This window comes from Echiichthys vipera (assembly GCF_963691815.1).
Source record: "Echiichthys vipera genome assembly, chromosome: 4".
Taxonomy (NCBI): Eukaryota; Metazoa; Chordata; class Actinopteri; order Perciformes; family Trachinidae; genus Echiichthys; species Echiichthys vipera.
Window position 1 is genome coordinate 1,382,899 of NC_139829.1, and position 144,179 is coordinate 1,527,077.

A 144,179-nucleotide genomic window follows, 5' to 3' on the forward strand; every position below is an offset into this window, starting at 1 on the left:
CTGCGGCAACAAATAATACAGTGCCTTTTACACTGGCCCCTAGATGTTCAACATATACACCATGTTGCTCAAGAGAAACCAGGTCTTGAATGAGAGGGCGAAGAGTTTCCCCATAACCATAGCCCTTGATGTTACTGGCCTTGCAGAGCAGGGCAAGCTGAATGCAATGGAGACTGGAACGATACTTTGAGTGCAGATTACCAAGTACCCAGTAGATTGCACATAACTTGTGTTTGTTTCTGGAAGTTCCCAAAGGGTTTGCCACCTCAAAATCATCGATGTACAAGAAAAGAACAATCCTAAATCCTTGCTCTTTAAAGAGAGAGTTACTTTTAAAGCAGGAACCATCCCTATGAGATTTGTATCTCTGTGTCAGATTTGTCTCAGGTGACATGGCCTTATCCAAAATGTCTTTATTTGCTAGCAATGTCTGCAACATTTGTAGTATCGAGACATACACAACTGTCTGCTTGTCATTTTTCAGCACAAACTCAATTGGCACTACCACAGAGAATTTGTTTAAAATGTATGTTTTTCGTTTGCTTGCAGTTGACAACGATCCTCCAGGGGAAGTGAATCTCAAGAATGCATTACTCTTAGTAACTTCTTTTACTATTTCACCCACTAAAGAGTCATTAGGCTGATCGAGTATTCTTTGAAGTGAGGTATGTAACAATGGCTGTGACAGTAAATTAATTTGATTGATCTGTTCTATAACTTCTTGCAGGGAAGTCTCTGAAATGTTAAGAACTGAGGACATTTTCAGAAATAGAGCAGCCAAATTATGTTCCAACTGACTCTCCAGTTCTTGTACATCTTTGCTCTCCACGACTTCAAAGTCAAAATCATCAGCTACAGAGACATTATCCTCTGCTTGAATGTTCAGATTAGGGGGAGATTCTTCAGGTAAATTCCCTGGAAGAATTTCGAATTTGAATGACATTGTACTGTGTACTGGGTGCTCTTTGGGTTTATGTGCATTAAATGTGGAATAATTGCTGCTCTGAAAGTTACACCCTTGATATGGACAACTAACCTCTTGTTTCAGTTTCAAATGCCCACGTAAATGGGTGAAAAAGTTTGAATCAGTGCCAGGCTCAACAAAGTCACACAGCTGACAGTGGAATGCTGTTTCATTCCTTTTGCCCGGATCTTTTTGACTGTGCCAGGTAGATAAATGCACCTTAAGTGCATTAAAAGACTTAAACATGCATATGCATTCCTTATGTGGGCAAGGAAGTTGTGCAATCCGTGTATGGGACCCATGTTTTAAGCGGTAATGCTTAAGTAACTGGCCTCTCTTTTCTGCATAAAATGTGCACCACTTACACGTCCACTGCATTTGAAGGTTTTATCTGGTTCTGAAGGGTCCTGATTGATAAATCTGAAATGAAAGAAAATTAGGAAATGATTAGAAAATGGAGGGAGAGAGGGGGAGAGAGGGAGAGAACATTTTGAGAATCCTCACCTGGATCAAGCTGAGCCACTAGACGAAGCAATACTTCAGATGTGTCCACTGCAGAGGAACTGAAGGCCAGGTTGGGGTTAAAAACAGTTCCTGAAATACTCCCACCTTCAGAAAAGGAGGGAAACAGCAGAGTCAATGTCAAGACTGAGCACAGAGAGAGAGAGTGAGTGTGTTTGGTGAGATGATTATTTATCCACAAGTGCAATCATTGTATTATTTGGGACACAAAATAGGTACTATGGATTCCATTAGATTTATTTCAATTGTTTTCCTTTTTATGATCATAAAATTTACAAAAATGCAAGGAGATATTAATTACTGCACAAGAAGAATCATGAGAAAATACCTTTTACTGCTGAGATTGTGCAATGTGTGGACTCCTCATTAGTTTGAGCCTGTGTTGGATACAGTTAAAAAGAATAAAACAATTCAACTGTTAACACTTAATATTTAGGCATGCACAGATTAAATATCAGCAAGCTTCTGAGCGAAGAGAGTCCCGCTCCAACTGCCCATTACCTCCAATAGAAAATTTGAAACCGATTTTTGAGAAAAGCAGAAACGACCCCCTCCCCCAGCGCTAGACTTGGTAACGTTAGCACTGCTACACAAACGCGGCCTGTAACCCCCAATCTCTTGTTTATGACGGATAAGACTACAGAGAGACACACGTCGTAACATCGAACATGATAGACAATGTTATCAATGGCTCTATCGATTGTTTTTTCGCAAATTTCATTGAAAACAAATGCATTGGCCGAGAGGACGGTTAGCGAAACAGCAGAAAAGCGAACAGACTTGCATAGTTCCCCTTTTAGTCAAGCATGGACTTACCAAACCAACGTTCCCAGCAGCAGCAGAGTGATGAATCCGAAAATTGAAATGATGGCGGTTGCTGCCGTGTTGTAGTCCAACGACATCATGTCCACTCCACTACCGCGCGGCGCGCCAAGGGGCAGGTGGTTGATGACCTGTGCAGTCAGTGCGCATGTGCAAATGTTGAGACGTTTGGGGGAGGGGAGGGCGCAGTGGCAGATTGTGGCACTGCCAGCCCTGCTCGCTCACTGACAGACTTCTGTTTAGATCCACAGTTTTTAATTGCTTAATTTACGATAAAACTACAGATTTATGATATTTGTTTTTTCTTGTAAACAATACAATTGTGCCGATAATGTTATGTAAAAGCAAGAAAAGAAATGAAGTAACAAAACTAGAGGAGCATTTTCCTCTGAAGTGTAAGGCAGAAGAAATAGAAAGTAACTTAAGAAAATGTGCCAACACCTCTAATATGTAGGGTGTTTAAGTATAAGAGTAAATGCACATAGTTACATGTAACTAAGTACATTTACTCTTGAAAAGGCACAAGTTCCCAGGACTTGTTTTTTCTAAATTAATACAACTTGAGCATACTGAGTTTGGAAGGTTTTTCATCCCCAATGTACAAGTAACTTATTCTAAATGAGTGTTAACAACATGTTAATAAAAACTGAGTTTGGTGCACTTAATACCTTTTATTAAAGCCAATGTTAAGATTTACAGTGTGTCACCAGCTATTGTTACATGGCATTCCTGTGAGATGATCTTATGCATTAACAAAATGTATAATATTTCAGTTTATCCGATGAAGTTACGTCATGGGTTTTGCTGACATTGCATGTAGGCAGGGGTGTAGATCCTAACTAAATCCCAACTTCATAGAGGCTCGCCATATCATTCAAAAAGTTCTGCACATGGAATCAGTGACTGTTTACCTCTCTTGTTTATTTGTCCTTGAACAGCCAACAGAGTATATCACTGCTTACTTAACTGTTATATTAGTAAATCATCATTTTACTGAACTGTAATATTAGTAAATCACCATTTTACTGAACTGTTATAAAGTAAATCACCATTTTACTGAACTGTTATATTAGTAAATCATCATTTTACTGAACTGTTATGTTAATAAATCATAATTGTACTTAACTGTTATAATCGTAAATCATCTTTTGCTTAACTGTCATATAAGTGAATCATTATTTTAAGGGTCATGTCATTTCTTATTTCCTTTTCTCCCAGTGTATGGGACTACTTTATGCATGATTCACTGATATGGATGAATATGAAATTATGAAGCCTTTCTTTAAAGTCTGCTGATCATCAGCGTCTGTGTAAGAAACTAAGTTAATTTTAGTTGTAGTAGAGGAGAGCAGAGATGAATGTGGATTCAGAAATTTGTTCAATGTTGAATAACTTAGGGTATTTTTATTGAGTTGGACAATTCATGTTTTCCAGAAATAGCAACTTGATTCACACTTGATAAAATGTAAAACAGCGCTGATGTAATTGAAGTATTTAATATACTACTTAGATGGAGTAATGTAAGTACTGGGAAGTATCCTTCCAAGCACTGCACATAGGCCATCAGATGTCTGCAGTGGAACCAATGAAAGCAGGGACACAGAGAAGATTATTTAGCTTGGAGTTTTTAATGACAGAACATTACGATATTTTAATCATTATTATTGAGTTAATTAAAAAAGACTCTCCATCTGTTGAATCTCCACACTGACTCCTCTCATCATCACTGCTACTCTCATCTGAGATGTCATGAGGTGGGAGCTGCCGGGGCAAGGGGGACAGGGTGTGACGCACTGGTCGACACTGTCCATTCACTAGTTCCCAGCCGTGACCAATGGGAGAAGGCTGCTCTTGAAATATGGAGCTGGCAATATGAAAGGTAGTTTGACTGTTCCATATAAAGATTTAAAGACTCATCATCAGGTGGGAGATGGATTGTACACTTCACACTTCACTCACATCTGCACCCTCAAAATGATGGAGAATTGCTGCAGAGGACAACTTTTGAGATATTTTATGCCATTGAGAAGTGTAAAATTATTTTCCAGTTCATAATGAAATTAAGGGACCAACTGATCAACACAGTTAACTAATAACATGAACCACAAACCTTAATCTTTTTTTTTTTTTTTTACCCTTGAATGACTTCTTCTGTTGCTATGGCGCCGTACTATGTGGCAGCCTGTAACAGCAGCTCCCGTGGGTTTTTAAGTTTAAAAAAATGTTTTTGTTGAGTTTGTGTTCTGGTTTTTGCTGAACTTTTGGTGATTCTCCTCCGGAGACTGGGAGAGGACGAACACCTTTCTTTTTTTTCTTTTTTTGAACTTTCACCGCACTTTTTGTGATGGCTTTGCTAACCCTTGCTACGGAGGGTCAGGAGCGCATCACTGAGCGCATCTTTTACACACGCGACCAGCTGATTGCGCTGTGTGAACCTGTACTGCTGCCTGGAGCAGGACCTGAGGTCCTGAAGGAGCTGCGGAGGAGACGCTGTGACTTCAGAGCTGGAGTGAAACGGAGGGTGAAGAGGAGGAGACACAGACCGGCTGTACCGGCGATCGTCATGGGAAACGTGACCATAGTGTGGCGATTCCCGGCTTCAGCACTGTTCGGGCGGACAGGGACGTGGCAAGCAGCAGAAAGAAAAAAGGAGGAGGGATTGCACTGTACGTGAGTGAGAGGTGGTGTAATCCCGGACACGTTCACGTGAAGAAACGTCTCTGTACCCCGGACATTGAACTGTTGACTGTGGGGATAAGGCCTTATTATTTGCCCCGGGAATTCACGTCTGCCATCATTATCGGTGTGTACATTCCTCCTTCAGCTGATGCAGCGCTGGCCTGTGACGTCATCCACTTCGCTGTTGCCCAGATACAGACGCTGCATCCTAACGCATTTATTGTCATCACTGGGGATTTTAATCACGTCTCACTGGATAAAACCCTCCCAACATTTCACCAGTATGTTGACTGCCCCACTAGAGACTGTAACACACTGGATCTGTTGTATGCAAATGCTAAGGATGCATACAGTCCCACAGCCCTCCCCCCTCTTGGAAGATCTGACCACAACCTGGTTCTGCTGACCCCTAAGTATATTCCCCTTGTTCAGCGGCAGCCTGTCCACACTAGGAGCGTGAGGAGGTGGACTCAGGAGGCCGCTGACGCACTACAGGACTGCTTTGAGTCGACAGACTGGGATGCACTTGTTGAGCCACATGGAGAGGATCTGGACAGCATGACCGACTGCATCACAGAATACATTAGGTTCTGTGAATACACCACCATGCCAACCCTGACTGTGAGCTGCTTCTCTAATAATAAGCCGTGGATCACCAATGACCTGAAAGCCCTTCTCAACAAGAGGAAGAGGGCGTTCAGGTCTGGAGACAGGGAAGAACTGAGGAGAGTGCAGCATGAACTCAGGGATATGCTGAAGACCTGTAAAGATGCCTACAGGAGGAAGCTTGAGGCCAAACTCCAGCAGAACAATGTGAGTGATGTGTGGACTGGTATGAAGCAGATCACTGGGTTTAAGGTGAGCGGCAGACAGTCATCAGGCAGTCTGGAGAGGGCAAACGAGCTGAACAGATTCTTCAATAGGTTCAGCTCACAGCCTTCTGTTGTCTCCATGACACCTCCAGACCCCCACACACCCTCACTGCCCCAAATGCTCCCTCCCTCCCCCCTCAATCCCCTGCTGTGAGCTCTCCTGTGCAGCACCTCTCCTCCTCTTCCACTTCTTCCACCTCCACCTCCTCGTCCTCCACTGAAGACACCAGCAGCCTCCCCCGCATGACTGTGACTGCAGGCCAGGTTAGGAGACAGCTGGAGAGACTCCACCAGCATAAGGCTGCAGGCCCTGACGGTATCAGCCCCAGGATCTTGAAGACATGTGCCAGCCAGCTGTCTCCTGTCCTACAACACCTCTACAACCTGATTCTTGGTCAGGAGAGAATACCAGTGCTCTGGAAGACTTCCTGCCTAATTCCTGTTCCAAAGAAGTCGACACCAACAGACCTCAATGACTATCGACCAGTGGCCCTCGCATCTTACGTCATGACGGTGCTGGAGAGACTAGTTTTGGTCAACCTGATGCCGCAGGTGAGAGTCCTGCTAGAACCTCTGCAATTTGCTTACCAGCCCCACTTGGGAGTTGATGACGCTGTCATCTACCTGCTGCAACGAGCCCATTTGCACCTGGATGGTGGAGGAGGTACTGTGAGAATCACATTCTTTGATTTCTCTAGTGCTTTTAACACCATTCAGCCACTGCTACTGGGGGAGAAGCTGCGGGTGACACAATGATCTCCTGGATTACTGACTACCTGACAGGCAAGCCGCAGTTTGTCCGTATGAGCAGTGTTCTGTCTGATGTGGTGGTTAGTGCTACAGGAGCTCCACAGGGGACTGTACTGTCTCCTTTCCTGTTCACCTTATAAACCACTGACTTTCAGTACAACACTGAGTCGTGTAACCTGCAAAAGTTTTCTGACGACGCAGCTGTTGTTGGGTGTATAAGTGAGGGACAGGACACTGGTAGACAACTTGGTGAAGTGGACTGGACGGAATCACCGATAGCACAATACACGATTGTATTACCAAAGCTAATTGCCTGTCAGGATTTGAGCCAAAAGCTCAAAGTGTTATAATTTGTGTTGAAAATGTGGCACAGAAAATAAATCATTTCTATTACATTTCCCAGAAAACAGCATCTTAAAATCGAGAACAATATGACATTTTTTTTGTAATGTGAACAAAGACAAAACATTGTAAATACATATTTGACTTCAGTATAATTTAATAGACATGTAAAACAGCAGTCCATTAACTCACATATACGCCTAAAAACTACGTGTCAAGCACATAACAGAACACACTAAGCACGGACACTATACAAAGTAAGCTGCCAAAGCAGCCATTTTGTCTTTAGGTTTTTTAGGATTGCCACGGCGTCCCCTGCCCCGTCCACGTCCTCCTCGTCTCGCACCACCACCCCGATGCCTCATGGTGGCATGTTTGAGCTCCACCAGATCTTGGAAGACCGGATCACAGAAAACACAGCCAGTGTGTTGAGTCTCGCTGGTAGGAAGTGGAGTGCGAGTCTTGTTGAAATCAACAGCAACCAGAGAGGCATCACAGGCATCACAGCTCTCCTGAGCAACCTACATGAGAGAAGAACCGCAGCAATGTAAGACATTGTAGGAGCTGTCACAATCAAATCTTCAGGAAAATCACAAGACATCAATACTGAAGGATGGTGGACTAAAGAGCAGAGTTCTAATTACTCCACAACAAACAGCTTACAGAGCGTACGTTTTTATATCTATAATATCAATACTGATTTCACTTTAGTTCCCAGGGGATGAATTTAAATTGATTTGATGATCCCCTGACATTTCCTTCAGTGCTACCAGCAGGTTCACATTTAGAGATGCGTCATCCATCTTTAAATTCTACAGTTCCAACAAATGGACTTGGGGCTGAGAGCCACAGACAGCGTAGGGCAATCAGACAGTATTGAGAGATAGACTAACACATTGTTGGTTTGGGTCTTCTCTTTATTGATAACAAGAAAATGATGTGTAATGCCAGACTTTTCCTTTGAATTCCTGATTTAAAACCATGTGCACCTTATTGCATGATGAGAAATAATTTAACATTGCAAAACATTTTACGATGAAAGTAGCCCTGGTTTTGCTTCACAGGAGAATTAAAGGTGCTGAATACTGAAAAAAGTGGGCCTGGATTGTCTCCACTGCTTTTACAGTGTGTGTGTGTGTTCATGAGGAGTCCTCAATGTTTTAGATGTCAGTTTCATATTTTTTTATTATTCATATATATCAAAGTATATATATTCCAAAAAAAAAATCTGCTCCTCCCCCTCTGCGGGTGCGCAGGTGGTTGACCCTCTCTCTAAGCTCGGGTCCTCTACCAGAGGCCAGGGAGCTTGAGGGTTCTGCGCAGTATCTTTGCTGTTACGAGCACTGCACTTTTCTGGACCGAGATGTCTGAGGTTGTTCCAGGAATCTGCTGTAGCCTCCTCCAGCTTGGGGGTCACTGCCCCTAGTGCTCCGATCACTACGGGCACTACTGTCACCTTTACCTTCCAGGCTCTCTCCAGCTCCTCTCCGAGCCCCTGGTACTTTTCAAGTTTCTCGTGTTCCTTTTTGCGGATGTTCCCATCGCTTGGTATCACCACATCCATCACCACAGTTTTCCTTTGTGCTTTATCCACCACCCCGATATCTGGTTGGATTGCCATTACCATCCTGTCAGTCTGTATCTGGAAGTCCCACAGGATCTTCTCTCGCTCATTCTCCACCACCTTTGGAGGAGTTTCCCATTTGGATCTTGGGGTTTCCAGTCCATACTCTGCACAGATGTTTCTGTACACTATGCCAGCCACTTGGTTATGCCGTTCCATGTATGCTTTCCCTGCCAGCATCTTGCACCCTGCGGTTATGTGTTGGATCGTTTCAGGTGCCTCTTTGCACAACCTACACCTTGGGTCTTGTCTGGTGTGGTCTATCTTGGCCTCTATTGCTCTGGTACACAGGGCCTGCTCCTGTGCAGCCATGATGAGTGCCTCAGTGTTGTCCCGTAGGCCAGCCCTTTCTAGCCATTGGTAGGACTTCTTGAGATCAGCCACTTCAGTGATGTTCCGGTGGTACATGCCGTGTAGGGGCTTGTCCTCCCATGTTGGCTCCTCCTTGTTTATTTATATATATATATATATATACACACATATATATATATACATATATATATACACAAACATATATATGTGTGTATATATATATATGTATATATATACATATGTATGTATATATATATATATATATATATATACACACATGTATATATATACATATACATATTTGGTTCCATCCCAAATCCAGAACCCTGAGACTGTACGCAAGCCGTAAGGAAGGAGGCCGTGGACTGATGAGCGTGAGAGCCACTATCCAGGACGAAACATCCAAGCTCCAGGAATACATCAAGGATATATATATATATATATATATATATATATATATATATATATATTTACGAGAGGAGATTTGTCTCCGTCTTATTTTCAGTCTGGTGATATTAGGTTATCAGATATTATCATTTGCAGAAGGGAAAATAGTCCACAATTTAATTTGAGTATTGCACATTAAAGTAACAGCAAATGCAATTTCTTGATTCTCAATCTCAGTCAATATACATATACACAAAGATGTCAACAAAGATATCTAACTGGAGAGACATTAAGATTAATTTTATTACCTGCACTCTGTGTGCATGTTCAAAGAAGTGCACCACCACATTGCATTTATTACAGGCCATCCTCCATTTCGGTCCAGAGATGGGATCCAGCACCAAAACCCCGCTATCACACTCCACACACTGTCCGATACCCAGAGAGTTGAGAGAGTGCTGACATGATGGATGGGTACATCCATTGCATCCCATACCTGAGAGAAACAGAGGTCAGACAGTCAGAAAACTATAAAAGACAAGTGCCAGATTTATTTCAGAATTGGGTGCCGTGCAAATGTGTGCTTTGGTTTTCATTGATTTTTTGATCACAATTCATGTGTATATTCAGTTCCTGATTTACTGAGAGAGCAGCTCATTACGCAGTCAGTCACTCTGAGGGTGCTTTCACACCATCCTTATTTAGTGCGGTTGAATCGAACTTTAGTGCGTTCCCTCATTTGCTAGAGTTCATTTGTGCAGGTGGGAAAGCAGTGATTGTACTTGGGTCCGCAGTGGACCAAATAAGCGCCCGAGAACTGGTAGAAGAGGTGGTCTCGGTCCGCTTCTAAACTCCGGTGCGGTTCGTTTGTGGTGAGAACGGGATCGGACCTGGGTCCACACTCTCTGCAGAAAGCACTGTGCATTTTTGGACCAACCCAGCTTCTGTAGGCAGCTACGTGATTTACATAATGATTAAGTACCTCCCCTGTCATCACGATAACAACAACACACCAGCATGAGTCACCGCAGACAAACCTGGAGTAGTAATGTAAGAACAGAGGACCAACGACGTGCTTTTTTCCCCCTTTTTGTCCCAAACCTTTATTGAGCTGAAGTGCAGCTACATTTTGGTTCACTTCATCACGTCATCAACTGATTCAGACCAGATCAAATGAATAGGGGTGAAACTGAACCAGACCAGCTGGCAAAAAAAACCTCAACTATTCATTTTCACAACCAGTGCGCACCAGGGAAGTGGAACAGAAAAGGACTATCAGGTGTGAAAGCGCCCTTCGACTGAACCTGGTACTGTCCTCCTGAAACGCACTGTGAGTGAGGGAGGGAGGGTGCAGTAGTTTTAGAGTTTTACCCTACCTTTCTTCATGTCCCTGAAAGGCGGGTTGCTGAAGCAGTACGGACACAGGGGGTAGCTCTTGCCCCTGGCCCCAGAGGTCCACAGCACAAGCTCAAAGTCATCTAGAGGACAGCGAAGCTCCTTGTACAGCTTGATGGCTCCATTCTGGGGAAGACTGTAGGTCTCGTCACAGTGGGAGCAGTGGAGCCTGCTGGGCTTGGCCTGCAGATATGCATTAGGATCAGATGGAATTTAAGGAAATATTCACTTCCAAGTGCATCCTACAGACTGGGCAGGCAAAACAACAAGGGGTGAACATTAAGTTCTCGCCTAACCAACCTCAGAGATCTTGTACTGTATCCATTTATCAGAGGCAAAAATAAGGCTGGTATTGTCATCTTTTTGAGGGTGTTTGTAGTTGGTCTTGTAGCTACAGTAATTTGCAGTTTAAACCAGAATGCACACTAAATCAAACAGTTGTTTTACTGATGACCAGTTATACTGTTGCTGGTGAAAAATGTGAAAATAGACTAATTGGCTCTATGGCAAACTGGGCCTTCTGGGGCAGAGTCTCCTTTTTATGACCACCAGACTTCTTTTGTTACTTCTATTATCATGATTTATGATTCACACTTGTGGTAAACTCAATTTTACATAATATCAAAATTGGTTAACACTATTGTAACCAAATTCTGTGCACATGTTCAGATGCTTGCTCTGAGTTTCACTGCAGATGGGCAATGTTTATATTTCATAATTGACTGCACCCTTTTTTTTTTCTGAAATCAAGATTATTTTTTTTTTAAATATGTATCTTCTGTTTGCTATCCTACACCCTCTTCAGCAAGCGACATAGGAGAGACAGGGCCCCTAGGTAGAGGGATCTGCCTGTGCTAAGAGAACTAGGGTTACAATTAATTCTATCTCACAAAGGCTGCACTCGATGAATGAATGACATAACAGCGACCCAAATAATCTGGGTAGAGCCACCGTTTAACCTTGCACGGGTCAAAAGACAAGCAAAAGACACAGACAAAGAACAGAACATCCCTGGGTGAAGCCAGAAAAAGTGACTTTCAGATTTTTTATGTACCAAATAGTTTTATGAGATATAAGACTATGAGATATAAATGTTTGCCCTCAAAGGGTGGCTGATACTCAGCGGTAGAGCAGGTCGTCCTACATTCAGAAGACTGACGTTTCAATCCCTGCATTTCAAAGTGTCCTTGCTCCCTGCGCTGTGTATGGTTGTGTGAATTTTGTTTGAATTATCAGATGATGGGCAAGTAGCCTCTGTCATCAGTGTATTCAATTCAATTCAATACAATATAGTGCCCCATCCATCATCTTCAACTGCTTGTCCCTGGCGGAGGGCTGGAGCTGAGGCCAGCTGACACCAGGTGTGAGGCGCGGTACACCCTGGACAGGATGCCAGTGCAGGGCATATAGAGACAGATGGAGTCAAACAACAATTCACACTCACATTCACAACTACGGACAATATTTAGAGTCATCAATTAACCTAACACGTGCATGTCTTTGGACTGTGGGAGGAAGCTTGGAAAACCCGGAGAGAACATGCAAACTCCACAAAGAAGGGCCCCAGCTCGGATTCCAACCAGGAACCCTGTTGCTGTGAGGCGACAGTGCTAACCACCCACTCTCATTCCCCAATCCTACATAGATCAAATTGAAGAATGTAAAATTGGAATTATTCATATATCAGACTATGCCCCTGTCTTTTGGGGTATGTACATTGCAGACACAGGTCAAAAAGAATTACAATTTTTTATAAAGGAGAACGATAGTGAATACACAAATCCCTCACACTTATGGTAAACAACTAAGGCTTATTTAAGGGGCTTAACTATAACATACTGAAAAATAGGTTGAAAGAACAGAAACGGCTTGAGTAGGAATTACAAAAAGCTGAATCTGAACATAAATGTAATGGTTGCAATTCAAACAGACACAAAGTTATAAGAACTAGAACTGCCCTAAACACACTCCTATCTCAGAATGCAGAAAATATTTATTTAGACAAAAACACAAAAATATAGGGATATGCTAATAGATCAGGGATGTTCTTAGCTAATCTTAGCATCTTCAATAAATCTATGGATAAAATTTAGAAAAACCTTGGGAAGCTGCATTATACAAACTTCTTCCAGAGATTTATAAAACAGTTAAAGGTTCTCACTCTCCCCTAATAACATTCAAATCAAAAGGCTTCCTCAATCATTACAATTAACATGTTACAAAAGGCCAATAAGTATTCAAAACAGAGTGTAAAATACTTCTTGCTACTAGGATTAATCATATTATACCAAAAATGTGGCACATGACCAGATGGGCTATGATATTCAAACATAAGGAGATTATTTTTCGGCGCAGCTGCTGTAGGCTGCTTCGGAGCCGCAGTGAAGGGGGCGTTATTTGTTCCAGCGGCTGAGTGACCGGAGACGGGCAAAAACCAGAGTCAATATAGGCCAAGCATTCACTCCATGGGCTGAGAGAAAGGAGTTCAACGGCATTAAAACACACGCCCAAATGGCTACATTTCTCCTGATCGCTAACATCACTTTCATCTTTACTTAGCTGAAACGGCTAACGCTAACTGTCAGTCAAACTCATCTGTAGCTTGTATTGTATTGCAGGTGAATGTTCTCATTTGTCGAGGTCATCGTTATCCCCAAAGCAATTTCAGTCAAAAGCAAATGGACTTGGTTATTTGTCTAGGAAGACGTTTCACCTCTCATCCAAGAGGCTTCATCAGTTCATGTATGCATTTGACAAGGCTGGGACTGGTCCAACTAACTGGTTTGGAGATCCCGGTATTTAACCTCTCACAAGACCGATGATGTTACTGGAACCCTTTGTGCTCCAAGTGCCAACAACCTTCGTTAGAGTGACAGTCGTTGGTGGGAAGTAGGTTTCGACTTCGTTAATGCTCTATTGAGTCTTAAGGACAGTAGTTGGAGTCACAGGAGGCCATTTGTGAACAGTTGTTCTTTGAGGTTAGATTGTTGAATCTCCTGGGAAGGGATGAAAGGGCAGCATTGTAATTTGGAGATAAGTGGTTTCTCAGACCTCCTCCTCTGTTTAGCGATGGTTTCTCTACTTTTGCATAGATGGTTTCTTTTACTCCTCTTTCAAACCATCTGTCCTCTCTGTCCAGGATGTGGACAGGATGTTGTCATCAAAGGAGTGAACTTTCTCCTTGAGATGTAAGTGGAAAGCAGAGTCCAGGCCTGAGGAGTTAGCTCTCCTGTGTTGGGCCATGCGTTTATGCAGTGGTTGTTTTGTTTCTCCAATGTAGAAATCTTTGCATTCCTTGTTGCACTGGACAGCATAAACCAGATTGCTTTTGTGGGTGTGTGGTGATCTGTCCTTGGGATTTACTAGTCTCTGTCTGAGTGTGTTACTGGGTTTGAAATACACAGGGGTGCAGTGTTTGTTGAAGATCCTCCTGAGTTTCTCTGATACCCCAGAATACATAAGGAATGACTATATTGTTTCTCTTGTTTTCATTTTCTTTTTCAACCACTTTGGTTTTCTTTCTGGAAGTAGCTGCTGTTTTCACAAAGGTCCAGCTGGGGTAGCCACAAGTTGTGAGGGCGCCTCTCAGGTGCCTGCGGTTTTTCCCTTGGGCCTGTGAGCTGGTGAGTACGTTATCAGCTCTGTGTTGCAGGGTTCTAATAACTCCAAGCTTGTGTTCCAGAGGTGGTGGGAGTCAAACAGTAGATACTGATCTGTGTGAGTGGATTTTCTGTATACCCTAATGTGGAGGTTCCTGTCATTCTCATATGGAGTCACAGTCTAAGAAAGGCAAACTGTTGTCCTTCACTTCTTCTCTGGTGAACTTGATGTTTCTGTCCACTGAGTTCATATGTTCGGTAAAAGTTTGCACTTCTTTGGATTTTATTTTAACCCATGTGTCGTCCACATATCTGAACCAATGGCTTAGGGTTACTCCTTTGAAGGAGTTCAAAGCCTTGTCCTCTACCTCCTCCATGTATAGATTTTCCACAATAGGGGATACTGGTAAACCCATGGCACAGCCGCGTTTTTGTCTGTAAAAAATGCCATTAAACTGGAAATATGTGGTGCTCAGGCACAAATCCAGAAGTTGGCTAATGTGGTCTGGTTTGAGATTTGTTCGGTTGTGTAAGGAGTTGTCCTGTGTGAGAGTCAGAGACATAGACTAGTACATCCCAAGGACAGAACACCACACACCCACAAAAGCCATCTGGTTTATGCTGTCCAATTCAACGTGGAATGCAAAGATCTCTACATTGGAGAAACAAAACAACCCCTGCATAAATGCATGGCCCAACACAGGAGAACTAACTCCTCAGGCCTGGACTCTGCTGTCTACTTACATCTCAAGGAGAAAGCCCACTCATTTGATATCAACAATGTCCACATCCTGGACAGAGAGGACAGATGGTTTAAAAGAGGAGGAAAAAAAGCCATCTATGTAAAAGTAGAGAAACCATCGCTAAACAGAGGAGGAGGTCTGAGACACCACTTATCTCCAATTTACAATGATGCCCTTTCATCACTTCCCAGGAGATTCAACAATCCAACCTTCAAAGAACAACTGTTCACAAATTGCCTCCTGTGACTCCAACGACTGTCCTTAAGACTCAATAGAGCACTAACGAAGTCGAAACCTACTTCCCACCAATGACTGTCACTCTAATGGCGGTCGATGGCACTTGGAGCACAAAGGGTTCCAGTGACATCATTGATCTTGTGAAAGGTTAAATACCGGGATCTCCACACCAGTTAGTCGGACCAGTCCCAGCCTGGTCAGATGCGTACATGAACTGATGAAGCCTCTTGGATGAGAGGTGAAACGTCTTCCTAGACAAATAACCAAGTCCAGTTGCTTTTGACTGAAATTGCTTTTGGGATGACTTGTATTGTATTATTTTTTTATTTACATGTTTGAAATAAAGCATTCATTCATTCAGGATTTTATCTGTAAAATTGAAATGTTGGGAACTGTATTGCATTAATTCTAATGGACCACTGAGAACAAGACAGGGCATTTCAGGAAAAAACCTGCTATTGAAGGGGTAAATGTTTTGACTATGAACTGTGGGTTCCTGGTTCAAATCCATCAGGGGACCTTTGTTAAATATCATTCCCTGACTTTTAATTATATAGCTACTGTTGATTTGGTAGTGAATAGTTGAATTCCTGTTGAACTCCAAAAAGACGAAATGTATGCATTTCAGAAGGGCTCAAACTAATCACACAGATGACTGATTTATATGAAAAGATCTCCATCCATGATATCCATGATGGTATCCAGAAGTTATGACTACACCTGTTTCATGTGCTGTATTCCTTATAAACTTTAATGACTGACGCAGAAAAAAATCCTTGAAAACTGTAATGAGTCAAAGAGACCACATGTACATCCTCATACACATGGAGCAATTTAAACGCAAGTTCCTTATCTTACGCAGCTCCCAGAGGACTTCATACAAGGATTACCTTGTACATCACTTAACAGTACCACAAAACCCACTATACATATATTCAGTTACAATGATAAAAAGCTCTCCAGTCTCATGATTTATTCACGAGTATAAAAGTGGTTCTGTCGTCAGTTGGAAATGGTAATAGAGGGAGCGCTTCAGATTACGCACTTAAAACTCTTTTTTTAGCTAACTTTGAAGGTCAGAGCTCAACAGCCAGACATCATGTTGTCCAAAAAGGAACATAAATGGTGCCTTGATTATAAATTAATTGAGTTACATGAATAGGGAGAACATAATAGAAAGGGGTGGTGCTCTGTATGTGGAAAGGGGTTATACTGAACTGGCTAAAGAATGATATAAGAAACTGTCAATAAGAACAGAAATGAGCAAATTAAAGATATGGTTTGACACAAACAACAGTCATCACATAGACCCATTTTAATCTTTGTCATAGCAATGTGGGCATTGTATACACATACAGTGGAGATCAAAATGAGTACATATTTTATATTATACTTTATTTTATATATTAGTATAAATTCTTGATTTATTGTTCAGAACTTGATAGAATATCAGCTGTGGCTATACCACTGCTGTACTAAAATGTTTTTTTAAATAACCAAGGCACTTCCACGAAAACCTTTATTTTTTGATTAAGAGTGGGTTTCTTAGACATTACTTTGTTGGCAAGGATTTTCCAAAGATTCTCTATGGGGTTTAGATCTGGACTCTGACCATTTCATTGTTTCAATATTCTGAGCTTCAGTGAAGTGCTTCACCTGTTTTACAGTGTGGCAGAGGGCATTGTCTTACATGAAAATTGCAGCTGATTTGGAGACAGTTGCAGTGAAGGTATTGCATGTTGCTAAAGGAGCTTCACATAAACATTTGCATTCACCCTGCCATGTAGTTGTACCTGAGGCCCAACTCCTGCTGAAGAAAACATCCCCCAAACCGTGACACTTCCTCCTCCAAATTGAACTGACTTCTTTACACACTTTGGGTTCAGTCTTTCCCCAGTCCTACGCCCAACAGAATGTTTGGTCACTGCAGAGTGGTCTTTCTGTCCAAAGAGTCTTAACCGATGAGACTCTGTGTGCAGAGACTGATCCATGCCCTGTTAAGAACTGAACTGGCGAGCAACTCCAGCTGCAGTATTGAACCGATTCCCAAGTTAGAGTCTTTGCAAAATCCTGTCCTCTCGTGCACTTGTTTTCCGTGGAAGACCAGCCTTTTTGAGGGACTTAAATTAATCTGTGTCCTTGTAAAGTTTCAATATTCTTGAAATCACAGACTGTGAACGCCTGTGAGTACATCCAGTCTCAAATACCATCTGCTGGACAGTATAGCCTGACTGTTATATCCAAAGAAAATTGAAGTATAAGCTGTAGTGTGACCGCACTATATAGTCTGAGTCTTCCCAATGTTTTTCGCTCTTCATTTATTGTTTTGAATTTATTTTTTGTATCTCTCTTTTATTCCACTTAGTAGAAGGGGATTTTTTTTAGTCTTTATTTTCCTCCATGTGGGGTTAGAAACAATAACATTGAGTGAGATGATTTGCTTTAAGTGTGAAGGATCCAGGGAATGATCTTAGAGGAATGGAACATGTAACTTACCAATGTGTCTGTTGTCAAGACAGGTCAATGGTTTTGTGTTGAGCTGCTTAAAAACAGGATGTTTAGTTAACCTTAAGTTAAGTTGGACACTACGTTGTTGTAGTATTACTAAGTAATGGTACGTTCAGGTCAATCTGCCCTTTCATCATATTTTGGAGCATGCAGCACCTTTGAGGATTGTGTTGTACGTGCATTATTTACCTTGACAGACACAGATCAAATCTTCAATCATGCATTCTTCATATGATAACAGTTTTTACTGTTCTGCTGACCTGGATGTACTTCATGAAGCGGTGGCACTTGCCACAGCGGGATAGGGGTTTCCCAGTGGCAGCAATGGGGGAAAAGGAGACCTCCATCAACTCATCCATGCCTGGAAAACAGAACAGACAGGTTCTGTGCACTTTAGTTGCATATGACCAAACCAAGTTGTCACATATGTCTGAAGTTAATTTACATTGGTTTATTCAGGACTTTAACTGCGCTAACAATTGCTTTAGAAATTGAACCATTTGTTGTATCTTCTCTTCTCTCTGAGGACATGATTGATCTTTACACATGATTTTGATTGATAAAGGTAAATGGATTCTCCTCCTGACTCTTCCATAGAGTGGAAGAGGAAAATCAGTCCAGAGATTCATCCCTTAAAGTCATCCATTCACCTCTGCTGCACATCTGGCAGAAGAGTGATGCTTTGAGGCTCACTTGATCTATCAGACTATCTTGATGATTCAATGCTGTTTATCCAACCACCTGCTCCATATTGTACCAGTGCCATTTACATCTGAAACTAGTCCCAGAGTGTGGTGATGTTGATGGCTGTGTAAAGCCTGTAGCTTCATACACAAAAAAATGAAAAGCATACACAAGTGTATTATTATTGGAATGTATTATTGTCATACACAATTGTATGATTTAGGATAACATTTCTAAAAATCAGTTTTTGCTTTGTCATGATGGGTTGTGTGTAGATGAGAAATAAGATGGATCTATTTTGAATTGAGCAAATGGCTGCAAATGAACAAAGAGTGAGAAATCTAAGGGGGCCTGAATACTTTCCGTACCCACTGTAAATATAATTCTGACTGGGCACTCTGAGTTCATCTGGAACGCCACAAAAGACCCACTTCCTGCTGGCCAGGCTGACCCCTCCTCTACACCTTCACCCTCTCTACCAGCCAAGGCAGAGCCACAAGTGGTGCTACTGATGGACTTCAATGGGGAAATGTGAAGCCGAGATGCCCCTTTTCTGGCCAATCTGTTGTGTTCAAGCACAGCAGGAACACTGGACGTGTGAGCTGCTACACAACTCTCAAGAAACACACCCTCACACGCAAGCCCATGTCACCCTGCTCCACCACACCATCCCCACCCACAGCTTCTACACCGCACACCCAGAAAGCTGTTTATGTAACTCAAAATGTGATTAACTGATTGACTGATAGAAGGATTGATTGGGTGTATGTAGGATGTGTTGTAAAGTTGTCGCTAGAAAAGCACTATATAAATGCTGTCAATTTTAACCATTCTTCCTCCCCCGTATGTTAACATTAATTTACTGGAATATTAAAAATAATTTCTTGCACATTAACACAATTTGGAGACACAGGTGATGCAGTGTAGTGTGTGCACCTCTTCATCATCTTCTGTCTGTTGCTCTCTCTCCACTGGGACTTTAAGGAAGTGTCTTACTTATAGTAAAATAAACAAGTTATTCACCCAATTAGTTTGCTTTGGAGCCTGACTGTAGCGTATAGTAACATATAGCAACTTCATGAAACTTGATGTTTTTAAATCAAATGGCAACTACAATCCTAATGAAGAGAAATGCAAGGACTACTACATAATATAAATCATGCTACATAGGCTAACTTCTGACCCTTCCTTCTGTTTTGGAGACCCCAGCGGGACGTTGGCTTTGTCATGTCTTTATGCAGCTTTGGTAGAACAAGCTCTCATTGGCTATCAAAAAGACAATTGAGACGATTGTAGCCAGTCATTTTCCCTTTCTAATTTATAACATGGGTAGTAACGTTGGGGGAGCTGAGCTAAATCAATGTATACCAGAACAATGTATAAATGAATGCAAAATGTGTTAGAGTCATCTAAATTTTTACTTTTTTACTTTGGAGAGGTTCTGTAAAAATTCCCTAGCTCCCATAAGGTTAGGCCTAGATAAAATGTATTTATATATATATATGTTATAGTTATAGTTATATGTGATGATTTTGGATGTTTTAGTAATTGAAATATGACTTACATGTATTATAGATTGTGACAAAAGTGATTAAGTTATATTTATTGTCTGAAGACATATTTTTTAAAACCCAAAGCCTGTTTTTGTAGCTGCATTCACAAAAGATAGTGACTGTGTACTTGTCTAACTCTGTAAAATGTTTGTTATGTTTAGTTATTCGAGAGGTTTGATTCAAATCCTTGTTATTCTTTTTTTAAACCAACATAAAGGATTTACACAATCTTGTACTTATTACAGACAGTCCCTTGGAGGAGCTTGTGATACTGTGAATTAACTCACTGGGGATGGAATCCACAAAGTAGTGAAACTTCCTCTTGAAGATATCCAGCGTGTGCTGCAGGACCTGCTGGTAGTTAACCTTACCCAGAGCGATCAGGTTCAGCTGCTTTTCTACAGCGCTACGTATGGTGGGCAGTACCAGCTCTGCATCTGCAAAACGCACACACAGCCAATCATTTGTATTTTAATAGCATTTAAGAAAAGCCACTCAAAAACTTCTATTCTCATGAACACTGTGGCTCAAGAATTTGAATGAACTGGACCATTCTGTCTGGTTTCATGTCTCAAAGGGTTGATTGTATGGGACTACCAGCATTAGTTGACAAAAATGAAAGAAGATGATTTAGAAATGTTCTAGAAACATGCAATTAATACAAAGCTACCAATTTCATATACATATCAGCAAATGACCTGTCTTGTAGTAGCCATGGACCAGAACAATGCCCAGGTTTGTTGGCTTCAACTTGCGTCCATTCTCTACTGTCACATAGTTCCTCTGGCAGATGTTGTTAATGTGGACAGGGATGCTGGCATCAGTACCTGGAGGTCGCAGGACAGAAGACAACATCTGTAATTATTTTCCATCTGCAGTTGAATACTTGTGGTTGTCAATTCCCTAGGCAACACAGACTGGCCACATCAGTTAACAGTTAACGCTACGGCCTTTACGTACACCCTTTTAGGTATGCCCTTTAAGTAAACTAGGCAACAGTTAGTTTCACGGCTGGTGATAGCTTCCCCCGCTCTCTCTTGCTCGGAGTGTCTTATGTTTAGCTACTCCTCTGCCTCCTTTAGTGATAATGGTAAATGTAATAAGTGTAGTGTATTTGTAGCACTGGAGGCGAGGCTGCCAACAACCAACAACCCAGTGGTGGGATCAGGAAGCAGAGTCACAGTTTAATACACCTCTCTGCACTGCCCTTATCACAGATGCCCAGGAAGCAGAGTTTCAGTCTTACACACCTCTCTGCGCTCTCTGTGGAGCATTTTCCAGCTCAGTATAGTATACAAACGCTGTGTGCCCAATGATCATCTAAATTAATTAAGTCAAAAATTAACAGAAGAGGAGCTTCACAGAAAAACCTGATATAAATCAACACCAAATCTGTGATAATGCAACAAAATCATAAAATAAAATGTGGACTTTTAAACATCAGATCTCTGTCATCTAAAGCTGTATTAGTAAATTATCTGATATCAGATAACCATATTGATTTACTCTGTCTGACTGAAACCTGGCTGCGTTATGAAGAATATGTTAGCCTAAATGGATCCACTCCTCCAAATCATATTAATACTCATATTTATGACTCAGACCTATTAATCAACCCTAAACCTAAACTAAATTATAATTCATTTGAAAGTCTTGTTCTTTATCTTTCACATTCAACATGGGGAAACTGTGCAGCCAATTATACTTGTTATAGTGTACCGTGCTCCTGGTCCGTACTGAATTTCTATCTGAATTCTCATACTTTCTGTTAGATTAAGTCCTTAAATCTGATAAAGTAATCATTGTAGGAGATTTTAATATTAACGTGGACGTTGATAATAAGAGCCTTAGTATTGCGTTTATCTCTCTTAGATTCGATTGGTTTTTAGTCAGTGTACATAAACCTACTCACTGTTTTAATCACACCCTCGACCTTGTTTTGGCTTATGGTGCAGAAATCAATGAATCCTATTTTATCAGACTATTATTTAATAACTTCTGAATTCATATTACAGGACCACTCACCTCTGGGCAAAAGTTTCTACACTAGATGTTTATCTGATAGTGCTGTAATTAAATTTAAGGAAGTAATTCCAGCGACATTTCATTTAATGCCTTATCCTAATGTTCCAGATTCCTGCACTAACGTTAGTTTCTCTGAAATTGATCACCTTGATGACAGTGGTGCAGACTCACTACGAACAAAACTCGACTCTGTTGCTCCTTTAAAAAAGAAGATAATGAAACAGAGGAAGTTAGCTCCGTGGTATAACTCACAAACCCGTGAATTATGAAGTATCACAAAAATTGGAAAGTAAGTGGCGCTCCACTAAATTGGAGGAATCTATAACCCTCAGTAGGAATGACTTCATTACCTTCTTTAATGACAAAATTATAAAATTATAACTATTAGAGACAATATCAACTCGCTTGGCACAAATTTTTCTTCAAACCCAGGAACCTTAGAAACAACTGTACAACCTGATATATTCTTGGACTGCTTTTCTACGGTTGACCTTAATAAATTAACCTCTACTATTTCAGCATCAAAGTCCTCTACTTGTCTCCTAGACTATATTCACACCTGTATTAGATATGACTAATATGTCTTTATCAGCAGGTATTGTAGCACAGGCTGCTTCATTTGTTACAAATAATTTCAGTTACAAAATATACACAGCTTATTATGTTAAACAGTGTTGAGTGCTGGGGTATACCAATGCCATGTTTCTCCATGAGGGTTATGAGTTCAGCCTCAGTCAGGTAGTCAGGGGGGCTGGTCTGCTTTTCCACCAGCTTGATCTCGTCTACTGTAAAAGTGTCTCCACGCTCACAAGCTGGCATGGCCTCTTCCAGAGGAATACCCTGCCAAGGCATCACGGCTGTGTAACCTGGGAATACAGCTGCACTTAGCATAGTTCAGGTGGCACCAGCTATTCATAAATCAACTCATTAAGTTTGTGCGCAAAGCCCCTAATAACATATAATAAATACAGGATAGTTTTAAACCAGTGACTTATTCAATCAGGTTTCACCATAAGATTGAATGGATGTCTTAGTCAGTTAAGACTGTAGTAATATGTATATGTCAACAATGTAAAGTAAGTTTTTCAGAGTAATGAGTGTTCATGCAGCTAAGAATGAGAGGGTAGATCACATTATGCTAACCTAGCTGACGTGCCAATTTGCCAATTAGCAAAACTATTGACATGTTTTGTAATTGTAGGTATGTTGTGTCGTTTTGAAATGTTATGACTTCTCAGTTTACATCATTATCAAATATCAAAATAATATCAAATGTTCAGCCTTGTCTTTCATTCTCCATGTTTCTCCTCATTCTAAAAGGGTCTTAAATGATCTGTGCAACAGAACAACCCAGTTCTTTGTGAGAACTATGGGCCTCATTTACAAAAATCCCAGAGTTGTTACTTAAATTTGTTATTAAGAAAAGTTTACCTTGTATTCATGACCTCTGAATTGTTCCTACCTGTATAATGATGAATCCCATTGACTCATAAGTTAAAAGGGTATGCTGCAGTTGATCCTACTTCACAAGTAAACGCCCTGCCAATTTCTATAAAAATGAGACTGCATGGCTGTGTGCAAACAGAAACACACAGATATGGAAAAGAGAAGTTGAGATAATAACTTAAAGAAAGCCCAAACGAAAGTCTACAGAGGGTGAAGCACTGGACTCTAAATGTAAAAAGGCTCCAAAACCTACTTTAGATAGTGTTTAATCATGCTTTGTAAAACTGCAAACTTTTCTAAGAAATTGCTTAATAAGAGTGTTGGAAGCTGTTCTAATTTAGTGATTTGTGAGTCAGTTATAAATAGACCAAGTTCGCAGAGAGGTTGTCCAAAACCTAATCGATGCAGGCAACATTTTGTATTATTATGTTATTACCAATTATGTATCATGTACATATTATGCCAAAGGACACCTTGTTTGCAGCCTCTGCAGTTGGTCACGAGCAACCACTTAGAAGTCAAGAGAAAATAAACTGAGAAGATGAGCTATGACAATAAAGTAAGGTATAATATGTGTGTGATAAAAAATGCAACCTCTCCATCCTTCTACTTGTACAAGTACAGTAGGTCTTACAGAGTTGATCTAACTTGCAGTAACCTGAGCTCTTGACAACTTTTTAAGGGCGCCACAAGTGCCAGTGTACAAAACTGAAGATGTGAGCTGAATGTGTGACCAGCTGGCTTTACCTGCTGATATTAGGGTTTTGCCACTACATGAGAAGGCCTCCATGCCAATGTTGAAGTCTATAGTGGTCTGTAGGTACTTGCAGTCCTGACTGACAGTGGCAATGAAATGCCGTGTGATGTAATCGTATAGCCGCCAGCCATCACTTCCTGTGGAACATCAGAAGAGGAAGAAACTGGATTAGAGGTGGAAAATGAAGGGGTCCGTGAAATAATTTAAAGGCAAATTGTTTATAGTTTATCAATAGTTCCAAAGCCACACTTGAACACAGAGCAAAAAGCTGGCAGTTGAGAGAGGTAGAACAGTACACACCATACTACTTTCAATATTTTCAGACATTCTCTACTAGTGTGAACTCATGACTTAAGCCCATTTCAGACCAAAGATTCGCAGCGCAACGAGTTGAAACTGCAACGAGACGGTGTATCATCTCCGTAGCAACGCCTCTCTGTGCTTCCGTTCTGACCTCCGACTTTTCTGGCTTTTTTTCGTAGCTGGATATAATTTGTAGCATTATAAAATATTAATGAGGACAGAGACAGTGAGATACTGGCTACAGCTGCATTTCTATAGAGATGAAACTGAGAAAATACTTTTTTAAATTCCCTGATTCACTACTTTGTTCTGGATTACTGCGCTCACTCTCCTTATTCATTGTATTGCTCGCTCGACCCTCTCGAAAACAGTTCCGTTGCAAATCTCTGGTCTAAACTGGGCTTTAAAGTAATAATAACAAACAAATAGCCAAAACATGAAATATTGATTGATTTGAATTTAAATCATGTCTAATATATTTTAATGAGGAAACACGTGATGTGTTACATTATTAACTCAAATTATTGGGGTATTACTGTAGCAATATTATTTGCAAATGTGTGTGTAGAGTTGTGAAACTGTCTCAATATTTGTAAATATGAACTGATAGTTGTAAATGTATGCAAGAATCTGTAAATGTACACTGATATTTATATGCCTCTCAAATGAATTGTGGCCTTAGCTACACTCCTGTCATGCCTGAGATCTGCAAATTAGCCTTATTCAAACTCACTGTCAACATTTCTCTGTGGTAGAAATTAGTAATGAGGACATTCTGGTAAAATACATTGCAGCAGTTGACTTTTTAAAAATTTGGCACAACACATCAAGCTGAATTCACTTCCTCTCCACTGTATTGGGGTGGAGGCAGACATCTCAAAACCAGAAAAAATAAAAAGGTTTAATGAAAGTGGAAATAAATATTGCCTCAGAAATCTTGAGCTGAAATGGCAGCAGCTAGCAGTGATAACAATGTTAATTGGGATAAGTTTCAAAATCAGGAACAGATGCAGAAAAACTTGTCCATGCATTCCTTATTTCTAGGCTGGACTAGGATTTTCACAATACTAGATTTCAAAGTCGATACGGATACCCAAGAAAATACTCCATATACTCAATACCATTTTTACAGGGAGAAAATTACAAAATAGATTAGAACAATACAAACATCATTAACAACACTTTTAAAAAGTTGTCTGACGTAGTGAAAATAAAAACATATAACTGTAGGATGATGAGCAGAGGAGGGGGGCTTGAGCAGAGGAGGGGGGCTTTGCGTTTACGTACATAACGAGTGGTGCTGTGACAGCAGAATCATTGACACACACTGTTCTCCTGATATAGAGGTTCTGGCAGTCTCGTGCAGACCTTTTTATCTACCGAGGGAGTTCACTGTAGCCATTGTGATAGCTGTTTACATCCCACCGGATGCTAACGTTAGCACGGCCCTCAGCCTCCTGCTTGCTACCATAAACAAACAGCAGCTCGCCCACCCGGATGAGGTCTTTACCGTTGCCGGTGACTTCAATCAAGCGTGTTTAAGGACTGTGCTCCCGAAATTCGTACAATACGTGAATTTTGCCACCAGAGGGGAAAATACTTTGGACCATGTTTACTCTAACATCAAACATGCCTACAGAGCGACACCCCTCCCCCACCTTGCTGGATCTGACCATCTCAGCATGTCCCTCACCCCCACCTACACCACCCTGCTGAGGAATACAAAGCCACTAACAAAGACAATAAAAACGTGGCCTGAGGGAGCCCTCTCTCAGCTGCAGGACTGTTTCTCAAGGACAGTATGGGATTTATTCTTTAGCCATAACCTCAAGGAGCACACTGACACTGTGCTCTCCTACATCAAGAAGTGTGTCGACAACGTCACCGTCGAAAAAAGGGTCAGGGTTTTCCGAACAGGAAGCCCTGGATGAACAGTGAAGTCCAGTCCCTCCTTAAAAACCGCAACACCGCCTTCAAGTCAGGGGACAGGGCCCTGTACAGTGCGGCCAGGTCAGACCTGAAAAGAGGCATCAGGGAGGCCAAGGCGGCTTTTAAGAGGAAGATTGAAGACCACTTCACTGTGAATGACCCCAGAAAGATGTGGCAGGGAATCAATCACATAACAAACTACAGAAGCAACAACCAGGGGACTGCTAGGACTGACGCCTCGCTGGCAGAGGAGCTCAATCTCTTCTTTGCCCGCTTTGAGACAGACAGGTCCTCAGCAGCCACACCACTCCCCCCTCCCTCCAGCACCGCCACACTGTCATTTCAGGAACATGAAGTGGGACGAGTGCTGAGGACAGTGAACCCCAGGGAGGCGGCCGGCCCCGACGGAGTACCTGGCAAGGTGCTCAGAGCGTGCGCTGACCAACTGACTGGAGTCTTCACAAGGATTTTTAACCAGTCCCTGGCACAGGCCACCATACCACCCTGCCTCAAAGCCTCCACAATCATCCCCGTCCCCAAGAAGACAGCAGTGGACAGCCCCAATGACTACAGACCCATTGCACTCACGCCTGTAGTCATGAAGTGCTTTGAAAGACTGGTCTCTCAGCACATCAGGGCCTGTCTGCCTCCCACTCTGGATCCCCATCAGTTTGCCTACAGGGCAAACAGATCCACCGAGGACGCCATCACCACAGCACTCCACACCGCGCTGAGCCACCTGGAGCACAGGGGGAGCTACGTGAGGATGCTCTTCCTGGACTTCAGCTCAGCATTCAACCACATCATTCCAGAGATCCTGGTGCAGAAACTCTCTCACCTGGGCCTCTCCACCCCCATCTGCCACTGGATTAAAGACTTCCTGACAAACCGACCACAGTCTGTCAGACTTGGCCCTCACATCTCCAACGCGATCACCCTCAGCACAGGCTCTCCACAGGGATGTGTATTGAGTCCCCTTCTATTCACCCTATACACACACGACTGCTCCCCGACCCATCTCTCAAACACCTTCATCAAGTTTGCAGACGACACCACAGTGGTCGGACTCATCTCAGGGGGAGACGAGTCCGACTACAGGGACGATGTGAACAGACTGACGACGTGGTGTTCAGTTAACAACCTCCAACTGAACACCACAAAAACAAAAGAACTGGTACGGACTTCAGAAAGGGCAGAGCGGACCCAGCCCCCCTTTACATCCACGGGGACTGTGTGGAAAGGGTCCACTCCATCAGGTTCCTGGGTGTGCAGATGGCCGATGACCTCTCCTGGACTGCAAACACCACGGCGGTGGTTAAGAAAGCCCAGCAGCGTCTCCACTTCCTGAGGGTGCTCAGGAGAAATAACCTGGAGGAGAAGCTGCTGGTGATGTTCTACAGAGCCGCCATAGAGAGCATCCTGACGTACTGCATCACAGCGTGGTATGCAGGGTGCTCAGCCACAGACAGGAAGGCGCTGTAGAGGGTCATCAACACAGCCCAGAAAATCACTGGGTGCCCTCTGCCCAGCCTGGAGGACATTGCCAGCTCTCGCTACCTCAGCAGAGCTGAAAACATCATCAAGGACCCCTTTCACCCCAGCAACCACCTGTTTGACCTGTTACCCTCAGGCCGACGCTACAGGTCACAAAAATCACGGACAAACAGACTCAGAGATAGCTTCTTTTCTAGAGCTATCACTGCAGTCAATAACAAAAAATAAAACAACAAAACAAACTACCTCAAATGTAACAAATATTGATCACATTGATCAGATTTAAAATTTAGAATCTAAATAACTTAACAAAGCCACTTTAAACTCTTGTGCAATAATAACAGGCTCCACCCTAAATATACATATTTTATTTTAGTGTAGTTTCTGTTCTCCACCCATCTGTGTATACTGTTCCCTATCTGTTTATACTGTTCCCATCTGTTTATACTGTTCCCACCTGTTTATACCGTTCACATTATTATATTGTTTATACTATATTGTGTGTTTATTGCTTATATTATACTTTGCTATTGTTTTATTATATATTATTTTTCTAAAAATGTACCAAGGGGGAGTAGCACTCCAATTTCGTTGTATGCAAATGCAATGACAATAAAGGCTATTCTATTCTATTCTATTCTATGAATATAAATATGACAAATGTTTGTTTTATTGTGGTGTAGAGCTCAGGGAAACCTTGGATTCAGTTAGTGAATCAGCTGTCGTTAGTCAGGTTTCTCCACATTGTAAACAGGGATCTGGTCCATGCTAATGTGTTTAGCTACAGTCCTGTTTATCTTCTTTGTTTCTGCTGACTTGGCTCCATATTATCGTTGCTGATTAAATAGAGTTGGTAAAGCAGTTGCCACAGTTTGGTCTCGTTGACTTTTCAGACACGTTATTGTGTCCTCTGTTAAATCACGTCTCTTAATGTTAGACAGGCAGGACTGATGATGTTGCAGGGGTGGGGCTGGATGGCGGCCTGGTTGTTGACCTCTAGGACCAATGTGTCATCCTCCTCTTCCTGTTTTGGTGCTGTGTTTCCTCTTACAGTGCTGTTGCTTGTACTGGGTCGGTCTCTCTCAGCTTCTGCCTTCATTTTGGGGAAGAGTTCCTCAAAAGAGTTGAGGTTTGCCTCATTTTCCTGTACTAGCACTGTTCCTTTCTTAGTGTAGTACGTACATTTGAGCAGAGGGTACACTATGTCCAGGGTTTCATCCTGACATACAGTTAAGGGGCCACCACGACCAATGCATGTGTGTGTAGTTATTACGTATGACCTGCTTCCACGTGCAGATGTGGTAAGTATGAAAGAGGATATTGTTTTTTTTTATCTCCTTGCTGTTGCATATGATTAAGTCAGCAAACAGTAGTTCTGTATTGGGAAAGAGTGTGTTTTTTCTTGGTTTTAGCATTGCAGCATTTAGTAGGGTAAACACACTTTGTTTTCAACTGTCCCAACTGTTATTTAGCTATTTTTTTGATGATTTTAGACCAACAAGTCTTATCAATATTTTGATATTTGTTTCACTTCTTCTTGTCCCAATGTTGTAGATGAAGTGTTTTTCTCTTTTGTCTCTCTTCCTGTTTTTTTCAGCCTCTTTTCTTACCTCAACTCCAGGTTTTGTGATGTATATATATATATATTATTTAGGTCCCATTACCTGCTGCTTTTTTTTAATTTGAGCTTATTTGTTTTATTATTTGAAAGTTGCCTTCAGTTCTGCGCTGTTAATCTGTTATGAATTTTAGACTGCCTCACCTGTTACATCTTATTTCTACAAATATTTCTACTACTTTGTTTTATAGTTTTGGTTCAATAAAAGCAAGAAAAGTTCCAATAATGTTTCTGTATGCTGTGAATAAAGTTGTAAGGGAGGAAAAATCAGAATCAGAAATGACAGGTTGTCCTTTGAGCATCAGGTCGATGCAGCGTGCAATAAAGCCAATCAGAGCATGTACTTTCTTCGGAAGCTCAGTAACATAAACATTGAATCCAAGTTCATGAAAATGTTTTTTTTATTATTTTTATTGAATCTGTCCTGACTGCTTTTATCTGCTGGTTTGGGTCAATTAACCTTAAAAAACGCAACAAAGTTGGTCTGTACACCTCCAAGACATGGACAACGCTAAATTGAGGAGCATACGCGTTTTAATCAATCAGCTTGGCCGTGGCGGGGCCTCAAATTTTGCCCCCACGCCATAAACTAGGAATTAATCTAATCTATGACCATGCATTGTCCAAACTCTTGGCCTGAACACATCTATGTGACAATATTCACTTATAGTCATCGCGCCCCCTGCTGGTAACGGGAAATAACATGTTTTATACTTCGATGTCCTCGGCCTGACTGTTCATCACATCCTCCTCAAAAGTGGTGATGAGATCCTTTAGACGTGAATGATGCTTCATTGTGAACATGGGACGATGTCTTTTAACGGCACACAGTTGTGGCGGTACGGCAAATTCTGATGGAACGCCATGACAAAAGACACTGCTGAAACTGCACACTAGTTGTTCAGATCTTTTTCAAACTTCACATGTTTAATAAGAATCCCGCCCTAAACACATATGTAAGACAATTTTGAATCGTGGTCATAGCACCCTCTACTGCTGAATGGAAGTTACATTTTATATATAAATTTTATGTCCTGTTCCTCGCCTGTTGAACCTCAAATCTGGTCAGCAAAGACTTAAGACCTTCATGATGCTAGATCATGTAGCTTTTGGGTTTTCATCAAATGCTGTTGTTGTGGTGACAATCCTTCAGCATGAAACAGGAAGTGGTTGTAACTTTAACATACATTGTCCAATATGCCCCGAATTTCTCATTATTCATTACAGTCCAGGCCTGAACACATCTGCATCTCACTGTTTAGTTATAACCATAGCGCCCCCTACTGGCAACAGGAAAAATTACAAATACATACCGATTTACATGAAACTTACTTTGTGGTTCTACACCCGATGTAGGGAAACATGATGAATGGTTTGTGAATGTTAGGTAATGGCATGGCAGCCCAGTTGTCCTGCCCGGCATAAACAGGAAGTTGCTCTAACTCTAGCATGAATTGCCCAAACTGCACCACATTTCCCAGAGATGGTAGGAGTCAAGGCCTGAGGATGACTACATGCCAACATTGACTAACAGACACAGCGCCACCTACTTGCAACAGGAAATAAGAGTTATATAACAATATTAATCAGATTTACATGAAATTCTCAATATATAAAGCACACTGCCGTGAGTGTTGGCGACCAGCCACCTCCCCGACATTCACCGCGTGCGACGTCCTGTTCATCGCTGCTTGCAGCTTTAATATTATTATTATAATTATAATATTATGGCCGTCGTCCATAGAGCTGGGTCTGTTCAATGTACCTGCCTGTTCAAAGGAAGGTTTGTGCACTGTGTGCGAAAGATTGCTGGATATACAGATATTGCAACTTGCAGCTGCTCATGGGGGAATTGGCAGGTCTCTGTAAATTTTAAATAAGTTAAAGTGTGGTCTAGACCTTCTCTATACGTAAAGTGTCTTGAGATAACTTTTGTAATGATTTGCCACTGTAAATACAATTGAAATCATAGCTCTCTAATTCCTTTTCACGCCTTCCTCACTAATCTCACAGTTGTTTACACGCTGACCTAGCTACCGTAGTTTAGCTTTGCAGTTAGTGATGTCTTCTTTCTTTCCCTCTCCTGCTCTTGCTGCCGTGGAAGCCCACAGTTTGTGCATGCACGGGTGTGTGTGTGTGTGTGTGTGTGTGTGTGTGTGCGTGTGTGTGTATATGTGTGTGTGTGTGTGTGTGTGTGTGTGTGTGTGCGTGCGTGCGTGCGTGCGTGCGTGCGTGCGTGCGTGCGTGCGTGCGTGCGTCCTGTAGTGTCTCTATCTGGGCAAATTAAAGGACAGGCCTTGAATGAGGCCTTCTCATTTCTTAATTTTAATTAGTGGTGGGACACGATTAAAAAAATAATCATATTAAATTAATTAGAGGCTTTGTAATTAATTAATCGCGAATAATCGCATATCAATATTTGACACAAGAAGCAACAATTTTTTAATTTAAATGGATTTCGGTATATGACTTAATTAATGATTAGACACAACAATGAGTTTAAACAACAAAATGTGTTTATTTTTATCAGTGAGCACTAACTTTTTGTAAACTTTTACGTCTGAAGCACATTTGTTTTGGTTTATAAAAAATGAAACCATGCTTAGTACGGTATATTCAAGAAAAGTGGAAATCTAACACTGAAAAAATATTTATATTATTTCCCTGGCATAAAATAAACAATTAAACATAAAGTGCTTTTCTCCCATGTTTACTGTTTATTCTATGCCAAGGATATTATTCTAAATATTTTTGCAATGTTAGGCTTCCACTTTTCTGGAATATACTGTACTAAGCACTGTTTTATATTTCATAAACAAAAACAAATGTGTTTAAGACGTAAGTTTACAAAAGTTAGTGCTCACTGATAAAATATAAACACACATGTTGTTGTTTAGACTCATTGTTTGACTGTTCATTAATTAAGTCATATACCAAAATCAATTTAAATTGAAAAATGTTGCTACTTGTGTCAAATATCGATATGCGATTAATCACGATTAATTAATTACAAAGCCTCTAATTAATTAAATTCATTTTTTTTAATCGTGTCCCACCACTGACAAATTTGTAATGTGATTCTGTGTGTTACTTATTAAATGTGGAGACCTGAGGCAAATGGTAACAAATTTTACTATTTGACAAAAAATTATGATTCTAAAATAAATGTACTCTGTGATCTGTATTGGTATAAGCCAATACTACCTCCAGTAATCTGTGATTCCCAAAAATTCCTGATCGGGGCACCCTTATATAGCATGTTAAGAAGCATGCTCTCATTCCCTGTTAAACTAGAAACAATAAAGTAAATCAATCAGGTCTTTGATCAGTACCTTTACCCTTATTTTGTGCTCTGAGAGCATGCATTACAAATTGGTTGTAAGACTCACCCAGTTCCCCTTCTGAGGCAGCCCGCATGGGAGTGATGGGGGGATGGTCTCCAGCATCAGCTCCTTTCCTAGGTCGGTTTAATCCAGTGGAAAGAAGAGCTTTCACCTGATAGAGAGGTAAAACTTTTTAAAAAAACATACATTAATGTTTATCCCCAAGCATCATACACTAGCCTATGAGTATAAATATGAAAAAACTGTTACTGTATGCCCAGATGTCAATTGAATTCAATTTTATTTATAGTGCCAAATCATAACAAAAGTTATCTCAGGACACTTTACAAACTAGGTAAAGACCACACTCTATGACTTATTTATGATTTACATAGACCCAACAATTCCCCCGTAGAGTACGGTGGCAACGAAAACCTTCCCTATTACAGGCAGGAACGTCAGACAGACCAAGCTCTGTGGAGGACGGCCATCTGTCTTGACCGGTTGGGGAGGAAGAAAAGGAGAGAGAAAGAGAGAAAAGAAGGACAGATGGACGGAGAGAGACAAAGACAGACACAAAGACAGAGACAGACACACTTCCAGTAACTATAATAATATCTATAGTAATGTGAATATGACTTATATGTTATGACAGTTAATACAGCAGAATAGTAGAAACAGGCACAGCTAAGGTTATAGATTATAATAGTAGCAGGAAGCGTCATGCAGGACCACGGCAGCAGGCACCACCATAATCAGCAGAGACCTTCGAGACGACAAAGCACAAACAACTGCGGGGAAGAAGTTGAATTAGTAACATGCATTGATGAGACATGAATGATACAGACAGAGAGGAGAGAAGCTCAGAGTATCTGGAAAAGTATTATCCCCCGGCAGACTAGACCTATAGCAGCATTATTAAGCAGAACAACAATCAGCTTAAAAACAACAACATTGCTAAGGGCTCGTAAGCCCTAGCTGTAAGCTTTATCAAAAAGGAAAGTTTTAAGTTTACTCTTAAAGATGGGGACAGTGTCTGCATTCCGAATAACACTTGGGATTTGGTTCCACAGGAGAGGAGCTTGGTAGCTGAAGGCTCTGCCTCCCATTCTATTTTTGGATACTCTAGGAACAACAAGTAGCCCTGCATTCTCAGAGCGCAGCGATTTACAGGTAGCCAGTGCAAAGAAGCTAAAACAGGAGAAATATGTTCTCTTCTATTTGTTTTAGTCAGTACACGAGCTGCAGCATTTTGGACCAACTGGAGACCCTTCACAGACTTATTGGAGCAGCCTCATAATAAGGAGTTGCAGTAGTCCAGCCTAGAAGTAACAAATGCACGGACTAGTTTTTCTGTATCGTTCTGAGACACAATGTTCCTAATTTTCGCAATATTACACAGGTGAAAATATGCATTCCTTGTCGTTAGTTTTATGTGAGAATCGAAGGACATATCCTGATCAAAAATAACACAGAGATCCCTTACTGTGGTGCTGGAGGACAACACAACATCATCCAGAGTAACAATGTCTTTAGCTATTGAGTTTCTGAGGCCTATGGGGCCAAGTATAATAACTTCAGTTTTATCTTAGTTTAACATCAGAAAATTGCAGGTCATCCAGCTTTTTATTTCCTTAATGCACATTTGAAGTTTATCTAACTGATGGGTTTCTTCTGGTTTGATCGTCTGATAAATATGACTTAAACCAGCTCAGTGCGGTTCCTTGAATGCCAATTAGAAGCTCCAGTCTCTGTAGCAGGATGTGATGGTCAATAGTGTCGAAGGCAGCACTAAGATCTAGTAAAACAAGTACAGAGACAAGTCCAGATACAAAAGTTGCTTGTCCTGTCAAAAACAAACATTTTTACTGTTTGCAAATACAAAACATTGTCAACATGGAAATCTTTGTAAAATGTTGTTTTCATCTCAACAAATCGTTATCAGAATTATTAAGATTGTGTATTATTTTTTCTTCAGTGAGAGTTGAAATATAAGGAAATTAGGTATTCTCATTTATCTTCAAATTTCTCAAAAACTGTACAGTAAAAAATAACAAAGTTTGACATGGATAACGTCAGGGTCACACTGAAAAAAGAATCCACTGGAAATTTCAGCTAACTTTTTTTTAGCTATGCAGTGCAGCCAGAGAGTGGTAAGTGGTGGAGGAACGGCCTAGACAGAAGGCTCTTGTTGGGACAGTGGCAAAAGTTCAGGCAGGTCTCGGCTATTTTCCAAGCTGCCAGATCGGCAAAGCCAAAGGAAAAGAGGGCCAACATCTCCAGGAAGAAGTAAGTGCAGGAGGTAGGTGTCAATAAGATGGTGGAAATTGAGCAAGGAGCCTGGACAAGGTGGGAGAACACTCCAAGCTATCTATGACAGCAAGTTTGAAAGTCAGGTTTCAGAGAAGTGCACAAACATATCCTCCTTCAGGAGTAGAATGTGAAATCTATGACACCAAGTCAATTCAATTCAATTTTATTTATAGTGCCAAATCATAACAAAAGTTATCTCAGGACACTTTTCAAACTAGGTAAAGACCACACTCTATGACTTATTTATGATTTACATAGACCCAACAATTCCCCCGTAGAGTACGGTGGCAACGAAAACCTTCCCTATTACAGGCAGGAACGTCAGACAGACCAAGCTCTGTGGAGGACGGCCATCTGTCTTGACCGGTTGGGGAGGAAGAAAAGGAGAGAGAAAGAGAGAAAAGAGGGACAGATGGACAGAGAGAGACAAAGTGCAGCAAACATTCACACATGGGGCAAGAGAGAGACACCTACCTGCCCTCTGTGTGCTGGGAGAGGATTGCTTCTACATCTTCTCAGCAGCTGCCCTAAAGCCTTGGCCGATGGACATTAATACTGGCACCATGGCCAGGTGCTCAAGGCAGTTGCAGAAGGAGTCACTACAGCCATTCAAACAGCAAACACCACACCAGGAAGAAAGCCATCCCTTTCCTTAAAGTAGGAGAGAAGCCCTGTTCCCTTCCACAGATAAGACCGAAATGACTATCCACAGCCCCAGACTGGCAGCTGAGAGCGGATCTTAGTTTACAACTTAAGTTACCTGATCACAATACACAACGAGTCCCAGACCTGATCATCTTCTCAGATTTAACCATTCAGGTGATTATGCGGGAGCTGACTGTGCCCCTCACATGGAGGAGGCTCACAAGAGAAAGCTCACCACCAGGAGCTGGTGAAGCAGTGCAGCAGCCAAGGCTCGTGGGCTCTCTGTGAGCCAATTGAAGTGGGCTGTTATTTATCTATTTTTGATAGAATATCTGCTTTGGCTATAACATTGCTGTACTAGCATGTTTTTTATATAACCAGGGCACTTCAACAAAAACCTTTATTTTGTGGAGAAAAAAAAACAGTGAGCAAAATTTGAGAGCACTTTCAGATCCCTCCCAGTTATGGTGTTTATCTGGGACCTGGTGACAATTTAGTTAATTGTCGGACACACCCTATTTATCTGAAGCGCTCCTGGTTACTTTGCAAAATGGCAAACTGCTCCAAGGTGACTGAAACCCTGACACAGCAGTTTGTCCAGGTGAAGGCCAAAGGGTCTTAAACTCTCAAGTGCACTTCAGTGATGAGAGGACGTTCACTTTATTTGGGTCTGATGGAAATATTATGTTGGGCGTAGGACTGGGGAAAGACTGAACCCAAAGTGTGTAAAGAAGTCAGTTCCATTCGGAGGAGGAAGTGTCATGGTTTGGGAAAGTTTTCTGCAGCAGGAGTTGGGCCTCTTATACAGCTACATGGCATGGTGAATGCAAATGTTTATGTGAACCTCCTTCAGCAACATGCAATACTTCACTGCAGTTATCCCCCAATCAGCTGCAATTTCCTCTGTCACACTGTGAAACAGGTGAAGCAGTTCACTGAAGCTCAGAATATTGAAACAATGAAATGGCCAGACTAGATTCCAGCTCTAAACCCCATAGAGAATCTCTGGAAAATCCTTGGGAACAGAGTAATGTCTAAGAAACCCACTACAGTTAGTGAACTGTGGAAGAGACTGAAAAAGAATGGACCAAGATCAAACCAGAGCAGTGTGAGAAACTAGTGATGTCCTGTGGGTGCAGATGTGCTGAAGTCATTAATTCAGTGGCCTCTACACTTCCTATTCATTTTTTAATCCTATAACCTGAAGAAAACATTGTTGAAATCTTCTCTTCTTTTTTGCCTCGAGGACCTCCAGCCCTACATGGGGCGACTGCTCTAACCACTCAAGCTTGTTAGCTTGTAACTGTCAGCGGCTGACAGCTATGATGGCAGTGTATTTTCTCTCTGTACTGACAGTTCACTCTGAGCTGGAGATGTCACCTTTCTTTATCGGTGTTGTTTTAAAGTTTGTCCCCCGTCGAACAGTGTTCCACATATCAGTCAGTAATTGGTTGATGTACTTGTCACGTTCAAACTAAAGCTGCCCTGAATAAGTTTGAAGGTCAGATTTCGTGCACAAACATATCCTCCTTCAGGAGAAGTATGTGAAAACACTCTAGTGACAAACTTTGATAGATACAAGTCACTATAGTCAGTGTCAGACATTTTAGAGGACAGAAACAGAAGAAAAGCACTTTTTTTGAGTGTGTGTGTGTGTGTGTGGGGGGGGGGTCGTGGGGTAAGATGTAACTGTTCTTTCAGAGCCTCCATCTTGTTCCGTTCACGGTCACTGTGTGTTGACTTTTTTTTTTTCTCTTTTGTAAACTTCATGTTCTCCTCTTAAATACACACACACACACACACACACACACACACACACACACACACACACACACACACACACACACACACACACACACACACACACACACACACACACACACACACACACACACACACACACACACACACACACACACACACACACACACACACACACACACACACACACACACACACACACACACACACACACGTTCCTATTACACTTCTGCCCTTACTCCAAGCCTGACTCAAAAGTTGGAATTCCCGATTTCCAACAGACCAACCACTGTCAGCACTAACAGCACTGACATGGTGGCGTACTTCCATCTAGAGAGGGAATGTCTCCACAGACACACAGATATTGGAATACTCAGCAAAGATGCAACAACTGCTTTAATTAGTGGGTCATAGGATCAATCACCATTGTTTTAACTAACTGTGAAAGATAGGAATTTAAAAGACAGTTAACGAGATGGAAATCTTACAGAGTACAACTTTAATGTCAAGCCCTTCATACACTGCTGGGCCTGAATGGATCATACATGAGTCCTTTTCAAAACCTGATTATATTCCGATTAAGGCAATACTCTTGTTTCTCAAACGCCATGTAAACACTGTACCCCAGGTGAAATCAGAGTTTGCATACCCCGGGTTAACAGACCTAGATAACTCCTTTAGTAACCGGGGTATTCATGCATGTAAACATCTTACCCAGAGTAACATCGGGTTTCTGGTCTGCGCATGCGCCGGGGTTATAACTCCCCCTCCCCACTCCGCGGCAGTGGTTTCTGAACTGGAAATAGAATAAAACAGGAAGCAACGACGCCGAAAACATGAAAAAAACAATAATAGAGCGTCACCTTTAAACCGAGGGAGGACTTAACCATGGCAAGTAACATCACTACCAAGAAGACCCATTTCTGTCCTCATTCTGTCCAAAAGTTGTCCATTTTCCCCACGCTTGTGATTTTGACAAAGGTGAACTGGGAAAATAAGCCATATTCCGACCAGCTGTATGTTGGCGTACCACAACCTACTGTACCGGAGGAAGAGTTACTCCATCATTTTCCCATTCAAGCTCCTCTCATGTATACGTGGGGAACTGAAATAATCTGATCCCTTAACTGGGGTAAGACCATTTTCGGGTTACTGATGCTGTAAACGCACTGTGTGCATCCTCCTTGGTGGTGCTCACCTCCTCTGCCCAGAACGGATTGGTGATCTGTTGCTTCAGTGTTCCCTTCAGGTCGAAGTTCTCTGGGTAGTGGGTGGTCTCAGTCCGTGGGTAGCTGATGTAGCCCTGTGTATACAGGCGCTCTGCAATCTGCATAGTATGCTGGGGACCCATGCCTGAGACATCAAAAACACACATGTTCTTCTCTTTATCTTCAACCTTCACAAAAGTGCAGCTGTGGCTCCTATTTAATCTTACTGGGTCTCAGTCTGAATTATGATGATGGCTGGACTGTCAGAATACTGGACATATTGGTTTTATCCTAGAGTGAAGTTTATTTCCAGACAACCCAGTCCTAGGAGCTTGACTAAAAGTGGTAAAGTTAGATTTTTCTTTAACCACAGTATAGACAATATAAGAGTTCCCTCCAGTGAAAAAAAAATCTCTCTCTCTCTCTGTTTTGTTTTTTTGTTCAGAATTTGACAGAATATCAGCTGTGGCTTTTAAATAACCAAGGCACTTCACCACATCAAAATTAGAGAATAGGAAGTGTAGACGCCACAGCTTTGAATGACTTCAGCACATCCGCGCCCACAGGACACCGCAGCTAGGCGTGGTACGGTTGCACTCACACTGGTCAAACGAACTAGACGTGAAACCTGTTTGGGCATGGTACGGATGGACAGTGTGAGTGCGCCCTTAGACATTACTTTGCTGCCAAGGATTTTCCAGAGATTCTCTATGGGGTTTAGAGCTGGACTCTAGTCTGGCCATTTCATTGTTTCAATAAGCTTATCTTCAAGGAACTGCTTTACCTGATTTGCAGTGTGACGGGACATTGTCTGGCATGAAAATTGCAGCTGTTTGGGGGACAATTGCAGTTGAGGTATTGCATGTTGGTGAAGGAGGTTCACATAAACATTTGCATTTACCCTGCCATGTAGCTGTATAAGAGGCCCAACTCCTGCTGCAGAAAACTTTCCCAAACCATGACACTTCCTCCTCCGAATGGAACTGACTTCTTTACACACTTTGAGTTCAGTCTTTCCCCAGTCCTACGCCCAACAGAATGTTTCCATCAGACCCAAATAAATTGAACGTCAATTTCAAAGGCAAGTTCAGCACTGAACTTGAGACCAACTCCAGCTGCAGTGAGTTAAGAGTCTTCTCATAATCCTGTCCTCTCGTGCACTTGTCTGAAAGTGTTCTCTAATTTTGCTCACTGCTTTTTTTTCACAAAATAAAGGTTTTTGTTGAAGTGCTTTGGTTATTTAAAAAAAAACATGCAGTAGTATAGCCACAGCATGACTTCTCCACCTCCACTGTTGGGATTTTTTTCCAGACCGTTTTACAGAAGGTGAAAATTTACTGAGATTTTCCGTAATAATTACTGACATGCCGCATTCGGACCGGACCACAGCCCCTAGTAAAAATGACCTAGTCCCATCCAATTAGGGCTTTAAGCAAACTACTGGAGGAAATTGCATTTGAGCAGATTCAGCATTATTTTACTTTGAACAGCATTAACTCTGTTCAGCATGCATATAAAGCAGGATACTCTACAAGCACAGCATTAGCAGCCCTAACTGATGATTGGCTAAGACAAATCAACACGAAGTCAGTTGTGGGAGCTATACTATGAGATTTTAGTTCAGCCTTTGACATGATAGCTCATGAGATTCTACTCATGAAGGTACCTGCATAAAGATTCAAAGACTCTGTGCTTGATTGGATGAAAAGTTAGTTGGTTAATAGACAACAATGTGTGATGTTTAAACACATCATCTCAAACATGGAGACTCTTCAATGCAATATTCCACAAGGAAGTTGCCTTGGTCTCCTCCTTTATTCTATCTTTGTAAATGATAACTGAATGTTTCAAAAACAAAGAGTATCATATTGGGCTCAAAACATGCATTAAGGTTAGATCATAAACTGTGTCTTTCAATGCAGGGAAATGCCATCAAACAGGTAAAAGAAGCCAAATTGTTGTTAGATGAAACACTATCAGGGACTGCTGGTATTAACAAAACATGTCCAAAACGATTAGAAACATCTCCATTATTAGAGGGAATGCTCGTCTGTTGAGAGACTCTAGTCTTGTCCCATCTAGACTATTGTCCTATATTTTGGTCTGGTACATCAAAACAAGAACTTGTAGAATTACAGCTCACTCAAAACAGATTAGTACTCTTTGTTCTTCGCTGCCCTACAAGGAGTAATATTGAAAAAATGCATATCAGGCTGTCCTGGATGACAGTAGATGAAAGACTAGCATGCGGTCTTAATGTATTTTTAAAAACACATTTGTACAAAAAACAAAATAATCAATAGCTGCAGCCCTAATGACCAGTGACAGCATATCAACACAGTATTACATGCTTACACACAGAAATTCCCAAATACACACTCTCATTAATTACATTATTTAGAGGAAATGAATAAAGGAGCTAATAGTTAAAGGGATACGGCAATTGATTAAACACTGCTCATGTTGATGTGAACATACCTAAGGCAGAGCTGGCCACTCTCAACATCTCCACTGTGTTCAAAGCCTGGGGCCTCTGTTTAGCCTTCTCCTTCTTACTCACAGACTCCACCTGTATCAAGAAAGGTATCAGAATCAGAAATACTTTAATAATCCCAGGGGGAAGTTGTTTTCGTTTCAAACTCCAGCTATACAAACAACATATTTAACAACAATATCATACAGATAACATATATTTGTAAAAACAGAAATATAAAACTATATATATATATATATATATATATGTATATATAATATCATATAATAGTGATATATACAGATCAAAAGTACTGTAATAACCTGCAAAGTACCGTAAAAATGGATCGTTTATGATTGAGTCCGTATTACAGAGAGGGGGTTACAGACTCTCAAAGGGATGTGTTGTATAGTTTAATAACCACAGGCAGGAAAGATTTCCTGTGGCACTCTGTGGTTCATCAGGGTGCAAGGAGTCTTCTGCTGAAGGTGCTCCTCTGCTGGGTCAGTGTGTCATAGAGAGGGTGGGAGACATTGTCCAGGATAGGCCGGAGCCTGGACAGCCTCCTCCTCTCTGCCACGGTCGTCAGGCTGTCCAGCTCCTTCCCCCTGACATCACCGGTCCTCCTGATCAGTTTGTTCAGTCTGTTGGTGTCTGTGACCTTCTGCCCACTGACCCATTATGTGACAGCGAAGAAGATCGCACTGGGCAGATTCATAAAACATCCTCAGCATCGTCCGACAGATGTTAAAGGACCTCAGCCTCCCCAGGAAGAAGAGTCGACTTTGGCCCTTTTTGTAGACAGCCTCTGCGTTTCTAGTCCAGTTCAACTTGTTGTTAAAGTACACCCCCAGGTACTTGTACTTCTCTACAGTGTCCACAGGGACCCCCTGGATGGAGGGGTCACAGGTGTTTTCACCCTCCTCAGATCCACTACGAGCTCCTTTGTTTTAGTCACGTTGAGCTGCAGGTGATTCAGCTCACTCCAAGTTACAACGTTGCCCACAACAGTCCTGTATTCACTTTCATCCCCCTTTCAAATGCAGCCAACTATTGCAGAGTCATCAGAAAACTTCTGAAGATGGCAGGACTTACTCTGGACCAGTTCTCCTGTCCACACAACATGCTCCTCAGCAAAGGCAAGACCAACTCCAGCTGCAGTGAGTTGAGAGTCTTCTCATAATCCTGTCCTCTCGTGCACTTGTTTTACGTGGACGACCGGCCTTTTTCAGGGACTTAAATTAATCTGTGTACATGTAAAGTTTCAATCTTCTTGAAATCACAGACTGTGAACGCCTAACCTCTCTCTGATGGCTGAGAGGGTCATCTCTTTGGCCTTCATCTGGAAAACATGCTGTCTCAGGGTTTCAGTCACCTTAGAGTAGCTTGCCATCTTGCAAAGTAACCAGGAGAGTTTCCAGATAAATAGGGTGTGTCCAACAATGATCTGAAAGTGTTCTCTAATTTTGCTCACTGCTTTTTTCACAAAATAAAGGTTTTTGTTGAAGTGCCTTGGTTATTTAAAAGAAACATGCTAGTAGAGCAGTATCCTCAAAGCAATTTCAGTCAAAAGCAACTGGACTTGGTTATTTGTCTAGGAAGACGTTTCACCTCTCATCCAAGAGGTTTCATCAGTTCATGTACGCATCTGACCAGGCTGGGACTGGTCCAACTAACTGGTGTGAAGATCACGGTATTGATGTCACTGGAACCCTTTGTGCTCCTAGTGCCAACGGCCGTCGTTAGAATGGCAGTCGTTGGTGGGAAGTTGGTTTCGACTTTGTTAGTGCTCTATTGAGTCTTAACGACCGTCGTTGGAGTCACAGGAGGCCTTTTGTGAACAGTTGTTCTATGAGGTTAGATTGTTGAATCTCCTGGGAAGGGAGGAAAGGGTAGCATCTGTCCTCTCTGTCCAAGATTTGGACATTGTTGTCATCAAAGGAGTGGGCTTTCTCCTTGAGGTGCAAGTGGATAGCAGAGTCCAGGCCTGAGGAGTTAGCTCTCCTGTGTTGGGCCATGCGTTTATGCAGTGGTTGTTTTGTTTCTCTAATGTAGGGATCTTTGCATTCCTTGTTGCATTGGACAGCATACACCAGATGGCTTTTGTGTGTGTGGTGTTCTGTCCTTGGGGTGTACTAGTCTCTGTCTGAGTGTGTTACCGGGTTTGAAATACACAGGGATGCAGTGTTTGTTGAAGATCCTCCTGATTTTCTCTGATACCCAAGCCACATACGGAATGACTATGTTGTTTCTCTTGTTTTCTTTTTCTTTCTCAACCACTTTGGTTTTCTTTCTGGAAGCAGCTGCCGTTTTCACAAAGGTCCAGCTGGGGTAGCCACAAGTTGTGAGGGCGCCTCTCAGGTGCGATCGTTCTTCCCCCTGGGCCTGTGAGCTGGTGGGTACGTTATCAGCTCTATGCTGACTCCAAGCTTGTGTTCCAAAGGGTGGTGAGAGTCAAACAGTAGATATTGATCTGTGTGAGTGGGTTTTCTGTATACCCCAATGTGGAGGCTCCTGTCATTCTCCATATGGACGTCACAGTCTAAGAAAGGCAAACTATTGTCCTTGACTTCTTCTCTGGTGAACTTCATGTTTCTGTCCAGAGTTTATATGTTCAGTAAAAGTTTGCACCTCTTTGGATTTTAACCCATGTGTCGTCCACATATCTGAACCAATGGCTTGGGGTTACTCCTTTAAAGGAGTACAAAGCCTTGTCCTCTACCTCCTCCATATTTGCCACAATAAGGGATACTGGTGAACCCATGGCACAGCCGTGTTTCTGTCTATAAAAAATGCCATTAAACTGGAAATATGTGGTGTTCAGGCACAAATCCAGAAGTTGGCAAATGGCCGTTGGCACTTGGGGCACAAATGGTTCCAGTGACATCATTGGCCTTGTGAGAGGTTAAATACCGGGATCTCCACACCAGTTAGTTGGACCAGTCCCAGCCTGGTCAGATGCGTACATGAACTGATGAAGCCTCTTGGATGAGAGGTGAAACGTCTTACTAGACAAATAACCAAGTCCAGTTGCTTTTGACTGAAATTGCTTTGAGGATAACGATGACCTGGACAAAGGAGAACATGCACAGGCTAGTACAGCAGTAGTTTAGCCACAGCAGATATATTATCAAAATCTGAACAGTAAAAAATAACAATATTAATAGTTGAAGTCTGAGGTGAAGCGGGTGAAGAGAAAGGGAGAGAGGACAGTCCCTGTGGGGCCCCAGTGCTACTGACCACCCTGTAAGACACACAGTTCTGTAGGCGTACATACTGTGGTCTGCCCATCCGGTGACTTCTGCACTGCAGAAGTCAAAGAACATGACTCTGACAGTGCTCGCAGGCTCGTCCACATGACTGTAGACTCTGTTCAGCAGGTAGGTGATGCAGTCCTCAACTTCCAGGTTGGGCTGGTAAGCAAACTGTAGTGGATCAGTGGAGGGCCTGACCATAGGCCTTAGCTGCTCCAGCAAGAGCCTCTCCATGGTCTTCATGGTCATCAAGTCCTGAGGGCCACTGGGACGTTGCATCTTTAGCCAAGGCACGAGGCAGGACATCTTCCACACAGGGACCCTCTGGAGGTGCAGGCTCAGGCTGAAGACTTTACTCAGTACTCCACACAGCTGGGGGGCACAGGATTTATGCACCCTGAGAAATATGCCATCGGGGCCTGCAGCTTTGCCAGAGTGGAAATCTTGTCAACTGCCTTCTCACCAGGTCAGGCGTGAAGGACACTGTAGAGGTGACTGTTGGGGGAGGGCTTAGATCATCAGGTTGTGGAGGACATGAAGTAGAACAGGGGGAGGGATGGAATAGGTAGGTGTGAAGTGAGGTGGTGAGGGGCAGTCAATGGGTATGTAAGGAGGAGAAGTGGGGGGACGTAAAGTGGCATTAGATGAAGGGCAGCCAGCAGCAAAGTCATGCGGGGCATGGGCCATGGATCACACCTATTGAAAAGTAGGTTCAGTTTATTGGCCAGGTCCACACGGTCCTCCAACCCTGTGCTACCAGTCTTCTGAAACCCTTTGATGGTTTTCATGCAACTCCACACATCCCTCATGTTGTCACGCTGGAGTTTGTTCTCCTATAATTGTCTTTAGACCCCCTGGTTTTAAGTTTCAGTACCCCCTGCACTCTCCTCGCCTCATCACGGTTGCCATTTCTGAATACTTTCTTCTTTTCATTCAGGATGGCCTTAATGTCCTTGGTGATCCAAGGTTTTTTGTTGGCGTAGCAGTTTACAGTCCGAGCTGGGACATTGCAGTCCACACAAAAATTGATGTAGTCCTTGATGCACTGAGTGAGCCTATTGATGTCCTCCTTGTGTGGCTCACAAAGTACAGGCCAGTCAGTCACCTCAAAGCAGCCCTGAAGTGTCTCATAAGCTTCCTCAGACCATCAGACAGCTCATATCACAGATTGTCTGTCTCATTGTGCTGTCAAGATATAGTGACAGCTCCAGCAACTGTATTTTTCTATTTTTTACAGCAAGTTACAGACTTCAGCTTTAAATGTGTTATTGAACTTGTAAAAATTAACTCAGTGCTCTCTGGTGGGCAAATTATGTGATGGAGACACTTTCTAAATAGACCTCAAACATATCTTAGACATTTCTATTGCAATTCTTTATATCAAAAAAATATATTAAGCAGGCCATATAATGTTCAATTGAATGCTTCCTAGTTGAAATGCAATGCTACTGCAGACTAGTTAGACTTTCTGGGGGGCAGCAAGGACTTGTACTATTATTTCAAATGTGAGATGCCACACCTGGGCATTGAAGAACAAAGGAACTGACAAATAAGTTGTGGTTCAACATTTCTGGGAAATGCAATTAAAGAATTTTCAAATTCTCAGAGCAAATATTGATATAATATACAGCCTTCTTGGAGACCCTGAATGGAGTCTTGCATGCTTCAGTAGGGGCCTCCATAGTTCTGCTAGGAGACTTCAACGCCCACAAGGGCAACGATGGAGACACCCGGAAAAGCGTGATTGGGAGGAACGATTAACGGCCTCCCTGATCTAAATCTGAGTGGTCGCCTGTTATTAGACTTCTGTGCTGGTCATGGATTGTCTAACATGCCCTCTATTGTAGAGGCAGAGCTGGAGGGTGATGGGGGACTGTCGTCAATATCCCTGGCGAAAGTCAAACAACAACACAGTGGCAAAGCCCCAGGGATTGATGAGATTCTTCCAGAAATGCTAAAATCTATAGGTGGGGAGGTATAGTTAAACCTCAGATTGAAGAGGAACAGTGCGGACCAGCATACGTTCTGGAAGTGGAACAACGGACCAGCTCTTTACTCTCGCAAGGATCCTGGAGGGGGCCTGGAAGTATGCCCATCAGGTCAACATGTGGCATATAACCCGGTCCCCCAGGAGATACTGTGGGAGGTACTGCGGGAATATGGGGTGAGGGGGGTCATTTCTCAGGGCCGTCCAATCTCTGTACACTTAAAGCAATAGCTGTGTCCTCGGGATCTTGTTCATGTGTGAGGGGACGATGGAGCGTGACTTTATTTTTATTACACTGCACCAAGGCAAAGCTTTCGATCTACCCATCAATCTTCGTTCCTACCTTCACCTATGGTCATGAAAGCTGGGTCATGACGGAAAGAACAAGGTTGCGGGTACAAGTGGCCGAAATGGGTTTTCTCAGGAGGGTGGCTGGAGTCTTCGTTTGAGATAGGGGGAGAAGTTCAGCCATCCCTGAGGAACTTCTAGCATCTAGTAAGGATGCTAGTCACAGTGGGGAAACATAAACTCTCCAGGACTAGGTGGAGAGTTTATATTTCCACACTTGCATGGGAACACCTCGGGATCCTCCAGTTAGAGCTGGTTAATGTGGTCCAGGAAAGGGAAGTTTGGGGTCCCCTGCTAGAGCTGCTGCCCCTGCGACCCGACCCCGGATAAGGGGTTGAAGATGAGTGAGTAATGAATGAATATTATAGTATTATCAGTCAGATGATATTTCGAATATGTTCAACCCAATATAAACACATACTGCAGACACATTGTCTTACATGGGCCTCCCTGGATGTCTTGGCCAGGTTAACGAACATCTGACCCACATCCCTGTCAAAGACCCTCACCCTGCTCCAGTCCAGTGTCAGTGGGCTGTCCTTTCCTTTGAACACCTGTCCAAAACACAGCATGAACGTTGATATATAGTATGGATGGAAGAGATTGTGAAGGGGGGGTGAAACCAAGGATTTACCTTTGCCTGGAGGACCCAGTAAGTCTCTGGCTTAAAGGACTGGATCTTGTCATGGCGTTCCACACAGAAGCCTAGTGTTGGGGTCTGGCATGGTCCAAATGAGATCAAGGAGGAGTCTAGATTACCGTACTTACCCTGAAAATACTTGGTCTGGAACCTGAAAAATATGTGACCACAACAGACAGGCTTGATTACATTATTTCTGACCTCATATCAGTTAAATCAAACTAATGAAGCAGAGAATCAACCCTGTGCAAGTCTGAAAATCATAAATAAGTCACAGAGTGTGGTCTTGACCTACTCTATACGTGAATTGTCTTGAGATAACTTTTGTTATGATTCTCACTATAAATACAATTTAACTGAATTGAACACCATCTGAAATAATGAATTACCAACTCAATTTTTGTGTGAATGTGTAAGACTGCTGTATGTTTGAGGTGGTGGTCGGAGGGGCCATAGGTGCTGTATGACTGTTATCGTAGTTTACCACCACCATGTATGTCTTTGTGAATGAATGGAACTTTGACTCTGCAATGTGCCTTGAGTACTGAGAAAGGTGATATATAAATCCAAATCCAATACATTATTATTCATTTTGTCACCTAAAATATAAATACAACTTATCAATGAAATAGACCAGTACTTTGTTGGGTTATTGGTTGAGTAATGCACCATGGGATCATGGGGTTATGATTGCCTGAATGTCAATCTGCCCCCTGAGCTTTGAATTCAATTCAATTTAGTAGCAGGACCACGGCAGCAGAGACCTGCGAGACGACAAAGCATCCCCCGAGCAGACTGGGCCTATAGCAGCATAACTAAGGGCTAGTAAACCCAAGCTATAAGCTTTATCAAAGAGGAAAGTTTTAAGTTTACTTAAAGACAGTGTCTGCCTCCTGAACAACACTTGAGAGTTGTTAAAAATACTGAAAAATGCATTTCTTGTTGTTAGTTTTATGTGAGAGTCGAAGGACATATCATGATCAAAAATTACACCCAGATTCCTTACTGTGGTGCTGGAGGACAACACAACACCATCCAGAGCATATTGAATTTCTGAGACCTTCTGGGCCAACATCAGAAAATTCATCTCGGTTTTTATTTCCTTAATGCTCATTTGAAGTTTAGCTAACTGGTTGGTTTCTTCAGGTTTGATCAATAAATATAATTGGATATCATCTTTGTTGGCATCTCTCTCTGTCCCTCTCATATAACTACTTTGAACTACCTGGTAAACCCAAAAATTACCAAAAGGTCGTTATTGTCAAATATGTAGCCAACACAATTTGGCCCAATAAGCTAAAGTCACTGTTCTCACGCTATGATGGGAGGACAATTGATCATTTTAGTTATTGGTTTGTCAAATTTTTGAGAATGGTATATATCTGGTATAAGGTGGTGCTGTGTGGAAAGCCGTTTACCGGGTGAAGGCACAGCCGATGCGCAGATCCAGCTCCTGACGTGCATCCACTGACAGCGCTTCATTGCGGTTGGGCTCTCCTAGGCGGTTCATGGCGTTCCAGATGTCAGTGTCAGTGATGGAGCTGAATTTGGCACGGTAAACACTCTGCTCCTTACCATTCTCCTTGTTCATCACCGGCTGGATGGCATCCAGTACCTAAGAGGAAAGAGAGATAGTGCAGTAGAAAGATACAAATATAGGCTTGAGGCCATCTTGCGATTGGATCACATGAGCTATTACAGTGACAAAACCTGTTCACAAAGACAGACAGACAGACTGGCAGACAGAGATATAAACACATGACATATTAATCATAAACCCCTCTGTGGTAGTTCCCCATTTTGCCATAAGGATGTGAAGGGAGATGAAGAGCGTGCATTCTGTTGTATGTACTGTTGTCGTTGAACTGGTAGCACAGGATGGTTGCCGGGAACTACAAAGTCCCGCCGAAATGTGACGAGAGTTAGTCCTAGTAATGTTGGAAAATTAGGTTGAAGTTTGGAGGTTGAGGAAGAAGAAGCATTGGCGGTTCCCTTATCCCTAAGACAATTCCAACCATGATAGGACAGAGTAGATGTAAACATTGTATGGATAAATTGAAACAGAAGTTGTCCCACTGCTTTTAAGAAAAACTTCCACCAAAAAAGCAGGTGCTGGTGGACATTAAAAATGACAAAGCTACCATGTCTTAGCAACCAGTGAAACTATAACTGACATCTTTAGGACATTGTTGTGTTAACATCAGAGATTAAATGAATGCAGATGAAAATGAGATCCAAAATGAGGATGATGTTCTCACTGTGACAGAAAAACAGAAAATGCTGTTGAAACTACTCAAGCAATTTGGATATGCCTAAAACTACTGTCCTGCTCGGAATAATGATGATGAATGCACACTTAATTCGCAAGGACGACCTACAATGAAACGTGGTATCTGGATGCCATTGACCACTTCACACGTTTGAGTGCACAATCAAACTCTTACCTAAATCCTGAATAAGGTGAAAAGAGACAAAAATGGAAATGGAGGACAACGCTAGAGAGACAGTGCTAGACTGGCCCCTGATGGCAAAGAACTCTGGACAAGAGACATGGCTACAGTCCCTACCAGCTAGTGTTCGGGCAGAACGCAAATTTGCCTTCAGTTGTCACTGATAAGCCAGCAGCTCCTTAAGGTACTATGAGTAGCTTGATAGCCCAGCACATTACAGCATTATGCAAGGAGAGCATTTACAAAAGCTGAATGCTCTGAGAGGATCCGAAGAGCCCTTTGTATGGGGCATTGATGAAGTATATGAAACAGGACAAAGTCTTCTAAAAACAGGTGGATTGTAAAGAATGGGAAGGTGTGGTCATTGGCCGGGATATTACGGTGATATTTGTTAGTCATATGGGCACCTATGTTTGGGTACATCATTCCAGGCTTCAAAAATGTAGCCTCACAAGCAATGCTGGTAGAAAAAGACAATCTGGAAATCACACAAAGTTACGAGACTCTGGGTCAAATGAGGATACCTCTAACACTGAAAATGATAGAGATGCCTACAAATGATGATTCCCTTGATACTGAGGATACCAGTATTTTAACAGTGGATGAGTGGTAAAGGCCCTTCTCTTAAAGGTTGGTATAAAGTTATATTTGAGCTGATTCCTTTGGAATATCTTACAAATATTCTGATCAGTTCTAAAAAAATCTGGCAGCCCTATCTGAATTATCCTGAACCTGATTTCTCGTAACCCCTGATTAACCTGCAGCAGACTATTTCCTGTAAACACCTGTATGTTTGTTGAGCTGAGCTGATTTTGTTTGTTTCTGTTGTTGGAAAGTTGGCTACGGAGGCTGACGTGCTGACTTGTTACTGTGACGTATTACCTAATTTCCGGTGCTTGTGTGTTGTTTCACTGTTTGCTGCTCTCACTAAATTCAGCTGTTTTTGCTTTAATATTCACCACAGTGGCTTAACATTTAAACATCCACTAGTTCTACTCAAGTGCTCACAGCTCTCCTTCTTTCAGCCGCTTTCTCGCTAATTCCATAGTGTAAAATGTTACAGGCTGTTAGCCACTTTAGCTTAGCAGCTTCACGGCTGGTGATGGCTTCCCTCGCTCTCTCTCCTGCTCTCTCTTGCTCGGAGTGTCGTATGTTTAGCTACTCCTCTGCCTCCTTTAGTGATAATGGTAAATGTAATAAGTGTAGTGTATTTGTAGCTTTGGAGGCAAGGCTCAGTGAGTTAGAGGCACGGCTCCGCACCATGGAACTTTAGTCGTACACTATGGTAGCTAGCCGGCCACCTATAACTTTAGCTGGTGTGAAGCCACATAGTGTAGCGTTAGCTTCCGCTAGCCCTCCTCCGGAAATCCCTGAGCAGCCAGGGTCTTCCTGGGTGACTGTGAGAGGAAAGCATAGTTCTAAATAGAAGCCCATGGTTAACCATCCGTCCGTTCACGTTTCAAATAAGTTTTCTCCACTCAGTGACACACCTGCTGAGCAAAACACTCGTTATTGGCAGCTCCATTCTGAGAAACGTGTACTTGGTGACACCAGGGACCATAGTAAAATGCGTCCCAGGGGCCAGAGCGGGCGACATTGAGTCCTATTTTAAACAGCTGGCTAAGGATAAACGTAAATATGGTAAGATTGTTATTCACGTCGGCGGTAATGACACCCGATTACGTCAATCGGAGGTCACTAAAATTGATGTGGAGTCGGTGTGTGCTTATCCATAAACTATGTCGGACTCGTAATTTTCTCTGATCCCCTGCCCAACTTGACCTGCGATGACATGTTTAGCCGCATGTCATCATTCCGTCGCTGGCTGTCTGGATGGTGCTCGGTAAATAATGTGGGCTTCTTAGATAATTGGCAGTCTTTCTGGGGAAAACCTGGTCTTATCAGGAGAGATGGTATTCATCCTACTTTGGAGGGTGCTGCTCTCATATCTAAGAACCTGGACGCAGTTGTTAGCGGTCTAAAACCATGACAACCCAGTGTTGGGATCAGGAAGCAGAGTCAAAGTTTAATACAACTCTCTGCGCTGCCCTTATGGCAGGTGACCAGGAAGCAGTATGGCAGTCTTAAACACCTCCCTGCGCTCCCTGTGGAGCATTTTCCAGCTCAGTATAGTATACAAACACTGTCTGCCCCACGATTATTTAAATTAACCAGATCAAAAATGAACAGAAGAGGAGCTATACAGAAAAACTTGATACAAATCAACGCAAAATCTGCGAGTATGCAACAAAATCATAAAATATAATGTGGACTTTTAAACATCAGATCTCTGTCAACTAAAGCTGTATTAGTAAATGATTTGATATCAGACAATCATATTGATTTACTCTGTCTGACTGAAACCTGGCTGTGTCATGAAGAATATGTTAGCTTAAATGAATCCACTCCTCCCAGTCATATTAATACTCATATTCCTCGAGGCAGTGGCCGAGGAGGAGGCGTTGCAGCTATTTATGACTCAGGCCTATTAATCAACCCTAAACCTAAACTAAATTATAATTCATTTGAAAGTCTTGTTCTTAGTCTTTTACATTCAACCTGGAGAACTGTGCAGCCAATTATACTTGTTATAGTTTACCGTGCTCCTGGTCCGTTCTCTGAATTTCTATCTGAATTCTCAGTTTCTGTTAAATTTAGTCCTTAAATCTGATAAAGTAATCATTGTAGGAGATTTTAATATCCATGTCGACATTGATAATAACAGCCTTAGTATTGCGTTTATCCCTCTATTAGATTCGATTGGTTTTAGTCAGAGTGTACATAAACCTACTCACTGTTTCAATCACACCCTCGACCTTGTTTTGGCTTATGGTGTGGAAATCGATGACCTAACAATTTTTCCACAGAATCCTATTTTATCAGACCATTATTTAATAACTTTTGAATTTATATTACAGGACTACTAGCCTCTGGGCAAAAGTTTCTACACTAGATGTTTATCTGATAGTGCTGTAATTAAATTTAAGGAAGCGATTCCATCTGCATTTAATTTAATGCCTTATCCTAATATTCAAGATTCCTGTACTGACGTTAGTTTCTCTGAAATTGATCACCTTGTTGAAAGTGTTGCGGGCTCACTACGAACAACACTCGACTCTGTTGCTCCTTTAAAAAAGAAGAAAATGAAACGTTAGCTCTGTGGTATGACTCACAAACCCGTGAATTAAAACAAATATTGAAAATTGGAAAGTAAGTGGCGCTGCACTAAATTGGAGGAATCTCACTTAGTTTGGCAAGAAAGTCAAAAAAACGTATAGGAAGGCCCTCCGTAATGCCAGAGCAGCCTATTACTCATCTTTAATAGAGGAGAATAACAACAATCCTTGATTTCTTTTCAGCACTGTAGCCAGGCTGAAAGAGAGCCACAGCTCTATTGAGCCATGTATTCCTATAACCCTTAGTAGAAACGACTTCATGACCTACTTTAATGACAAAATTATAACTATTAGAGACAAAATCAACTCGCTTGGCACCAATTTTTCTTCAAACCCAGGAACCTTAGCAACAACTGTACGACCTGATATACAGTGCTTCCGGAAAGTATTCACAGCGTTTCACTTTTTCCACATTTTATTATGTTACAGCCTTATTCTAATTGTATTAAATTAATCTATGTCCTCAAAATTCTACACATAATGCGCCATTATGACCACGTGAAAAAAGTTTTCTTGAGAGTTTTGAAAATGTATTAAAATTAAAAAACAAATATATATCATCATATCATATTTACATTAGTATTCACAGCCTTTGCTTAATACTTTGTAGAACCACCTTTGGCAGCCTCTACAGCCTCAAGTCTTTTTCAATATGATGCCACAAGCTTGGCACACCTCTCTTTAGGCAGTTTTGCCCATTCTTCTTTGCAGTACCTCTCAAGCTCTATCAGGTTGGATGGGAGACGTCTGTGCACAGCCATTTTCAGATCTCTCCAGAGATGTTCAATCGGATTCAAGTCTGGGCTCTGGCTGGGCCACTCCAGGACATTCACAGAGTGGTCCTGAAGCCACTCCTTTGAGATCTTGGCTGTGTGCTTGGGGTCGTTGTCCTGCTGAAAAGTGAACTGTCGCCCTAGTCTGAGGTCAAGAGCACTCTGGAGCAGGTTTTCATCCAGGATGTCTTTGTACATTGCTGCATTCATCTTTCCCTCTATCCTTACTAGTCTGCCAGTTCCTGCTGCTAAAAGAACATCCCCATAGTATGATGCTGCCACCACCATGCTTGACTGTAGGGATGGTATTGGCCTTGTGATGAGCAGTGCCTGGTTTCCTCCAAACCTGACGCCTGGCATTCACACCAAAGAGTTCAATCTTTGTCTCATCAGACCAGATCATTTTGTTTCTCATGGTCTGAGAGTCCTTCAGGTGCCTTTTGGCAAATTCCAGACGGGCTGCCTTGTGCCTTTTACTAAGGAGTGGTTTTCGCCTTGCCACTCTGCCATAAAGGCCTGATTGCTGCAGAGATGGTTGTCCTTCTGCAAGGTTCTCCTCTCTCCACGGAGGAACGCTGGAGCTCTGACAGAGTGACCATCTGGTTCTTGGTCACTTCCCTGACCAACGCCCTTCTCCCCCGATTGCTCAATTTAGATGGCCGGCCAGCTCTAGGAAGAGTCCTGGTGGTTCCAAAATTCTTCCATTTACGAATGATGGAGGCCACTGTGCTCATTGGGACATTCAAAGCAGCAGATATTATTCTGTATCCTTCCCCAGATTTGTACCTCAAGACAAGGTGTACAGACAATTCCTTTGTCTTCATGCTTGGTGTTTGCGCTCTGACATGCAGTCAACTGTGGGACCTTATATAGACAGGTGTGTGCCTTTCCAAATCATGTCCAATCAACTGGATTTACCACAGGTGGACTCCATTTAAGCTGTAGAAACATCTCAAGGATGATCAGTGGCAACAGGATGCACCTGAGCTCAATTTTGAGCTTCAAAGGCTGTGAATACTTACGTAAATGTGATTTCTTTGTTTTTTAATTGTAATACATTTTCAAAACTCTCAAGAAACTTTTTTCACGTGGTCATAATGGGGCATTATGTGTAGAATTTTGAGGACAGAGATTAATTTAATACAATTTGGAATAAGGCTGTAACGTAATAAAATGTGGAAAAAGTGAAACGCTGTGAATACTTTCGGGATGCACTGTATTCTTGGACTGCTTTTCTACAGTTGATCTTAACAAATTAACCTATACTATTTCAGCATCAAAGCCTTCTACTTGTCTCCAAATCTCTATTCCAACTAGGTTACTTAAAGAAGTGTTACCTTTAGTTAGCACTCCTGTATTAGATATGATTAACATGTCTTTATCAGCAGGTTATGTACCACAGTCTTTTAAAGTAGCTGTAATTAAACCTCTTCTTAAAAAGCCCAGTCTTGATCCTGAGGTACTAGCCAACTATAGACCTATATCTAACCTTCCTTTTCTCTCTAAAATCCTCAAGAAATTAGTCGCCAATCAGCTGTGTGACTTTTTACATAATAATGAGTTATTTGAGGACTTCCAATCAGGATTTAGAGCGAATCAAAGCACTGAGAAAGCACTGGTAAAAAATTACTAATGACCTTCTAATAGCTTCTGACAAAGGACTTGTTTCTGTGCTTGTTCTGCTAGATCTTAGTGCTGCCTTCGACACTATTGACCACCGCATCCTGCTTCAGAGACTGGATTATCTAATTAGCATTAAAGGAACCGCGCTGAGCTGGTTAAAGTCCTATTTTTAAAGATAGATCTCAGTTTGTACATGTTATTGACAAATCCTCCATGCACACTAAAGTCAGTCACGGAGTCCCACAGGGTTCTGTCCTTGGACCGATTCTATTCACCTTATATATGCTTCCCTTAGGAAATATTATAAGGAAGCACTCCATTAACTTTCATTGTTATGCTGATGATACACAATTGTATTTGTCGATCAAACAAGAAGAAACTGATCAGTTAGATAAACTTCAAATGTGCATTAAGGAAATAAAAAACAAATGGATGAGCTGCAATTTTCTGATGTTAAACTAAGTTATCGTACCTGGCCCCGAAGACCTCCGAAACTTAATAGCTAAAGATATTGTTACTCTGGATGATGTTATGTTGTCCTCCAGCACCACAGTACGGAATCTGGGTGTTATTTTTGATCAGGATATGTCCTTTGATTCTCACATAAAACTAACGACAAGGACTGCATATTTTCACCTGCATAATATTGCGAAAATTAGGAACATTTTGTCTCAGAAAAATGCAGAAAAACTAGTCCATGCATTTTTTACTTCTAGGCTGGACTACTGCAACTCCTTATTATCAGCCTACTCAAATAAGTCTGTTAAGAGTCTCCAGTTGGTCCTAAATGCTGCAGCTTGTGTACTAACTAAAACAAATCGAAGAGAACATATTTCTCCTGTTTTAGCTTCTTTGCACTGGCTACCTGTAAAATCTAGAATAGAATTTAAAATCCTTCTCCTTACCTACAATGCTCTTATTGGTCAGGCTCTGTCGTATCTTAAAGAGCTCATAGTACCGTATTACCCGACTAAATTGCTGCGCTCTGAGAATGCTGTTGTTCCCAGAGTCTCCAAAAGTAGAATGGGAGGCAGAGCCTTTAGTTACCAAGCTCCTCTCCTGTGGAAAAAACTCCCAAGTGTTATTCGGGAGGCAGACACTGTCCCCATATTTAAGAGTAAACTTAAAACTTGCTGCACGGGTGGCAGTGAAGGTGAGGGGCCTCGACGGACCAGACACGGGCAGCAAAAGCTGGCTCTTGGGACGTGGAATGTCACCTCTCTGTCGGGGAAGGAGCCGGAGCTTGTGCGGGAGGTGGAGCGCTACCAGTTAGATCTGGTGGGGCTTACCTCCACACACAGTCTCGGTTCTGGAACCGTTCTCCTGGATAGGGGTTGGACACTATTCTTCTCTGGAGTTGCCCAGGGTGTGAGGCGCCGGGCGGGTGTGGGGATACTCACAAACCCCCGGCTGAGCGCCGCGGTGTTGGAGTTTACCCCGGTGGACGAGAGGGTCGCCTCCTTACGCCTGCGGGTGGTAGGGGGGAAAACTCTGACTGTTGTTTGTGCATATGCACCAAACAGCAGTTCAGAGTATTCGGCCTTCTTGGAGACCCTGAATGGAGTCCTGCATGGGGCTCCAGTAGGGGACTCAATAGTTCTGCTGGGAGACTTCAACGCCCACGTGGGCAATGATGGAGACACCTGGAGAGGCGTGATTGGGAGGAACGGCCTCCCTGATCTAAATCCGAGTGGTCGTCAGTTATTAGACTTCTGTGCTAGTCACGGATTATCTATAACTAACACCATGTTCGAACATAAGGATGCTCATAAGTGTACGTGGTACCAGAGCACCCTAGGCCAAAGGTCGATGATCGATTTTGTGATCGTATCATTTGATCTGAGGCCGCATGTTTTGGACACTCGGGTGAAGAGAGGGGCAGAGCTGTCAACTGATCACCATCTGGTGATGAGTTGGATCAGAGGATGGGGGAAGATTCTGGACAGACCAGGTAAACCCAAACGAGTAGTGCGGGTGAACTGGGAACGTCTGGAGGAGGCCCCTGTCCGAGAGATCTTCAACTCACACCTCCGGCGGAGCTTTTCTGGCATCCCTGTGGAGGTTGGGGGCATTGAACCAGAGTGGGCAATGTTCAAAGCTTCCATTGCTGAAGCTGCAGCGGTGAGCTGTGGCCTCAAGGTCTTAGGTGCCTCAAGGGGCGGTAACCCTCGAACACCGTGGTGGACACCGGTGGTCAGGGAAGCTGTCCGACTGAAGAAGGAGGCCTTCCGGGATATGCTATCCCAGAAGACTCCGGAGGCAGTTGCAAGGTACCGACAGGCCAAAAGGGCTGCAGCCTCTGCTGTGTCAGAGGCAAAGCAGCGGGTGTGGGAGGAGTTCGGAGAAGCCATGGAGAAGGACTTTCGGGCGGCACCAAGGTGCTTCTGGAAAACCATTCGACATCTCAGGAGGGGGAAACGGGGAACCGTCCAAGCTGTTTACAGTAAAGACGGGACGCTGGTGACCTCAGCCGATGAGGTAATCGGGCGGTGGAAGGAGCACTTTGAGGAACTCCTTAATCCGACTAACACGCCCTCTTTTGTAGAGGCAGAGATGGAGGCTGATGGGGAATCATTGTCAATATCCCTGGCGGAAGTCACTGAGGTAGTCAAACAACTCCACAGTGGCAAAGCCCCAGGGGTTGATGAGATTCGTCCAGAAATGCTGAAAACTTTGGGTTGGGAGGGGCTGTCTTGGTTGACACGCCTCTTCAACATTGCGTGGAAGTCTGGGACAGTGCCAAGGGAGTGGCAGACCGGGGTGGTGGTTCCTCTTTTTAAAAAGGGGGACCAGAGGGTGTGTGCCAATTACAGGGGTATCACACTACTCAGCCTCCCTGGTAAAGTCTACTCCAAGGTGCTGGAAAGGAGGGTTCGTCTTATAGTCGAACCTCAGATTGAAGAGGAACAATGTGGATTCCGTCCTGGACGTGGAACAACGGACCAGCTCTTCATTCTCGCAAGGATCCTGGAGGGGGCCTGGGAGTATGCTCATCCAGTCTACATGTGTTTTGTGGATTTGGAGAAGGCATATGACCGGGTTCCTAGGGAGATACTGTGGGAGGTGCTGCGGGAGTATGGGGTGAGGGGGTCACTTCTGTGGGCCATCCAATCTCTGTACACCCAAAGTGAGAGCTGTGTCCGGATCCTCGGGAGTAAGTCGGATTCGTTTCCGGTGGGGGTTGGCCTCCGCCAGGGGTGCGCTTTGTCACCAATCCTGTTTGTGATTTTCATGGACAGGATTTCAAGGCGTAGTCGTGGTGGGGAGGGGTTGCAGTTCGGTGGGCTGAGGATCTCGTCTCTGCTTTTCGCAGATGATGTGGTCCTGATGGCATCGTCGGTCAGTGACCTTCAGCACTCACTGGATCGGTTCGCAGCCGAGTGTGAAACGGCTGGGATGAGGATCAGCATCTCTAAATCTGAGGCCATGGCTCTTAGCAGGAAACCGGTGGATTGCTTACTCCAGGTAGGGAATGAGTCCTTACCCCAAGTGAAGGAGTTCAAGTACCTCGGGATCATGTTCACGAGTGAGGGGACGATGGAGCGTGAGTTTGGCCGGAGAATCGGAGCAGCGGGGGCGGTGTTGCAGTCGCTCTACCGCACCGTTGTGACGAAAAGAGAGCTGAGCCGGAAGGCAAAGCTCTCGATCTACCGGTCAATCTTCGTTCCTACCCTCACCTATGGTCATGAAAGTTGGGTCATGACCGAAAGAACGAGGTCGCGAGTACAAGCGGCCGAAATGGGTTTTCTCAGGAGGGTGGCTGGAGTCTCCCTTAGAGATAGGGTGAGAAGTTCAGCCATCCGTGAGGAACTCGGAGTAGAGCCGCTGCTCCTTAGCGTTGAAAGGAGCCAGTTGAGGTGGTTCGGGCATCTAGTAAGGATGCCCCCTGGGCGCCTCCCTAGGGAGGTGTTCCAGGCACGTCCAGCTGGGAGGAGGCCTCGGGGAAGACCCAGGACTAGGTGGAGAGATTATATCTCCACACTGGCCTGGGAACGCCTCGGGATCCCCCAGTTAGAGCTGGTTAATGTGGCCCGGGAAAGGGAAGTTTGGGGTCCCCTGCTAAAGCTGCTGCCCCCGCGACCCGAACCCGGATAAGCGGATGAAGATGAGATGAGATGAGATGAGAACTTAAAACTTTCCTTTTTGATAAAGCTTAAAGCTAGGGCTTACGAGCCCTCAGCTATGTTGTTATTTTTAAAGCTGAGTTTGTTCTGCTTAATGATGCTGCTGTAGGCCTAGTCTGCCGGGGGACAATACTTTTCCTGATACTCTGAGCTTCTCTCCTCTCTGTCTGTATCATTCATGTCTCATCAATGCATGTTACTACTTCAACTTCTTCCCCAGAGTTGTTTGTGCTTTGTCGTCTCGCAGGTCTCTGCTGATCGTGGTGGTGCCTGCTGCCGTGGTCCTGTATGACGCTTCCTAGTCATCACTAGTTTAATAAACTATAAAATTTGTAGCCATAACATCATCAGCGGTTTGTCTCGCTGTATCGTAGCTGCTATTTCCACTACTCATCATTGATCATGTTTGCCACCATAATTACTATAAATTTCATAATCTATCACCTTAGCTGTGCGGAACAACAGAATTTAATGAAAAGCCAAAAGCTAGATGATCAAGCATCATGAAGGTCGTAAGTATGTGCTGACTGGATTTGAGGTGGATGTGTTCAAATGGCTAGGAAAAAGACATCAAAATATATAAAATGTAACTTCCTGTCGCCAGTAGGGGGCACTATGACTACGATTCAAAATTGTCCTACTTATGTGTTCAGGGCGGGTCTCTTATCAAACACGTTAAGTTTGGAAAAGATCTGAACACCTGGTGCGCAGTTTCAGCAGTGCCTTTTGTCATGGCGTTGCATCAAAATTTGCCATTACATGACGTTAAATGACATCGTCCCATGTTCAAAATGAAGCAACATCCAGGTCTTAAGGCTCTCATCACCACTGTTAAGAGGGATGTGATAAACCAGTCAGGGCAAGGACATGTATGCAAGTATAAAACATGATGATTCCTGTTACCAGCAAAGGGCGCTATGACTTTAAGTAAATATTGTCACATAGATGTGTTCAGGCCGAGAGTCCAATCATGCCTGAGTAGTTTGTGACAGGTTGGACAATGCATGGTCATATTACAGACCATTTACTGGTTTATGGCGTGGGGGCGAAATTTGAGGCCCTGCCACGATCAAACTGATTGATGAAAGTGCGTATTCTCCGCAATTTAGCGTCGGCCATGTCTTGAAGGTGTACAGACCAACTTTGAAGTCATTCCGCTGAAATCTCTAGGTCGAGTTTGTTAACGTTCAGAGCAAAGTTTCGTGTGTCCAAAAATGACATTTTCAAATCAAAATGACTTCCTGTTTTGTTTAGGGCATACCTCCAAGAGGATATTTTGTGTGTCTCTGCATTCTTTACATGCCTACCAATTTTCATATGTAGGTGAAAGCACATTGAGGGGCTCGACTTTGGCAATATTCAAGGGGCGCTATTGAGCTAATTTGCCAAGACTGGGGGTCCAACTGGACTCTTTGGTGGCGGTGTCTGAGAGGAGGATGCTGTCTAAACTGCACAGCATCCTGGACAACAACACTCACCCTCTCCACCAGCTGCTGACCTCGGGCAGAAGCACCTTCAGCCACAGACTCATCCCCCCCCCGGTGTAACACTGAACGCCGGAGGAAGTCTTTTCTTTCAGTGGCCATCAAACTGTATAATTCATCTCCCCCCGGTCAGGCAAGGAACAGTGGAGACACTGTGTCCTGAGCAAATGTCACTTTATCACTTTATTTAGTTGTATTGTAACTTATTTCAGTAAAAAATGCTGCAACACTTTACTGTACTTTACTGGAACTTAGTTCCGTAAGAAATGCTGCTACATTCTTAACACTGTTATCACTTATCACTCCTTATCACTTATTTAGTTTGTACTTATCTTATTTCAATTTGCTGCTAAACTGCACGGTGCGTATTGTTGTATATTGTATATACCTACATTTAACCACAATGTCGGCTGCACTCTGTCACATTTAGTTATTGTTTGATTTATTTTATGTTAGCTTTATTTTGATTTGATTTATGTAAGCTTATTGTTACTCTGATCCTTTCCCACCCTTGTATTGAAACTGTTGCACAATAATTTCCCTCGGGATAAATAAAGCTTCTTGAATGTTGAATCTTGAATCTATACGTCAGCCAGGTGGACATATCTCCCTCCCCCCAACATCACATACATGCCCCTTTTTGGTAAGAGGAAATGAGGTGGAAGGACCTCGACGGTATGCTACGTCCATTTTTTATACTGTCTATGGACCAAAACCATTTTTGTACCAGGCTTTAAACATGTTAAGCATACTGCTGTAAAGCTGTTCATTTTTACATGGGGCTTTATGAAGATTTGCTCGGTTTTAGAGCCAGACTCAGGTGTACACTTGATGAACAGCTGTTCATCACAGCAGTTCAGCTTAATTTCTCAGACCAAAAAACACTACTGTGACCCTAGAGGATGAGTCATCAAACATTTTTAATTGTTTTACAGCAAGGGAAGACAGAGGAATTAAAATTTTTTGACATGCTTGTCATATAATTCAATTCAATTAAATTTTATTTATAGTGCCAAATCATAACAAAAGTTATCTCAGGACACTTTACAGAGTAGGTATACACCACACTCTATGACTTATTTCTGATTTACATAGACCCAACAATTCCCGCGTAGAGTTCGGTGGCAACGAAAACCTTCCCTATAACAGGCAGGAACGTCGGACAGACCTCTGAGCTCTGTGGAGGACAGCCATCTGTCTTGACCGGTTTGGGAGGAAGAAAGGGAGAGAGAAAGAGAGAAAAAATGGGCAGATGGACAGAGACGAAGACAGAGAGAGACACACTTCCAGAGATGCAAGCAACCAAAAAGTAACTATAATAATATAGTAACTATAATAATATATATATAGTAATGTGAATATGACTTATATGTTATGGCAGTTAACATAGCAGAATAGTAGACACAAGCATAGCTAAGGTGATAGAATATGACGATGATAATAATTATGGTGGCAAACATGATGAATGATGAGTAGCGGCAATAGCAGCTACGATACAGCGAGACATACCACTGATGGTGTTTTTATGGCTACAAATTTAAAGTATATAAGACTAGTGATAGTATATATGATTAATAGTTATAATACATATGCGAGATGACAAAGCACAAACAACTCCTGGGAAGAAGTTGAATTAGTAACATGGATTGATGAGACATGAATGATACAGACAGAGAGGAGAGAAGCTTAGAGTATCAGGAAAAGTATTATCCCCCCGGCAGACTAGGCCTTTAGCAGCATCATTAAGCAGAACAAAATCCTTGTTAAGGGATTGTAAGCCCTAGCTGTAAGCTTCATCAAAAAGGAAAGTTTTAAGTTTACTCTTAAATATGGGGACAGTGTCTGCCTCCCGAATAACACTTGGGAATTTGTTCCATAGGAGAGGAGCTTTATAGCTGTAGACTCTGCCTCCCATTCTACTTTTGGAGACTCTAGGAACGACAAGTAGCCCTGCATTCTCAGAGCGCAGCAATCTAGTCGGGTAATACGGTACTATGAGCTCTTTAAGATACGACGGAGCCTGACCAATAAGAGCTTTGTAGGTAAGAAGAAGGATAGATTTTACAGGTAGCAATGCAAAGAAGCTAATACAGGAGAAATATGTTCTCTTCGAGTAGTTTTAGTTAGTACACGAGCTGCAGCATTTTGAACCAACTGGAGACTCTTAACAGACTTATTGGAGCAGCCTGATAATAAGGAGTGGAATTAGTCCAGTCTAGAAGTAACAAATGCATGGACTAGTTTTTCTGCATCTTTCTGAGACACAATGTTCCTAGTTTTTGCAATATTACGCAGGTGAAAATATGCAGTCCTTGTCGTTTTATGTGAGAATCAAAGGACATATCCTGATCAAAAATAACACCCAGATTCCTTACTGTGGTGCTGGAGGAAAACACAACATCATCCAGAGTAACAATATCGGACTACATTAATTTTTGTCTTGATAACACTGTACCCACCAGGACTGTACGGTGTTTTTCAAACAGCAAGCCCTGGATTAATCCTGACATAAAGGCCCTTCTTAAGGAGAAAAAGAAGGCCTTTAGGTCAGGAAACAAGGAGGAGCTGAAGGCTGTGCAGAGGGAGCTGAGGAAGAAGATCAGAGAGGGGAAGAACAGCTACAGGAGGAAGATGGAAAACCAGCTGCAGCAGAGAAACGTCAGTGGAGTCTGGAAAAGCCTAAAAACTATCTCAGGGCAGAGGACACCCGGCTCCCAGGCTGCGGGGGATCAGACGTGGGTGAACAACATGAACCTGTTTTTCAACAGGTTTGTTCAGACACCCACCCCTCCCCCGGCCGAGCCATCTCTGCTGCCCCCCACAACCTCTCCCATCCCTCCTGTTTAATGCCCCGTTATCAGCTCTACCTCCCTCTCCACGGCTTCCATGCCACAGACTCCCCCCACCGCCCCCCCCTGACATTCACCCTCCCCCCATATCCGACACTCACTGCCCCGTTATCACCTCTACCTCCCTCTCCACAGCTCTCATGCCACAGACTCCCCCCACCGCCCCCCCTGACATTCACCCTCCCCCCATACCCGACACTCAGCCCCCCTGCTCCACTCTGTCCCTCTCGTCTCTCCAGGTGAGGAATGAGCTGAGGAAGATGAAGGTAAAGAAGGCTACGGGTCCAGATGGGATCAGCTCCAGGCTGCTCAAGTCCTGTGCAGACCAGCTGTGCAGGATTGTAGAGCACATCTTTAACATGAGCCTGAAACTGGGAAAAGTTCCACTGCTGTGGAAAACCTCCTGCGTGGTACCTGTACCAAAGACCCCTCACCCAAAAGACTTCAACAGCTTCAGACCAGTTGCTCTCACTTCACACCTGATGAAGACCCTGGAGCGGCTGGTCCTCATCCATCTCCGCCCTCTGGTGGGCCCCTTTTTGGACCCTCTCCAGTTCACATTATCAACCCAGCATCGGAGTGGATGACGCCATCATCTTCCTCCTGGACAGATCACTGTCTCACCTGGAGAAGGCTGAAAACACTGTGAGGATTATGTTCTTTGATTTCTCCAGTGCCTTTAACACCATCCAGCCTGCACTTCTGGGGGACAAGCTGGAGCTGGCAGGGGTGAACCAACACCTCACATTCTGGATCCTGGATTACCTCACTAACCGGCCACAGTATGTGAGGACTCTGGACTACGTGTCGGACACAATAATCTGCAGTACGGGGGCCCGACAGGGAACGGTCCTGGCTCCTTTCCTGTTCACCCTGTACACCGCAGACTTCTACCACCAATCCCCTCACTGCCATCTACAAAAGTTCTCTGACGACTCTGCTATCGTCGGCCTAATCAGGGACGGTGACGATGGAGCCTACAGAGAACTTATTCAGGACTTCGTGGACTGGTGCCGGCGGAACCACCTCCAACGCCGGGAAGACCAAAGAGCTGGTGATGGATTTCCGCAGGCACAAACAACCCTGCACACAGGTGAACATCCGGGGAACGGACATTGAGATGGTGACCTCTTACAAGTACCTGGGAGTTCACCTGAACAATAAACTGGACTGGTCTGACCACACTGCAGCAACATATAAGAAAGGTCAGAGCAGACTGTTTCTTCTGAGGAAGCCAAGGTCCTTTGGAGTGCAAGGGGCACTCCTGACCTCCTTCTATGAATCTGTGGTGGCCTCAGCCATTTTCTATGGAGTAGTCTGCTGGAGCAGCAGCATATCAGCCGCAGACAGGAGGAGACTTGATAAACTTATCAAGAAGGCCGGCTCCATCCTGGGATGCCCTGTGGACCCAGTGCAGGTGGTGGGAGAGAGCAGGATGCTGGACAAGCTGTCCTCCCTGCTAGTGCAGGAGTCCTACCCCCTGCAGGTCACTCTCACAGCACTGGGCAGCTCCTTCAGCAACAGACTGATACACCCTAAGTGTGCGAAGGAGAGCTATTGCAGGTCCTTCCTTCCTGCTGCTGTCAGACTTTACAATCAGCACTGCTCCCAATAGACTATTGACCTCATCCTGTACGCTGCACTGTGCAATATGCCTGTACTATGGGCACTTCTGTTTTTGCACTTTTTGGTCTTATTTACTCATATTTATTCACTCCATATTATATTATACTATTACAAAAACAAACAAACAAAACAAGAACAACTGCACTATATCATGTGAATATGTATATATTTCTATTTCTTCCCTTTTTAAATTTAACTTTATTGCTTAATTTTTGCCATTTTTTACCTTATTTTGTAATATTCTGTTGCTGCTGTGACAAAAGGATTTCCCCGTCTGCGGGACATTAAAGGTTTTCTGATTCTGATTCTGATTCTGATCTTTAGCTATTGAGTTTTGGAGGCCTTTGAGGCCAAGTACAATAACTTTAGGTTATTTACATAACCCCGGTTCTCTGAGTAATATGAGTGAGATGTCTCACTATGGGTTGCACGCCTTGCTGCAGCCCACAGAAGCATTTATCTCATTACGCCAATCCTGATTGGCTGGTGAAATGTGTTGTTAAAGAAATGTATGAAATATTATCATAAGTGTTCTTTTCATGCATATAATCAAAAGTGTTTTGCTCCAAAGAGTTGGGTCCAAAGTATGTGCCAGCATGTCTGCACCAATTATATTTGACCCGTCCGGGGAAAGACTGATAAGACGTCACCTCCCTAGATAAACTGTGTGAAGCTTGTTGAGTAAGACCACCTGTGGCATTGTGGAAATCTTGAGTGGAAGATAAAACATGTATGTAACTGGTTAATGATTATTCATGTAATCTAATAAAAAGACACGGAGGGGGAGCAGACGGCAGAAGAGAATCTGCAGAGGGACAAGCCAGGCAGAGCTTGTTGACCTCCTCTCTTCTCCGTGTCGACACGTAAAAAGTCTCTGTTCTCTGACTTGTGGTTGAAAGGGGTTACTTTTGTAGAGGAAGTAACCAGGAGTCTCCGAGTGTTGTTTTGTCAAGACAACAGAAAATATTATTGACATTTTGGTCCTTCGAGCCGGATCTCAACACTGCAGAAAAAAGGGGGACTGACGGGACGGCTGCAAAGACTGTGCACAGCAAAGTCTGGCGGAAAAACCTGCCACTGGACAAAGACCACCTTTCAACGTGGCCAGACGGACTCCTCATCCATCCTTTAAACGCAGCAAACGAAATCAGAGCCAGGAAAGGGGAGACATTCATCACGAAAAGGTTAGAGACTAAAGAGAACAGGGAGCAAGGGTCTCCACAGTAGATATCTAAAAAAGTGTGCATGGTTGTAGATCTACAAAGTGTGTGTGTGAATGATTGTTGTATGAAAAGGAATTTGGTCTATTCAGCAGTATTTGGGCCTGAAACCTAACGGTGTAAACATAAAGCCTATTTGCTAGCTGTAATAGATTAAATTGCATTAAGGACATTAGGTGAAGGGACTAGGGATCTAAAACGCAGATTTATTCCTGGGATAGAACCCCCAGACTGGGTCCGCAAGGAACAATAAGTTCTTTGTAGAAGCTTGAAACAGTGGGAATTATCCGCAGTCGTTGAGAAATTTCCCTGAGTCCTGGATCATGCAGTAACATGATGCAATGGGATCAAACAGTTCATGTTGTAGTAAGCCAGCAATGCTGGAGGGAGACGCCAAGTTTATGGATGACCACTGTCCAGGGTCTGCAAATTATCTGAATAAATGAAAACAAAAATATGACCTTACAGGAGAATTACATCCCATGGACTGTCTCAAAGTAGTTCAAAGATTAGAAATAAAAGCAAAAGGACGTAGATGAGAGAAGATGTTTTTATGTTACAAAAGGGGTCATATAGCAAGAAATTGCAAAAACAGAAAGCGGAAAGGATCAGAAAGTGAAGAAGAAGCATGACTAGAGAAAAAAGAAGAAGAAGAGCTCTTAAAGGAGTTAGATCTGAGAGAAGCAATTGGTAAGTATGATGAAAAAAAGATAACAGCAGAAACGCATGACCTATTAGAAGAGGCAGTAAAAGAATGGAATGAAACAGACCCAGACGCAGCTCGGCTAAAAATAGCCGACCTGTGCCTGGCTCTGGAAGATGTAGACCCTGCAATACGACCCGAAATAACATTACTAATGAATGGTTTTCCTACTGTTTTTCTCTGCGATACTGGTGCAGAGAGGACAGTAGTAAAAAGTGCAAAGCATTTGAAAATTTCGTCCCAAACAATTAGTGTAAAATCAGCTAATGGAACGATCAAAACAAACGCCGTCAGCCAGCCTGTACATCTGTGCCATGACGATTTACCTGAAGATGGCGTAGATTTACGACTGGTTATCGCCCCTGACTGCCCACATAATTTACTGGGGAGAGATGCTTTGGTATGTTTGGAACTAGGGGTAATTCCTACATCTTCAGGACGACTTAAAGTGGCAAAAATGCCCTTAGTGGATACTATAATGGTGTATGAATCGATCTCTGCCCCACAATATTACTGGACATTGGACCTCCCAGAGGAGGGGCCAGCAGCTGTTTCTAAGCAGCTCTTAAAAATGACAGAAGCTCGAGTAGAACCAAGGCATACAACTATGCACCCTGGGGATCTACATGTGACATTACGTTACAAGTACTCCCCAGGGCCAGACCCACTATATGACAAAGCTGTGCAGAAATTAGGTCCTCAAAAGTGTACATTGATGCAACTTTACTGGAAAGATTCGACCTCTTTCTGTACAGCAGACAAATGATGCATTATATTTAATGCAGGGAGGACGCACACCACATGTGTCTTTGACTAAATCCTCAAAGCAAACATGGAAAGATTTGGATAATGAAGCAAGACGAGTAAAAGCAGCTCACATCTGGACAAATACAACCGATTCTAAAGTTCAATATAATAAGGATACGCAGTATTATCGTCAAAAACTATAGTGGGTGGTCACAACCACTCCAAACGTCCATTTGGACGAACCAAACACATGAGAAGCAAAAGTGTTCTCTCTCACCACGGAAGAAGAACAAAGTCTAGCTTCATTACCAAAAGAATTATGGTCAGAAGGTCCATCTGATGTAGGATTAATGAAAGGCGTCCCACCAGTAGTAATTAAAGGAAAAACAGAATATAGGCCAAAAGTTAAACAATATCCCCTAAAACCTGATGCAGAAGAGGGCATTGAGCCAGTAATTGAAGATCTAAAGAAAGCAGGAATTATAATTCCGTGCCCAGATTCACCCTGTAATACACCTATTTTTCCTGTCCGAAAGGCCGTGCCATCAATTTCTTGGCGAATGATACAGGACCTAAGAGCAATTAATGCTGCAGTACAACAAAGGGCACCAAACGTCCCCAATCCACACACATTGCTTAATTCTATGGATCCAAATGCAAAGTATTTTTCGGTCATAGACCTAAGCAATGCGTTCTGGTCAATTCCAATACATAAAGATAGCCAACATTGGTTCGCATTTACGTTTAAAAACAAAAGATATACGTTCACAAGGCTAGCACAAGGCAATTGTGAAAGTCCCACAATTTTTGCTGAAGCAATTGCCAATTGTCTAGCAGACTTCAATCCCCCTAGAGGGAGCCAAATCCTCTCATATGTAGATGATATCATAATAAACTCCACAACAAAAGAGGATTGTAAAGAAGACACATTATCTTTACACAAATTTCTTGCAGAAACTGGCAACAAAGTGAGTAAAAGTAAATTACAATTGTGGAAACAAGAAGTGAAATACCTAGGTCACACGTTGACCCAAAATGGCAAAACAGTAAATCAAGAAAGAAAAACAGCCATTCTGTCTGCACCAATACCAATAACAAAAAGGCACATGATGTCCTTCTTAGGACTTTGCAACTACTGCCGAACGTGGGTAATGGATTACGCAGAAGTAACAAGACCTCTGCTTGATCTCATTTACTCTACACCTATGGCACTAACAGATAAAATAATTTGGACAGAAAGGGCAGAAAAAGTATTTTGTAACATACAACAAATGGCTGGCAAACTATGATAAACATTTTATCCAAACTGTGAACTGTAAAAATGGATTCATGACGTCAATGTTATTACAATTACATGGGCAAAAGCACTATTCAACGCAACTGGACCCAGTGGCTAGAGCATCCCCGCCTTGTGTTCAGGCTGTGATCGCAGCAGCAATGGCTGTACAGGCCTCTGCGGAAGTAGTATTATTTCACCCAATAACACTACAAGTGCCACATGCAGTAGCAGCCCTGTTATTACAAACAAAAATGACCTTTCTATCACCTGCCAGATATCATGCATGACTACACTTCTGTCGCAACCACATCTCAATATAGAAAGGAGCACGACATTAAATCCAGCTACGCTGATACCAGTATCAATAGATGGCACTAAACATGATTGTCTGCATGAAACACAGTTAGTGTATAAACCACGTCCTGATTTATTAGACACACCCTTGACACATGGCCATATAGTATTTGTTGATGGTTCTGCACGTAAGAATGCACAAGGACAAAATTGTGTAGGCTACGCTATAACCTAAAAACCTAGCCTAAAAGCAGGGAAATGACCATCTAATTTATCGACACAGGCCGCTGAAATAGTAGCATTAACTGAAGCATGTAAATTATTTCAAAATAAGGATGTTACAATTTACACAGATAGCCAATTTGCATATGGAGCAGTACATCTATTTTGCCAACAGTGGAAACTTAGAGGTTTTAAAACTTCAACAGGGAAACCAATAACACATGATAAGTTATTGCAAGAACTTTTAAAAGCTATAATGTTAGCAAAATCTATTGCAGTGTGCAAGTGTGATGCCCACACAAGAAGAAAAGATATGGTTTCAATCGGCAATGCAATGGCAGACAAAGAAGCTAAATTAGCCGCACATCCTGTTTTTCATGTTCCAACTTCTCAAAATACACCAGTGACGTGTGACATATTACGAGAAAGACAACAACAAGCACCACAAATGGAGAAATCAATGTGGCAGAAAAAAGGAGCTACAAAAATAAATGATATTTATATTGGACCTGATGGTAAACCCTGGTTACCTCGATCGCTGTTCAAATGGGCTCCAATAATGAGCCATGGGCGTTGCCATGCCTCAAACGGGGGGATGACAGACTTAGTGAACAGCTACTATACTACTTATGGGTTTAATACATATTCAAAAAATGTTTGTAATCAATGTTTAACATGCATTAAATATAACTCACAAGGACAACAACGTCCAAAACAAGGTGCATTTCCAAAACCAGAATATCCTTTTGAAGAAATACATATGGATTTCATAAAACTAAACAAAAGCACAGGTGTAGGATACTGTTTGGTTATAATAGATGCCTTTTCCAAATGGGTGGAAATGTTTCCATGTGCTAACCCTGATGCCATCACAGTAGCGAAAGCTATATGTAAAAGAATAGTCCCAACCTTTGGGATACCAAAAAGAATACGATCAGATAATGGCTCACATTTTGTAAACGAAACAATAAATAAAATAGGAAAAAACCTAAAAATAGACTTGAAATACCATAGTGCTTATCACCCGGCCTCAGCTGGACTTGTTGAGAGATTCAATGGCACAATTAAAAATAAGCTAACCAAATGCCTGAACGAAACTGGAAGACAATGGCCTGAATGTGTTGATTTAGTACAACTAAGTTTACACATTATGCCTACAGGCGAATGTAAATTGACTCCTTTTGAAACACTGTATGGTAGACCATATTATTTACCTGACTTACATTTAAAAATAAAAGATGAGCCTGACTCTGAGAAGACATTGGCAGACTATATGAGACAAACGCTGAACCATAGAAAGTGTAAAGAAACCAATAATCTGCCTGATTTTCCTATATGCCCCCAGGAGGACAAAACTGTGACGCCTGGTGACCACGTGTTCGTGAAAGTGATAAAGAGGAAGTGCTGGTCCAGTCCAAGATGGGAGGGGCCATTCCAAGTTATTCTCTCCACACCCACTGCTGTAAAGATCGCTGAGAGGTCCAGCTGGATACATCTCTCACATTGCAAAGTGAGGACACTTAGTGATCTCGTTCCAACCGCTGAGTAGGGGAAGTCTGATTACAAAGGGGTTTGGAAACGCCTAGGTCCATTCGTCTCAATGTCAGTGAAGAAATCAACGATCCTCTCAGTTTAGTGGAACGAGAGCATAAGTGTGAAACCATGCCAAAATACGATGGAAGATGGCTAACCTCCAGGACTGCAGGTGCAACCATGGTCGCACTAATGATCTTTGCTGCTTTCGCCCCGTGGATGTGGACAACACTTCAAGACTCAAAGGATGAAGAAATGGTTCCAATGGTAAAAACTGTGATTGAAAACTGTGATGATTCATTTCTTCTCCGTAACAGTACTGGTATGACGAGGTCTGTAAATCTCATATTACGTAGGAAATGTTATCAAGACAATGAGCCGTCGTAGTGACCACCTTCCTGGACAGGACGGGGACCATGGGTACACCGCGGGTCAGAAAGGCGGGGCTCACCAGTGGCGCAGCGCTCTGACGCACCCCGGTGTGACGAACACTCGGGATCCAGCCCACATGAGCCACCCAGAGCTGGAATTCTCTCATGTGGAGGCGACCGAGACGGACTACGAGAATGGCGGACGGCATCATTCCGAGTAATCGAAGACATAATCTGAAGTGAACAGATTTGCCAGAAGGAAAAGAGCGAGACATGCCCTGAAAGCTTTCACCGGTGTCGCCGAGAGGCGCGTTGTGAAAGTCACCGAGTCCAGGGATAATCCCAGAAAGATTATTTCCTGTGACGGGGACAGCATGCTCTTTTCCGCATTTATCACATAACCCAGATCGAATAGGTGTCGTGTGAGAACACGCGTGTGCGCTGTGGCCTCCTGCTTCGATTGTGCCAAAAGCAGCCAATCGTCCAGATATGTGACCAAGCGGATGCCCTGCCGTCTCAGCAGGGCCACCGCTGCTTCCGTGCACCGTACGAACACCCTCAGGCTTAAAGACAGACCGAATGGGAGCATGCGGTACTCGTAGCAAGTCCCCCGGAAAGCGAACCTCAGAGACTTTTTGTGGGAAGGATAGATCGGAATGTGGAAATACGCGTCTTACAGATCGACAGAAGTGAACCAATCGTTCTGTCGCACCAGGCGCAGCAGGGATGCGTGTGTAAGCATCCTGAACTTGTATTTCCTGAGATATTTGTTCAGAGCACTTAGATCCAGGATACTAGAATAATAGACAGCAGGCGCTGCCACCACGCTGTTTATTTTGAAAGCTTTGGTTTTTATTAGCTGTGCGCTCGGCTCTCGGCCTGGATGCAAATGTGTGTGTGTGCGTGCTTGTGGACATGAAAGAGGGGCAACCGCTGAACCCTCCACCGTCAAATGTCCGTCTCTCCCGGTCTGCTCTGGCACGGTCCGTGGCAGCTGGGAGATAGGGGCGTGGGGGGGCCTCTGGATGCACGCTCAGAAGCCAAACAGGTGTTAGCACACGTCGAGCATGTCAAAGCTGGCAGAGGGAGAAACTGGTGTGCTACCCTCGTCTCCATCCTGAGAGGCAACGGAGTGATGAAGATGTCGTCCACTTTTTCATCCTCTGATATGAGGAGTTCCAAGGCGCCATTGTCATCTTCCCAAGGTCCAATTCCGGGACGTCTTCCTCCAGCTTGGAGCCCCAGCTGGCGCTAGCCTCCCGTGCCGCCACCGCAGCGACCCCCACCTCCTCTCCACTGTGTGTGGACACGAGCTGGGGACATCGATAGCCACCCAGGCGTGTTCCAGCCCCAGACAGCATGAGCAGACCTGGTGTGGATCCATCCTCAATATCTTATTTCTGCAGCGACAGAGTCTAGCCCTCTGGTGTGAGGGGGTTTAGCCTCCATTCCGTGCGAGCTGGTGTGCAGGCAGGGTGTTGAGGCAGTTAGCCGATGTGAAAAACCAAGAGATTAGCTGGTGTGCTAATGCTCGGTGCTCAAACAGCCGTGGTGAGGCGTCAAGAGCTGTGCTGACCAAGCAGTGGAGGGGCAGGAAAGCACCGAGTTCGATCTGGTGTGACCGACGAAGCAGAAAAATATCCGAAGCTAGCAGCGCCCGCCAACAGAAGCTAAATAAGATCTGTCTGTGGACAGGTAAGCTAGCTAGCCCTGGACACGAGATATGCTCCGAGTGAGAAGAGGTGTTTGAATGAGGTGGTGCCGTCACATGAGCTATTTAAGGTAGGTGGGACTACACCAGCCAATCAGGATTGGCGTAATGAAATAAATGCTTCTGAGGGCTGCAGCGAATCGTGCATCCCATAGTGAGACATCGAACGAAATATTATGAAAGAGAACTTCAGTTTTATCTGAGTTTAACATCAGAAAATTGCAGGTCATCCAGCTTTTTATTTCCTTAATGCACATTTGAAGTTTATCTAACTGATCGGTTTCTTCTGGTTTGATCGACAAATACAATTGTGTATCATCGGCATAACAATGAAAATTTATGGAGTGCTTCCTTATAATATGTCCTAAGGGAGGCATATATAAGGTGAATAGAATTGGTCCAAGGACAGAACCCTGAGGGACTCCGTGACTAACTTTAGTGTGCATGGAGGATTTGTCATTAACATGTACAAACTGAGATCTATCTGATAAATACGACTTAAACCAGCTTAATGCGGTTCCCTTAATGCCAATTAGATGCTCCAGTCAATAGTGTCGAAGTTCATTAGTAATTTTTACCAGTGCTGTCTCAGTGCTATGATTCGCTCTAAATCCTGACTGAAGTCATCAAATAACTCATTATAATGGAAAAAGTCACACAGCTGATTGGCGACTAATTTCTCAATGATCTTAGAGAGAAAAGGAAGGTTAGATATGGGTCTATAGTTGGCTAGTACCTAAGGATCAAGACTTGGCTTTTAAAGAAGAGGTTTAATTACAGCTACTTTAAAAGACTGTGGTACATAACCTGTTGATATAACAAGGTATATAAATAACAAAAATAACAATGAACTAGGTCTGTAAAAATAACTCCTCAAAAACAATGCAGATTAATCACACACTATGATCACCCTTAACCCCATACATCACTGAACATACAAACCATCCACTGTAGCTTTGTAAACATGGTGAAAGCAGATGATAAAATGCTGCTTGGCATATGTGTGTGTCACTCATCTACCAAAACCATTTGGATATTTTAAAAAGCCTCTCATGGTAAATATTGATAATGCAATCAATTTAGATCAATTAATCATAAAGCATGTCATTAATTAGATTCATTATTTTTCACTGGGTCTTGTATAATTAATTTGTTTTATTAGAGTAAACACAGAATTTGGAGATGTTCAGACTTGCATTGTGAATGGATCTCAGCAAGTGCAAATGCTATCTATATACTGTAACAACATTTTTAAGAAAGATTTTGCATATGGAGATCCGATCACAATGGGGGCAGAATCAAAAGAAGGAGAATGCATTTTAATAGCAGGTATAAAGCTTCATGGCTTGGACGTCATTATCCAAATATCAAATACAGATACAGCTCATATGTTAATATAGGGTTTAGATAGGGCCTGACTTACCTCGAAACAGATGTTCTCGCCTTCTTTGTCACAGTCCAGCCATAAAACCACGTAGTCACAGCCTCTTGCTTCAACCTGACATGACACCAAAAACTTGGGCTGAGCACCAAAGATACTAAGCATAACACAGTAACATCCAGCTGATCACAAAGTGTGCAGTGAGCCCCACTGTTTTAGAGTTTAGTTTAGTTTATTCATACATTATTAAAGAAACACCAGTCAGTGCGTTTACGAGCACATCAGTAACCCAAAAATGCCCTTATTATAAGGGTATAATCGGATTATTTAAGTTTACCACCTATAAATGAAAGAGGGTCGAATGGGAAAATGACGGAGTAGCTCTTAAACTTACTTTCCGCCAACATACAGCTGGACTGAAAAGTGTTTTTTTTTCCAGTTCACCTTTGTCAAAAATCACAAGCGTGGGGAAAATGGACGACTTTTGGACAGAATTACAACAGAAACGGGTCATATTGGTAGTGATGTTGGTTGCCATGGCGAAGTCCTCCCTCGGTTTGCAGTAAAAGCTCTATTGTTGTTTTTTTTTGCCATTACTTCATGGTTGATTATGTTTCTGGGGGCAAAAGCCACTGCCATCGAGTGGGGAGGGGGAGCTATAACCCACAGAGCATGTGCAAAACCTGATATTACTCCAGGAAGGCTCTTTACATGCACGAATAATAGGGGTATTGAAGGAGTTATCTAGGTCTAATAACTCTGAACTCTGATTTAACCCAAACATAATGCATGTAAACGCACTGAATAAGGCTTGATACAAGGTAAAACTATATGCAGGGGAGATTAGAAGCCAAGAAAAGGCTTATAAGATATCATCCGTCTGAGTAACACGCCTGTGAATATTCTCATTCATCCAGGTCATTGTTGTCCCCAGAGCAATTTCAGTCAAAAGAAACTGGACAAATAACAGACAATTAACCAAGTCCAGTTGCTTTTAACTGAAATTCACCAGTTACACTTCAGCCTCACTTACCTGGAGGAACTTGACCATGTTGAGTTTGGGGTTGGCCTCTTTTTTTTCTGTGGGAGCTTTGCTGAAGAGTTCTGCAGGGTCCACCTTGTCCCAGTTGTTGTACTTCCCTGGAAAAAGAAGGACCAAGCCTTTAATTTGTTTAAGTAAGATATTTGGAGTTGGGTGGGTTATGGTCTTAAAGTGAGCAGGACCTAATATGGATGATACCCACCGATGAAATCCAGACTCATCACATGCCCACAAACAGAAGTCATCTTAAAGCGTACAGTTTGGCCCTGGAAGCTGCCAGGGTATTCATGCACTGAACATGCTCCGTTGAGCCCCTTGCGACTTGTACAATTTCCTGTGTTCAAGGAGAACAGAAGAGGTAGTAATCAATATTTTAAAGAATTATAAAGAAGTATACAGGACCACAAATCCATTCAAAACATTTCAGATGGTTCAGATTTTTTGAAGTGGGGTTGTATTACACTGGAGATCAAAATTAGAGATCAAATTGTTAATACTTGATTGTTGTTAATACATCATTGTTGCGTTCTAAAAAAATAACATAACATATAAAAACTACAATATTGCCAGCCCATCTTCTACAATATGCATATATTCTCTATAGAAGACACAAACAGGTTAAAGTTAATTCTCTTAAATCATTTGATTCAACTTTCCTTTCACTGAAATGCAATCTGCTTCAATTTACATAGATTTTTAGAAGATGTATAAATTCATCTTTCAGAAGTAAAAAAAAAATAAAAAATTTAAATCTGGATTTTTTGTTTAACTTTTAAAATGGATTCAAGCACTTACATATACAGTAATATGACTTCATATTTTGTTTTTCCAAAACTAGCGCCTACCCATGGTGATGAGTCAGATGTGGAGCTGGGCTCAATGATACAAGCTGACGTCTGCTCTGAATACAATTATTATCTGAAGGCTAAATGGGACATGAAAGAAAACACACACGCACCTACGCATGCACATACACTAGGCAAGAATAAGTCATATAAATAGGAGGCATGTCAGGTACAGGTCCAGATGATCTCCAAGCAAACAGACACACTTGATTTATAGAAATCTGCAGTCATAAACTTCAGCAATGGAACAGCGCCAGGTAAGAAATCTGTCTTTTTGTTGATGATGTTACATCTTGGCTGGTCTTTGGATTAGACTACTTATGTTTTTAAAGGATATGATCACAAGTCTACAATGATGAAATACTTGCAAACCCATATGCACACGTAGCTGTGATCATTATTTCTATCCAAACTATTTCTATCTATTCAAGTTGAAGCCGATATAATGCTCCAGCCGTCTACGTCAAACATATCACATCATAAAAGAGTTTTAGTCTTTTATGTAAAAAAAAAAAAAAAATCATTTTTTCAATTTTTGTAGCATTAGATAAAATTAAATTCTGACCATCTTTGGCGATCATGAATAAACAGACTTTCATGGTAATCCATCTTTTAGATTCCTGCACTTGTCTGTAAAGTGTGGGGCAGTCTTTTGAATATTATTATCAAATGTCAAATTATAATTTTATTTGCATAAGACATAATTTGTGAACAAGATAAAAAAGTGTGCACATTAGATAAAATAGAACTTCAGGGGCTCCTTATCATGTTTGGGTTATTTATACCTTCAACGAGGCATGCATGACTAAATATACCATATGCAAAGCAAATGCTGAGTAGGGATGCCATTGTGAGGAAATTTTCCTTCCAGTTGTCAGATTTAGACAAATATGGACAAATGTAGCATTCAAAGTGTAAAGATTGATGACTCTAAATCACTCGTAGGTGTGAATGTACGCCGATGTCAGCTGGGATGGGCTTCAGCCCCCCGCAACCCCTGTAAGGGACAAGCGGTTGAAGATGGATGGATATGTGAATATAATTTGAATATTAAAAAAAAAAATGATATTCAAACAAATATTAGGCAGCCCTTAATATTCAAACCTGTTATGGGCATTATTTTTTGTAAATGTGTTTGCTTGTATCTGGACTCCTGTAGGTGAGGTTAGCGTCAGTCAGGAACGGTGAGGAATGGGTGTATACAAGGTTTAACTCAGCATTGAAAAACTGATGTTAATTATCTGGACAACATTCTCTAACAGCAGTAAAGTTGTGAATTCGTTGTAATGTCACATTAATAAACAGGAGATAACAGGAGACTTACTCTGTGCTAAAAGTGATGCTCAGAGCTCCAAGATCACGTGAATAATACCAGGCTAACTATGCTTTTCTTTTCATTGGTTGTTGCGTTAAATCTTACCCAGATACAATAGTGCTATTTTCCGATTGGCTGTTGTGTAAACCTGTTCTTTTTTTTGATTGACTGGCCGCTAAAAAATGGCAGCTCTTGATTCCTGCCGGTTCCATAGTGAGAGCAAAGAAAGCGGTGCTGCAGCCATAGACTTTTTGGGAGCTGTAGCATATTGTACATAGTACAGAAAAAATGTGGTGTTAAGAGGAATTAGTAGCTTGTCACTAAAATAGGAATAGCTGGTCCACATAAGTGGTCGGTCCACCTTAAGTTAGTAAGCCTGGGCTGAAATTGTCACTTTAATCAGCAGGTGGCAAGCAAGACAAAGATTTGGCCTGGGTCTTGAAGAGACTGCACACACACTACACCTCTCTCGACAGCAGGTTGTGGCCAAAGGGACGACCCTCTCATCCATCAGAGAGAGGTTGGGCGTTCACTGTCTGTGATTTCAAGAATATTGTAACTTTACAAGGACACAGATTATTTTAGTCCCTCAAAAAGGCCGGCCGTCCACATAAAACAGGTGCATGAGAGGACAGGATTATGAAGACTCAGTTCAACACTTCAGCTATAGTTGGTCTCCAGTTCTATGCTGAACAGGGCAAGGATCTGTCTCTGCACGAACTGTCTCACTGATTAAGAGTTTTTGGACTGAAAGCCCACTCTGCAGTGACCAAACCTCTCATCAGCAGAAAGAATAAAAAGGCCAGACAACTGCTGAGGAGCATGTTGAGGAGCATGTTGTGTGGACAGAGGTTGTGTGGCAGATGTGAAGTCATTCAAAGCTGTGGCCTCTACACTTCCTGTTCATTTTTGAATCCTATAGAAGAAAACATTGTTGAAATTTTCTCTTCTGACACAATGGTTACTGTTCTGTAACTTTGATCACTGTTCTTTTCACAAAATAAAGGTTTGTGTTTAAGTGCCTTGGTTATTTAAAAAAGAACATGCTAGTACAGCAGTGGTATAGCCACAGTGGATAATCAAATTCTGAACAATAAAAAAATGACAATATTTCAGAAAATCAAGTATTAATACTTTGTTCACTCATTTTGATCTCTACAGTACTTTAATTTTTGAAAAAGGTATCAACCATATTGCATAATGTAAACACACATAGGCAAATCTATGACCAAATGTAATTTTTTCATCCTGCACATTTTATTTGTATATCGCAATTCTCAGTGACTTCAAAATGTTAGTATTACTCCCTTTTTCAGTGACTGCAACAATAACAGGTTTAAGTTATTAAAAAATTAAAATGTCTTAATATTTCTAAATTGTACAAGTAGGCTTGTAGCAGAATCTTGGTTAATACTTCATCTCCTCTCTGCAGGTACCTTCATGTCAGAGTTTTATACTGCAGAGTGAGACAGAAGGACAGTAAAGTGTTTACCTTCATGTCAGAGTTTTATACTGCAGAGTGAGACAGAATGACAGTAAAGTGTTTATCCTTCATGTCAGTTCCTCTGACTGACTAGACGGCAGCTTGCTGCAACAGTGTTCGACGGTAGCTTGCTGCAACAGTGTTCTACGGAAGCCGCAAAGTGCCTTCGGTGAGAGTTTGGAAAAAGTTATCAATCAATTTGGAATCTTAGAAGTTTAGCAATTTTTATATGGGCATGTAAATGGACTTTTATCCCGCATGTGAAATATTTCCTCCTCGCCATAGAAACACTGTTCCAAGAAAACACAAAAGCCTCAAAATTTGGCATTCTGAAGAACTTGAGATTCTGCTGACCAAATCTGGATCTGTTGAATCCTCTAGATAAAGTTTATAAAAAAATTTCGTGGAACAGTGGTGAGTGATGAGTCCAATAAGGGTGGTGTCTGTGAACTTCAGTACTGACTGGTCAGCTGTAGGTATACAGGGAGGCTGAGATATGATTTTCCAGCTTCACACCTAAGTTTTGCTGTAAACCAGGGTTTGTCGTTAACTCAATAATAACAACCAATAATAACTCAACCCTGGGGCATGACTGTACACAGGAGCCAGAAGCTGATGTATGATGACACAACCTGTCTGTACTCATCTAGACTGTTGATTGCAGCCCTGTAAACATTTGAGCAAAAGTCACCAAGTGCTTTACAAAGGCCTGACCTTTGTTGAAGTTTTATGAGTTTTATGTTACATGCGGACATGTTACGGCCATATCTCTCATTATTACGGAGAATGCATATGCATTATGAATACTGCGTGTAACCGCTGTTGGGCCCCGCTAAGTTGCCTAGCACCTTTCAGCGTCACATGTGTGTGAGATATTTTTGTTTAAGCTACTTTATGGGCATTTTATCAATGCATGTTTGTTATAGCCTCTGCTATTGTGCAAAATTGTATATTGAGGCCGTTTATTACATCCTTTGTTAATATGCAAATTTTTTGTATCTTTCTCTGTCTTGTAGAAGCCATTCCACATGTAACACTTCATTACAACATTACAACATTACATCAATGCAACTGTAACATCCTATCATGATAATGCCCATATAAACTGAGAAACTAGATCCTTGTATCCCTGTGAATCTCTCTAACAGGAGTAGCTGTACTGAGTGAAGAAGCCCAGAGTGACGTCAGTTAATCTCAGCGAAACTAACGGGTAGCTCTTTTCTGTGTCCAGCTGCTGCGTGTCTTTCTATTGTGGCTGCTGGCCCTCTACCATTGTCTAGCCATGCCACTGGGCAGTCAGTGTGTGAACGAAAACTTCTGCACATACAGCCTGCAGGACTACTACAGTCAGCTTGTAAACTTTCCCAGCCGTATCAACGAGCGCAGCATCGCAACTTGGAGCTACGTGTGAGTATACATGCCATGTATCCCTTGTCATTAGGCTACAAAACAGATTGAAATCCCAAGCAAAAAGAGTCAGTCCTCTTTTCCATGGCAGCATACATTTAAAAAAAAGGCACAACACATGGACATCGTATAAAGATAACACACCCTCTCCCCACACAAACCAATAGACCCTCTTCACAAATATCCCCAGAACAACATATAGACATATAGACAGCAGATAGCCATTGTTTACATATTTTTGTTTAGCGCTGTGATTGCTGAGGGAACAAAACTTCTTTTGAAATTAGCTTTCCTCCAGTCTAACACCCTGTATCTGCGGCCAGGTGGGAGGAGAGTGAAGAGTGGGTTCAGGGGATGATCCGGGCTGCTGACTATCACACGTGCCAGGCGTATGATAGCAAGGTCATTTGTTTCTGTGAGGCTGAGGGGGTTGATTAGCTTAGCTGCTGTGTGTGAGATTTGAAGGAGTCTGTTTCTGCTGGTGACAGTGAGCAGGTTGAAGAAGCAGGGGGAACAGTACGTGAGGATAGGTTGGATGATGCTTTTGTGTAGTAGGAGTAGGTGGGGGGCCACAGACAGTGATTTCAGTTAGCGTAAGATGAAGAGTCTTTGCTGTGCATGTTTGTGTGTGGTGATGACATGTTCGTTAAAGTTGAGTTTGTTGTCTAATGAGTCATAGGTATTTGAAATTACTGACCTGTTCAACTGGTTGTCTTTTGATGTGTGACTGAGTGCAAGGGGTGTCTTGGATGTGTGTATGACCATTTCCTATGTTTAACTGGAGGTAGTTGTCTGTGCACCACTGTGAAAACTGTGTTAGTGACTGTTGGTATGCTGTAATGGAATTGTTATTACTTAAAAGGACCTACTATGGCTGTGTCGTCTGCATATTTGTAGTATGTGGTGATGGGAAATGGGCTACTGCAGTCATTTCTGTAGAGAGTGTACAGAAACTGACTGAGAACGCAGCCTTGGGGGGCTCCGGTGTTGGCGATGAGGGGTGATGATGTTGCTGTGCCTACTCTCACTGTCTGTGGTCTGTTGCCGAGAAAGTTGTACTTTATATCCAGTGAAAGTTAAGACTGTGCCGCAGTTTTATAAATCATTCATTCATGGTTTTGTAGGAACGCAATGTTCTGGGAAGGATTCCACGCACAGTTTTATAAACGAGGCCCCAGGTGATTTTTACAGACAACACTTCTAACGTGGTTGCTGCTGCGCAGCTGGGCAAATTAACGCAAGCTAAGTCTTTTGTACACATGCTCAACATTGCTTATTAACTCACTGAAACAGATGTTTTCAGTTAACCCCAAGAATTGGAATTAAATCATGAGACACCCAAAGATTTCCACGCCTAGCTCTGACCACTCTGTGTTCCGTTTCTGTTGGGTTTGTGACATGCTGGAAAAGCGAGATGAGGCACTGAAAATCACCATGTCTTCTTTATAAACTTTGCTGTATGGCCCATAAATGGTGCATACTCAATAAACTGAAGAAAATAGTATGATATATAATGTATTGTCAATATTTTGACAATTATGGAATGTCAATTCTTTATCAGAAGTCTCAGGAACATATTAGAGTATGGATATATTCCTTCTTCTATGCTATTTCTTTGATCCACCACACATGTGCATGACTATTTTTACCATTTCAACACATACAGCCAGCCCATGCTCAAGCACTGACACTGAGACAAGGAGATCTGGGGGTCTGGCAATATGAACCTAACAAATGACTGAACGAAAACCTGTCTGTGATCTCTCCATGCTTCTCATCTCTAACCAGGGAGAACATCAACATGAACCGGGTGCCTCAGGTCATCCATGAGGCTAACTGCCACACCAGCCACTCCTGCAGGGGACTCGACAATGCCTTTGGTCTTGAGACCATCCCTGTGTCCCTGAGGATGCCCGTGCTCAAGGAAAACCCCAGCTGCTTCCCTACAACCAGCTACTCTCTGGAGTTTGAGCTCATTACCATAGCTTGTATATGTGCCATCTCCAGGCACAGCTCCAACTGAACAGGACTGACAGCTCTCATGTCAAGTTAGGACCTTGGTCAACACTAAGAATATGAGTTTGTTCAGATAAAGTAGGAGGTAAAGAAGGTGTTTTCTGAGAAAGTCCATTTCACTCATTGTTATTGTTTTGTGAGAAGACATGGAAAATATCACCATTCAGTTCATGCCTGTTAACAGCTTATCATAGTACTTTTACATTAACTGATATAATAACTGAGCCCACATGGAGTATTTTTGGCAGCCTGTTCACAAACGTTACTTTCTGAATTACTTGAGGTCCAGTCTGTAGCCTTTATTCCCCTCAACAGATACAGTAAGTCTTAAGTGTTCTCCAATAAAAACACTACAGTAGTAAACAGCACAGCTCAGCAGGGTCAGAAAGAGTACTAGACTATTATAGTCCCCTTCCACTCAAGAAAGTGTTTTTTCTTATGTTTGTGTCCTATAAAATGTCTGACTTGACTATACTGACTTGAATCCACACAAAGTTAAGAGAGGTGTTTCACATTCCTTTCCTGAAGGAGGAGGGGATGTCTGTGCACTTCTCTGAAACATGACATTCACACATGGGCATGTTACAGTTAGTACATCACAAAGCCAAAAGCCTATTTCTGTCTAATAGCCAGCAAGAAAATGAATTTTTCTTGCAGAATTTCTCACTTAAGAAAAAAGGGTAAATGTTCTTTCTGCTTCTTTAGTAATAGAGTATTTTTACACATTTAAAATGAGTCCCAGTTGATTTCCTGTCAGTGTATGTAATTGATGGCAGCTGTCAGGAAGTCAACAATGACCCAGGCTGTGGCCTACCAATGGGATTCCATTGAAAAGGTGAGGCTAGAGCATAGACTGTATAAAAAATAGAAGATGGAGTTAGCATGCTACTCCTGACGACTAGCCTCCAACAAGAAGTGAGGGCCAGATGCTAGCTGCCACTTAAGAGACCACGCCCCTAATCATTCATAAACTTTAACTTCCAATAAAATAAAAACTAGCCTGTTGCAAAAAAACTTCACCCTCCTAAGTGTTGTCATGGAAATATGACCTAAATATACAGACTAGATTGGGGTTTTTTTGTAACAAGTCCTAAGCAGGTTTAATGATGCTGTGAAAACAGCCTGTGGGTCAATGAGAAACTGATCTATTGTGCAAACTACTCCTAGTGGACACTCAGAGAACTGCAGTTTTTGGCACTTCCGTATTGGATCAACCAGGTAGTCGCGGCTGGGCTAGAGTGCTGCCTAATACTGCGCTTCCACTTTTAAACTGCTTTCTCTTCCTTACCTTAACACTCAATCTTTACATCTTTACATATCTGCGTCAAAATCAGTAGGTCGAGTTGGAATCATTGCAATGCCAGACAGGGTTTCCCCTAACATTACATTACCCCCCCCCCCCCCCCCCCTCTGCATGGTTGCGTGTTTACAATTATCAAAAGGCGTTGATTATTCATTTGTTCAAAGATCGTTTTTTAAATTGTTTGTGAAGAGGCTCCACTCCTAACAGTAAAAACGGAATTGAAACTTATCAGAGATACTTTATTTTTTAGTTTGAGAAGATGATTCACTCCTGCAAAAAAAACTAAAACAGAATTAAACAAACTGAAATTCTTTCTTTATTTTGTTGTGCTTGAATCTTTTTGATTTAACCTTGGACTGTTTCTGTCGGAGAAAATTATTTGGACTTTTTTGGACAAATATTGAAAAGACAGTTTCTGATGCCGAGTGTAGCTCATTGTGCAATACACTGATTTAAAGTTTGCATTGTGGCTGTGATTATTGCGTGTATAATTGTGATCCTTCTGTCTGGTGATTTTTAATAATTGGGTTCATGAATGTGTTAACATGTATTTGTCTTGTCTTGGGGAAACACTGCCGGTGGTAAATATTTGAATAGTTTAATTGTTGAAATTCTTCTTGGTGACAGTAGTTTGTGTAAACACCAGGAATGTACATTAATAAAAAATGAACACATGCAAAATATCGATGCGTTGCAAAAACTTTTTTTTTTTTTTTTTTAAATAGCGGAGGTCTTTAAGCTTTACAATTTTTTCTGCCTTTTCACTATAAATCTATAAAATCTATAAAGAGCAACATGGCACAAAATATTTCTGAAAACTTCAAAATAACTTTATGTGTCTATTAATTTAGTGGCCACTATACGTGGCATCCTTAAAACGGTGGCCGTTGAGCGTTGTTCCTTCACATTGGAAAACAGGCTTCTATTGCTGCTCGGCCACACTATCTTACACTTATCTGATCCAATTGCTCAATACTAAACGCTGTTGTTGCTGCTCAATCCCATATAGGGAGTTGACGTAGTTTAATGCATATGTTATAAGGAGATGGAATAGGTCAGTGTGAGCATAGCAAGTTTCTGGTCTGGTCAGGCAAGAGATAAAGAGAGCGACGTGGATGTGCTTAAAGCTTAATTTGTCAAATGGTATTGATATACGGTGTAAGTTTTAGTTTGTTTCTGAATGAATGTGCAGCTCTTGAAGACCCAGAAAAGTACAAAAAGTCTTCCTTGTGCCTCCCAACCACGGTGTGGACGCTGAAGCAGGAAAGTTATATTGCTATGTTTCAACATTTGAGGTTGTTAATATAGGCTAATTGTTACGGGACTGGAACGTAGGTCTGGGTCCTCATGTATTAAACTGTGAGTAGATTGCACACTAAATGTTGAGTTTTTGGTATACTTAGTGAGGAAATGTGAGAAAACGTACGTAAAAAAAACAAACATTTGGTGTGGAATCTACGCACAGTTTTATACATGAAGCAACATTTATACCGGACCAACATTGCAGTCCCAAAAAAGCATTAGCCTAAAATCCGGCCCTCTACATGCCCACATTCAACCATAAATGGTAAATGCAAAGCCCATTATGAATATTGATGCAGAGAAACTAGCCTGATCGGTGGTTCAAAGTGAGGAAGACAGAAGTGGAGGTGCTTATGGGTGATATGGAGTTTAGAAAGCAAATAGTTTGGTGGCCACAGCAGCTTGGTCACAAATATTAGAAATGCAATAAGGAATTACATCCAACAGTCAGAGTGTGTTGGTTAGGCTACTTGTGTTGGCAAGAGCACATCCAAACTCACACTGCTGGATAAGATAGGCTACGTTTAACCACCAGGAATGATCTATGTGTGCCTGACAGTACACTCACACTTACTGAAGCTGCTTTAAACACTAAAACTTTATAACAACTAAAATGCACTTGGTGATATACAAAGTGAGTATCAGAGATGGACCAATATGGTTATTTTAGGGCTGATGCCGATACCTATTGTTTTTTATCAGCCTTGGCTGATGGCCGATACAGACTGACGATCTTCTAAAGCCGATATTTGAAGCCGATACTACTTTTGCTCCCTCAATTTACATCATAAAATATACACAATGATGATAGCAAATGTTACGAGACTCAATTTAAAAAAGGAACATTTATTGAAAAGGTGAGGTCAAACAAGTAAACAATATTTAACAAATATTACCAACAGGTGAGGTAGAACAAGTAAAGGGATGAGGCTAAAGTCCTCAACGCAGCGGCCCTATTTCAATTCTCGCCTGTGGCCCTTTGCTGCAAGTCATCCCCTTTCTCCCCGTTTCCTGTCACTATCAATTAAAGCCATGAAACAGGCCAAAAAATAATCTGTAAAAAAATATACTGTATATGAATGTGTTCAGCTCATAGACTGTATGATGAATGGACGGAGTTACGGTGACATCACTCATAGGTTTGCGAACCTCCGCTGCCATCTTTTTTCTATGTCCACGGGGCATTGCCATGTTTAAGTTAGGCAACCGTGGACCGGAAAGGGAGGAGCATTGGGGGACGATGGTGCATCGATTGGATCCTGGGTTGGACCCATACAAGGGTCCATGTGCCTGCCAACTTCTATCAGCAAGCTGACGTGTCTGAGCCGCTGCTGCTGCTAACAACATTAGCTTGGATAATCGGAGGTAAGCTGTACAGCTAACTCAATCTACATTATTGTAGTAGAACTACGTTTGGAAAACAAAAAATAACCGTTAACCTTGTATTGTTACTGTAGCTGAAGTTACACTGTGTAAGCTGTCACTGTCCTTACTCGACAGTAGATAAAGTGAATTATGGAACGATAACAGCATTATATTACATTATTAGAATATTACCTTCGGTTTGATAATGACGTGCTGTTTGTTCAAGACTCAGGATATGAGCAGATGGAGGTGAGCTAATTTAACTAGTTTACACCACAGAATACTGTCTGAGTACAGCTCAGCATTATGCGTGTTAAGAATTAAAGTTTGTACACTATTTTTTACAAGTCCTTTCAACTGCATTGTTAATGACATGAAAAACATTTAACTAATAAACCATTGATATTAATCTTTTGTTTCAGAAATCAAAACAGTGTGACAGTCACCATGGCATGTAAACCCGCTCTACGTAAGTAATAAGTTACTTTTCTATTGCTATTTAATGTAAAACAGTACAGCAGACATTTTATTTTTTAAAACTAAGGCTTTTCCTCTACAACCTACAATATGATCCATTTCTCACCATTACATATTTTTCTCCATCCAGCCAGTGCATGGATTATAGGAGACTATGTCCGGTGACGGGCTGACAGAGCTAAAGAGAACAGGGGAACAGCCTTGGCATTGAGGGAGCTGACATACTGCATTTTGTATTCACTGTATGTACTTTACATAGATACACTTGAATGTAAATTTTGCACTGAATTAATGAACAATTATATTATGTAATAATATAATAATTAATAAAGTGCAAAATTAAATGTGTAATAAAAGTTCTTATGAAGGTCTTGCCATAAGTTTGTTGATGTTTTTTATGGTGCAGATCCGGTATGAAGTTTAACATTAGCAACATGCACAGTATTGTAATCACACAAGAACACATTGATAAAAGGTTTTCCATAACTTGTAATCATTAACAAAGCTCATTATACAGTATGTTAGCTGTTATCAACATTATACACTCAACAAAAATATAAACGCAACACTTTTGTTTTTGCTCACATTTTTCATGAGATGGACTTAAAGATCTAAAATTCATACCAGATACACATTATTACCATTTCTCTCAAACATTGTTCACAAATCTGTCTAAATGTGTGATAGTGAGCACTTCTGCTTTGCTGAGATAATCCATCCCACCTCACAGGTGTGCCACATCAAGATACTGATCTGACATCATGATTAATTCAATTCAATTCAATTCAATTCAATTTTATTTATAGTGTCAAATCATAACAAAAGTTATCTCAGGACACTTTACAGAGTAGGTAAAGACCACACTCAATGACTTATTTATGATTTACATAGACCCAACAATTCCTCTGTAGAGTACAGTGGCAACGAAAACCTTCCCTATAACAGGCAGGAACGTCAGACAGACCCAGCTCTTTGGAGGACGGCCATCTGTCTTGACCGGTTGGGGAGGAAGAAAAGGAGAGAGAAAGAGAGAAAAGACACACAGATGGACAGGGAGAGACAGACAGACACACTTCCAGAGATGCAAGCAAAGCCTAAATTGTGATTAGTGCACAGGTGTGCCTTAGACTGTCCACAATAAAAGGCCACCCTGAAATGTACATTTCTTTGCTTTACTGGGGGTCTGGGGACTCAGAACCAGTCAGTATCTGGTGTGACCACCATTTGCCTCATGCAGTGCAACACATCTCCTTCGCATAGAGTTTATCAGATTGTCAATTGTGGCCTGTGGAATATTGGTCCACTCCTCTTCAATGGCTGTGCGAAGTTGCTGGATATTAGTGGGAACTGGTACACGCCGTCGTATACGCCGGTCAAGAGCATCCCAAACATGCTCAATGGGTGACATGTCCGGTGAGTATGCTGGCCATGCAAGAACTGGGACATTTTCAGCTTCCAAGAATTGTGTACAGATCCTTGCAACATGGGGCCGTGCATTATCTTGCTGAAACCTGAAGTGATGTTCATGGATGTATGGCACAACAATGGGCCTCTGGATCTCATCACGGTATCTCTGTGCATTCAGAATGCCATCAATAAAATGCACCTGTGTTCTTCGTCCATAACAGATTGCCCATACCATAACCCCACCACCACCATGGGCCACTCGATCCACAACATTGACATCAGCAAAGCGCTGTCAGCCATCTGCCCTGAACAATGTAAGCTGAGATTCATCCGTGAAGAAAACACCTCTCCAACGTGCCAGACGCCATCAAATGTGAGCATTTACCCACTCAAGTCTGTTACGGCGACGAGCTGGAGTCAGGTCAAGACCCCGATGAGGACGACAAGCATACAGTTGAGCTTCCCTGAGACGGTTTCTGACAGTTTGTGCAGAAATTGTTTGGTTATGCAAACCAATTGTTTCAGCAGCTGTCTCAGTGGCTGGTCTCAGACGATCTTGGAGGTGGTCTGCGGTTGTGAGGCCGGTTGGATGTACTGCTATATTCTCTGAAACCCCTTTAGAGACGGCTTATGGTGGATAAATGAACATTCAATGCACGAGCAACAGATCTGGTTGACATTCATGCTGTCAGCATGCCAATTGCACGCTTCCTCAATGCTTTTGGCATCTGTGGCATTTTGCTGTGAGACAAAACTGCACATTTCAGGGTGGCCTTTTATTGTGGACAGTCTAAGGCACACCTGTTTACTAATCATGATGTCAGATCAGCATCTGGATGTGGCACACCTGTGAGGTGGGATGGATTATCTCAGCAAAGCAGAAGTGCTCACTATCACACATTTATACAGATTTGTGAACAATGTTTGGGAGAAATGGTAATATTGTGTATCTGGAATGAATTTTAGATCTTTAAGTCCATCTCATGAAAAACGGGAGCAAAAACAAAAGTGTTGCATTTATATTTTTGTTGAGTGTAGAAATGTGTCCTGTGATGAACCAAGCAAGAGTATTCTGTAGTTCATGTTGATACACTCAGTACTGTAAAATCACAACAGGAAAACAGAAAACTAGGATCATCATTTATTACATTTTTCAATTACAATAACTGTGGACATGAATACAAGTATTGTGCACATTAAGGACAGAGAATAATAAATAAATTGCAATAACTGCAGTGGGTGATTTAAAGATCTCCCAACATTAACAGAGCCTGGTGAGCATAAGTGATTTGGTGATGATCCTCCTTCACAATAAAAATATTTTCTCTTGTGTAGCATAAAGTGAATACAACTTGTATTTCATTGTGCAGCCCTGTGTCCTAGAATCACATATAAATCCATCCATTCATCATCATCATCACACATTTGAGAACTAAAAGTGTTGTCCATGCAGTCGCCCTTTTCCACAACCAGATGAATGACACCAAATCTGCCCCTCCACAGATGAGCTCTTCCTTCTGTTGGCACCGGTCACTCACTTTTCTCTGTGTGGAGACCCTTTACAGATGTAGCAAAAAGACAAACAACATCAAATCAGTAAATTATTATACCATATAAAATAAAGACATACCTCAAACATTACCGGATGTTAGTTTTTACATTCACCACTAAGTATTGATCCATTTACTGTGTGATCAGTGCATCATAATGCATCCGTCTACCTTCTTGTCTAAATAGAACTGATCCTCCTCAGAGTGTGTACTGCACAGACCTGACGTGTCTGATGGGTCCAGTTGTCTCCTCATGTTCACCAACCACTGCATCAGCCTGCCACCATCACCTGAAGGAAATCTGTTTGAAAAAAGGTGTTTACTGTTGTGCTTTCAGACTCTTCATTATAGTATAACGTGTATATTCACATTAGGTTTTTCCCACTAACATGTGACCACATCTGCAATATGCATCTGCAATGAATATGAGGATTGTTTATGACAGATGCATATCACAAAATGATGTGCAAATACACTGTATAAACTAACAACTTACTACATCTGCTATATGCATCTGCTATTAAACTGAACAGTTTTTTTAAGACGTGAAAATTCATATACATTCATTTAAGCACTTGAATACATTATATACTGTAGATGTATTTTAATTTGCAAAACATTAAAAACAGCGCATACTCAGAAAAATGGCAAAACTATGTAATAGTTACAGATAACATGCAGCTATCAGCACATAAATGACAAAGCTAGCATCAGGTTAACATTAGCGCTAGCTTGGTGAAGAACGTGCATCCATGTTAACTGTGATATTAGATGACATGCTGAGTTTGGTTAGCGAGAGATAAGGCTTAAAATAATATGTAACGTTACTTACCGGATAATCTGAACAGCAGACTGCTTGGTGTCTTTAGTTCAACCGGTTACAGGGCTCTCAAGTCTCACGCATTTGGCATGTGACACACGCATTCCCACCCGTTCAAACGCCACACATTGTATTTCTCCCGCATTTAAATTACCACGGTGATGTCCACCAAGTTTCACCACTTTAACAGTGGAACAGGTATGAACCAGTGACAAGTAGCATTGCTGTATTTCGATATTTCGCGGTTAGTCAACAGAAGGAGACGGACTAAACGCTTCCAGACACTCGTCGAAACGAAGCAGGTGGTTTCATAAGGAGAGAAAGACCCAATGAATACAGTTAGTCACGTCACCATTTACTATTACTGTCTATAAATAGTTCGTCCAGGCAGAGCAGGAGTGGGTGTATGTGTGTCTCCCAGGGATGGAAGTTAGCAGCTAACAGCCTAGCAGCAGATAGAAAGTATTTTTCTGGTGCAAGAAAGGTAGGCAGGAGCTAGTTTTTTGTCAGAGTTTAGATGAACTAAAATCAAGGCAAGATTAAGATCCCCCTAGTCTTATTGGTATGGCATAATAATGAACTAACCTTGTTTTAACAAATACTGATGGGGGAATACTATGTCACACATCAATGCTTGAGTATAAAAGTGGCTGGTAGTGGAAGGTATATTTTTAAAATTACAAAAAATACATTTCCATCTCTGGTGTGTGTGTGTGTGTGTGTGTGTGTGTGTGTGTGTGTGTGTGTGTGTGTGTGTGACAAATATTTGATTGTATTTCATCCAGACAATGCATAGTAGTAATTATTGCCTTCAGAGATCAGGGAAGAGGCAAGAAAGCCTCCTTTCATGCTTCTCCCAGCTCCCTAAAAAGGTAGCCAGATTAGGCCAAGAAAAGGAGACTATGGAGAAGAAACTGTAGAAGAGGCTGTAGAGGAGGCAGTGAAGAAGACAGCTATGGAGCCAGAAGAGAATGAGTCAGTGGAAGAGGAACAAGAGGACAAGAAAGAACAGCGGATTAAGTGGAGCAGCCACCTATAGGTGTTAATGTACATGAACTGATGAAGCCTCTTGGATGAGAGGTGAAACGTCTTCCTAGACATATAACCAGTCCAGTTGCTTTTGACTGAAATTGCTTTGAGGATAACGATGACCTGGACGAATGAGAACATTCACAGGCTTTTTGCTGTATAGTGTTGTAATAAATCTGTAATGCATTGCAGATATCCGGATTTGATCCAGAGGATCTGATTGTGGATGTGGGGTACTGGTTTAAGGGAAGCACCAACCGTAAAGGTTACCCTGCAGGTTGGAATTTAACCAGCTCTATTGTTGTACATCAAATACAAACATTTTATTTATTTGCTATTGATGTTATGTATGTATATATATATATATATATATATGTATACATATATATATATATATATTCCAGAATTTTGTGACTTCCATGGGAGCGAGTATATGGAGATTCTGCTGCACATTTCAGTGCGATGGTTAAGCCTAGAGATGTGCATCACAGGAATTCTGCGGCAGTTTGGGCCACTTACCAGCTATTATAAGTCTTTAAGTATGGTGTTTATTTCGATGACGGTAGTGCAGCTGCATTACACCAGACTTAATACATAATTTTAATCCTAACCTCTTTTTATTTACAGATCAGAATCGACCAAGGTTTAGAAGGCTGGTGGATGCATTTTCCAACCCGATGACAGAAGTCTTCCTCCTCTCCTTTTAAGCAGTGCTTCCAGTGTTCCCCACACTGAACCTCCTTCTCCAGAGAGAAAGGTCTTCTATCTTCCTGCTCCACAGAGAGGTAAAATGCAAGGGTTGGCCTACTCTGCTGCCAAATATGTCTGCTTATTTTTGATTGGCTGATAAGTCCCCTTTTCTTTAATTCATGAAAGTTTTTTATTAAACCACAAATTTGCAGATGACAAAGTTCATCAAAAAGCTGTGTGTGAGGTTCATGAAGCCATCAGCACTCCAGGGCCGAGAAGTCCACAACATCGCCTACCAAGACCCACAAAACCAACTACCAGGTAATACTATTAAGTCTCATATTAGGAGATAAATGTCTCATTGACCTCAAATACTTTTTGGGAAGACTGTTGATATGAGTTGGGTGATATATCTGATGTGATGGAAAAGCCATAAAATGTATATGTAGTCTATGGGCAAAATGGCATGCTTACAGAGGAATCACTTGCACTTATTGTGCATATCTTGCAGAATCTATGCCCTCACTGTATGTCTGTCTAGTCTTGCATTAAAATGCTGATTGCAAAGTCAAATACCTTTGTGTCTACCCTTATGCATTTAGTGAATAAAATCTGATTTTGTTTCTGGGATATTGTTTTGTGTACTTAATTATCTTTATCTCTTTCTGTTTTCTGTCTGGTAGGAGAAAAGCTAAATGTTGGCTTCACAACTAGAGGTACCCTCAACAGGTTCCTTGAGGCTGGAGACATCACAGCTCAGGAGGTGGAGCTATTCCAGCAGGCAGCACGAGCGTTTCTGGTCAGGGCAGTGGAGTATGGGCTCAAGAACCTCCCCTTCAACGAGGCCCTTCTGAGACATGAAAGATTTGTTGGTGTCCAGCAGAGGGCTGAGTGTGGGGTGGAAGACGCCCTATACTTTGTAGACAGGCAAGGGTTTCCACTTTTTCCAGGATTTCACATATTCAGTTTTGATCATGGTCACAAAACAAATCCTTAATTTATTCTTCACACCTGGTGCTTCTTTTTTTTTTTTAGATTTCAGGAACTACTTCAATTCCATGGGCCACAGGAACAGGATAAAGTGAGCGAGGAGTTCCTGGACTATCAACTAATGGATAACTCCATGCCCCAAGATCCCACCACCTTTAAATGTTGAGGAGTTTTGGGGGAGTATGTCTCAACAAAGAGCAAGGTAAGAAATAGTTTGCACCACATGACATATATAATTAATATGAACTAATAAAAGCTAAGGTATTAGAGTAAAATACACTCTCGGTTTCTTTTTTCAAAGGTGACCGGTTTGAGGCGGTTCGGGAGGCTGTCAAAGATAGCTGCATTAGTGCTTGCGCTCCCACATTCAAACGCGGACGCTGAGAGGGTGTTCTCCATGGTTGGACTAAACAAGATCAAAACAAGGAACAGTTTGGCACTTGATGGCACTCTGTCATCAATCATGACAGTGAAAATGGCTGGTTAGGAACCACAATGCTTTAAGTGGGAGCCACCAACCCCCGTCCTAAAGGCCTCAAACCAAGCCACAAACACATACAATAAACAACACACAAACGCACACATGCAATAACACACACACGCACTAAAATCACACACACACATATCCAGTAAAATGCTCACAAAGTTAAATCTGGTGTCAATAAATATTTTTGTTTGAATTAATTCATGCGTCATTTGTCAGGCATCCATCCCCACCTCAACCAAATCCCCTCTGAACTCACTTCGAAACTTGAGAGCCCTGCGGTTAAACTGAAAACAAATTGCGACCACCGAAGAGCAACATCACGGCTGTAGGTTTCCACAGCTGATGTAAAGTTAGGTTTGAGACAAGATCTCAGAGACTTGTCAATCACAAGTAAGCCACGCCCCCAATGCATCTACTGCTTTATCGTCTATTTCACTCAAACTGGGACCGAATTTGAAAAAATTAACACCAGTGAGTATTGTAAAAGGCATCAAACTAACAATAGAGACAATAAAAACCTCTGTAACTGGCCTATAGATTGAAGCAACTGGATGTCTTCTGCAACCCACGTATCGCCCCCCTGCCGGCCACTGGCTAGAATACAGGCTTAAAAGCACTTATGCGTTGGTTTCCTTTTTAAGACCCGGTTGCTCCGTCCATTCATTTATACAGTCTATGGTTCAGCTTCGTCGGCTGTTTTAGTTTACATGTTAAGTGACTGCAGGTGAAGCCCATTTCCTGATTTGGCTGCTTCGCAATAAAATTATCGGGGGAATATTATAGTGAAAAATGTATAGAAAATAAACGTGTTTATCTATTTCTAAGACACTCCGACTTGTCAATATCGACGACTGATCAATGACATTACAGGAATATCTGGCATTGGTCACGGTTTGGAATGAAGAAGTTAGTCACACACACACGCACGCACGCACGCACGCACACTTAGCTGTAGTTTCAAGCAAAACACATACAGAGCATGCATTTGGCATTTATGTTTCCACTTTCAAAGTGTATGGCAATATTTCAGCTAAGTTAAACAGTTCAACAATGCTTTGAAAGTTTAAAACTCACCGTTGCCTTAAAGAGCAGGCTTCAGCACTCTGCTAGTGGGGGAGGGGCTTTGCACGGTCTGCAAGTGACCTGCAGCCTCTCCAGCAATGCGGAGCTGCCTGTGGACGGCTGTCTGTGAATAATGCTGGAAAAAACTATCAGCGAACGCAGCAGCCCATATCAGCCGATACGCTAGACGTAAAAAATGCAAATATGGGCCGATGTATCAGTTGATCACTAGTGAGTATACACAGTATTAGATGATACTATTAAAAACTAGCTATGCTCCGTTCTGCATTTTTTAATGCTATTTGCAGTTGTCTTTTTTTTACCATCGATGATCATTTAATCAGTTTGTTACCACAGTCTGTCCGTCTGCTCTGTGACCGATGTTTAAAAAATCCAACTATTACAGTGAATCAGTGGACAACCCAGACCATTTTATAGACATATGACAGTAAACGGAGTGGACACTTTATTGTAAAACATTTGGCCAGTTTCATTACTTTGCCGTTTGAAATCGGCGAGTTTTTATGCATAAGTATATGTGCACACTGTTTATACATGAGGTAACTAGTCTGAGCAGGAGCACGGCCTCTGACTCTAGTCCCTAATGAAATATTAAAATTAAAAACGCGCTGAAGCTGAGAAAAAATGTTATTGTATACTGTATGTAAATAGAGTTTCAAGTTAGAAACATTCCCACTGTGTTGAACAATTACTGTCACTTATAGCATGAATATTGTCCTGGGTGAGTTGGTATGTAATAATAAAATGATGTCTCCCTCCCACTGTAAATGCTTAATATAATCTGTTAAAGCAACGTTTAGAGTCAACGTCACTGATGAAAGTGACAGTAGCCATGATGAAGAGTAAACAAACATGTCTAAGCTATGTCTGTTATTTATACAGCCTCACATCCTGCAGTAAACCAGACCAGCTCCTCCTCCTCCTCCTCCTCCTCCTCCTCCTCCTCCTCCTCCTCCTCCTCCTCGCCTATGGACCCAAAATATCCACCAGTAATCTACTTTAACAGCCTTTGCATCTCAATTCATTACAATCAGGCAATTTTCTTAACATTTCAGTAGGTCAGAGTAGGTCACACCGCAGGAGACAGAAGGAGGGAGCTGAGGGTTTGGTGGTGTGACTGTGATCGGTGCAAGGAACCTGACCCACCCAGAGGTTCAGAGGGAATTGTGTCATGGGTCCAGTGTGACAACTGCCACAAATGGTTCCATTTGTGTTGGCTGGGAGGAGGAGCTGGAAATATCTGAATTTTGGTGCTATTGGTGCAAAGACATTTTAACGTCTTAAAACATTTTTTTTTATCATCTTTTCAATTTTCTCTAGTCATTTGTCTTTTGATCAACAATTATGGAACCTTGTTTGTAGTCACACTATAAATCTTGCTCTGTGTAATCATAGCAATAATAATGTGTGTGTTTGCATAATTGCTTAATTCCCTGCTCCATTCTTCTCCACTTTTAGCACAACCCACACCATGAGGCTTCTGCCCCTATTCTTCACAGTAAGGGACAGTGTTCTTGAGGAAGAATTGTGTTAAGTAACAGATCATTCCACATTTCTTTTGTTATGCTTAAAAAAATGATTTTCCTGCTGTGTGCAAAATTGCTAAATTTCCTGCATTTAGGGGTATTTTTAAAGTGTCCGACTGGTGACACTATTCTGTTAAGTCTTTTTAAGAAATTAACTAGTGAGGGCAGTGCGACACTGAAGCTTCGATACATTCTTCTTCAAAGCCAGAGCAGCCTCTTACTCATCCTTAAAAGAGGAGAATAAGAACAATCCTAGATTTCTTTTCAGCACTGTAGTCAGGCTGACAGAGAGCCACAGCTCTATTGAACTATGTATTCCTGTAACCCTCAGTAGTAACGACTCATTACCTTCTTCAATGACAGTCTTGATCCAGAAGGTTCTAGCCAAATATAGGCCTATATCTAACCTTCCTTATTTCTCCAAGATCCTCGAGAAATTAGTTGCCAATCAGCTGTATGACTTTTTACATAATGAGTTATTTGAGGACTTCCAGTCAGGATTTAGAGTGAATCATAGCACTGAGACAGCACTGGTAAAAATGACTAACGACCTTCTAATAGCTTCAGACAAAGGACTTGTCTCTGTACTTGTTCTACTAGATCTTAGTGCTGCCTTCGACACTATTGACCATCGAATCCTGCTACAGAGACTGGAGCATCTAATTGGCATTAAAGGAACCGAATTAAGCTGGTTTAGGTCTTATTTATCAGATAGATCTCAGTTTGTACATGTTAATGACATATCCTCCATGCACACTAAGGTCAGTCACGGAGTCCCACAGGGTTCTGTCCTTGGACCGATTCTATTCACCTTATATTTGCTTCCCTTAAGAAATATTATAAGGAAGCACTCTATAAATTTTCATTCTATGCTGATGATAAACAATTATATTTGATGATCAAACCAGAAGAAACCGATTGGTTGGATAAACTTCAAATGTGCATTAAGGAAATAAAAACATGGATGACCTGCAATTTTCTGATGTTAAACTCAGATAAAACTGAAGTCATTGTACTTGGCCCCAAAGGCCTCCAAAACTCAATAGCTAAAGATATTGTTACTCTGGATGATGTTGTGTTGTCCTGCAGCACCACAGTAAGGAATCTGGGCGTTATTTTTGTTCAGGATATGTCCTTCAATTCTCAGATAAAACTATCAACAAGGACTGCATATTTTCACCTGCATAATATCGCGAAAATTAGGAAAATTGTGTATCAGAAAGAGGCAGAAAAACTAGTCCATGAATTTGTTACTTCTAGGCTGGACTACTGCAACTCCTTATTATCAGCCTACTCAAATAAGTCTGTTAAGAGTCTCCAGTTGGTCCAAAATGCTGCAGCTCGTGTACTGGCTAAAACAAATCAAAGAGAACATATTTCTCCTGTATAAGCTTCTTTGCACTGGCTACCTGTAAAATCTAGAATAGAATTTAAAATCCTTCACCTTACCTACAAAGCTCTTATTGGTCAGGCTCTGTTGTATCTTAAAGAGCTCATAGTACCGGATTACCCGACTAGATCGCTGCGCTCTGAGAATGCAGGGCTAATTGTCATTCCTAGAGTCTCCAAAAGAAGAATGGGAGGCAGAGCCTTCAGCTACCAAGCTCCTTTTCTGTGGAACCAACATCCAAGTGTTATTCAGGAGGCAGACACTGTCCCCATATTTAAAGTAAACTTAAAACTTTCCTCTTTGATAAAGTTTACAGCTAGGGCTACGAGCCCTTGGCTATGTTGTTATTGGCATTCAACTCCTCTTAGAGCCTGAATGCACTGAGCGGATTTTGTTCTGCTTAATAATGCTGCTATAGGCCTAGTCTGCCAGAGGATAATACTTTTCCTGATACTCTGAGCTTCTATCCGCTCTACCTGTATCATCCATGTCTCATAAATGCATGTTACTAATTCTGTTCTGCTGTATTAAATGCCATAACATGTTAGTCACATTCACATTAGTATAGATATTATACTAGTTACTGTTACTTTTGTGGTTGCTTGCATCTCTCGAAGTGTGTCTGTCTCTCTGTCTTTGTGTCTCTCTGTCCATCTTTTCTCTCTTTCTCTCTCCTTTTCTTCCTCCCCAACCGGTGCAGACAGATGTCCGTCCTCCATAGAGCTGAGTCTGAGTCCGTTCCTGCCTGTTATAGGGAAGGTTTTTGTTGCCACCGTACTCAATTGAGGAATTGTTGGGTCTATGTAAATCATAATTTATTCATAGAGTGTGGTCTATACCTACTCTGTAAAGTGTCCTGAGATAACTTTTGTTATGATTTGGCACTATAAATAAAATGTAATTGAATGGAAAGCTTGCTTCTGTGAGAAAAAAAATCATGTGACATATGACGTCTGAAGCAGCAACTGCTTCGTTGCCTGAATGAATCAGCTGACTGGTTGGCGACCCAGTCAGGTGATTCACTGCCCTGCCTCGTCCCAATTCTGACGGGTGACAGGTTGAGACAGTTTTGTATTTGATCACCTTAACACTTTAGAACTGCAACATTTGTGGGTTGTCATTGTAGGTGTGTTATTGCTGTTGAGGTTTTTCTGATTGTTGTTCTGACCTGTGGGAACACTTCAATCTGATACCTCACAAAACAATTTGTAAGCAAAAAAAGAAACCGACTCAATCCAAAAACTGTGGAAAACTTATGTATCTGAATAAAAATCATTTAGTGTTCCCCATCGCCCCACTGCCATAGTTACATAATCACACCCAACCTTTGCAATATATTCCCAGCACGCAGGTGTGTGTGTGTGTGTGTGTGTGTGTGTGTGTGTGTGTGTGTGTGTGTGTGTGTGTAATCATTATCAAAGCAAATACACTTCAAATCCACTGCATTCTTGAACTTCGCCAGGAGAGGTCACTGTGAATGAACCCATTTTCAAAAAAAATGATTTAAGTGGTTCAGTGCATCACAAAAGCTTAATTTGCCCATCACTAAAATTAACTTTCACAATAGCTAATATTAAGAAGTGAACGGTAACGTTATTGTATCCGTTGATCTCACTGTATTTTTTCAACAACAAACCGAAATCATCGTTTACTACTGTGTATGTTGGAATAAGCTTGGACTTGTTCCTCTGTGTCGAAATAAAGTTTCACTTTGTGGCATTTTGCATAGAAATGAACATGCAACGTTACTAACCTTTAGAGAGGATTTTGGCAATCGACTGCGCCAAGGAGGGTTTTTCTGCCACCATCACAACAGTTCTCATTTTGAATGAAGAGTATCAGCTCCACTGTTAAACTCCTTCAGTCAGCTGTCAGCGGAACGGTCCTGCTCTTGTCTTTGTTTTCCTTGCGGTGAGGTAGTCGTTGCTCGCACTCTTTGATTAGGCGTGAGACACAATGTTCATGTAGCGTAAAAGAAGTGTTTGCTGAAAGGACCTCGACCTCTTCTTCCTCTTCTTCTTCTTCTTCTTCTTCTTCTTCTCCTTCTTCTTCGTGTAATTGGCGGGCTACAACCCGACGTCAAAGGTGCATGTCGCCACCTACTGTACCGGAGTGTGAGGTATCATAACCTTTTAAACAATTATCACCGAAAAAAATCTATAAATAAATTATATTCTGGATATTAAACATGCATTCATTCATTAATTCACAAAGACATACAACCATTCGCACTTACATTCACACTCCCATCCCGTCATCACCCTGCCCTTCAATCTCTTTCTTTCTAAGTCAATTTCCTACAATCTATTAGCAAATGTTTAACAGTTTAACAGGGAAATTGAATTTCCCCCATTCTTCTTCTTCTTCTTTTGCTGTCATTACAAATCTCACATTATCTGATGCTCTCCTTTTCATCATACATAAAGTAGCATTAAGTCCTGTATGTCCTAGTCTTAATCGAGTGAAAACACTACACACTACATTTACCTCTGTTACTTGTTTACTTTGACAGACTTTTGAGTTTTGTAATATTCTCTACCCTAATTGTTGTAAATTAAATGATGACATGAAGTCTAAACCTCAATTAAAGGATCCTCTGACTGTTTGCCCAGATTTTATACTTTGGATAACTGCTGCAGAATCTGAACATACCTCTACTTTATAGGGTTGCCAACCTTCCCTTGAAAAACGGAAACAAAAGTACGCGTCCCGTATTGATCTGAAAAGGGACGCACTTTGTCCCGTATTACCGTGAGAATCAAAAATAGTATTGAAAATGTCGAGTAAAAATGTCAATAGAATTAATTAAATTGTGCCTTATAAGAAAATTTACGGTAAACGTATTCTCAGCACACCCACACACGAGTATGACGAACCAGAATCCCTCTCATCTCATTGGTCAAGGTATTTTTGCTCGCGAAGAAGATACCGGAAGACAACAAAGCAGCATGGTCGGCAGTGACGCCGACAGAACTTTACAGGTCTCGGGCGGTACATCTTCTAGCAGCAATGCAACTCCTCCTCCCAGAAAAACAGAAACGAATGCAAAAATACTCAGAGGAAGGGTTAGAAGGAAAAACATGGGTGGAAAAAGTGCACAATACCATCTATAAAGTGCACTGCGCTGTGACTTTTCCCATACCCCATGGTGGACTGACTGACTTAAAGCAACAGGCTTCCAGAGGTGGGCAGTGGGCACACAAGAAACATAAGTGACACCAAAACTAGGGGAACCCTAGACCAATTTATTGTCCACCAGGCAACGTCAGAGGCAGATATGGTATGTAAATAATGATTTTAACACTCTGGTTAAGGTTAATATGGGAGAGTACAATGAATATCTTAATTGTATGGAGAAATATATAACAATATTGTTTTATATAAATAAATAATACATTAAACTAATACATAGATGAATAACAATAATTAATAATAATGAATTAAAGGAGAGCTCATTGTCACTCTAAATGATGAAATGTCTTTCTCAGAGTTTTACTCTGTGGCACTGAAAACAGCTGGTGGCTGCAGCAAGAGCTCAGAAGAAGTACAGATGGAAAAAACAAATGGACTGACTACAACTGTAGGCTACAGTCACGGCCTTTGAGGCACAAGTTTTACTCAGACTTTATGTTTGCACTTTTCTTGTTGCAAATAATTGTGTACTATGTTCTGCTTTGTGTTGTTTTATATTAATTTATACCGTTTTAAGTTAAGCAGGAAAGATATTTATTTTATTCTGTTAATTTTTGTCATTTTGTATAAAAAAATGCTGATAATTATTTCTTATGTTGTGAAGAATATCAAAATGTGATATTCTTCTGGGATCAGACTTTCTCTGAGACATTAAAGTCAAATATGCATCTTCAATTTAATTCAGGTTTGAGTCAAATAGTAAAAAAAAAAATCGCTTCACATATATAAAAAAGGACTAACAAGATTCACTACGCCAGGAAAAATGAAGGCAGCCGGGCCAGCCGGCCCTGCCAATCAGGTGTCTCTTGTTTATTTTTTCAGAGAGTTGGAAACCCTATTTATATGGTTTGACCTCCTCCAGCCACTGAAGACTGATGATTATTGCCGTCAGTTCTGCTGTGTACACTGATAACCTATTAGAAATTCTCTTAACTATTCCCTTGTTAAATTCTAGAATATATATCCACTCCTACATGTTAATTATTTAAATGTTTTGAGCCATCCGTAAAAATATTGATATAATTATGTTAACTCATTCAAATAATCTTGAACTAAATAGCCTATGTTTGGATTAATATCTGTCCATTCTCTTCTCATTTCTAGTATTTGCAGATTTCCCTTAGATTGTGGAAATATCCAAGGAGAATTTCTGCTGCTAATAACAGCTGGACTGAGTTGTATATTATACTGTATATCTAATTTGTATTGTTTCACTTTATGGTCAATGTCCCATCAAAAGCCTCTACCAGAAAAGTGTGTGTGTATTCCCAAAGATTCTGCAAAACTGTTGCTGCTAAATTTCTTTTTCCTCCTCCTTGAATTCTTATCCAATATAAAGGTGACAACTTCAAATATAACACCATTTCACTGGATTCAACAAGCAGTGCATTAATAGGTGGTTTTGACTGCCTCAAAACCACAACTTCATCGTCGTCGGTGTAGTATTCACAGCTCAGGACTAATAAATACAGACAATGTGCTTCGGTCTCACTCCGGTGTGCATGGGCCGCCAACCTTTTATTTTGACACATGACTCTCTGACGCCTTGGCGCACCTTGCTTACGTCATCAACTAGTGGACTTGTAACTATGCCCAAAATACTAAATCTCCTTTCTTTTAAAGAACAAAAGACCGCTGCAATAATAATTTCTAGGAACTTTAGAAACTCAATATAACATTTGCAACATTAACTCAGATGTTTTCTGAATTAGCATCACAACAAGCAATTTTACCATCAAAGTCTTTTCTTTTTTATAAGTCTAGTATAGCTGTTGGTATCACTATGCGACCTGATTTGGTGGTGGTGCAGGGGTTCTTTGGGGCCTGGTGTCCCGCGGTGTCTTGCTGAAAGGTCATTGACTTTAGTAAACTGTGCTGGGACAGACGAGCTCCGGTTGAAGTTGTTTCTCTTTGAATGGGGGGATTGAGCCAAAATGCCTGCTCATCAACAGCTGCGCTGGCGATTTCAGTCCATCGACCGGGGTGTTCCTATACTCTAAGGGCGCACACACACTGTCCGCATGTACCGTGCCCCGGGCTTTAGGGTACTTGTCTCCCCCTCCCTCTCCCCCCGCTGGCCAGCCCGTTTGTACTCACACTGCCTGGGCCTTGTGCAAATGCTTCTTGCCTGTCCATACGTCATCACGCAGTAACACGTCACATGCATTGATTGACGTCATTGCGATGCGTCGCTTTGTTTACAAATCTTTCCATAGACCTCTGAGTTTTTGTGCGTCTTTTTGTGAGTCCGACTGTTTTTGAATATTTTCATCCGCCCAAATCTGCAGTAAACACTCCATCTCCGCATCACACCAACGTGAACCTTTCAACACCACCATTGTTGTTGTTGTTAAATGTCCGCGCATGGTCCGTCTTTTTTTTTCCCATGTCAAACAGACGCACATAAAATGATGTCAGAGCCGCCATAGGCCTCGTGCTCGTACACGTGCGCACACTCGTGCTTGTACATGGGCAAACACAGTTTACAAAAGCCCACCTCTCTCAGACAGGCCGTGGACGGCCAGCTGGCCGCAGCTAAGCGCAGAGCGGTTGCACTCACACTGGTCAAACGAACTAGGCTTTACCCATAAAACCTGTTTTGGCCCGGTACGGAAAGACAGTGTGAGTGCGCCCTAATAAGCCAAGGTAGGGGTCTGTCCGCTGTGCATGTGTTTTGTCCATGAGGGTTTTGGCTACCGGGACAGTCTTCTCAGCCAACCCATTGCTCTGTGGGTACAGTGGGCTGCTTGTGATGTGATAGGATGTGAAATATAGTACATCTGCTCCTTTTGGGTGGGGTTGCGTCGCTCCTGGCAGATGCTGTAAGATTCTACCAGCACCTCTATGTCCTTACCCATGCCGGGCCAGAACAGTACATCTGTCGCTTGCTGCTTACATTTTTCAATCCCCAAATGTCCCATGTTGATGCGTGAAAGCATTTCTGCTCTGAGTGAACGGGGCATGATGATTTTCTCTCCTTTTAAGAGGGATACTATTTGTCTCTGATATCTTGTCCCTGTGGTTCAAGTACGCTGTAATAGCAGGTGGACATTTTTTGTGTGATTCAGGCCACCCTGAAGTGATGACCCACCTCAACATTTAGAGTTGCTCATCTTGGGCTGTGGCAGCCCTGATCTTCCCCATTTTGTTGTCACTTACTGGTGTGTTACAAACCATGGAGTGTAACTGTAAGTCCATACCTTCACTCAGTGATCTGTCATTGCATTCAATCGACTTCCTGGAAAGCGTGTGTGCAACTGGTATCTGTTTTCCAGGCTTGTAGTAGTAGTATCTTGCATTGGAGTCGTAGGGGAGCCGCTGCCAGAAGCCTCTCTCTTCATTAAAGGGGGCAATCTCCTCTATTTATTCAAATATTTATAGTCTTTGTCCAGGCTCTTCTATTGTACTTAAAACAGTTTGGGAGACAGATTTGGGAGAGTTGATCATTGATGTTTGGGAAGAGATTTTCGCAGTGAGTACATAAGTCCTCAATATGTGCTGGTCACAGCTTTATGCAATGTCGAATCCTCCATCGAGCCTACTACACTAAAGCCCGGCTCGCAAAAATGTTCAATACAGTGTCCCCGCTATGTGAACGATGTCAACACGCCACTGCAAATTACTCTCACATGTTTTGGAGTTGCTCTTCTCTGACTAGATATTGGTCAGAAATCTTTAGTACTTTATCCAAGGTAACGTTAAGAGATGTGACTCCCAATGCCTTAACTGTGCTATTTGATGTATGGCCTTTCCCTCTTACTCTTTCCCCAGCTATAAAGGACTTAATAGCATTCACAACTCATCTGGCCAGGAGGTTGATACTGCTAAAATGGAAATCCACAGCTCCATATACCTTACAAACCGGGTTAAGGAGGTGCTTTATTTTCTCAAATTAGAAGAAATTACACTGACTCTGATTGGAATGGATGTCTTATTTTGGAAGACCTTGAATCCCTTTCTTTCTTTTGTTAATAGTACGAGATGTCCAAGTACTGCGATGCTGAGCTTGTGTTATTTTTTCTTATTATTATTATAATTATTATTATTGTTGTTGTTATTTTTCATTTTTTCTTTTTTTTTCTCATTCACTTTATATATTTATGTATATGTATATATATGTATGTGTGTATATGTATATGTATATATGGGCATGTGTATGTATGTGTATATGTATGCATATCTTTTATTATATGTTCTTTATCTTACTAACTTATTGATTTTTAATTTATTTATATTTTCTACTACCTGCCAACTCAGATACTTAGGCTTCTTTATTGATCTTATTAGTCTATTTATTTGTTTATGTGTTACAACTGTTTATTTTTTTATCTACTCATACATTAATTTATTCACTTGTTTATTCATCAACCTACCTTTTCTCTTCCTCTATCATCATTGTTGTTATTATTATTATTTTTATTTTTCTGTCTTTAATTTACTTTTAACTTTGCATGACCATATACTGGGACTGGGTGCCGGAGGGAGGGGGGTGGGGGAGGCTTAAAGTTAAAGGAGCTTGCAGGCTAACATGCAGATACAAAGAGTTAGACATTGATATTGTTGATGTGGAACACGCTCCTGCTGTCTTGGGCATGAGAGCATGTCTAGATTTGAACATAGTTAAGCTGGTACACATAATCCAAGCCCAGCCAGAGACACACACAAGCATCACTGAAGAGTTTGCAAAGAAAATAATAATAATAATAATAATAATAATAACAATAATAATAAATTAAAGAAAAACACAAGCTCTGCATTGCCGTACTCAGTTTACAGTGATTGGACATCTCGTGCTATTAACAAAAGACAGAAAGGGATTCCAGGTCTTTCCAAATAAGACATCCATTCCAATCAGAGTCAGTCTAATTTTTTCTAATTTGAGAAAATAAAGCACCTGCTTAACCCGGTTTGTAAAGTATATGGAGCTGTGGATTTCCATTTTAGCAGTATCAACCTCCTGGCCAGATGAGTTGTGAATGCTATTAAGTCCTTTTTAGCTGGGGAAAGAGTAAGAGGGAAAGGCCATACACCAAATAGGACAGTTAAGGCATTGGGAGTCACATCTCTTAACGTTACCTTGAATAAAGTACTAAAGATTTCTGACCAATATCTAGTCAGAGGAGAGCAGCTCCAAAACATGTGAGAGTTATTTGCGGTGGCGTGTTGACATCGTTCACATAGTGGGGACACTGTATTGAACATTTTTGCGAGCCGGGCTTTAGTGTAGTGGGCTCGATGAAGGATTCAACATTGCATAAAGCTGTCACCAGCACATATTGAGGACTCTCTGCAAAATCTCTTCCCAAACATCATCAATAATCACCTCTCCCAAATCTGTCTCCCAAACTGTTTTAAGTACAATAGAAGATCCTGGACAAAGACTATAAATATTTGAATAAATAGAGGAGATTGCCCCATTTAATAAAGAGAGAGGCTTCAGGAAATCTCAAAATCTGAAGACTCAGGAAGAGCAGGGAATCCTTGGAATGAGCCACGGACAAAATTCTGGACTTGGAGGTATCTAAAAATATCTGCCGGGGGATAATACTTTTCCTGATACTCTGAGTCAGTCTCCTCTCTACCTGTATCATTCATGTCTCATCAATGCATGTTACAAGTTCAACTTCTTCCCCGGAGTTGTTTGTTCTTTGTGCACGCATTTCCTGTTGTCAAGCAGGGGGAGCTCTGTCCAGCGCGGCATAGAATAACGTTCCTCATTTAAGATTGTGTCACCCTGATGACCCACTAGGCGGATGTTATGCCATCTTGAGCGTGCCTCCAGTCCAGTAGCAGATAGCTTGGTGACATTCACCTGCATGCTAGTTAGCTGGTCTGAGTGCTCGTTAGCGCAGCACTCCAGGTCACTAATAGTTCCACTTTGCAGGGAGACTTTTTCTTGCAGTGGTTCGAGAGCAGTCGCCACCTCCATCTAAACTAGCTCTGATATAATTGACTCAAATTTTGCCACAATTTCACAGGTTTGGCTCTCTAGATGCAGGGCTCCTAAAAACAGCTTGTTCACCTCGAAGTTGCGGACATAGATATTATCAAAACTATGTTATAATCACGTTCCCGAGGAGAGACCGAAAAGCACGTCCTACATCGTTCGTGTCCACCGGAAGCCCCAACCAGACGACCTCTTCACATCTGACCGCTAATTGAACTGCAAACCTGTCCCTCTCCAAGGATGCAAAGCGACCCCCAGTAGAAGGACTGGGTAATGACAAGAAAAATACTTTTAATTAAGGAACAAATTCAAAAGGACTCCAGAGGTCCGTTTGACAGAGCAGGTTTAACAATCTCTGAGTCTAACCCTGAACTCTGAGTTGATCTACTCTGTGATAGGAGTTTTGGGTTCCAGAACAAGTGATTTGAGTTAGTTTTATCAACTCGGAGTAGTTGTTTCACCTGGAGTTAAGCGCGTGCAACAAGACAGCATCAATTGAGCCCGATTTGACGAGTCACCATGGCAACAGGGAAGAGGAGGGCTACGCTACCACTGGAATTGGAAATATTAATGCGCTCATACGGTGAGTTTCAGCGCGATTTTCAACGAAATTGTAACTGCGCTGCTGCAGCAAAAGAGAGGGAGACGGAGTGGGAGAACATTGCTGCTTGGGTCAATGCTTAATTTTAAATGTTTTCCTTTGCAATCACAATAATATCACAGGGGAAACTGCTTGAGTGGTAGACTATTCATCTATTTCATTTAGGTGTATTCCCATGGGGGAGAAGCGCACTTGGCAGCAGCTTAAGATGAAACATAAAAACATTGTTCAAACAGGTAAAACCTTGGCACAATCTCATGGTGATACCTCATTTTGAGCATGTTCTACATTGTAAAGTAAATATTACCGTAAGTGGCTGTTTGACTGTACAGTTGTTTTATCCCCAACATAATTGTTTTCACACACATACATGTCTTCTCATCTATATCAGGTTCTGTTAATTAATTTAGCTTATTTAAACTTACACAGACTTCTACTCAGCCAACAGAAAGAAAGCAGATGCCCGTAAAACAGATGGTGGCCCAGCATCACCACCTCTAACGAAGGCAGAGGAGCTGGCCCTAAGCAAGAATTTATATATTTATATAGTGTGTATATATATTTAAGCCTATTCATGAAAATATTTATTTCCCTGGTGGAATATAGAGTGACATTTAGCCTACACTGAAGTATTAACACATTCTCATTCTTTTTTAACAGGACATGGCTGGCAGCAGCAGGAGGGTCCCTCATCTTCTACTGCACAGACTGACACAGTGAGGTGGATGTTCAGTAAACACCAGAGATTAATTCTGTGGAATTTATGTGCAACTGTATAATGTCCTCCTTGTATGTGTTCCCAGTTACCAGTCAAAGACATTTATAAAATTCACCTGCTGAAAAAAAAACTAAAATACGGACAAAGAAATGTAGTACTTGGACCTACAGATTAGGAGGGCAGACCTAGAAATTGAAATACTTTTAGAGGTAGGTGCATGGTCACAGGTGAATGATGTTAATTATTAACTATTGGAACATTAACTAAACTAGCTGTTGTATTTCCAGGAAATAAAGAAGACCAATGAAATGTGTATTATGTCTTTATTTGACTGCTGTGGTGGTGGTGATGATGGTGGTAACTCAATCACCAAAGTGATGATGGCATATGGTGTCTCTGACTGCTGTGTCAGGTGGATGGGGTCATCATCAGGGTCTTCAATTTGTAGGGCAGGGTGTTGCGCTCCTCCAATAGTGGCAATATTATGTTATGTTCTGTTGGGGACCTGGTTCAGGGTAAGGCTTCAGCAGCCTACACTGTAAAACCCGATAGGTAAATATAATTCATAACATTTGGTGAAACTGATTACATCGAAAATTTTAAGTTTACTTACTCAATTTTATAAATTACACAAACATTCTAAATTAAGTAGCTCTAACTAGGTTATTTTAAGTGACACAAACTTAATTATGTAAGTTACACACACATTCTAAATTAAGTAGTTTTAACTAGGTTATTTCAAGTGACAAAAACTAAAATTTGTATGTTAAACAAACATTTAACCACACTTTTCACTTGGTATTATGTTATAAAAATACAAATAAAGTCAAGTATAGTTAACTGTGTTAACTATGCTTACCTCTCAGGCTATAAATTATGTCACTGAACCTTAATCTCTTCTTTACATTAAAACACTTATCGATTACATTTTGTCAAATTGACATCAGAAATATAAAAGTATTTAAAAAATTGTGCAGGATCTAAAATAAATGGCCTGAGGAAAGTATTTCTTGATCCATCACTTCTAGAAGTGCACAATGATAAGATCTTCTGTTTTTGTACATGCTCAACTTTCAGTATATACTGTAGCTCTCGCTGGACATGACGCTCCACTTTGTTGTAACCGAAGTAGAACGTTTCATTACGTCACACATGTCAACTCTACATAAGGAGCGGCCGCTGGTAAGTGTGTGTATCAAAGCTGCAGTGGAAACACAGGATTACTTTATCATTATCTTTTTTATTAATGTACTTTTAAATTAATTTAGTCAATGTACTAAAGCTGCTTTATATTTATTTATTTTTAAATTAATTTAGTAAATGTACGAAATCTACTTTTTATTTCAAATTAATTTGGTCAATGTACTAAATCTGCTTTTTGTTTATTTATTGTTAAATTAGTTTGGTCAATGTACTAAATTTGCTACTTATTTGTTTATTTTTGAATTGGTTTGGTCAATGTACTAAATCTGCTTCTTATTTGTTTATTTTTGAATTGGATTGGTCAGTGTACTAAATCTGCTTTTGTCTATTTTTAAATTAATTTGGTCAATGTACTAAATCTGATTTTTATTTATTTTTAAATTAATTTGGTAAATGTACTTAATCTATTTTTTATTTCTTTATCTTTAAATTAATTTAGTCAATGTACTAAATCTACTTTTAGTACATTCATGAAACAAAACCAATCACGAGGTTGTCGTAGTGACGAATAAACAGGAAGAGACTGAATAACATTAGCTGTCCTACTGGATGCCTCTATGTTTAGTTTTTCATGATGGTGTCAAACATAACGTTACCTATCTGATCAGTCTTTATAGTTTTGTTTGAGTAAATGTGTCAGTCGTGTTTTGTTTGTTGCTTGTTGTTACGGTAACAGGAAGAGAGAGAGTAACAGCTTAACCTTTAAACATCCACTGGTTCTACTCAAGCACTCAGAGCTCTCCTTCTTTCAGTCGCTTTCTGGCTAATTCCATAGTGTTAAACATTACACGCTGTTAGCCACTTTGGCTTAGCAGTTAGCTTCACGGCTGGTGATATGGTAGAACAATGTATTATAAAAATAGAAAGGTCTACAAGAAGGAGTCAGCAGAGAGGTCTCACAGCAATCAAGGATAATTTATTGAATCAAGGTTTGATACACTCATCACAGAGTTCCGAGATTCACCATACCAAAATTACAAGTGTCTCATAACAGAACTTCCCGTCTTATAACAAAGCTGACAACACCTACACGCCCTGTCGGGTCTTCCCAATACACACTCAGTACATTTACAATCAGTGGCGCCTACTTGGTGTCCAGACGTCATCATGCCCAAATACAGTTCAATTGTTTTCTAAACAGAATGTGTGATTATCAGGCCTCTGTCCCCAGTACACGGGGACCTCGGCCTTTTATTAATTTTCTCAATCACGTTTTCTTCCACATATCCCTCCTGTGAGGGTTTTATCCCTCATTAAAGTGTTATCGTTAGAAATCAATTCGCCATCCGCGGCTCATGCAGGTGAAAAACCTCCTGCCTTCATTTCGTCATCATGTAATCATTCTTGATCATCTCATCATTCAGTGGAGGAGAAAAGTCCTGCATAGTCCCCATGGCCTCTGTTTTGACATACATAGATAATGGGCGACTGCGCTGGGCGCGAGCAACGGTTGCATTGATTTCTTCACGTTAACCTTTTAGCATGTGATTCAAGTTAACCAATAATACAACATTTGGAAATGAGATAATACAAATCTAAGTTAATAAACTGTAACACTGTAGATAATAACTGCAATCATGATATAGTGTTATTCCCTGTAAAACTTCCAACTGAAATCATCAAATGTAGTGTAAGCCTGAGCAACTGTGGATTAGCGCTTGCCTGCGTTGTGCAGTTGTCTCAAATCATAACATGAAATTAGAGTATACAGTATATGTGTCTATATCTGAAAATTAATCATAATCTTTAATTACCGTAAAACTTTCAACTGAGTTATAAATGTAGTGTAAGCCTGAGCAACTTTAGACTAGCGCTTGCCTGCGTTGTGCAGTTGTGTTAAATCATGTTTTGATTAGAATAAAAATGAATCTTAACCTAACTGACTATAGTTGTTGTTAAATCATGCTTTGATTAGAATAAAAAAACTAATGAATGAAAACACTAAACAATGAATGAAAATTAATCTTAATCTAACTGAGTATAATGACTGACTTTCCTGACTCTCAACTATGCAGATCATCCGCTGTGATCTGGTGATTATAACCATCTAATCCCGGTGTGTGTGTTTACATCTACCATACCATATCCCTCCTGAAGTCACTATATGTGATTTACCTTGATTGTGTTATTACCATAAAACCTGTAACTACTATCTAGTGTATGGTTATGATGTAACCTTTATAATGCGACTTACACTCTAATCTTGGATAGCATACGTATATGAAATACATGAACATTCTTGTACAGTCTTAAACAATAACGGAATAATATGTAGGTAAATATGTGTCGGCATCGCCCATCATCAGTCCTGGAAGTCGCTGACTCCGCCAATACCAAGATTCAGTGGTGCAATATTTCAGCGTGAGAGGATGTCTCATGGCACAGTCCTGATGAGCTCTGAAAGAGAAAAAGAAAGAATCAGAAACCATGTAGCCATTCCATAGTTCATCTGCCCTGGGTAGTGGTTCAGTTAACCAACTCCAGTTGAGCCATTTGTAGTCTTGTGTCTTCCACTGCCCGCTTATACAACATTCCCTGGATCCACCTTTTCAGTATGGGTATGATGCAACAGTGTACGGATGCTACAATAATTAACACTATGAAAATGATCGCAATAGCTTTTACACATAACGCTCCCCACTCTCCGGCTATTGCTTCTAGTCCTCTCCACTCACGTGCATCACTGCCAGCATTTTTTGTCATTTCGGCCCGCAGCCCCTTCAATTTGTTCATAGCATTAGAAAAAGTTCCATTAGCGGCCGTATTGTTTGGTATGTATGTGCAACACTGCTCCCCAAACATGTAGCATACTCCTCCTTGTTCGGCTAGCAGCCAATCTAAGGCCAGCCTGTTTTTGTCTCGTCATTTCGGAGGTTGCATGTAACTGTGCACCAAATACTTCAAAGCCCTCTAAGATGTAATTGAGCAGCCTCTGTTGGTTATAGTACACGTAATTTATCCACTCTACATTCTTGTTAACGGTGATCCACGGTATGATAGACTCAATACCTGCTTTAATCTCATCTCGGGCCTTAAACTCGTACGGAATTCCTCGTGGTTGTCCTATCACATCCAAATACACTTCCCTGTCCTCCATAAGACTCCTTCTCCTCCACCTTTAATCTTACTAATGTACACAACCCAACCCACCTTGCTGGTAAAACATTCATCACTCTATCTCCTCCACACATCCAATAACTGTCTGCAATGGGAAAAAATAATGTGGGTAAAGTCATAGTTGCATTAGCACAATCCTGTTCTAAAGTCTCTGAAGGGTTTTCGAACCACACTGGTGATGCAATTGATGTCTTGCTTACATGTGGAAACCAGGATAGTACCCATGTAACACTACACTTTACGGAGTTGTTTCCTACTTCAACACCACCTTGGTCCCTGAAGACTCCGCTCTCGAAGCACTCGTACTTAGCCTCTCGGTCTATGTTGTAATTTGTCGGGGGGGGTGTCGTCTTCAACCGTCTGTGTCTTAAAATCTGCACACTTAACGTCGTATTTATTGACTCCAAACCTCAAATATGAATGTATTCTCTGAGAGCCATATAATAATCTACATCCAAGACCACACACAGGTTGGCGGAAGAACATCGGTGCATGTTTATTCTTATTAAACTGTCCTCTTTTACAGACTTGTCTCTGATACTCTGCACACTCTCTAGAGTTATATTTTTCTGGGATACCGTAGGTCTCGCTCCGGGACTTTAAGAACACACTAAACAGTCGTTTGTCGTCAGGTCTTTGGCCGTAGCCCACACACTCTTGTACCAATAGTTCTGTGCGGCTCGGGCCTCCAGCTCATCTTTAATCTCTCTATATTCTTTTGGCCGTACCCACTTAGGTTTAAATGTTCTCGGACCTGCCACAGGAAATGCTCTTGGACCGGCCATAGGGGTGTCTCCACTACACGTCACGTCCACAAATACCTCTAGCCCACCTTTAGGATCGTTACACTCTACTTTAATTTTAGTTGCATTGTCTGTTCTATACATTCTCTGTTCTACTATTTTTGTGGTCTTGATTAGCCCTGATGTCACTTGTTTTGGTTCTACCGTGGTGGTTCTCTGGGTTGTTGTACTGCTTGTAATGCTTTTATGTGTGGTCGTGGTTCTGGCTGTTGTTGTAGTACTTTTAGTTGTAGTAGTAGTCTTAGTTGATGTTGTAATACTTTTAGTTGTAGTAGAAGTCTTAGATGGTATTGTAATACTTTTAGTTGTAGTAATAATTGTACTCACAGGTGTAGTCACTTCTTCTTCAAGCGCGGCGACCACATCCCTCGCCGGCCCTTCACACTTCACAGTTGTTCAGCTCTGTCTTTTCTTTCGCATTTTTATGCTTTCCTGCGTTAGACGCTCAAATGGGTCTGTAAATTTATTTCTATCTGACAATGCTGGCAGGTGGCACAGAGTGTTTAGTTTTGCATCATACTCATCTGTTTTAGACTGGTGGATCCCCGTCTGGGGCTGGATCGCCTTTTCCTCGTCTCCGACTCCTCCTTTCTGTGGACTCTCGCTTGTCGGTACCTGGCTTGGCACGGTTCTGCTCTCCACTGTCATCATACTCTGAACACACAGGAATGTCAGAGTCAGTTTTACCACATTTCTTAACTCCCACTTCTGCCGTTGGGTTCCCTTAATCCTTGATTCGCGTTTTTGTGCAGTGGTTCAGACTATACCACGTGGTGCTCCCTTCGACCTGGACAGCTGTCGGCGTGGCCCTGACCACCTGGTACGGCCCTTCCCAACGCGGTTGATGCCACTTCCTCCGGAACACCTTGATCCACACCAAGTCTCCTGGTTTCACTGGCGACTCCCCTTTCTGCTCCAGGCTCTCCTTTCGTGCTCTTTCCTGTGTGTAGATAGTTCTATGGATCATAGTTAGATATTTCATATATGCTTTCAGCTCATTTTGCAATTGTTCAAGCGATGGTCCTTTAAAAGGACCTCTTAGCTGCGGTGCTGGCATAGGTCGACCTGTAAGCATTTCATGCGGTGTTAAATGCGTTGTTAAATGCGTTGTTAAATGCGTTATCCTATGCGTTTGCATGCGATAGCTCATTAGTGCTAGTGGCAAAGCATTTACCCAGTTCAGCTTAGTGGCGGCACAAATTTTGTTTAGCTTAGCCTTCAGGGTTCCATTTACTCGCTCAACCATTCCTTGGCTTTGCGGATGATACACTGCTCCTAAACGTTGTTTGATTCTCAACTGTTCTAGGATACCTTTTGCAACTTTCTGCACAAACGCAGACCCATTGTCAGAGCTGATTTCTGATGGAATCCCAAATCGTGGGATTACTTCTCTTATCAGAAACTTGACAACCGTCTCAGCGCTCAAGTCTTTAGATGGTGTAGCTTCAACCCATCTGCTGAATCTATCGATTACCACAAGCATGTATCTTTTGCCTTGAACGGATTTTATCATATCGACATAGTCCATAACTAGATGTTTAAATGGACCCTCTGGTACTGGAATATGTCCAACAGGTGTTTTCACACCTTTCTTTACATTATTTTGAGCACATACTTCACATTGGTGTAATACCTTGTTCACCATTGCTTGCATATAAGGCGACCAGAAGCCTTGTTGTTGAATTTTCTTCATCACTTCCCCCCTTGCACAGTGATCTAGACTGTGCACTTCAGAAATCAACATGGAAAACAACATCACTGGGGCCACCAACAAACTGTCTTGTAACCTCCATAACCCTTGTTCACTCATTGTTGCCCCTCGCCTTCTCCAAATGTCTCATTCATCCTCAGCCGCTTCTTTTGTATCAAAAGTTGTACTTTTAAATATTTGGGTGTTTTCAAGTGAATTTTGCATTTTTCTTTTTGATGAACACAAAATTGTCATGTTTATTTTACACAATGCATCTCTTCCAATCAAATTGCCAAGTGTTTATTTCGCAACCCGAATTAGGATTTTAATTTCTTCGTTTTCTATGGTTATTTTCACTGGAGCCGTCATTTGAATTAGTTCTTAGTTATTAGTTATTCTTAGTTTTCTGTGGTTATTTTCACTGGAGCCGTCTTTGAATTGAGTTCTTAGTTATTAGTTATTCTTAGTTTTCTGTGGTTGTTTTCACTGGAGCCTTCATTTGAATTAGCTGCTTTTGTCCCGAGAATCCTATTGTCTCAACAAATCTGTCTGATATGGGGAGGTGCTTCGCAAACTTCTGACCCACACATGTGTGAGTGGCTCCAGTGTCCACTAGTATTGGTACTTGTCTACTTATTTTTGAACCTGCAGCATAGGTTCTTCATCAGCCTCCACCACTAACACTGGAAACTGACCCTCCCCTTTAGGATTCTCTGGGCACCCCTAGTATCCAAAATAAGGTCTTCCCCAGGGGCCTGCCGAGCCTCTAGCTCCACGTTGCATCGTCCTGCCTCTGCCCCCTCGAATGCATTGTTCTTTGGACATCGGTCTGCAAAATGTCCTGGCATGCCGCACTCCCAGCATTCACCATTGGTTCGCTGTGGTCCTTGTCCTCTGTAGGGACCTCCCCTTGAACGATATGTGTTTCCATATCCACCCCATGCACCACAGGATTGTTGGTATCCATTGGTAGCTTCTGGTGGCTGTTGCGCTGGTGTTAACGCTTGTGCAGGTGGTTGTGGGATCTGATTTTCTTGTATCTCCTGTACCACCATCACTTGTGACTTTTTGTACTTTCCTTGCAGCTCGTTAAGTTGTAACTGTGTCAGTTTCCGCTGCAAGTTTCTTTCAGCTTCCCCTTCTCTTTTTATGTCTTTACGATGTTTTTCTATCGCGTGTACCACATTGTCCCGAAACTGTTGGTGTGACATTGATGCCAGCCCTACCACCTCTTTCAGCTTGCTCTGGACTGGGGCTGGCATGGCCTCCACAATGGCGTTCCTGAACAATGTCATCATCACTGGGCTGTTCTCAATCTCCTCCTCAGTTTCCTGCTTCCACCTTTTCATCTGCCTTGTGATGTACGTGGCTGGGTTCTCAGTCTCTGAGAGCAACTCCCCGTTAAGAGCCTTTGGATCAATTCTCGTGGGGTATTCACTTCGCAGCTCCGTCCACAGTGTGGTGCGATATGCGTTGAACTCCTTTCCATCTGCTCTTGGTTCTAACATCCACCCATTTTGGCTGAGTTTGAAAAGGTTCTCCATTGCTGCCTCCCCAAAACATCTTGCCCATATCGCTTTTATGTCACAGAGGGCCAGCATTTTTCCCACAGTTTCTTCTTCAAATGCTCTTATCCATTTGCTGGCTCCTTCGTGAATGTCAGGGAGTCTTGAGACAAGACCTGCAAGGTCGACTGTTTGCCACGGCACATAATGCCCCCGAGTGCCCTTTATTAAAATTGGATACTGGCCTGCCTCATATCTGTCTGGTTTACGTATGTTTGGCCTACATCTAAGGTCAAATTCTCTCATCTGCGGTCTGACGATTTTTGGAGGCTGGGGAACCTCTGGCCACTGTCGGAGTTCTCCATTTGTCTGTCTGTCCTGTGCTCCTTCATGGTATGTATCTATGTCTTCCTCCAAGTCTTGTATTTGGGATCGATTCAATTCTCTGTGAAGGTCAGTGCCTGCAGTATCCATGTTCAGCCAGTAGGACTGTCCTGCCTTGCTTGCATCTAGGTCCTTGTAGCAGTCCAATATGGATGTCCTTTTCCCTGTGCTGCAAAACTTTTGCACCAGGCCTGATGTGTAATTAGCTCTTCTCAGAGTTTTGTCCGTGTCATCGCTCACACCTTGTTTCTGTGTTGTCATACTGTCGGGGGTCCTGGTCTGCGAGTTCTGTTTTCCACATATCTCCTCCATCTCCCCTGGCTCGGGTTGTGCATAAGGCGGAGGGGCCTGTGGTGAGGCATCCCTCACAGTGGCCCGTGATGAGGCAGGTGTCGGGGATTGTGTTGCCACTGTTGTTGGTGTTTGTTCCTGCTGCAGGTCAAAATCCCCAGAAAATATGATATTGCCAGCTAGGCTGGGGTAGATTCTTGCAGCCTGCTGTTTGTACGGCTCTTTTTTCATTTGACTTTGATTTATCACGTTCTCTCTGAATTTTTCTCTGTATCTTTCACCTTCTGTCTTCAACAAGCTCAAAACCTTTAATTCAAGCTCTCTTTTCGCCTTCCTTTTTGTACTCCCATCTTGTTGTTTGTAGGTTTTTATTTGTCCTTCCATGTCCTCGTAGGCGCCCACATCAAATGTACCTTCCTTCGGCCACGGTGCAGGCATTTTTCCCGTGCGCTTTGCCCATTTCTTTGAAAGTCTTGGGATATCCTTAATGTATTCTGGGTATTTGGCCCCCATTATCTCAATTGGCCGTGCAGTCATTGTTGTGTTGCTGTTTATTATGGCGATGCTAACATTTGATAGCACTTTTGCAGAAGTGAATGCTATTTCTATGTTTTACTGGTGGTAAGTTTAGGCCTAGTTTAACTTGGTTATGCTAAGCTTGTTTTTAGTGATATTTTAAATCAATTGAGCCGTTAATTCTTTAGCTTTATTGCTAGCTCGTTTAGCCTTAGCTTATTGGTTATGCTATATTGGTTATGCTAACTATGCTAGTTATGCTAAGCTAAACCATGGCTACACCCAAGGTTTAATTTGATGTGCTAGTTTTTAGCTCAATGCTAATTAGCTTAGCCTTAGCTATGCTAGTTATGCTAAGCTAATCTATGGCTATACCCAAAGTCTAATTTAATGTGCTAGTTTTTAGCTCAATGCTAATTAGCTTAGCCTTAGCTATGCTAGTTATGCTAAGCTAATCTATGGCTATACCCAAAGTCTAATTCAATATGCTAGGTTATTAGGTCAATGCTAATTAGCTTAGCCTTAGCTATGCTAGTTATGCTAAGCTAGGCTATGGTAATAGCTGTAATCAATTTTTAGCCTTTCAGGTAGTTATGCTATTTGGGCCTATAGCTAACTGCTATTTCTATCAGTTACACCTCCCTCCTGTCTGGCAGTCTTCCAAGCCACTCCTGGCAAAAATGACGTGTACTAAGAATTTAAACTGCACAACGTTAGATTCAAAATGGCGATCAGGTTTAAAATGGCGGCCCTCCAAGCCACGCCTAACTCCTGAATTTCAACCGCGCCACAACTCCAAAATGGCGATTGGCCTTTATAGCCACACCCAACTTCTGAAATACAACCGGGCCACAACCTAAAATTGATAACGCTCGCATAACCTAAAAATGACAATGCTCGCAAAACCTAAAAAATGACAACGCTCGCAAAACCTAATTTATTTAATTCACAGTATGTGCTTACACAATTCTATTTAGCTGTTTTTCCTCTGATCACAGCTAAGCCACATTAACTTTTCTATTTGGAACCATGAAAGCCAGCTGCTCAACCTGCAGATAGCAGTTTCTCAACACACATGCAGTATCTCAGTACTCCACGCTCAGTCAAAACACATCTCACCCACACACGAACATCCTTGTTGAAAAAGAGTCAGTGAGTGATTAAACCGTTCAAAGATTCTCTAGATTCCAGTTTATGGATCTACATGTATATTTATAGATCCATATATGGATTTACAGATCCATATATAGATTTTATTAATCGTTTATTTATTTATTTATTTGCAATATTAACTTTCCCTTCTGCTTTACATATCATACATGCAATGTTTATATGAGTTTATATGTGTCTATGGGAGTTTTCATAAGCAATGTGTTCCTTACCGACTGAATTACTTTATTTGTGAGCCTTTCACTAGATCGTTTGAGACACTTTTTACTGTTTGCTGTGTGTGTGTGTGTTCATATCTTTATATTACAGTGCTCAAACAGATCCTGCTCAGTTTCTTAGTGAATTTCCTTTCACGTATATATCAATTATTTAGTTGACTCTGTAGTACCACGGTGATCAGCCCGTAGCGGTAGCTGGTCAGCATGTGCGTGTGACCTATATAGACAGACTCTAAAGCGCACGCATCTCCATATTATATTTCCAAACTCTTCGGAAATATCCTCTTAAGCCAATACCAAAAATTCAGTCCGGTTTTTTATTGAAACACTCATCCACTCCCCCTATAAATCACAATCACAATGACCGGTCATCCACACACGCACTATTTCACACTTTTTCTGGCCACTGTTCTTTTCCCTTTTTCCTTCTTTTTATTTTTTATCACAGCTGCTGACACAGTCCAATGTTTCAAATTCTTGTTATATCATAGCCAATTCTAAAGAATTACAGCAGCTTTCCTGCAGGAACACACAAGACAGCCAGAAACCTCCCAGTTGATTCAGCATGTTCAACTTGGAATGCACCTCAAAAACGCTACCCTGAGTCGAGGCTGAGCCTCAACAGGCATACAACTGTGCGAGATAGGATAAAAGTTCCTACCTTTTTGGGGCCTTCTGCACAGCCCTTGCAATGGTGAGCTCAGCCGTCGTCCCAGCGAAGCAGGTCCAAACCGATCGAACGTCCGGGGTCACCAATTTATGGTAGAACAATGTATTATAAAAATAGAAAGGTCTACAAGAAGGAGTCAGCAGAGAGGTCTCACAGCAATCAAGGAGAATTTATTGAATCAAGGTTTGATACACTCATCACAGAGTGTCTCTTAACAGAACTTCCCTTCTTATAACAAAGCTGACAACACCTACACGCCCTGTCGGGTCTTCCCAATACACACTCAGTAAATTTACAATCAGTGGCGCCTACTTGGTTTCCAGACGTCATCATGCCCAAATACAGTTCAATTGTTTTCTAAACAGATTGTGTGATTATCAGGCCTCTGTCCCCAGTACACGGTGACCTCGGCCTGTTTTTCACTTTAACAATCACGTTTTCTTCCACAGTGATGGCTTCCCCCGCTCTCTCTCCTGCTCTCTCTTGCTCGGAGTGTCTTATGTTTAGCTACTCCTCTGCCTCCTTTAGTGATAATGGTAAATGTAATAAGTGTAGTGTATTTGAAGCGCTGGAGTTGAGGCTCAGTGAGTTAGAGGCACAGCGCCGCACCATGGAAGCTCAGTCTTGTGCTACGGTAGCTAGCCGGCCACCTATAACTTTAGCGGGTGACATAGAGTCCTATTTGAAACTGCTGGCTAAGAATAAACGTAAATATGGTAAGATTGTTATTCACGCCGGCGGTAATGATACCCGATTACGTCAATCGGAGGTCACTAAAATAATGTAGAGTCGGTGTGTGCATATGCAAAAACTATGTCACATTGGCAGTTTAGTGCGCCAGCAGGCATTTATTACCAAATGGACATCGGAATGCTACAGACGTCTGGAGAAATGTTCTATTCTCTATCTAGAGTAACTGTGTGCAACACAGTACCCGTGATCAGAGGCAAGAAGTTCCTGATCTCTATTCTATCTGCTCCAGCATATAAACTTGTTACAAAGGCGTGGTTATGTGTCTGCTTGTGCGTGCATATGTGTATTTCAGAAGTAGACGCTGCTCCAGCCTCCATCTTCCACACCCGCCCTTCGGGGTTTCATCTGTTTGGCATGACTCGTCTTCTTTATCTGTGAAGGAAGCACAGCATCGACAGCAAATCTCTAATCTCAACTAGTTGCCAGGTGCGTTTGTGCAAGCTGGCTGTTTCATTGTCTTTGTGACCTTGACTGACTGCCAAAAGTTTGTGTGCTTTTGGAGAAAGCAGAAAAGCTTGAGCCTGGTCAAATAATAGCAGAGGCTCATACTATCACATTCTTAAATGATTATACTTATTGCGTCTTATTATCACACTCTCATTAATCATTACTAATACACACGCTAACACATGATTACTATACTTCACTCATTGATCATTAATTCTTCAATTCCCCCTGTTGATCATTCACCAGAGTGAGTAACAATTATCTGACCATGCCCATATGAGATAAATTACCACTAAAATATTGAATATTACAATAAACACACTGTCTACACACACACTGTTTGTTTTTCTGCTCCCTTTTTTTCACCCTATTTATCAACTCTATATATTGTGGGTTTTTTTACTAATGGTGTATGTGGGTCATTCATAGATTATATGTATTTACAGAAGTCCCTTAACCCTGTTCGGTTAGATCTGTTCTTACTTGGTCTAGGGACCTTTTGGGCTCCTCACCCTGTCTACACCTTGAAAGGTGAATCCACTTGTCACTGTCCCGCACTTTTACTGCTGTGGAGGTTCTCTCCACCACCTTATGGGGTCCTGTCCACCTAGGGTGTGTCCACTTTCTTTTCAAGTTCTTTACATATACCCAAGGTTCTCCTAGCAGAGTCAGTGGGGCTGGTACTGGTCCTGACCCCCCTTGGCTTCCTGCCAATGTCTTTACCCACCCTTGGAGTTGAGTCACTTAGGACCGTGCCAGTCCTGGTGTGGCCCCTGGCTGCAGCGGTTCCTGTTGTCTTGGTCCGGGGATGGTGCGACCTGTAAGTAACTCATAAAGGGTAAATTTATTTTCTCTGTTCACACTATAGAGTGTAGTGCCATAGGCAAACAGTCTAGCCACGATAGACCTGTAGTTGCCATCATTTTTGCTATTTTCTCTTTCCTCATGCTTAATAGGCAGACCTGAAGCTTTCACAAAACCTGCTCTCTCTCACTCTTTCAACTGGCAATGGACTGCTGCAGTGGCATATGCAGAGTCTGCACAGCAACGCTGCACAGCAACGCTGCACAGCAACGCTGCACAGCAACGCTGCACAGCAACGCTGCACAGCAACGCTGCACAGCAACGCTGAGCGACGCTCAGGGAATAAACTCACACTTCTCAAAGTGACCTATCACTGAAATGCACCTTTATCTCTCTTGCACATTAAAATCCACATAGCACATTGTAATATAGTGTTTATCTGCGACACTGTACTTTTATTTTATTTTATTATTGTTCATATTTTGTATTTTATATTTTATCTTATTTTTAGTAGTTCTGATTGCTCTGTACCGCTGCTACGATGACCTAATTTCCCCTCTGGGATAAATAACGTTATCTATCTATCTATCTATCTATCTATCTATCTATCATATATGTTCACTGCCATCACTTCCGCTAGCTGAGCTGACGGTTTTTCTGTCACTTCTCCTGTACTTAGTGTCTCAAACTTTCCCTGATCTTTGATAACCACTGCCCATGCTGCGCTTAGTCCTCTATTATCTTTTCTGAAACAGCAGCCGTCTACATACAAGTCCATGTCTGGTCGTTCCAGTGGTTTTGCATGCAAGTCGGGTCTCACTTTAATGGCTTGCGCTGTCAATGGAATGCAGTCATGTGGGTTTTCGTCATCTGGAACTGCTAAACAACTCTCTGCATTAACTCCTTCGGGTGTGTACGTTATGTTTGGCGCATTTAAGCCGTCCTCTACTTTCCTCAGTCAAGAGCCTGATAGAGTAAAACGGATGATGAGATTAACGCTATTACACTATGCCTGGTCAAAATTTTGAGTGGATGCCCTGCCACTAGGTGTTTTACTTTGCTTTTACATTTGTGGGGTACTGGGGTACCCACACCGGTGGTCCTGGTTTTACCCTAAATCTGGGTGGCTCTGGCGGTTCACATCGTCCTACGCCCACACTGTGCTAGGTATTCTTCCTAACATGGTTTCTGTCTGTTCATGATCTGTACTTTCCCTGCCATGTGTTCGTGTGATTACCTTTTTCTCTAATTCTGACTGCGAGGTGGTGTGATGAGTGATCTTGTACACCTGTCCTTCTTTAGAGTATGTGACTGCAGGGATTGTGGTTTGTTCCCAGTCCTGTAACTGAGAGGCGGTTTTTACCATGGGCCCTAAATCTTTAGCTTGACTTCCTGCTCCTAATGCTAAGCTAATATGGGGTGCTGCAGTGTCACCTATGTTGTACCACTCTGCCTGTTCTGCAGTGAGCAGGACTTGTGCTACTACTCCTTTCTTTGATACATAGATACAGTCCGAAGTCAGTGTCCAAGGGGAACCCTCCACTTCCCTAAATCTTCAGTTTGGGTGCGGTCATACAGAAGAGTACAGTGGGGAACGTCAGGGACAGGTTCATATGGGTGCACTGAGTGAATCCACGGTTTCCATTGTTGATACAGATTCAAAACATTGGTAATTGGCGGGTCTGGGTCTTCTTTCAATCGAGCCCAGTAAACGTTGGCCGACTGTTGCTGCTGATCAGGATCTTCCCCTAGGATCCATTTTCCATTGTTACACCTTGAAGTAATTGTCTCTGAACAGTCTATTTTTACCCCATTAGGGAAATGAACTTGCACCCCCTGTGGGCCACATAGGATAGATGATTTCAATCTAACTAGGACATCTCTTCCTAGCAGTGAGATTGGGCATTGTGGCGAATATACATAGCTTTGATTAAATTTATAACCAGCTATTTTAGTGGGGAGTGGTTCTGTGAAAGGGAGTGGCATTGGCTGTCCTCCAAATCCCACAAGGTCTATGGAATATTTGGAGAGCTGTTGACCAAACTGAGGTTGTATCAGAGTCGAATGTGTTGCTCCTGTATCGACTAAAAAGTTCACTTTTCGTTCGTTCCCACCGTAGCAAGGGGTCAGCCTCTCCCCTTGCCCTTGACCCTGGGCACCCCTAGTATTGGTCTGGATACCAGGTGCCTTGGGGCAACTGGTTACCTGGGGCCAGTTGTGGTTGCGGTGGCACATGCTGGTCCTGGCGGGGTTCCATGGTCCCTGGGGAGGGGGTCCTGTATAAAATTGGCCGGCAACTGGAACTGGGGATTCCCATTGGTGCTGGCTCTCCCTGTTTTTGGCTTATTTGTGCTTGTGTCTTTGCTTTAGCTGCTTGTTTGTGGCTTGTGCCTTCCTCTCTGGCTTTTGCTGACTGTAATTTGGTCAGTTGTATTTTCAAAATCTCTATCTCTGTTTTGCTCGCAGCCTTTCTTTCATCTGCTCTACGCATGTGATGTTGAAGTGTCCTCATCCATATGTGTAGTGGCTCTGTGTCTGCTCTGGGGTCATCCTCCATCTTTGCCTGCACTTCCTTATCTGTTCCTTTCATAACGGCGGCTTTAAACATTGATCCCTGCAGTGGATCTGACCCTGGGTTTGTTCCTGACCTTTTTCCTGCCAGTCTTTCTTGCATCTAAATCTAATTGGTCTGTTGTCCCTAATCCGTATTTCTGTCCAATTAATCCTCTCACATCACCTATGGTGGGATACCGTGACTCTACTAAGGAGCTTTTCATAAAATCTAATATTTTATAATTTACGGATATAGTCAAGCTAAAAATACTTGAAATCTTATTCAGAGCTGTAAAAAAAAGATCTTCCTACAGGTATTCAATCTTTATTTAAATTAAGAAACAATTTCTATAATTTAAGAGGACTGCTTTCGATTTGAAACAAGAAAAGCAAGAACTAACATTAGATTAAGATGCATGTCCGTTATTGGTGTAAAAATGTGGAATGACCTTAACGATGAACTGAAAGTAATTACAACACGACCGATATTTAAAAAGACCTTGAAATTTGGAATAATTAATGCATATGTATAAATGTTATAATTGGAAAAGAGAAAAATTAATAAATAAATAAGGGAAATGTTATTCATTTTGATTATTGAATACATGGAAATGAGAAAAAAGTAAACCTTATTTAAGCAAATATGAATTTTGATTTTGCAGATTTAGATTTTTGCTTTGTGAGTATGTGTATGTATGTTTATATGTATAATATGTTTAAATGTATATAAAGCAAGTAAATGATTTCATTTATTTTGGTATAAGTAAATATACTTTTAATCAAATATATGTTTAATCATAAGTAAATATGTTGTGTTTAAACAGTTAGAACTGTGATGTTAGGGTGGGCTAATAAAAGCAAGTTGCTTCAGCCCAATCCTTTTTTTGGTTGAAATTGTCAAAATATTATGTCATTTTATTTAACATCTGGGGTATAACCAAAATTAAAATTCATTCATTCATTCATGGTGAGCTCTGTGCCTACGGTTAGACCAGCTAATTTCTGTAACCATATTCCAGCTCCGTCACTAAGTGGTGGTAGTTGTGTGTTCATGTGTTCCTTGTCTGCTAAACTAAATGGTTTGTATATCGGTGGTCCTGTCCCTTTTGAGCGCACTAGAGGCATCATGTGAGACCTTTTACCATGTGTTCTAAACGCTACCATACTGTGCCAGAAGTCGTAACTCATCTTCTAATTCTCTTCGATTCTTTTCCACTAATTCTTGCATCTCTACTAATTCCTGCATATATACTCCCTCATCCTCACCATCACCCCTGTCCTTCACTTCCCCGCCCCGTCTTTTCCTTTCTTCCTTCATGTCTCGTCTAGTCTTAGTTCCTGGTCCTCTGCTTTCGCATTCTGACCATAGTATCTCCTCTTCCTCCCCCTCTGAGCCAGAACTCATCATACTGATTTTTTAGATTTACGTGTTTGTTTTTAAATCTCTCTCTCTTTCTCCCGTGTTTGTCGCTTTTCTGGCTTCTACACACATAGTCAGAGTGGTCTGAGTCAGTTAAGTCAGTCTCAGGTTTGGGTTTTCCTGCTTTGTGTCTGCGTCTAAGGGGTAGGTGCTTTTTCATTAAACGGCATTTTTGTCCTTGTTGCTGCTCCCTCTATTTCTCCCACTAACTCGTCTCCTAGTATTCCTGACCATGTTCCCTTTCATACTTTTTCTCTTCCTCATACTGTCTCTCCGAAAGCCCCTCCTTTCTGTTGTGCCTTCTCATGCACCCTCTCTTCCTCATATTGCACTCCTCTCTGATGCTGTCTCTCCTTCTCATACTGTTTTTTCCTCCTCCTACTGTTTCTCCTCTTCTGTCTGAAGTCTCACCCTCTCAGATTCACCTGTTATTATACTAAAGTCATCCTCTCTTTCTTCCCTCTTTCTTACCTTCATACTTCCTTCTGCCTCAATCGTAGGTAACTGTAAAGACAAATCTGGATAAATGCTGCTTGAGGGTGGGGCTGACGGTGGCGGGGGTGGGTTTGGATAGGGTGGGGGTACTGTTTCTGCCTCCTTCTTTTCTGCCCTATTTCTCAGCTGTCTCTACACTCTCAGCTGCCAGTCCGGCCATATGCAAATATGCTCTTCGCTCCTCCCTCTTCTCCTATTCCTTCTCCTCCTTCTTTCTCTTATGCCACAACCTACTAGGTCCATGATTTCTGTTTCCCACTACATCTTCACGTGCTCTGTCCTCCTCTAACTGAAGTATTTTTACCATATTCTCTGGCCCGCCCTTCACCCCAACCTTTACACATCTTTAAATATTCCTTCAAATCTGTCAATCTAGTCTTATGTTTCTTTTTATCCTGACTATGAGTAGGCCTTCCGGAAATGGCTACTACTCGCTGCCAGTATTCATCCCAACCTAATCCTGGGCCTGTAAATTACCTTTAATATAGCAAATCATATTCCCAAAATGTGTAGTTGCATTTTCATGAGAAATCTCTTAAAATTTATTTTTACCGTTACTTCCTGTTTTTAGGCTTGTGCTTTTATTTTGATAGAGTGTAACCGGAAAAGAGAAAAAAAAGGACAACTTTACAGGAAGTTAAGTGTATTGGAAACGGGTCTATCAAAAGTGCAAAAACTTAAGGAAATGTAAACCGACAAGTTTGTTTAGCACCTGGCTGATAAGGGCACAAGGTGCTTCATCATTTTGTTTTAATGTGGTGCTTAATGCGTTGTCAAAACGGGATGTCCTTGTGTTGTTTTATACACGTCTATTTTAAGCTATCAGTAACGCTGATCAGAGCATCTGTCTTTCTGAAGGAGACAATTATTTCATTACACTGCTTGCTAGTATTTAATAAATACAGCATTATTTTTGTGTGCATTAACAATCTTTGGAAGTTAAAGCTGCAAACTGACAGTTATAATATAATTTTTTAAGTTAAATATGTTTGTTTATTGCACTCTATTTTGTAATTAAGATAAAATAGGTTAAAAGGGATACTTCATGATTGTAAATGACAATTCATTTTCTGTAAAAGGTTAAAAACACACTATTTTGATATTTTTGAACATGATATTACATAGATGGTAACATATTATTTTTGTTTTATTCCATAGCTCTTACGGTGTTCACGTTGTGTTCAGAGTCTTCAAGGTGTCAAAAGATTTAATGGAGCAACGGCATCATCTATTTTGCCCAAAAATAAACACTTGTGAACCATCAGTTAAAGAGTCCGACCATCAATCAGCCGGGGACGCTACAGGGCCTGCCATAGTTATTTCAGCTGTTAAAGTACTATTCACAGGTATTTATTTATTCTTTATTCACACACACTCGTTATCCGCTCAGTGGATCTAGTCCCCAGTGATCCCCTCACTCAAGCTTCTACTCTACCGTGATAGAGCAGAGTGAGACAATAAATCACCAGTTTTAATGACCAAAAGCCGAGTGTCACAGCCCCGTTATTCATGTACCCCCAGATAAGAGAAGACCAGTGGTGAGTTTAATCGTCAGGCTTTTCTGTGATGTCTGCAACAAGCTTCTACTGACAGTGTTTCACTATCAGCGGCTCTAGACAAGGGTGTATCCACCATCACAGAAACCTACTCACACTTTTACCTGTTTGTGTTCTCTATTATCCTCGAAACCTCCCTAACAACAATCCCACAAATAAACACAACTTTTAGGTATTTCTTATACTCTGGTTCCCAGAACCTTAGGTCCTACAAATTTTTTTTTAGTTAGCACTCCTGTATTAGATATGATTAACATGTCTTTATCAGCAGGTTATGTACCACAGTCTTTGAAGTAGCTGTAATTAAGGGCGCACTCACACTGTCCTTCCGCACCATGCCAAAACTGGTTATTCAGGTCAAGCCTAGTGCGTTTGACCAGTGTGAGTGCGCCCGCTCCACGCATAACTGCGGCCAGCTGGCCGTCCACGGCCGGTCTAAGAGAGGTGGGCTTTTGTAGAGTGCGTTTGCACATGTACGAGCATGAGCGTGCGCACGTGTGCGGTTCTGACGTCATTTATGTGCGCCTGTCCGGACATAGAAAATAGAAGGACGGACCATGCGCGGACATTTAACAACAACAACGGCGGCGAAAGGTTCACGTTGGTGTGATGCAGAGGTGGAGTGTTTACTGCAGATTTGGTCGGATGAAAATATTCAAAAACAGTCGGACAAGACGCACAAAAACTCCGAGGTCTATGGAAAGATTTGTAAACAAAGCGAAGCATCGCGATGACGTCAATCAATGCGTGTGACGTGTTACGGCGTGTTGACGTATGGACAGCAAGAAGTATTTGCGCGAGGCCAAGGCAGTTAGAGTACAAATGGGCCTGGGGCACGGGGGGATAGGGAGGGGGGACAAGTACCCTAAAGCTCGGGGCGCGGTGCGGAAGGACAGTGTGAGTGCCCCCTCAACCTCTTCTTAAAAAGCCCAGTCTTGATCCCAAGGTACTAGCCAACTATAGACCTATATCTAACCTTCCTTTTCTCTCTAAGATCCTCGAGAAATTAGTCGCCAATCAGCTGTGTGACTTTTTACATAAAAATTAGTTATTTGAGGAGTTCCAGTCAGGATTTAGAATGAATCATAGCACTGAGACAGCACTGGTAAAAATTACTAATGACCTTCTAATAGCTTCAGACAAAGGACTTGTCTCTGTACTTGTTCTACTAGATCTTAGTGCTGCCTTCGACACTATTGACCATCACATCCTGCTACAGAGACTGGAGCATCTGATCGGCATTAAAGGAACCCCACTGAGCTGGTTTAAGTCTTGTTTATCAGATAGATCTTAGTTTGTACATGTTAATGACGTAATGGCTTACGAGCCCTAAGCAATGTTGTTATTTTTAAGCTGATTTTGTTCTGCTAAATTATGCTGCTGTAGGCCTAGTCTGCTGGGGGATAATACTTTTCCAGATACTCTGAGCTTCTCTCCTCTCTGTCTGTATCATTCATGTCTCACCAATGCATGTTACTAATTCACTTCTTCCCTGCAGTTGTTTGTGCTTTGTCGTCTCGCAGGTCTCTGTCTATCGTGGTGGTGCCTGCTGCCGTTATAATCTATCATCTTAGCTACGCTTGTTTTTACTATTCTGCTGTATTAACTGCCATAACATATACAGTGCATCCGGAAAGTATTCACAGCGTTTCACTTTTTCCACATTTTATTTCATTACAGCCTTATTCCAAATTGTATTAAATTAATCTCTGTCCTCAAAATCCTACACATAATGCCCCATTAGGACCACTTGAAAAAAGTTTTCTTGAGAGTTTTGAAAATTTATTAAAATTAAAAAACAAAGAAATCATATTTACATTAGTATTCACAGCCTTTGCTCAATACTTTGTAGAACCACCTTTGGCAGCCTCTACAGCCTCAAGTCTTTTTGAATATGATGCCACAAGCTTGGCACACATCTCTTTAGGCAGTTTTGCCCATTCTTCTTTGCAGTACCTCTCAAGCTCTATCAGGTTGGATGGGAGACGTCTGTGCACAGCCATTTTCAGATCTCTCCAGAGATGTTCAATCGGATTCAAGTCTGGGCTCTGGCTGGGCCACTCCAGGACATTCAGAGAATGGTCCTGAAGCCACTCCTTTAAGATCTTGGCTGTGTGCTTGGGGTCGTTGTCCTGCTGAAAAATGAACCGTCGCCCTAGTCTGAGGTCAAGAGCACTCTGGAGCAGGTTTTCATCCAGGATGTCTCTGTACATTGCTGCATTCATCTTTCCCTCTATTCTTACTAGTCTGCCAGTTCCTGCTGCTGAAAAACATCCCCATAGCATGATGCTGCCACCACCATGCTTGACTGTAGAGATGGTATTGGACTCGTGATGAGCAGTGCCTGGATTCCTCCAAACATGACGCCTGGCATTCACACCAAAGAGTTCAATCTTTGTCTCATCAGACAAGATAATTTTGTTTCTCATGGTCTGAGAGTCCTTCAGGTGCCTTTTGGCAAATTCCAGACGGGCTGCCTTGTGCCTTTTACTAAGGAGGCTTTCGCCACTCTGCCATACAGGCCTGATTGGTGGATTGCTGCAGAGATGGTTGTCCATCTGCAAGGTTCTCCTCTCTCCACGGAGGAACGCTGGCAGAGTGACCATCGGGTTCTCGGTCACTTCCCTGACCAACGCCCTTCTCTCCCGATTGCTCAATTTAGACGGCCGGCCAGCTCTAGGAAGAGTCCTGGTGGTTCCAAACTTCTTCCATTTACGAATGATGGAGGCCACTGTGCTCATTGGGACATTCAAAGCAGCAGATATTTTTCTGTATCCTTCCCCAGATTTGTACCTCGAGACAATTTTGTCTCTGAGGTCTACAGACAATTCCTTTGACTTCATGCTTGGTGTTTGCGCTCTGACATGCAGTCAACTGTGGGACCTTATATAGACAGGTGTGTGCCTTTCCAAATCATGTCCAATCAACTGGATTTACCACAGGTGGACTCCATTTAAGCTGTAGAAACATCTCAAGGATGATCCTGGAAACAGGATGCACCTGAGATCAATTTTGAGCCTCATGGTAAAGGCTGTGAATACTTATGTAAATGTGATTGCTTTGTTTTTTCATTTTAATACATTTTTAAAACTCTCAAGAAAACTTTTTTCACGTGGTCATAATGGGGCATTATGTGTAGAATTTTGAGGACAGAGATTAATTTAATACAATTTGGTATAAGGCTTTAACGTAATAAAATGTGGAAAAAGTGAAACGCTGTGAATACTTTCCGGATGCACTGTAAGTCATATTCACATTACTATAGATATTATAGTTACTGGAAGTGTGTCTGTCTCTGTCTTTGTGTCGGTCTTTGTCTCTCTTTGTCCATCTGTCCATCTTTTCTCTCTTTCTCTCTCCTTTTCTTCCTCTCTAACCGGTCAAGACAGATGGCCGTCCTCCACAGAGCTAGGTCTGTCTGACGTTCCTGCCTGTTATAGGGAAGGTTTTCGTTGCCACCATACTCTACGGGGTAATTGTTGGGTCTATGTAAATCATAAATAAGTCATAGAGTGTGGTCTTTACCTAGTTTGTGAAGTGTCCTTAGATAACTTTTGTTATGGTTTGGCACTATAAATAAAATTGGATTGATTGGATTGAATTGGATTGTAGGGTACATTATATCACCAAACCTGTACATAGTGTTTCAAAAGAGCATAAACAATGGCTACAGGACGTCGCATTTGCCACATGGCCCAAAAACACTGTATTTAGATAAAGAACATATGGATATTGCAATATAAACAGTGGCAGAATGCTTTCCATACTAGTTTACACATCTATTTAGTTAAAACGCCTCCATAAAACTTTAAGTTGAACAGTAGTACTTCTCATCAAATATATAAGATGTTGAAAAACCAACTCAGTTTTACATGTGAATTAAAGTTACTAAAAAAGGACCAACTTTGTCAGCTTTGTTAACACGTTAGTCTTTTTCTTTTGGTCTTTTTCAGCATAAATATACAAAATAAGCCATTGAGAAAATGATTTTCGTCGATCAACTATTATCAAAAATCCCAGAGAGATGCTAACAGCCAGAAATGGCTAACACTGATTAGCTCAGGGCGGTTTGCTGAACGCGTCCAAAACAGCTTTTTTTAACCACTCTTATTGCTGTGATTTTAAATACTATTCTAGATTTTACAGGTAGCCAGTGCAAAGAAGCTAATACAGGAGATTTATGTTCTCTTCAATTTGTTTTAGTTAGTACACGAGCTGCAGCATTTTGGATCAACTGCAGACTCTTAACAGACTTATTGGGGCAGCCTGATAATAAGGAGTGGAATTAGTCCAGCCTAGAAGTTACAAATGCATGGACTAGTTTTTTTTTGCATCTTTCTGAGACACAATGTTCCTAATTTTCGCAATATTACGCGGGTGAAAATATGCAGTCCTTGTCGTCTAGTTTTATGTGAGAATCACAGGACATATCCTGATCAAAAATAACACCCAGATTCCTTACTGTGGTGTTGGAGGACAACACAACATCATCCAGAGTAACAATATCTTTAGCTATTGAGTTTTGAAGGCCTTTGGGGCCAAGTACAATAGCTTCAGTTTTTTCTTGACATCAGAAAATTGCAGGTCATCCAGCTTTTTATTTCCTTAATGCACATTTGAAGTTTAGCTAACTGATCGGTTTCTTCTGGTGTGATCGACAAATACAATAGTGTATCATCAGCATAACAATGAAAATTTATGGAGTGCTTCCTTATAATATTTCCTAAGGGAAGCATATAGAAGGTGAATAGAATCGGTCCAAGGACAGAACCCCGTGGAACTCCATGAATAACTTTAGTGTTCATGGAGGATTTGTCATTAACATGTACAAACTGAGATCTATCTGATAAATAAGACTTAAACCAGCTTAATGTGGTTCCTTTAATGATCAAGTTGAGAGAACGGGCCCCGCGGAGAGGCTACGTCCAATTTTTATACAGTCTACGGTCCAAACGTGCAGGTCTGAATCTGCAGGTCCCTGGATCTGCAGACACAAACTCAGGGCTCTCAAGTGTCATGCACTGAGCGTGACAGTCACGCATTTCGGTCTTTTTTTCACGCACTCCCGCCAAACATTTTATTTCTCACACAGAAAAACATTTAATAATCAGCTGCAGTGCAGTAATGCTGCTATCACTATGGAACCGACAGAAATCCAGCTTGTCTCCTGGAGTTCAGTGGAGCTGCCACTTACCGGCCAATCAAAAAAAAAAAAAGACAGGAGATACACAATGGCCAATCAGAAAATAGCACTATTGTATCTTGGTAAGATTTAACACAACAACCAATGAAAAAAAGTATAGTTTTACTCTTTTTTTTTTTTTTTGTAACTTTATTCACACAAATTGATACCAGGGATTGCTGTTCAATCTTCAAACAGTATAACAATAGTAACAATAACAATATCGGTCGAGGTAGTGCATATATCATAAATGAAAGATTGAAACATTGAAGTACATAAATCATAACAGATGAAATTCATTACACTTCACAGCTTTACAGTTGGTGCAGTACTTTAGTTAGTCCAGGTAGGAGTAAAAGTAAGAAATGAAAAAAATAAAATTAAGCTTCTGGTTTGAAAAATTTGGTGGTGTGTCATAGAATTTAGCTAATAATAAGAAAAGATTCAAAATCTACAACTTTTTAACAGGAAATATATTTTCAAAAAGAAAATCCATTTTGAGTTTGAGTCGTGTACCTAACTTTCTGTTTAAAAAGAGGTTAATTTCATGCCACAGTGTTTGACTAAAAAAGCATTTCCTAAAAAGATGTTGTGCTGTTTCATCTGTGATTGACAAAAGGAGCAGAGAGGATCAATATTTAACATACAGTACAGACCAAAGGTTTGGACACACCTTCTCATTCAAAGAGTTTTCTTTATTTTCATGACTATGAAAATTGTAGATCCACACTGAAGGAATTAAAACTATGAATTAACACATGTGGAAATATGTACTTAACAAAAAAGTGTGAAACAACTGAAAATATGTCCCATATTCTAGTTTCTTCAAAGTAGCCACCTTTTGCTCTGATTACTGCTTCACACACACTCTGCTTTCTCTTGATGAGCTTCAAGAGGTAGTCAACTGAAATGGTCTTCCTCAGTCTTAAAGGAGTTCCCAAAGATGCTTAGCACTTGTTGGCCCTTTTGCCTTCACTCTGCGGTCCAGCTCAACCCAAACCATCTCGATTGGGTTCAGGTCCGGTGACTGTGGAGGCCAGGTCATCTGGCGCAGCACCCCATCACTCTCCTTCTTGGTCAAATAGCCCATACACCGCCTGGAGGTGTGTTTGGGGTCATTGTTGTGTTTAAAAATAAATGATGGTCCAACTAAACGCAAACCGGATGGAAAAGCATGCCGCTGCAAGATGCTGTGGTAGCCATGCTGGTTCAGTATGCCTTCAATTTTGAATAAATCCCCAACAGTGTCACCACTAAAGCACCCCCAAACCATCACACCTCCTCCTCAATGCTTCATGGTGAGAACCAGGCACGTAGAGTCCATCCGTTTAGCTTTTCTACGTCGCACAAAGACACGGTGGTTGGAACCAAAGATCTCAAATTTGGACTCATCAGACCAAAGCGCAGATTTCCACTGGTCTAATGTCCATTCCTTGTGTTCTTTAGCCCAAACACGTCTCTTCTGCCTGTTGCCTGTCCTTAGCAATGGTTTCCTAGCAGCTATTCTACCATGAAGGCCTGATTCCCACAGTCTCCTCTTAACAGTTTTTCTAGAGATGTGTCTTCTGCTAGAACTCTGTGTGGCATTGACCTGCTCTCTAATCTGAGCTGCTGTTAACCTGCAATTTCAGAGGCTGGTGACTCGGATGAACTTATCCTCCGCAGCAGAGGTGACTGTTGATCTTCCTTTCCTGGGGCGGTCCTCTTGTGAGCCAGTTTCTTTGTAACGCTTGATGGTTTTTGCGACTGCACTTGGGGACACTTTCAAAGTTTTCCCAATTTTTCGGACTGACTGACCTTCATTTCTTAAAGTAATGATGGCCACTCGTTTTTCTTTACTTAGCTGCTTTTTTCTTGTCATAATACAAATTCTAACTGGGACTATCAGCTGTGTATCCACCTGACTTCTGCACAACACAACTGAGGGTCCCAACCCCATTTATAAGGCAAGAAATCCCACTTATTGAACCTGACAGGGCACACCTGTGAAGTGGAAACCATTTCAGGTGACGACCTCATGAAGCTCATCAAGAGAATGTAGAGTGTGTGAAGCAGTGATCAGATCCAAAGGTGGCTACTTTGAAGAAACTAGAATATAAGGCGTATTTTCAGTTGTTTTACAATTTTTTGTTAAGTACATATTTCCACATGTGTTAATTCATAGTTTTGATGCCTTCAGTGTGAATCTACAATGTCAATAGTCATGAAAAGAAAGGAAACTCATTGAATGAGAAGGTGTGTCCAAACTTTTGGACTGTACTGTAAATCTTACAATAACAGAATGAACAGGATAACATCTGTGCAATCATTTCAGAGACACCTCTCACACCTTATTTGAGAAAAGAAATCCAAGGTAATAACCACGTGTTTCCCTAATCTCTATCAAAATACTGAATACTCAAAAAATATAGAAGCATGTTTACTAATTGTGCATCTTTGTATTAATTGCCTTATACATCTGTTATTAGTTGTATACTCAAAAAAGTATCTGAGTTTCCTTATAAAGCTCTGGTAGAGAGATTTGCTGGATAGTTTCTGTGATTGCAGAGGCATGTCTTCAAAACTTGAGAGCCCTGCAGGCTCCTTGTTGCTTCTGTGAACACAGTGAATAATGAAACTGATGTTTGTCTTTTCTACCAGTAGATGGCACTATGAGCCTATGTACTGTCAATGAAATTAAATGTAATACTCAATCACACTACTAGGCTAGTTTAATTACATTGTTTCAGAAGCTTACTGGTAGTTTAACTGCAGTCAGATTTGCTTAACAACTCAAAACGTAACATTTTTTAATGATTTATGTATTTTTGTCTAGTCAGCTACTGAATCCAGAAAGCATTTGGCCCTAAAGGAAAGGAATGATTTTTATTTTGTCTAAACTCGATTTACAGCTCACCTGTGAAAAGTATTTGGCTGTAGTGTTTTAATGTTTTGAAACTGCATTTGCAAAAATAAAGTAAGCTGTCAATTAGTCAAGTTCTGATAGTTGCTATTTCAATAAACAATGTTCAGAGAGGTCGTTGCATGCCATTTTAGAAGTTACCTGGCCCCCACCTGTACTGACACTCGATTTTGTAAGGCAGGTGTGTGACTGATGACAATTTTACAGATTAAATTATGTAAAACTGTGATGAGGTTCATAATATCAGATGGCTGCTAGAGGTTTAACCCACATAGCTAATTCTTTTTAATTTGCCTCACCTTTTGATGTCTTGTTGCTGCCGGCTCTGCAAATACTGTGGTAAGTTTTCCTCAGAATATTCTGCTGTTAAGGCCTGTTCTCAATAATTAGACAGATCAATGGCATAGAAGCACGCCAAAAGTAGTTACAATGAATGTTCAGCAGGTGTCGCAGTGTATTACCTAATCTATAAACCTAATGATCAGTAGTTTTGGTTTGTACACTAATTTTCTCAACAAAAAAAAAGAAAAGAAATGTTGACAGAAAGCTCGAAAAATAATCTATACATCTATAGATAGATGTTTATACAGTGAATAATCTACAGAGTCAGTGAGCATCATGTGTGGTATGAACTGTTGTGTAGTCATTCTGTTGCTCATGCAGGCAGTAGCCAGACAGAATTTAAGCTCTTACTGGACTACAACCCCCATCAATTGATGTTAAACATTAATGTATAGTAAACTGCAGCCTTGATTACATGCAAATGGGGTAGGGCACATTAGAACAGGATCCAATGTTATAATTACATTTAGTATCACATCATATCCGCATCACAATTGAAAACATAAACATACAGATACAATGGAAATGCTGTGCATCATGATAAATGAAGAGCAAGACATACAGTCTGCTTCCTACGATGTTTTCTTATTTTATACTTGTGGCCCAATAGGAACATGATTGGGCAACAAACAAACAATGTTCACATAAAAAAACGAATAATATATAAAGAAGTAACTAACAGGGTTCTTTTATGTAATAAGTGAATACGTGTTTAAGCTGCAGGGTATAAACAAAAATACCAGGGAAGCCAAAAGTAAAACAAAAAATAAAAACAAACAAAATATAACAAAAAAATAAACAAATAAATTTATAAAGATAAAGATTATTATAATAATAATAATGATAATGATAAGAAAAATAAAGAGAGGGGATGGGGGTCCATCAATCAGGAGACAGAACCTGAAGAGAGTGAAAGAAAGGGAAGCCAGCTTTAGAAAATACATCGTGTCATTGAGCCACTGAGTGCTAGAGGGAGCTTTAGTTGACTTCCAGGGAAGAAGAAAATGCCGTCTTGCCAATAAGGAAGTAAAACCTAAAATATCTTATTGGTTAGAGGTAAACTAATTACGATCTTTTAGGACCCAGATATGGCGACATGAGGGCAGACTTTTATGGTCATTGAAAGTATTTTTGACGTGGTATAAAAATAATTCAGCTAGAAGCGAGAAAGTAACAAACAAGAGCAAAACATATGAGTTAAATTGCAAGATAAAGCATGGCATATTTCGCAATTGTCAGTGATATTGGGATAGATTTGTGATCATCACATTTTAAATTCAATTCAATTCAATTTTATTTATAGTGCAAAATCATAACAAAAGTTATCTCAGGACAGAGTACAGAGTAGGTAAAGACCTCACTCTATGACTTATTTCTGATTTACATAGACCCAACAATTCCCCCGTAGAGTACGGTGGCAATGAAAACCTTCCCTATTAAAGGCAGGAACGTCAGACGCTCTGTGGAGGACGGCCATCTATCTGCTTCGGTTGGGGAGGAAGAAAAGGAGAGATAAAGAGAGAAAGGACAGACAGATGGACAGAGAGAGACAAAGACAGAGAGACAGACACACTTTCAGAGATGCAAGTAACCAAAGAGTAACAGTAATGTGAACATGATTTATATGTTATGGCAGTTAATACAGCAGAATAGTAGAAAAAAGCAAAGCTAAGGTGATAGAATATGACAATGATAATAATTATGGTGGCAAATATGATCAATGATGAGTAGCGGCAATAGCAGCTATGATACAGCGAGACAAACCACTGATGGTGTTTTTATGGCTACACATTTCATAGTTTATTAGACTAGTGATAGTATATATGACATTTTGGAATAATGGACTAAGTGTGAGATGAGCGCATGAGAGGAAAAACTGAAAATAAAAAGTGTTAGTGTATGAAATTAGATTTGTACCAAGAGAAAACAAAGACAAATGGGAATTTGAGAGAACATAAAACTAATTTCAAAAATAAAACGTATAACTTGCAATCAAATAATTTGTTGAATAGTATAAAATATTGACATTATTTTGTTTACGGTTCCTTCTGCTTCTCTCTCTAAGCTCAGTCCTTTGCGCTGACTCAGCTTTGCCGTCTCTCTGCTGCTCTCTCTTGTTTGCGCTCCCTGATTTTTTTGTTTGCAGTTTTGGTATAAACCTCTTGGGTGGGCGGGTTTTCTGAGCAGAGCGTCCCCATTGGCTGTTTAGGTTTTGACTGACACAGCTCAGTGACCCGGAAGTTACGTGTAGGTAGCTGGCGTGCTAAAGGAGAGAAGAAGAAGATGATGATGAGGATGATAAAGATTGACTAACGTTATCGTTGGGACAACAGTAAGAAACAAAATATGTTTAACTAGACATATAAATAAACACACACACCATCAGCCAGGTTGCATGTTTGTTGTTTTACTAGCCGCCTTACGCACGAAAGTAACCGAAGTAACGTTATGTAACGTGGATGTGTTGTAGTTTTTTTACGCTAAAGGTTGATTGACGCTCAAGTTATTTCAAGTCTAAAAGAAAATGACATGAGGATTTAAAGGCTATCCTTCATTCCCCTCGTTTTATACGCTTACTTATTGGAATAAATGTGTTTTAACGGCACCTTTTTTGGTTTATGTAGATGCATCACTCAATCTATGAAGAGGGTTGTGATTGTTTTCAGCACTTTGTGATTGTTTTTAATGATGAAAAGTGCTTTGCAAATAAAATGTATCATTATTATTATTATTATTGTTATTATTAGGATACAGGGCTTAAAGTGGAACGCTGCACAGCTCGTTGTGAGCTGTTCCACTGCCCCCTTTACCCTAAATACAAGCCAAGCCAAAGAGCAAAGTTTCAGCAGCACCTTGATGTTGACATGAGAAATGCCATTACGTACAGAGGAGTGGATTTGTGTGAGTCTGTGTCTTCCAAGGTGGAGTTGCCCAGTGCAGAATGGGAGAGGAGGAAATGGCAGAAGCTGCAAAGCAGGATGCCAGACTTTGGTCTGAGGATGACCGTTTCAACCTTGATGACCTGGAAAAGAGATGACCTCCAGGAATCTTATAAGTTCAAGTTCTCCAATATCATGGACACATGGTTGTTTTGTGACGAGATAAGTGACAAACGAGGATACTTGGCATATACTGAATGTATAATGGAGTAGTAACGGTCAATAAAAGCTGAGCAGCAACCACCAGCCTACTTTTGACCTCTACAGGAATGATTGAGGACATTGTTTTTGTTTTTGTTGTGTGCCAGTTATAGTGTCCAAAACCAGCTGTAAGTTCAAAGATTACCTCTATGTTCTATGTATTGTGATACCATCGTTTTTCATTGACTGATATACAGAGCAGTTTCTCTTTCTAGTTCTACACCTGTTTCTGGAGGTGTTCTTTTCTATTTTTTTTAAATCTCTCTAAAGTAGATTGCAGTGCCTTTTTGAAACCATATAATTTTATAATTTATGTGTTTACTCGATGCTTTTGCTTTGCAATACGGTATTCAAAATAACACAGCAGTAATTGTTAACTTTTAAGAAGGGGAAAAGAATGCAAATTTATTTTAAATGTTTTGTTTTTAAGTGAACACTTCCTACGTTATTTTCATTATACCATTACTTGGTTTAGTACTTTTTAGGAAAGTAACTGTTTACATATACAGTACATAAAAGTACCACATTCATTTATATTATTTGTAAATAAACCTTTGTGTGTTGAAAATGTACAAAAACCAGCTCTTCAGGTTTCTTCTGTCACTTGGGAGTGAGGAAGGTGTCCACTCATTCATGGCATGCCCTAGGTTAGCCAGGGCATAAGAGATTACTGCAGTATACAACCCTCTCAGAGACATTGGCCCTCATTTATCAAACGAACGTACGGCAGAAAAACGTGCGTACGACCATTTCCAAGCAAACTTCGGCATTTATCAATTTGGACGTGAGCGGGAGCTACGATCAAATCTCACGTCAGGTCTGAGATCGTGTACGCAAATTTGAGCATGTGTATTTGCAGTGCAGCACAGCAAAATCTGGCTGAAAATAATGAACAAACCTCAGCTGTCATTAAGCATAAGCAGTCACATATTAAGAACAGATCAAAACGGATTCTTAAAACAAATTTTTTTTTAAATTAAAATTGTGGTTGGAGCAATCGATTGTACTTGTGCATCTGAAGGCACCATCCATGAATGATTACGCATTCATCAATCGCAAAAACTACCACTCGATAAATGTACAGGTGATTTGTGATGCCAAGCAATCACTTTCAAACGTGGTGGCCAGGGGGAACATACGATTCTTTTATATTTCAAAAAAGCTCGGCTCCAGCCCCCCGCGACCCCGACAGGGACAAGCGGCCCAAGATGAATGAATGAATGAATTAAGGAAGGAATGTATTGGCGCACATCTCATCTCCTCGGTAAGTGGCTACCCTCGATAAATTGCATTAAATCAAACAATGTATCAGATGATTAATCTTTTGGTATGGTTCTTCTAGGTGACAAAGGTTATCCTCTAACGGAATACCTTATAACCCCACTGGCAAACCCCGCAACAGAGCAGGAGTGCAGGTTCAACAGTGCGCACACACACACACGGGTCACAGTGGAGCGCTGCTTCGGGTTGACTGCCTTTTCCATACAGCGTTTTTATGGGCCCCTTTTATTCCACTCTTAAGACTGCCAAAAAGCACATCTTTATTTTGCTCCATGTCGGATGTCAGGATGCCGATCTCTGTGTCAGAAAAGTTTCTTTTCGTACCAGCGTTTCTCCTCTCCATGTTTGACCTCAGTGGGCGAGGCCTCAGAACCAGGAATATTTAAGGGCGTAACATGTTAAAGACGATCGAATTCAGCCGCCGCATTTATCAAGTCCCGCTCATTCGTACGCTGAGATTGGTCGAATACGAATGTTTCATAAATGACACGTGTGTCCTGTCCTACGACCAATTCTGCGTTCGGATCTGTGCCTGTTTTCACGCAAGATTGATAAATGAGGGCCAGTAACTTTATCATTAAATTCATTTTCCATTAGGAAATACATCCTCCATTAAGCTCAAAGTTATTATACGGACTAATGTCGCTAAACTACAGGCTATGAATGTATTTTGACACTTGATGCAGGCGAAGGCAATAATAATGCTGGTAGACTTATGCAACGTATAAATTCATATTTTTTCATTTTAGGGTTGAATAATTAAGAATAAATCAACAGCAAAGCGGCTTCTTTAAAAGTGTGTCCTGACATGAGCGCAGCCTGAGAGTGGAGCCTGGAAGCATGTGTATTTCAATTAATTAAAAGGTATAAAATGAATGGAATGAAGGACATTAAAACATTAAATCCTCGTGTAATTTTACGTTACACAACAAATAAACTGATCTTCAGTTAAACAAATTTATTACAAACATTCACATCCTGGATGTCTGTAGCCAGATTCTTTTTGAAGAAGAAGAAGGCCTAATTAAATGTGAGTATTTATGACATACATATATTGTCTGTGAGTAACATTTTGTTATAAGTTATAAGTAAAGCAGGGTTTAGTAGAGGAAAGAAGGATTTAATTTAGCTTTCCTGTCACAAAAGGCTGTATAACAGCGAGGTAAAGCACTGAGTGAGTGACATTAGTTGAGATACTGATTATGGACGTTATAAACGTATTTTTTTTTAGAGAGACGCAAGCTCCTCTACTTTTCACTCCCTTACTAGTATTTGTTTACAGGGCTGTATGCCCGGACCCATGTAGCGGCGGTGGCCAATGCGGCCTCTATGGTTACACAAGCAAATGTGATGATGTCATTTGTTAAAAATCACGTACTTTCCCCCGTCAATCAGGGGAGACTGGCGGAGCTGCCTTGTTAAAACCTGAATTGTCACCTTCTCTCTGTTGAACAGTGAAACACTGGGACCTGAGCAGGACCTAAACAGGGGCTACATGCATTCCTCTTTGAAACCCTGCTTTGCTTTACTTATAACTTATAACACAAAAAAAGCGTTACTCACAGACATTATATGTATGTAATAAATATTTACATTTAATTAGTTGTTCATCTGCTTCTTCTTCTCTCCTTTAGCGCGCCAGCTACGTAAACGTAACTTCCGGGTCACTGAGCCTACTGAGCTGCGTCAGTCAAAAACGAATCAGCCAATGGGGACGCTGCCCACCCAAGAGGTTTGTACCAAAACTGCAAACAAAAAAATCAGGGAGCGCAAACAAGAGAGAGCAGCAGAGAGACTGCAAAGCTGAGTCAGCGCAAAGGACTGAGCTTAGAGAGAGAAGCAGAAGGAACCGTAAACAAAATAATGTCAATATTTTACACTATTCAACAAATTATTTGATTGCAAGTTATACGTTTTATTTTTGTAATTAGTTTTATGTTCTCTCAAATTCCTATTTTTGTTTGTTTTCTCTTGGCACAAATCTAATTCCATTTTAGTGTTTTTTATTTGCCGGTGGCTGTTGTGAATAATGCTTATATTCAGTTGTTAATATTCTCTATATAGTTGGAGAGGTGCCAGTTCATCTCCTGGGCACTGCAGAGGTGCTGTTGAGCAAGGCACCGAACCCCCAACTGCTCGGGCCGCTGTTCATTGGCAGCCCCCTCGCTCTAACATCTCTCCATTAGTTGCATGTATATAGGTCCTGTCCTGTGCATGTGTGTGTATTTCGGGCCTGTGTGTGTAAAATGAAAAAATCTTCTTCTTCTTCTAGATATATACTGTACATCTTAGGATTTGTTATTATATGGTTGCCAGATAATGTGCATTCTTTGTTTCTTGCATTCCAGAACCTGTAACCTGTCTGCACAATTGCACCAGTGTATTATCAAGTGGCTCCATGTAAAAAGTACTAAGATGTGTAACTTTACAATCCAGAGATTTTTATTGGGATGGCAGAGGAATATGATGTACATTAAGTTGAAAATTGTTTTGATATTTGCAGGAAAAAAACGAAAAATGAAAAACACACTAAACCAAAAACAAGCTGTTTCTTCACTTTGTTCTACTCCTCACCTGCACCAAAAAGCACGAGCCAGTCACTACGAGTCCCTACAGTCAACTGACCAACTGCTGTTGCAAGTGGACCAGGACCATGCTAAAAACCAGGG

At 41.6% G+C, this 144,179-nt stretch overlaps 2 protein-coding genes across 2 annotated transcripts; one reads left to right on the forward strand and one right to left on the reverse strand.

Moving 5' to 3' along the window:
• Positions 1-7,199: 7,199 nt before the first annotated feature.
• Positions 7,200-100,617, reverse strand: top3b (DNA topoisomerase III beta; the record flags this gene model as incomplete). The annotated part of the gene is made up of 18 exons (XM_083912407.1): positions 100,364-100,617; positions 76,328-76,459; positions 76,117-76,223; positions 75,126-75,200; positions 48,936-49,132; positions 47,512-47,668; positions 47,318-47,431; positions 41,294-41,384; positions 38,806-38,960; positions 32,955-33,060; positions 24,212-24,358; positions 22,711-22,884; positions 20,692-20,820; positions 20,281-20,430; positions 18,017-18,117; positions 10,651-10,852; positions 9,583-9,770; positions 7,200-7,472 (listed from the first exon to the last, which is right to left on the reverse strand). Exons 1-18 carry the CDS (start codon positions 100,431-100,433, stop codon positions 7,200-7,202), a joined length of 2,568 nt encoding a protein of 855 aa, XP_083768533.1. The 5' UTR covers positions 100,434-100,617.
• Positions 81,051-83,198, forward strand: LOC310945880 (uncharacterized protein; the record flags this gene model as incomplete). Its single annotated transcript, XM_083912138.1, has 2 exons — positions 81,051-81,175; positions 82,964-83,198. The coding sequence occupies 2 exons, from the start codon at positions 81,051-81,053 to the stop codon at positions 83,196-83,198; spliced, it is 360 nt and encodes a 119-aa protein (XP_083768264.1).
• Positions 100,618-144,179: the final 43,562 nt, after the last annotated feature.